Here is a 141,263-nt window from a genome sequence, read left to right on the forward strand (position 1 = left end):
AATAGGACTAAATTCTCTGGGATTTCAGGAACTCACAGGGCTGGGGAGAGGCCAAGGCAGCTTTGTGAAAGTAGAAGGTATTTGATCTGAGCCTGGGAGAGCAGCCAGGGTCCTGAGACGGTTGAAGAAGGAATGGTAAATTGAAGGGAACAGCATTAGCACAATTAGAAATGCACGAGGCATGTTTAGGAATCTGATGCAGGTAGTGGAGTTAGACAGGGTGGAGGGTTCTTATGAAGGGGGAGTTGGTGGAGTGGAATGGCTGAGGGCCCCTTTCCCCTGGGGACTAGGGGACAGAGGGAGCGTCGGGATAGTGAGAGAGTCTGCCCCTGGACTCCGTCTTCATTTCCAAGCCTCCACCCTGACAAATCCTGGGTGACCGGGTCTACACCTGCCACCCAGCCTAGGCGGAGCGCCTGACGGCACATCCTCTGGTCTGTGCGGTAGGGAAGGCGTGGGGGTTATGATCCTCATTTTTGATAGATGAAAAGTGAGGTGCAGGGAGGCTATGAGACTCAGCTCCTTAGAGGGTGATGTGGGCACAGTCTCCCCCCAGAGCTCTCCAGAAGATCCTGCTGATTTTACCCTGGTGGCCTTTGCTGGAGGGGTTCCCTGCATCTCGTGTTAGGACAGGAGAGGATGGAGACACCTGCTTGTATCCCACTTGAGTCCTGGCGTCAGCACACCCATCAGTATCTTTTCCTTTTAGGCTGTCTGACAACAAGGGCTGATGTCTGCGGTCAGTCAGGGAGGAATGGCCCCAGCTACTTTAAATTCCAGTTTCAATGAAGAAAGAGTCCTTCAGAGTGAAAGCACTTGGTGGCTGGCCTTGGGCGTCCCCTCCCATCCCGGGCCTGGCTGTAGATCCCATGCAGGGTCCAGGAGCGGGTTTGGATCCTTTCTCTCCGTTCAAAGGCACCTTGGTTCCCTGCTGGGGCTCCCAACATCCATTAAGCACATGACCTGGAATCAAGGCCTTGCCTTCCAGGCCCATCATTGTCACTGGCTGCTTGGATCTAGAAATGTGACTTAACCTTCCTGGATTTGGTCCTCGTCAGTAAAGTTGGGCTTACGTTAGGACCCACTTCACAGAGTTACGGTGTAAAATAAATCAGCTCATGCGCCTCAGCTATGCAGTGGGGGCTGTGGTGGCTGCTGGTTATACCGGTGATAATGCGCTTTGCCTTCACAGATGTTTAATACCTTTACCAAATCAGAAGGATCTTTCTCTACCCTGATAGAATTTAGTGAGATTTTTGGAGTTTTTTTGTTTGTTGGATTTTTGCATTGCAAATATCCCTCCCTTCCCCTTCCTAGGAATTGCCGCTTTCATTTTTTTTTGATAAGTTCTTTGTTTTATTTTATTTTATTTCATTTTATTTTATTTTTACAGGTTGACTGCACATACACATTATATTGCATGTAAATACATATAAACAGTATACTGCACATTTTTGATGCTTTCATTTTTGTTGTTGTTGACTAGTGTTGCAAATATTTCAACAGAGCAAGATGCCTTGGGTCAATGCAAAAAACAAAAACAAAAACAAAAAAACAATTCTGCTCTGGTATCCCTGGCTGTGGGCAGATGGTAACTGACCCCAGTGCTTAGGGGCAGCCCCCATGTATGGTGCCCATGATCGACCAGTCTAGTCCTGGGGCCCCACCCTGACCTCCATGGTACCAGGTGACCGACTGCACTGTCATTTGATGCTTGTCTTGTGCTTCCTGAGAACGGTGCTGACTCACTCCTCCCAGCCCCCGCCACCTGGCACCGGCTGGCAGCTCCTGCCTGACTCCTGAGGCTCCCTCCCCAGGCACGCCCATTCTTCTCTTGGCAGGTCAGCTTCAGGCTGGGGGCGTCCCAGCTCCCTAGGGGGAAAGCAGAGTGCCAGCACTCAGTAGATGGGAAAGTGGGCGGAGGAAGAGAAGTTTCCATCCAGAGAAGAAAGAGCGGCCAGACAGTCGTGGGGGAGGGGTGTCCTTCCTGGGGGAGGGGTGTTAGTTGACTTGAGCCGAACTGATTCCTAATCCTGGTGTTAAACGTATTCTGAGGCTGTCACATCATTTCACAGCAAAATTAATGAAACTAGACTTGAAAGTGGGTGACTACTGCCGTTATAACCCCCTTTTATTATGAAACCCGCCACCAGTGATGGGGTGAAACAACTTTGAAATCCTGGACCATGTTATCAGCCCCTGATCGATAGTCTCTCCTCCAGGATGACTGCAAGGCAGGTGCTGGTTCTCAGAATGATCTACCCAAACCCCAAAGCAAATTCAAGTCCCTCGCCTCTCACCCGGAGATACGGAGAAACAGTTCTTGATAATCTACTGAGAAGCAGCTGCTCTGGGGACCTGGGTTGAATTTACTTGCCCTGGGTACCACCCGGTTATCTCCCTGCCCGGAACGCCCATCTCCCTGATCAGGGCAGAACCAGGTGAGGGATGTGGGCTGGGGTGTGGAAAGACCCTGCGAGGGTGAGTGGGCAGCTGTGGTGGCCTTTGCAGCAGGGAGAAGGGCAGACAGGCCCAAAGCAGTATTTCAGACTCAGCCTGCACCCTGGGGCCCCAGAGCTCTCAGAAGCCCCCTCTGTCCTGTCCCCCAAAAGCCATTTAACCCCAAAGTACTTCAGAAACCTCCCTTCCCTTAGAGCCACTCTTAAGCCACATCATTCCACACCTTCCATTCTCTCCTCTTCACCGGAGACTCACGCCTTCTCCGGAATGCTTCCAGAAATGCCGACTTCAAGTGTGTACATATAGTGCTAATTATGCTCGTTTCTATGGATTGTTTCCATTTAAGCCTAATTACTGTACTGGAGGCTAACACACTTATCCTTAAATATGTGTCAAATGAACTGTGTTAGAAGTTGTGTTTTAAGCAGTGGAGAAACAGAAAGAACGTTGTCTGGGAGTGAGATGGCCCTTGTTTTATCCTTCATATCCCCGGTGCTGGTAGGTAAGAATTTAATCCTCATTTCATCTCTCAAGACATGTTCTCGTCTTGGAATAAAAAATTCCCGTCCTGCCTGCCTCACAGAGTACTCCGTGACCCACCTCGTGTTCACGGCTCTGTGCGACAGCCGGCCAGACAGGCCGTCGCTGCCCGCATGGACCTTATGGTCCAACCAGGACAACAGAAGGTGGATAAGTAATGCATAAATAGCGAACGTTTATTGAGTGCTTACTGTGTGGTAGGCACTGTGCTAAGCATTTTTCTTTCTTTCTTTTTATTTTCTTTCTTTATTTTTTTAAGGGGGGAGGTAATTAGATTTGTTTATTTTTAGAAGCAGTACTGGGGATTGAGCCCAGGGCCTTTGTGCATGCTAAGCACGCGCTCTGCCACTTGAGCTATACCCTCCCCGCGCAAGCATTTTTCAAATATGACCTTAGTTAATCCTTATAACAGTGCTGTGAGGAAGCTGCTGTTGTTCCCATTTTACGTATGAGGAAACTGAGGCTTAGGGGGTTTACATCGCTGGGCACAGTGTGGTTAAGGCGGAGCCTGGGCCGGATTGTGTGCAGTCTGACTCAGTCTGCAGTCCTAGTCACTCTGCTGCTTCCACGATGTGGGGGAGACTGCGAGGCGCCCTGAGAACCAAATGGAGTGAAGGCTCTTCGAGATCTGCAATGCTGCTACCTTGACCCTCTTCTCTTGGTCAGAAGTGAGTCCCGGGTCCCGTGCACACTTGAGGGGAGGGGGTGGCACAAGGGCGTGAGCATCACGGAGCCACTGAGAGTCCGCCACCACCATTTCTAATCCTATCCGTGGTAGTTTCTCGTCATGTCCACAATTTACAATTTAAAAAAAAAGTCAGGACACTAGCAGCATGTCTTACATTTTTTCCTGATCCCCCTGGATTGCAAGGACCTGCCCTCTGGGGGAATTAATATCGTCATGGCTGTTTCCGTGGTTAAATGGTCCCAGGAATTTTATGAAAGAGAAAAGAAGCTGCAGGAGCCTGAGGCAGAGTCGGCAGAGAGTGAGGCTGAGCCCAGGGAAGAATTCAGACGTTTGATCGAAACTTTAAATTCACCCCACTGCTTCACTCTTTTATTCATTCATTCTTATGTTCCGGCGTTCGGCACCCTTTGGGAGGCCCTCCCTGGGTGTGTGCCCTGCTCTGGGCCAAGTCCCCTCACTGCACCCTGGGCAGAGTTAACAAGAGGAGAGGGTGGGACACCCTCTGCCTGGGACATCTCGGCAGCTTCACTCCCCGTGGGCGGGGGGACCGGCCTGGAGTTCACTGCGGGGACAGGCGGACAAAGGGAACAGTATGCTTCTTCAAACAGGACAAGCACAATTTTACCCCGTCCCGCTGAGCCAGATTGTCACTCTGCACATGCATGACTGTGCTGTCGGTGTGGAACGATGGCCTGAAGCCCCAGCCCCAGGGCGCCGGGCTCCTTTAAGTGTTGTCGAGTGTGTTTTCCAGCATTTCCACTTCTTCTGTGGCTCTGCACCCCTCTACTGTCTCTCCTTGGTTTTGTCAGTGAATCTGACTTCAGCAGAACTTCTCCTCCCTTCTGAGTGGCTGCTCCTGAATTACTGTGAGGTCAGAAATCGCCGTCTCTATGTCAGGTTAGCACTGTGCGTCAAGTATGAGTTAATAAGTGGATCCCAAGGGCAAGGCTGCCCCCATCCCAACGTCAGAATAAAGGGGTGGCTGTCATTTGAAAACAAGGCATTGCTTTGATTTGTTTTTTTTAAATATTAGTCACATCACTTACTTGATTTTGAATTTCAGCTAACTGTAAAGCTGGGGTGACTGTGTTTAGCCGAAGAGGGTATTGATGAACAGAATATGAGGAGACTGCAGAGCACAGTCCTGGGGGTAACGATACAGTCTGAGGAAGGGGAAGGAGCAGGGAGGCTCAGCAGGCTCTTCCCGCCCCCCCCTCCCCTGCCCCCAAGCCCCTGCTCCCTCTCTTCCTGTTGCAGTTTAATGAATTGACTGATGACTCCAGGGGTATATGAGTTTCCTGTGGCTGTTGTGACGAATGACCACAAACTGGGTGGCTTAAAACAACAGAAATGGATTCTCTCACAGTCCTGGAGGCTGGAAGTCCAAAACCCGGCAGAGGGAGGCTGGGGGAGGGCCCTTCCTGCCTCTTGCAGCTGCTGGCGGGCCCTGGCTTCCTGGGCTCGTGGCTGCATCACTCGGTCTCTGCCTCTGTCTTCACATCACCTTCTCTGTATGTCTGTGTCTCCTCTTCCGACTCAAATCTCCTGCCTCGGTTTGTAAGGACACTTATCACAGGACTGAATTAGGGTCCAGACAGATACCCCAGGGTGATCCCCTCATCTTGAGACCTTGAATTAATCCCATCACAGAGACCCTTCTTCCAGATACCATCACGTTTACAGGCATCAGGGATTTCATGTGGATATCCTTTGGGGGCAGTTTTTTGGTTCACCACACTGGGCGATGCAGCTAAAGGGTTTAGAACAGCACCTGGCGCACAGTGTGGCCACTGTCAATTCTCTGGCTGTTCTATTACTCATCCTTTCATCCATTCACTGAGCACCCGCCCTGGCCCACCACCACGCTGTGTGTCAAGGATACGGAAGTGAAGTGAGGCGTGGCCCAGCCCTCAAGGGGACACCTGCTGTGTTTCCAGATGTCTGAGGTCTGCTCTGAGCACAGGCGCTCAGTTAAGTAGACTCTCCGGGTGGGTCTGCACACCTGCTCACATTACAGTGTTGTCTCTTTGGGGCGTGGCATCCTTGGTTCCAGGCGCCCAACTTCTGAAAAGTCCAAATCACTGTTGAGTTACAAATCAGATGGGCTCAAAGATAGCCTAACATGTCAGCATCATTCCGTACATTTAGAGTTTTTAAAACGCTGTCCCACCTGCTGCCTCACCTGTGTTGTGCACTCGCTCACAGACGATCCAACTGCTACTCCGCCCGATCACCAGCGAAGGGTGTGAACCTGGGCTTCCTGACTCTGAGTGCAGGCTGGCCAGCAGCCCTGCCTGTCTTCTCCCGCCCGTGCTTGCCCCTCCTGTGAGCCTTTCTTGGTGTTTGCTGTGCTAGGTGCTGAGAATACAAGCAGGAAGGTCAGCCTTGGTCTGGTTGGGGGTGGAAATGACGGGTGATCCTTGAGCCTAGGGGGCCCACAGCCAGGGCATGAACCATGCTTCCCCTAGAGGGAGGGCTGATCGAGGCTTGAAGGACAAGTTAAGGTTTGTTTGTTGAAGCTGGAAAAAGGGTGCTCAGCACTGAGACCAGCCCCGTGAAGCGCAGAGGCAGGAGCAGTGGCATCCGAGAGAGCAGCACACTCTGGCCGTGATCTCACGGAAGTCTCCCTGTTTGCCATCACCCCAACCCAGCCTCTCTCAGTGAGCTGGTTTGTGGCTGAAATGTAAAAATTAGAGCTTCGTTCTTTTGGCTTAAGCCAGATAGCAAATTTAATCTTTGCCAAAATGTAAAATCCCCTGAACGGGCGAGGCTCCTGCTCAGCCAACCAGTTTGCAGGTCATGGTGTCTGGTTCTTCTGAGGACAGGTTTTGCTCAGTGAACCGGGGGTCAGGCAGGATCTGAGGACGTTGCATACTTGCAGGCGTAGGTGGGAAGTCCCCATCAGTATGTGGGGACAGGAGCAGAGGGGACAGCACTTGAGATCCACAAACATCCCTCCTTTATCATTTCTGTGGGGCCAGCCTTGAGCTGTCTGACTACCCTGCGCCATGGGGTCCTGCTGCTCTGCCTTATAAACAGACTAGATGCTTGAGCCCTTCTTTTGGGTGCCCAGGGAGGGAGTGGGCTCCCCCATTAATTTACTGTCCAATGTAGTGAATTCTTATCTGCTTGGCTTCTGTATCTCTTCCGCTCTCCCCACCGTATCCCAGACCATCAGTTAACCCCGGAGCCTGGACCCCAGACTGGGCTTCAGGGAGCTGCTCCCCTCTTGTGTGACTCAGTGGGGCAGCACCTCTCTGGGATCAAAGTGAATTTTCCATTTGGCCCACTGGGAATATTGCTTTTCTTCGCCTTTCTACTTGTGTGTGTGTGTGTGTGTGTGTGTGTGTGTGTGTGTGTGTGTGTATTTTTGTTCTTAAGATTATTTTTAATTGGAGTATAGTTGATTTACAATATTATGTTAGTTTCAGATGCACAATATAGTGATTCAGAATTTTTATAGATGGTACTCCATTTAAAGCTATTATAAAATACTGGCGACATTCCCTGTGCTGTACAATACATCCTTGCAGCTTAGTTATTTTATAGGTAGTAGTTTGTACCTCTTAGTCCCCTCCCCCTAGCTTGCCCCTCCCCTCTTCTCTCTCTCCACTGGTAAACACTAGTTTGTTCTCTATATCTGTGAGTCTGTTTCTGTTTTGTTGTAGTCATTCCTTTGTTTTATTTTTTAGATTCTCACATATAAGTGAGAACACACAGTATTTGTCTTTCTCGGTTTGACTTATTTCACTAAGCATAATACCCTTCAGGTCTATCTATGTTGTCACAAATGGCAAATGTTCATCCTTTTTTATGGCTGAGTAGTAGTCCAGTGTGTGTGTATGTGTGTGTGTGTACCATATCTTCTTTATCTAGTTATCTTTATCCATTGATGGGCACTTGGATTGCTTTCATGTCTTGACTCTTGTAAATAATGCTGCTGTGAACACTGGGGTGCATGTGTCTTTTCAAATTAGAGTTTTCACTTTTTTCAGATATACTCAGGAGTGGAATTGCTGTGTCATATGGTAGTTCTACTTTTAGTCTTTTTGAGGCCCCTCCGTACTGTTTTCCACAGTGGCTGCACCAGTTTACATTCCCACCAACAGTGTACAAGGGTTCCTTTTTCTCCACACCCTCTCCAGCATCTATTGTTTGTGGACTTTTTAATGATGGCCCTTCTGACTGGTGTGAGGTGGTATCTCACTGTGGTTCTGGTTTGCGTTTCCCTGGTGATTACCGATGCTGAACATCGGTAATGTTCTTTTATGTGCCTGTTGGCCATCTGTATGTCTTCTTTATGTCTTGCACCCATTTTTAATTGGGTTGTTTGTTTTTATATTGAGTTGTATAAGCTGTTTATATATTTTGGATATTAACCCCTTGCCAGTATCATTTGCAAATATTTTCTCCCAGTTGGTCGGTTGTTTTCCGTTTTGTTGATGATTTCCTTTGCTTGCAAAAGCTTTTAAGTTTAATTAGGCCCCATATTGTTTATTTTTGCTTTTGTTTCCTTTGTCTTAGGAGACAGATCCAAAAAAATATTGCTACAATTTATGGTCAGAGAGTGTTCTGCCTGTGTTTTCTTCTATGTACCTGTATATTCTCAAGCTAAAGACACAAACAAGCTTTAGGTCATTATTTTGAATATTATTTTATCGACGTATCCATTTTTCCTTACACATTTTACAATGTATACTCTGCTGTTAAAATGTAAAGTTGTTCTGGCCAAATGTTGCATTTCTAGTTTTACTGTTGATGTCAGCAGCCCATACAAATATTAGAGCATGTGAGTTGTCCCTCTACATCAGCCCCCACTCCCCTAGCTCAAGCCCTGCCTCTGGGTATCTGGGTCCTTCCTGTAGGACAGGGGAACCTGGGAAGGTGAATGGTCTAGGGGACACCTGGGTGTGCATTATTCACCAGGCTGTGGGTAACAGAGTCTGTGGAGGGGAGCCCAAGAGAAGTGAGAGGCTGAACTGTGGTGACACTGCTGGGACCCAGGCCTGGAGCTGACTGCAGGTAGAAAACCTGATCTTGGGTTCCTAGCGCCCAAAGTGGGCTGTGATGGAGGTTGACAGGGCAGTTCAAGGAGGCTGTGCCTTGTTCGAACTGAGTTGAACAGGCTGGGTGGCGAGAGGGCGCCACGCTGGGGGAGTAGGTGGGGAGATACATTTTAGCCCTGCACCACTTTCCTCCACATTGTGAACCCCAGCAGGCAAGCGATAGATCCGGAACCTCATCTTGGTCTGCGGGGACCACTGATGGTGACAGCCACCTGCTCAGGAGGTGTCGGCAGGAAACATGGGGATGTTCGGGCCGCAGCCTTCCTCCCACCCGGGCTGCTGGCCTGGCCTTGGCTTTCCCATCCCGGCTCCTCTCTCCCGTCGCCTCTGCTTTCTCTCTGGCCTTTGCGGAGTCTCACTTCTGGCAGTTTTCTGGGGTCTGGTGACTGGGAGCTGCAGCCAGTGAAAGACATCCGTGGAGAGTTTCCTGAGCAAGTGAGGTGTGTTCCCAGGAAAGAGGACATGGATGTGAAATATTCTGTCCTCTTTTTTTTTTTTTTTAATATTCTTTTAAAATGATAAAATTAGTAATAATGCTCATAAAAAGTCAAACAGTTCAGAGGTAGACGAAGTTAGTGGGTTGGGCCCGTTCTGGCCTGCCTCTCCCCTCACTCCCAGCTCCCCAAAGGCGGCCACTGTCAGCCCTGGGCGTGGGTCCTCCCCAGCTCTTGGGGTGGTTTCTGTTGACTGTTTGTTGAGCTTATGGCAGAAAAACCTCCAGGAGTGTGATGTGCTCTGTATACTTCCCGAGCCTCCCTTTCTCTGGGACTCATATCCTGACCTTCAGCTGCAGGGCTCTACAGCTAGAAGCCAGGGTAACCCCCAGATGCTGAGGCCGCCGGCCCAGCTCTGGTCCCTGGGGGCTCACCAGACAGGAGTGACTCTGCGAATCCTGTTACTCAGGTGCCTCCCATACTCAGCTTGTCTGCCGAGGTCCGGGGCGGGGAGTCTGGCTGGGCTCAGTCAGGGGTCTCTGTCAGCTCCCAGCGTCCTCTGTGCCTGGCCTTTGTGTGATGGAAAGGTGGACACCTGCTCTCCCTTCCCATCCCCCTGCACACTTGGACATGTGTCTTCTGCGTGTCCCACTGGCCTGGCAGGTCAGGAACGCAGAAAGACTGCTTTAATGGGTGAGGCTTTTATTTATTCAGGCGAGACAAACTATGTGAAAGGTCGCTGAGGCCCGGGAAGCACCTGCCACAGGTGAGGTTGTCTGCTGTGACAATGAGAACTGTCACTGCTCTCTCTCCACAGCTTCACTGTGAGCTCCCCGGAGCTGCACGGCGGTGGGGGGGGGTGAGTTCTGAGGATTCGGACCCTTGGCCGAGAACAGCCAGGCAGCTCGCCCAAGCTGGGGTCTGTTCCTAGAGACCCCGCCGAAGATACTGGCCCCATGATCACCCGGCCTCACTGCAGGTAGCAGGGGGCCCTCTGGGCTGAAGGATATGTCCAGTGATTAAAGGTGACCATTTGTCCGGGACTTTTCAGGAAGAGAGGAAAACCTTTTTCATTGTATTAGAGCCATTTCCCAGTCACAGTGCTGGTGACCTTTGGGGCAGATAATTCTCTGCTGTGTGTCTGTCCTGTGCAGCGTGCGATGTTATCAGCACGTCTGGCCTGTGCCCAGTAGATGCCAGTAGCATCCTCACCCCAGGTATGACCACCAGAAAGGTCTCCAGACATTGTCAGATGTGCCCTGGGGGGACAGAATTGCCCCCCCCCCCGTAGAGCCCCTGCACTCGAGGATGCAGAGCAGGCTTGCAGCGACCCCCGCCTCGGCATCGTCAGCTGCCTCTCGCTGGGGTGCGCTTTTCTTTGTTCCTTTTCCAAAAGGCTGACCTCATCAGGCTCATTTGTTTGTTTCGTTGACTCACCCGGCTCTAACCACAAGCAGCCTTCCTACTTTGGGGGATCCCAAATGACTTATCCCAGGACTCTGTATGTAAATTTAAAAGATTCTTTTCTAGTAAATTCAAGGTAGACACTTCTTTTTTAGCTCTGCTTGGGAAGTCCTTGCCTCAAATATTCAGGGGCCTTCCGGGTTCCTGCTGAGGATTTTATGGTGAGCATCCTTGCAGTTGAGTTTTCTGGAATCGCCAAGCATTTCTCTCCCATTGGTTTGGGTCTTAGCCCAGTGACTAGCAGATGATCTAAGGGCCAGGGCGGTCTGAAGTTGGCCAGTGCTTGCGGGATTTTCTTAAGGCCTCTGACCCAGGTCTGGCGGGGGAGGAAGGCAAAGCACTGGCTGTTTGTGAGTGAGGAGGAGGAAGAGGAGGACAATGAGGTGGATGAGGAAGGGTGGTCAGGTCACAGGTGGACCTACTCGGAGTCACACCACACTGCCGGGCATCAGGCCCCTTGAGCAAGGCCTGGCCTGTTTGTGGCCCCTCTTGGGGTCACAGAGAAAGCTTCTGGCTTTGAGTTGAGGCTTCACAAAGCACAGTGCTGCCCCGAGGACGGATGCAATCCTGAGGTCGGAGGTCACGCCTTCTCCTACATTTGGTGAGCAGGGCTGGAATGCGGAGGAAGGAGGTTGGGTTCTGTCTGAATTCTGCCACTGGTCCTCTCTTGGGCTCCCTTCCATGCCTCACTGTCTCCTTGGGGAAATGGATTCTGGTTTCCTAGTAGGAGGCTTTAGATCTTAGCACCTGCCTGACACTGGAAAACTCTATCAGAACATCTCAGTGTGCCCACAGCTCTCCTCTCGGGCTGCTCTGCTCCTGTTCTGCAGTGGCTCCCAGAGGCTCAGCTTAATTGGCTGCCTCCAAAGCACGTGATTGATCTTGAGCAGTGGCTGGGATTCCTGGGCCCGCCCCCAGGCACGCCCATGGCCTCACACTCAGCCAGGGCTGAGCTCAGGTGCTCACTCACTGTCGACTTGTGCCTGAAGGGCCGGGGAATGGTGCAAGGGAACAGAAGCTAGATCTGGCCGCCAAGGGCTCTTCGTCTTGGATGGCGGGACAGTAGCCAGTCATGCTGCTAGACCAGATGCCAGCAGCCCCACCAGCTGTGCCCATCAGCACCCTAGCTCATACCTCAAGCCAGGACCGCCTCTCACAAACCAGACAGCATCCCAGGTGCTCAGGGACCCTTGCTGGAGGGCTGGGACCAAGAGGCATGGGTAGGCCTGTGTGCACTCGTGGCAGAGTTTCGGGGGTGCCGGGAACTTGCCCTTTGTCCTCTGGGGCTGTTCGCCCTGCTTTCACCTGTGCTGCGGCCTTGGCAGAGCTCCGAGTCTTCCGGATTCCAGCGCCCGCGGTAGCCAGTCTGTCGACTGCCGGCGGAAAGCTGCTTTCCCAAAATAGCCACCCAGAGAGAAAGAGCAGCCCTGGAATTTGACCCTGACGATCACCGTGAAGGCCCTGCCCAGGCTCCTGGTCCCACCTGGCTCCACCTCTGACCATCACCGAGGCGCTGTTGGTGGGTGTGGGGGCCGGGTTTTTCCTCTCTCCCCCATCCCCTTTCCTCTTCCCTTTCGTTCTTTTCTCCACCAGCCTTAGGTTTAGGATCCAAATGACTCAGGAGAGATGTTCTGGTGCCTGATTGGCGGGGGGGGGGGGGGGGCAGGTCACGGGTTGGGAGCAGAGAAGGGGGGCACCTGTGTGCCAGCACCTCTCCGCAGGTGAATGCACACCCATGGCGGGGCCCGGGCCCGGGCCCGGGCCCGGGGCGGCAAGCCCGGCAGGTCGGACAGGTGGAGCCAGCCCTGCGGCTGCGGGGCCACAGCTGAAGATCCCATCTCCATCCTCCCTCAGCCCACAAACAAGGTAAACCACCTTTTAATTTTTTCTGCTGCTTTGAGTTCACTGTCAACTTCAGGCGACACTTGCAACTTGAGAAAAGGGCCTTTGGGTTTGTCAGGGGAAATTATGAGTTTGTTTGGAGAGATTTTGCTGTGTTCGTGTATGGGAAATGTGGCCTTGGGTTTAGAAAAACAAGTCTAATCGTCCAGTCTTTGGTTCTGCAAATTTCTTACGGAGCCTGGATGCTAAACGGCACAGCAGGAAGGCAAGGTCCAGAAATGATGAGACTTTTCTGTGACTCCAAGTGGAAAGCTTGAGGAAGACTTTGTCATGGTTAGGGCTGTCTTCCTGTCCCATAAGGAGGCTTTGGGCCGGGGGGCTTCTTCTGCTCAGCGCGCAGGCCTGGCTGTGTCCGGGCAGTCCCTACTCAGAGAAGAATGAGTGCTGGGCTTCTTCTGAAACTCAGATTTATATTATAGCCCTTGGGCTGGATTTTACCTTGAAGTTGTTTGAAATTTCAAATCACCTCTCTTGTTAAGAAGACTAAAACCAGTCTCCAGCATTCTCACACGCATTTTATTTAGCCAGGGAATTGCTTCCTTCATCTTCGGGATATTACTGGCCAGAGGGCAGGAAAGGAAGAGCACAGGGCTGAAGAAGAAACCCAGTACACTCTCTCCCCCGAAACAGCAGCTGGTTTTGTCCTGCTCAGCACCGTGGAAATGTGTGCGCCGTCTTCCTCTCAGGGATCCGTGCCCTCCCGGCTGCCGCCCCACCACGGGACATCACCGGATGCTTCCTGGGAAGGGACGGGCTCAGAGCAGATGCTGCGACTGTCTCGGAGAGCCTGGCACTGTACAGGGAGAGGACAGGGAAGCTGCTTCTGCTGTTGAACCTTTTGTGAGAGACATTTTCTGTTACATGGTTTGCTTTTTTGTTTTTTACTTTTTTAATTCCAAGGTAATTTGTGGTGCCCCAATTATTAGATTATGGGACAGATCAGTCAGGTTTCCTTCTTCTGCAAGGAGAAGGCTCTACTCAAAATGATTTAAATATTCAGAACATTAACAAATTTATAAAACGTAAGTGCAGAGGTCGGGCAGCTTCGTGATGGATTATGTCCAGGCTCAGCAAGGTCACAGAGGTAGACTCTCTCGTATTTCTGCTCTGCCGTCCTCCACATACTGACTCCTCTCCTGCCAGCTTTCCTCCCGTCCCCTAACCATCCTGCTCGTCCTGGGGTCCCTCATTATGAGTAGGGAAACCTTTCCCAAGCCCCACCCCCATCTACACACTCCCTCACTGCTGACTTTCCCATGCACCTCATTGGCCAGAATTCTGCCTCGTGTCCAGCCCTAGCCAGTCAGTGGTGAGGGGAGGGGTTATCGTGAGGAATTCGTGAGGCCTATCTGACCAGTGAGAGGAGGGTGGATTACCCAAACCAAATAAAGACCTGTGAGCGAGAGAGGGCATGGATCTGGGGCAGTAGCTGCTACGTCGGAAATTTACATTTATTCAGATTTCTAACTGATTTGGGGGTACTACAACAACTCTTGCTCCTAAAATGTAATTTTTTTATACTTAACTTTTTTTTTTTTTAATGGAGGCACTGGGGATTGAACCCAGGACCGCGTGCGCTCTACCACTGAGCTATTTCTCTCCCCATATACTCAATTCTGAATGCAAGGGCAGTTTTAGACAATCGTGGTGTCCATCCTTAGCCTTTTACCTCCCAGGCGGCCCTCTTCCTTAAGCATCTGGGCTGGTGGTTTTTAAAAGTTTGAGCTTTTTTCTGTCTTGATCAACCGGCTACCACCCAGAGTTGGCTTCTCAAGACTCCATCCCTAAGAATGAGAATAGGAGACAGTAAGAGTTCTAAATATTAAGAGGTGTTAGATGAACACGTCTCTGGCTCTACAAAGGGCAGTGGCAATGGGGTTCTGGCTGGAAGCTCCCCAGAGCCAACAGTGCACCTGCCGTTTGCTTGCAACACTGCGGTTTGCAAGGGGCAGGCCTCCACTAACATCACCTCCCAGAGACTTGCTGGAGTTTTCTCTTTTCTCCAAGGCAGGCGTGGGCAGCTCCTGAAACTTGGGGGAAATAGGGTGGAACACATGGAACACAGTGGGAAAGCTGGTTCCAAAAGACATGGACCTGACAGTAATTTTTGAGGCTGAAAACATCCAAGTTGGTCTTTTTTTTCTCCCATCCCTGAGACTCCCACTCTTAAGGCTTGTTTCTCTCTATCCCGTTTCGAACCTGGGCAGAAGTCACCTGCAGATCTGGATGGATCTCTGAATCTCCTCTGAGCCACCATCACCTTCTTGCCACTGGGTCAGGTTTTCTGGATGAGATCAATGCAGGGACAGAAAAATTCCTGCCCACTTTTAACGTCACTGTGAAACGCAAGAGGACACTCTGGGCAGATATTAAACACCCACAATTTCTTTGAAAGCCTAGCAAGGAGTGTGTGATGCAAAACCGTGACTCGTTCTGAGTACCATGCCTCTTCCACCAGGACGGGCACGTCCGAAGCACTTGTTCCTGTGGTTCAGAACTGCTCACAGGTGTGATTTTGCATGCCTGTGATTTCCTGCTCGGCTCTCTGTCTCCATCGATCCCCAAAGGCCCGAGATGTCTGCCATCCTCCCCGTCTTGTCCTCAACGCCCCGTACATCACAGGGGCTCCAGTCGGCATGCGATGGGTGCATGGAGGGGATATGAAAAATGCTCTGTGGAATTAGGAAGGCTTCCAGGGTGAGTTTCCACATCTCCATGGATGGAGAGGGGTCCTACTTTCCCAGGAATCGTAACATCCAAGAGCCTTGTTACCAGAATCCACTTTTTCTGTAGTGCTTTAAACTTTTAAGTGTTAGGACCTTAAAACGCCCTTGATGAAGATGACCCAGTTTTCTTGCATTCCTTCTGGTTCTGCAGCAAGACGTATTGGGCCTGGGGCTCAGGAGGGCCTCTGTAAGGAGAAGCGACATGAAGGCACCATCAGGGTCCTGAACTGAGCTCTAGGCCTTTTAAACATCTTGTGCAGCAGAAGCTTGCCTGGTAACTGGACCCAACGCCTTTCAGGAGAAAGGAAAGTACATTTAAGTATGTTCACTCTGACCTCGGGTTGTGACTTCCAGGAAAATCTGATTTGGTGAAAGACTGCTGACTTCTTGTGTTTTGTATTTCATGGAACACAGTCAAATTTTGTGTGTTGACAGATTATTCACCCTTGCCTAAAGTCCTAGCCTCCTCTCGCTGACCGCAGAGATTGTCCTTTCCATCTGAGGGCCCTGGCCGACCCACCCTGGTGCCAGCTGAGCCCTGGCCCTCTGTGGGCAGACAACTTCATCCAGGTGACTGCCTAGATTCAGAAAATGGGGCTCTTTATGGAAATCAGGGACCGGGGCTGCTTAGCAGTGGAAGGTGCTTCTGGTTTGGCTTCGATGCCCCCAGGCCCCTCTCTTGCTTTTCTGAGCCATCTTTCTTTCTAGACTGGATCAGAACTTGGCCGGCCCCTTATCTTCACCCTTCCCAGACTCTTTTACGCCTGCTTGTTACGCTGCTGGGGTTCAGAGCCCGTGAAACACACAGGCCCTCCCACCATCTGCAGCAGCAATGCCACGTGCGGGTCCGCAGCCGGAGAGCACCCACAGAGACCGAGAGTGCCACTGTTGCTTTATTTCCGTGAAGCTGTCTTTACCTTGGGAAGCCTGCCTCTGCTTTCGGCCTTCCCGGGTCCTCCGCCTGGGCTGGGAGTCCAGGGAGGGGGAGGCTTTACTTGGGCTGCTGCTTGTCCCTGTGCTCACTTGAGGACACGGTCACTGCAGAAGAAAGTGCCTTTGGCTCCTTCCCGGACCTGCTGGGTCAGAAGCTCTGCTGTGCAGCTGGGAATCTGCTCTGTCACCAAGCTCCCAGGCGACTCTTAACACAGAGGAGAGCTGAGAGCCGGTGCTCCAAGCTGATGAACAGGCTCTGCCAGAACTGACCTTTGGGGTAAAACTGGGGCATATTTTTTTCTGCTCTGAAAGATAATAATTAAGGTCTGGCCTGGCTTGCTTTTTAGACAGAGCATGCATTCACCTGTTTGGGAGCAGAGGAATAAGATAGGAGGGCACCCCCGTTAGCACCCCCTGGACAAGCCTGTGCCCTGCCTCCTGCTGTCCCGCTGTGTGAGGGGGAGGCCCTCTGAGGGGTTTCTCCTCAGCAAGGAGATGGTACTGGCTTGTGAGCTGCTTTGATCTGTACCACCTTGCCTGGAACACAGGTTTCCAGGACCTCCCATGCTGGGGTAGAAGTCACACTGAGAACACTCCTGCAGGACCCCACGAAAGAGGAGCAGTCCCGTGGATGGTCTGCATCCAAAGCAGTTAGTCACGAGATCTTCAGGCCGCCTCAGTGTGATGGTCAGTTTGAGGCATCCACGTGGCCTGCCTGTGGTACCCAGAACCTCAGCCAAACACTAATCTAGGTGCTGATGTGAAGGTATTTTGCAGATGGGGCAACATCTACCATCAGTTGACTCTGAGTGAAGATTATTCTCGAGAATGTGGGGGTTGAGGGGTTCTGATCCAGTCCACTGAAGGTCTTAAGAGCAGAGCTGGAGCTTCTGAGGAAGAAGAAAGTCCCTGCGTGGGCTGCAGCATCGGCTGCTGCCCAAGAGTCTCCAGCCTCCCAGGCTGCCCTGCAGATTTCAGCCCCTGCAGTCCGAGAGCCCATTCCTTGACATTGAGCTCTCGATCCACATCTCCCATGGCAGAACTCTGATACGCACTCTAAATGGTACCCGGGACGGGGCAGCAGTCTGTGCAGCTTTATGCTGTGGCTTCCTTTTCATGTAGACACGCGGGTTTTCAACTTCTGTCGTTTTCTTTTTCTCTTCCAGGAAAGGGCTGACTTGTGTTTCCCTCCAGGTCAGTGGCCAGCCCTATTGGGATCTGTTGCCGGCCTCAGCTTTCTTCTCCGTCCTCTCTTTCCTCCCCACATTTCCTTCTTCTCCACAGGTCCTAGGGCGAGGCGGGGCAGGCCTGCCCCTGAGTCATCGGCAGGGCCGGCTGTGAGTGTTTCTTTGGCAGTGTCTTAGCTGGTTGTTGTGAGTAATAGTGAAGGAAGCAATCAGCAAGTATACTGCCCTAGAAGTGCTGCACATTATGGGGCCCAAGAGGGAAGAAGCGGGCAGGAGACGCGAGCCAGCGTGGGGCACCGGGCAGGGCGGTGGAGGCTCCGCTCCGCCGTGTCAGCTGGTGAGGGCTGCGGCGGGGGGCAAGCTCCGGGCCCCTGGAACCGGCCTGCTCACGGATGCTGGAGGGAAACCGCGCACAGGCCCAGCCATGGGTGGTTCCTGGCTGGGAGAAGTTTGCAGGTAGGAATGATGATGGCCAGTTTTTACGGAGCACTCACTATGTGCGAAGCCCTGTCCCAAGCATCCTAGATGTATTCTCCCAGGAACAAGAGTCTGCTGTTATCCCCATCTTACAGAGACGAAAACAGAAATACAAAGAGCAAAAGTAATGAAGGGTGCAGTTGACGGAACCGGGGTCCAAGCCGTCTGGCTCCAGATCTCTTAACCACTGGCTCTTGTCCTTGGAGATGGGCTGGGATGGTATCACTACCCTGTGGACCCTCTTTGCCCAGTGACTTGAACATGAACACCCTCCACTTTTTCTCTTTCCCTGCATGAGACGAATTTCAAATGCAGTCATATGCTTTGGAGAATGTGCCTGCGTGGGCCTTAGAAGATATGTCTGCCTTGGGGAGAGGTTTCCTTTTCAGCGGAAGCCAGGCCCAGGATGCTGATGGCAGTGAGAAGCTGGTGGTGTTTTCTGCTCTGGTGGCTGAGAAGGGCTCCTCCAAGGAGCTCGTCTGAGACCAGAGTTCAGTTCTCCAGCTCCCACCAGCTCCACCTACAGATGCCAACCTTGGGTCTGGTGAACTGTGAGGCCAGCTGGATGCCATGGCAACAGGAACTGGACCCAAGCCACTAGAAGATGGAGAGTGAAGACACAGTGGTGGCTTTTCCAGGTTTTGGACCACGAGGACTGCCCACGGCCTCCAGCAAGCCCGGGATAACCCATCAGCAGGCCCTGTGCCTCCCCAGAGTCTGTTCGGTCAGCCTTGGGTCCTTGCCTCTCTGCTGCTGGTGTGGTGTTTGTGTTCTTTGCCATTGGCCCATGACTACACCGGTTCTCTCTCCCACTGATTGTCCCGCTGTTCTCCAGCCTGGCGCTTATAGGAATTCACACAAGTCCCAGAGGTGAAGCCATAGGCCAGTGGCTGCCTCTTCTGACCCCACTAAGATAAGTCTCCAGCATCCATGAAGTGATAGGTTCCTTTGATGCAGACTCAGGACAGCACCTGCTGTGACCGCCAGCCTCTGCATGTCCCCTCTGCTCCCCTTCCAGCCACTGCCCAGGGCAGCTCCCCTGCTCGTGCCTACCCACCCGAACCCCATTTCTTGGCTCTGTCTTGACTCAGTCCTGCCTGACACTGGAGGGGAGAGGAGCCTGTTTCCACTCTGACCGCTTTATGAGAGTCAGAAGGCCCTTGGAGAGATTTCCTTGGCCTTGACACACTGTGGCTGAGAGGCCCCTCCTCCAGTGGAAGCCAGGGCTCTTCCTCTTACTGCTGGAGAGCAGAGCGAGCAGCCCAATCGGATTCCTGCGGGAATTGTTCCGTTTCTCCTCTGCTCAGAGGGCTTGCTTCAGAGAGGGTCCCTTTGTAAAGCGCGCTGGATGGACCACGCCCCGGCCGCCCAGCCCAGCTCCCCTCTGCTCCCCGGGCCAGCGGGGGCGGGGGTGGGGCCGTGGATGCCTGGGATGCCACACGCAGTGGCAGGGCCAGCTCGGGCCCTCACGGGAGCTTGGACTGAGGCAGCACTGGGATCACTCGTGAGCCGAAGTCTTTACATTTTTCCCGGTTTTAGGCTGAAGTCAAGAATGCCTGCCTTCTTTGTCTACTAAGTGAAGTAAGCCAGAAAGAAAGAAAAATACCGTCTGATATCACTCATATGTGGAATCTAAAAAAAGGACATAAATGAACTTATAGACAGACTCACAGATATAGAAAACAAACGTAACGGTTACTAAGGCGGAAAGGGAGTGGTGGAGGGATGAATCGGGAGTTTGAGATTTGCAGACACTAATATATATGAAATAGATAAACAGCAAGTTTATACTGTGTAGCACAGGGAACTATATTCAATATCTTGTAGTAACTTACGGTCATGAAAAAGAATATGAGAACAAATATATGTGTGTTCATGTATGACTGAAACATTATGCTGCACACCAGAAATTGACACAGCACCGTAAACCGGCTATACTTCAATAAAAATATATATATACAAAAAAAAAATCCTATCTCCTAATTCAGTCACATTCTGAGGCCCAGGGGTTAGGACTTCAGCACGTGGATTTGGGGGAGTGGGGAGACACAGTTCAGCCCATCACTGGGGTTTTTCTGGACACTTCCAAATCAGATTTTAATAGCTTAACAGTTATCTTTCCAGCCAAGACATCACCGACTGGAGTCTGTTCTCCATCCACAGGAACAGGCAGCGTCAGACCCCGCGGCCACAGAATGTGGCTGTGGGAGGTTGCTTAAGGCTGTGAGGCTGGTGACTTAATACTGACTTTCAGATGGACACAGGAAGAGTGACCATACAGAGGACAGGGGCCAGCCGTGCCTGGGGCCTGCAGGGCCCGAGCAAGAGGAATGAGTGTGAGGTGGAGGATTCGGGTCAGAGATGGGAAAAGACCATCAGGCTTGAGGGGAAGCGAGGGTCGGAGGCCAAGGTCATGAGACCCGCACTGGGTCACGGGGTGGGGGTGGGGAGTGTCCAGGAGGCGGGACCAGGTTTGTAACTGGTTCCCAAATGGCCTGGGAGCTTTGTAAGCCCTGAGTCTGATTCCCCACCCTCCCACCCCACCCCCGTCTAGGGCGGGGCCTGGGCGCCTGCACACTTAGAAAGGTCCCCAGGTAGGATGTAGATGAAACAAGATTGCCCGTGAGGCCATCATTGTTGAAGTTGGCTCATGGCTCCCTGAGGGTTCATGTATTTTTGTACATTTTGAAATTTTCCATAAGGAAAAAAAAAAAAACTTTTCTCAAGAGATAGTGGATGGGGGGTGGGAAAGGGAGAGAGACATGGGGGAAGAGAAAATGAGAACAAGAAAAAAGCTGCGAGGAGGTTCCGATGCCAGCCCAGGTCAGAACAAAGATGGGAGGAGGAAGCCTGTACTGGCGCCGGCTTCCTCTGACACGGAGGAAGCAGCGCCCCCTGGTGGCCAGAGGCGGCACTAACAGCTGAGTCATGACCTGGAGACGGTGTGAACCTGGAACCAGGAAGGTGTGTGTCCCAGGAATGACTGTGGAGGGGGAGACGAGGCAAGCCCTTGGAGCAAGCTTTTAACCTTGGTTTTACCATGGACCCCTCGCCCACTTACCAATGCCTATAGACCCAAAAGGCCAACAAATACACGGATTAATAAGTAGAATAATTATAGTGTAATATAATTATCAGAATAGTTGATAAAACCAAATCTGTTAGAGTGGTACACATGCTCCTTATTAGCACATTAAATCAGATCTAGCAGAAGCTGGCCTAGTAACGACTGTGATTTAAAAGTAGTGATGGCACGAGTGGTCTTTTGAGAAACCTGCAACATGGTGGGAAAATATCTGCTATTTCCATTGTTGATAAACTCACAGATACTGCTTTAAAAAAAAAACCCAAAAACTCCTGGGACTTGTTTCCATATTCATAAGTAAAGGAACTGCTCGATTCTCGTGGGAAGTTGGTGAAAACAGACACACCTGGACGCCCTCTAGGTTACTGGCCCACAGGTAAGAGCCCTGCCTTAACAAGGCCGTGGGGGGTCCTCTGCTTCCCTCACCACCACTCCAGCGACTGTCATCTGTCAGATTCCCATCATGCATTCCACGGACTGACGGAGGACCTACTGTGTGACGGACACCGTGCCCAACGCAGACCCGTCCCTGCCCCTTACCAAGCATGGGTCGTTCCACAGAGAGACGGGTGATAAACAGGACGTAGCGCACCCTCTGCGTGCTCCACATTTAGGCCCCACGTTCCTATTGAACATAGTATGGAATATCTAGCAATGTTTCCTGCATAACTGAGATATAATTCTTCTCATTAAAAGTTTTCTTTTAATTCCATTTGCTTTGAAGCCAAGTTCTCAACTTAGTTTAACCCATAGTCCTTTTTTATAGAGCAAGAGAAGTCTTGCATCCTCTGGAAGATTCTGAAGGGCTTCTGGGAAGGAGAGGTGCTCACACTTTATATTTCCTCCCCGAACCCATGTCGAGTCACTGCTCATTCGCAGCAGCCTTATTCACAATAGCCCCAAAGTGGAAACAACCCAGGTGTTCAACAGATGAATGGCTAAACAAAATATCCATCCAGTGGACTATTATTTAGCCACAAAAGGAAATGGAGTGCCAGTGCGTGCTACGTCATGGATAAACTTTGAACGCATTATGGTGAGTGAAAGAAGCCACACATAAAAGACCACCTACTGTCTGAGGCCATTGACGCGAAATGTCCAGAAAAGGAAAATCCACAGAGACAGAAAGTAGATGTGGCCAGTGCTGGGGAGAAGAGGCAGTGGGGAGTTATTGCTTAAAGTGCACAAAATTTCTGTTGGGAGTGATGAAAAAGTTTTGGAAATAGTGGTGATGGTTACACAATCTTGTGACTGTCATCAATGCCAGTGAGTTGTATACTTAGAGTTAAAATGGCAATTTTTATGATATATGTCTTGCCACGATACAAAAAAGAAAAAATGACTGCTTAAAGACATCTTTCTGAATACACTGGCTCATCCCGCCCACCCCAGCCATTGCAGTCTCTGGGCTCCCTCCACAGACGTCTCTCTCCACACTCTGTCCCGGGGAACTCTCAGGTCTCCTGGCTTCGCACTATCTTCCCCACCCCGCACCCCCACCCCCTGCCATGTCTAATAGGAATCAAACGCTCCCAGAACTGAGCTTCTCCTGTTGCCTCCCCACAAACCCGCTCCCTCCAGGGAAGAGCAGATGTCTAGAATCTTCCTTGTCTCCTCATTTGCTCACACTCACATCTGACCCCTCAGGAAATCCCATCATCTCTGCATCTAGAACACGCCCCTGACTTCTGCCTCCATCGTCCCTCACCTAGACGATGCAGGAGCCTCCACGCCAAACTTTACTCTTTCCAAGTAGCCACCTCACACCTCCGCTCAGCCCCAGTGGCTCCCGTGTCACTCCGTGTGGAAAAGTTGAAGTCTTCCTGTTGCCTGCAGGCCCCTCATGACCTCCCTGCCTCTCTGCCCTCTGCTCCCCTTTCGTGACGGCTCCAGCCAGAGGCTCTTTGCTGTTCCCGGACCACGTAGGCTGCAGTCTGCCTCGGGGCCTTTGCACATTAACCTAGCTGTCCTAAATTATGAAAATTGTGAGTCAACACCCAAGCTGGCAAAGTTACTGAAACTACTCTTTGGGCTCAGAATGAGCTGGACCAGAAGAAGTAAAATATCCCCAAATGACAGACTTGAGGAAGGGTGTGACTGAGGATCCCAAGTGCAGGTGGACCCCCCGCGTGCCTGAAGGTTTTTACTGCAGCGGAGAACTCTTTCCCCACTCCTTTTAGATTTTTTTTTTTAACCCAGCATCTCTTTTAAAGGGAAAAATGGCCCTTCCCCCCGGTGTCTCAGGACCCTGTCCTTCACTTTAGGATCTTGTTCAAACGCCATCAGGGAGGAGGTCTCTGGACACCTGTATAAAGCACACCCTCACCCGCTTATATACTCTTCTCGCCCACGCTTGTAATTTGACACGTTGCATATTTGCTGGTTGTTTATCATCTGTCTCTGACGAAGGCAGAAGTCAGGGACGTGTTCTAGCTGCAGAGATGATAGGATCTCCTGAGGAGTCAGGAAAACTCTTCCAAGGCGAGGATTTCGTTTTGTTCAATGTCATATCTTCAGGCAATTAGTAAGGGCTCAATAAACATTTGTGGAGTAAACAAATTACTAGAATCCCTGATTTGCTGAGCTTCCAGAATATTCTGCAGATCACATTTATAAGCACTAACAGATCACTTGAGATCTGATGGTCCATTTTACAAAATAAAATCCTGGGTGAAAGGGGGGCTCTGGGCCCATTCATGCAAACATGGCATCCCCAAGTCCTCACTGCCGCCTCTGGACCCGTTTCCCCTGTATTACTTGCTTGTCGGGGTTAAGGCAGAGCCCAGGCTGCCGTTAACAGCGGCCCCCAGTAGCCGGAGGCTCCGAGGAAGCCGACGTTTATTTCTCTCTCACATTCCAGGTCAGTGGGTGACTCAGCCACCCCCTCATTCAGAGACCTGGGTTCTTTCCTTTTTTCTCCACCATCCGGTAGGTTATGTTCCGTGTCTGCTTGTTGAAGCTGTGTGGCTGGCACCTCAGTGTTCTGGTCATAGTTGGGGGCAGGAGCTGGGTGACAGGGGCCCTGTTTTAAGGCAGCCCACATGCCCCACTCACATTTCACCAGTGAGGGTTGGTCATGTGACCACACCTGCTTGCAGGGGTATCTGGGAAATGTAGTCTCCGGCTGGGTGGCCATAAGCTCAGCTACTTACTACTCAGGTACCAAGGAGCTAGCTGCTGTGGGCTCCATTTTCGAGGTGAGGAAACTGAGACTAGGGGAAGTTCAGTAACTTGCTCAAGGCCACACAACAAGCAAATTTTGGCCTCAAGTCACCAAGTCCAGGGCTCGGTCTACAAGCCCCAATAGCCCTTATTCACAACAACTCTGAGGATTTTCTGTCCTTATTTTTGGATGAGGCACTAGGGGTCTAGAAAGATTAACTGGTCCCTGCCCTGTAGTGTTTTAATTTCCTATTTCTTTGTAACAAATTACACAGACTTGGTGGCTTACAAAACAGCACCTGTTTATTTTAATCTCACAGTGCCTGCAGCTCAGAAGTCTATCCTGCCTGGACAGGGTCCTCTGCTCAGGGTCTCACACTCAGGCGCTGGCGGCTGTGTTCCCAGCTCTGTCAGGCGGTTGGTGGGGTTTGGGGGTCTCAGCTTCCAGCAGTGTTTCTCAGGGCCTCTCACACTGTCACCCCAGGGGGCTGTGTCCTCACACCGAATCCCCCTCACACGGAATCTCCGTCTCTTCAATTCTCCCTGACTTCCTCTTCTGCTACTGGCCAGAGAAAACCTTCCACTTGTAAATGGTTCCCTGACTAGACCGACCTGGACCGTCTTGGTCTCTGGAGGGCGCCAGATAGACTTCGTCAGCTGGCGCTGCTATAACAAAACACCACAACACCACAGACCGAGTGGCTTCAACAGTAGACGTTTATTCCTCACGGTTCTGGAGGCTGGAAGTCCAAGTTCAAGGTGCCGGCAGATCTGGTTCCTGGAGAGAGCCTGCTTCTGGGCTTGTAGCCTGCTGCCTTTCTGCTATGTCCTCACATGGTGGAGAGAAGAAGCTCTGGGCTTTTTTCCTCTTCTCTTACAGAGGAACCAACCCCATTAAGGTGGCTCCATCCTCCCACCTCATCGAGACCTAATTACGTCCTAAAGGCCCCACCTTGTAAGACCATCACATCGAGGGTTAGTTTCAACACGTGGAATTGGGGGGAGAGGGAGAGGGAGCACAAACATTCCGACCATAACAGGCCTTTAATGACATCGTCAAAACCCCCTTGCAGTACCTAGATTAGTGTTTAAAGAAATAACCAGGGGACAGGAATCTTGAGTTGGGGATGTCTTTAGAATTCTGCCCGCAAAATATATCCAGGACAGGTGTCGGACTAGAACCTGGGTCTTCCGCTAGAGAGTACAACCTCCCTCCTGGTGCCAGCAGCGTCCAGCCAGTGCCAGCCAGTCTCACCTACAGGGCAAGTCCCCCAGCAGAGGTATAGAGGAAAACAGCCTCTCCCCTTAGCGGCTCAGCTGCTCTCTAATTTGGCCCAGGCAGCTGGGAACTGCCGAAGTGGCCACCCCCAGGGGCTGGTGCAAGGTTAAGAGCCCGGCAGAACTAGGGGCTGCAGAGTTTCTGCTGGCGGGAGGGCCAGGGGCCCGGCGAGCTGGGGGCAACAGCCTTCAGCCTTTGGGCTGGGGAGGGGGAGGGCTCAAGGGGACGGCGGGGCGAGCTTAAACACAGCCCACTGCGTGCTGAGGGCTTCTGCAGAAAAATCCACCCACCTGCTCTGCCCCTTGAGGGAGAGGCCCCTGACTGCAGAAGCATGGCAAGTCAGGCTTGTCCTGTTCCTCCATCTGTGTGGCCTGATGGTCACAGGAGCATGCCAGGGGTTCCACAACCTCCTTTGTGGATGCTGGGAGTGGGGGAGCACAGAGAGGGGCCCCCCATGAACCCAGTTCCTCTTCCATGGCCGTTGCTCGCAGTGGTACCTCAGTAGAAAAGGCAAGACAAGCCATATCCACCTTCAAAGAGGGAAATGAGAAAGGTGGCCAGCCCACATTTCTAGCACCAAGGTGAGGAAAAGTCCCTCTTCTGTCCTAGATTTTAAAATAACCTACATGGCTTGTTACTTAGGTTGAAGTTGAGCTTAGAAAGTCACTTCGGGCTCCTCCAGTCTAGAAACTCCAAACTGTCACCTCCTTTACAGTTGTCAGAGAAGAAGCATCTTGTGCCAGTTACTGGGGTACAAGTAACTACCCCCTCCCGAGAAGCAAACCGAAGCCAGCCTGCTCCCAGGCCACTGGCCTCTCTGGCTCTGGGCCCCGAGTTCTGCCAGACAACTGCAGGGCGAGGGGGGCTGTCATGATGTGCCAGGACCTTGAGACATGGCCCCTTTGGCCCTGGTCGTGGAGTAGCAGACAACTGCCGGCTGGCTTGGCACAGATGCTAGAGAGATGACTCAGGGTCAAAAGAAGAATCTATCTAGGTTTCTCACCAATTCCCCCAAGGAAGAGGAGGGAGAGAGAGGCCTGAGAGACCAGAATTTAGAAGGTGGCTGACAGGACACCGCATCCCACAGGCGGAGAGAACCATCAGCGGGAGCTTGGAGCCTGGGCTTCTCTGGGTCTGCTGCTTTGGTCGTGCCTCCCTGGAGGACCAGCAGCCCTGGGATGGGAGAAGCAGAGCCCAGGCAGGGCGTCAGATGTCACGGCTCCCTTTGGCGGAGACCACACTAGCTGGTTTCAGATCACCCAGCAACTTGGGACTTGTGATTTTCACCTCCTGCTTCATCCCTGGACTCATCGGGGCAACATCGGTGTGATCAGACTGGGAAATTAGCTTCAAGCTTAAATCTAAGCGATTTGACGCTATATCATTGCATGTCTTTCCCATTTTTTTTCCCTATCGTGGCAAGTCTGAATGTTCTTTGAATGTTGTTTTCCAGTGCAAAGAAGATGAAGCGATCTCCTGGTCAAACTTGCTTGTGAAATAACCAACCGATCACCTGGGGGAGTTGGTGAAGGGCTCTTATTTCACCAAAGCAGGAAAAATACAGTCAGGCTTGATCTGTGATGGAGATACTTGCCAGAAGACCTCTCCTGTCTCCTATTCTTCCCTAAATAACCAGAAGATTAAATGATTGTGATCTGGGGAGAGAGTCCATTCCAGGCTCTTGCATGGCCATGTGCCAAAGACCTGGCTGGTTGCACAATCCAAGCTTAAAACTGTTCACACTAGTGAAAAGCTGAGAGGCTTCATTGACAGCTGGGATCTGTTCACGGTCTGGGGTCCTCTCAGGAGGAGGTCAGGGGCTTCCTAAGTGACTCAGAAGGGAAGCAGCTGCTCTTCAGCCTCTGCAGAACACAGCCCGTGAATACACTTACTCAAACTGCTGAGAATTCTTCTTAGTAACTTTTTCCTGATTAAAGAAGAATGTATGCTCCTTCCAGCATTGCTTGTAATAGTCAAAATCTGGGAACAACCCAAATGTCCCCAAACAGTAGAAAAGATAAATAGATCCAAAAATATTTTTAATGGCATACTATACAGCAATGAAAATGAAAGAATTGTATGAGAAAGTGGATGAATCTCACACAAAAAAAATGTTGAACAAAAAATAGAAGACACAAAAGGGAAAACAGGTGATTCCCACTTGTATAAAATTCAATGACAGGCAAATTATACTGTTTTCTTAAGGGATGCATGCATGAATAATTTTCAAAAAGCAAGGAAGTCACTGAGGAGGAAGAAAGAGGTTTGGGAGGAAGTTTCTGGTGTGCTGGTAATGTTATATTTCTTGCTCTGGGTGGGTATTTGCTTTATAATTATTTATTAAACTGTATATTTGTGTTTTAGGTACTTGTCAGTATGTTTTTTAAGGTTAGACACAAAAAGATAATCTATGCAGATGATAATCTTTGCCTTTTATGAATCACATGCAAAATCAAATCCATGTAAACTGAAAACTACAATACATCACTGAAAGAAATTAAAGATGATATAATTAAATGGAAAGACATCCCCTGGACATAGATAAGAACATTTAATATTAAGGTAGCATTCTTCCCCCCAAATTATATGTATATTCAATGTAATCCCTACCAAAATCCCAGCTGGATTTTTTTTTTTTTCAGAAATGGAAAAGCTGATTCTCAAATTGATACAGATTGCAAGGGGAACCAAACAGCCAAAATAATACTGAAAAAGAAAAACAACATTGGAGGACTCACACTTCCCAATTTCAAAATTTCCTGCAAAGCTACAGTAACCAAAGCAGTGTCATACTGGGAAGAAAGAAAACAGGTGTCAATCTTCATAAGCTTGAATTAGGCACTGGTTTCTTAGATATGGCACCAAAGATAATACACCAAAAGCACAGCAACCAAAGGGAAAAAATTAGGTAAACTGGACATCAAAATTAAAACGTTTGTGCTTCCTAGTATACTATTAAGAAAGTGAAGAGACAACCCACAAAACGGGAGAACATTTCTGTCAATCATATATCTGATGAGTCTAGTATCTAGACAATATGAAGAACTCCTACCACTCAATAACAAAAAGACAACTTAACTGAAAAATAGGCAAGGGATTTGAACAGACGTTCCTCCTAAGAGGATATGCAAATGGCCAATAGGCATATGAAAAGATGCCCCGCATCATTATTAATTAGAGAAATGCAAATCAAAACCACAATGAAACACCACTTCATACCACTAGAATTGTTAGAATCAAAAAGCAGATGATAAAAGTGTCAGGAGAATGTGGAGAAATGAGAGCCCTCATACACTGCTGTAGGAATATAAAATGGTGCAGCCACTTTGCAAAACAATCCAGCAGTTCCTCAAAAAGTTAAAAATGGAGTAGCTATATGACAGAGCAGTTCCACTCCTGGGTATATAACCAAGACATGTATATACCCAAGAGAAATGAAAATATATGTCGGCACAAAAGCTTCTTTATGAATGTTCCTAGCATCATAATTCATAATGGCCAAATTGTAGCCATCAGTTGATAAATGGAAAAACAAATGTGGGATAGCCGTACGATGGAATATTATTAGGCCATGAAAAGGAATGAAGCACCCTACATGCTACAATGTGGATGAACCTTGAAAATGAGCTGAGTGAAAGAAGCCAGTCACAAAAGACCACTTATTATCTGATCCCGTCCCTGTGAAATGTCCAGAATAGGCAAATCCATAGACACAGAAGGTGGATTAGAGTTGCCAGGAGCTCGGGGGAGGGAGAAATGGGGAATGACTACTATTAAAAAACAAAATACAACTGAGTAAATTGTAAAGATTGCATTGGCTTTATTCACTCATCATGAATCACCCAGCATCCTACCTAGCAAACAGAAAGGAGCTCTGAAGAGCTGTACACAATGGAAGATTTTTATAGGCAGAAGATGGGATAAGGAAATTATTCTAGCAAAGAGCTGATTATTTCAGGCAAGGTCACCTTCCTTTGGGGGATGGCAGGGGTCTATCAGATGGATTCCCTTACTAGTGCTAACTAGGAAGTTCCAGATCAAATGGTTAAAAGTACATTCCTGGGAGAGACGGAAACTGCAACTAGGTAAGGTGTGAGGTCTAGGTTACGTGATGTGAGCTTAGAACAAGTGACTCCATTTTGGACCTGTTACCTCTCTTTTGACACTACTAACTGTGTTTCTTTTTGAGGTGATGAAAATGTTATGGATTACGTAATGATGATGGTTGCACAAATTTGTGTCCTATAAATCTCTGTACACACTTAAAAGGGCCAATTTTATGGTCTGTGATTGGTATCCCAATTTTTTAAAGTGAAATTTTCAAAAAAGAAGAAAAATTGGGAGTTAATGTTTCATTTTAAAAAAAAAAAAAAAGCTTGCCTTATAGCTCAATTTTAAAAAACAGCGTGCTTATTGTAAGAAAAATTGGGAACACTCCCTGGGGGAAGCACCACTCGATGACAGGTACCATTGCTTAAGGAATGAGGATCACACTCTAGAGTTGCTTTTATTACCACTGGAAAGAACACCTCCATCCCCTTTCCCTAATATACACCCCCCTCCACCACACACACACACACACGCACACACACACGTGTGCTGGCTAAAAGGCAGGAAGGTAATATTAGCCCTAGAAATGCCAGTCCATTTCTCCCAGGACTGGACGTCCTAGCCTGCTGGCAAGAGCTGGGGGTTCTAGGGGGTGGGGGGGAGGGAGCGCGGTGATTCGGACAGGATGTGGGGACTATCAGGTGGAATGTGGAGGGCACAAGAGTGTGGTGTGAGGGCTGGGGAGGCGGCACGGGGGTGGTGCTGGGGAGTTGGGAGGATAGGGAAGGAGGGTAGAAGGTGCGCCCGCAGGGACACGGCGCTGGGGCGTGGACAGGGCTCATGGGAGGGGCTTAGGGGTCCAGCACAGGGCTTCAACCGGGACGTGGGGGTCACAGGGTGGGGCGTGGAGGTCGCAGGGGCGTGGTGTGAGAGCGGGGGCGGGGCGCCGGGGCGGGGCGCGGGGGCGGTCCGGACGCGGGTGCCATGGGGTGGGGCGTGGAGGGCGCGGGCCCGGAGGAGTCAGGAGGGGCCGGGACGCGGGCGGTGGGGCCGGGACGCGCGCGGGCGGGCGGGCGGGCGGGGCGGGGGCCGGTACGAGAGCCGCTCCCGGGTGGGTGCCCAGACAGCGGCGGCGGCCGTGCACGGTGCCCGACCTCTGGCCTTGCGGCGCCCCGGCCCCGGCCCCCTCCGCGCCCGGCCATGCCTCCTCCCGCGCCGCCCACCGTGCTGGTGCCGTCGGAGCGCGCCGTGGTGCTGCTGTCCTGCGCGCTCTCCGCGCTCGGCTCGGGCCTGCTGGTGGCCACGCACGCCCTGTGGCCGGACCTGCGCAGCCGGGCGCGGCTCCTGCTGTTTTTCCTGTCGCTGGCCGACCTGCTCTCGGCTGCCTCCTACTTCTACGGGGTTCTGCAGGACTTCGAGGGCTCCTCGTGGGACTGCGTGCTGCAGGGCGCGGTCTCCACCTTCGCCAGCACCAGCTCCTTCTTCTGGACAGTGGCCATCGCCCTCTACCTGTACCTCAGCATCGTCCGCTCCATGTGCGGGCCCGAGGCCCGCCGCCTGCTCTGGGTTTTCCACATCGTCAGGTGGGTGGCGGCCGCGCTGCTTTCCCTCGAGCCCGAGCCCGAGACCCCTGGCCGGGCGCCCAGCGGGCAGTCTCCTCATGCCCCGCGACCGCCCTAGGCTAGCGGGCCAGCGAGATGATGCCAGGCTTGCCTGAGAGATGGACCATTCCTGAGCCTCTCCGCAAGGGTGCTCCTTTGAGGCGACCCCAGCCTGAGCCTCCCGAGGAGGTGGGCGCCTCAGCGCAGCCCCTGGAGGGTGGGGGCCCAGAGCTGGCCCACAGAGCCTGACCCTGGTAACTTGGAAGCACTTGGAGAGCTGGCGAAGGCACGTTAGGCCCTACGTCTCCTGCTTCGTTGCGTTCTGGTCATCCCCGCTGCCCAAGGGGAGAAGCACCTGGGATCGGGGCTGGGAGATAAGTTAGGTGGCTGCCCCAGGCTGGCGAGGTAGGTGTGGTGCACTGAGCCACTCCCAGGCTGCCCCTCCACTCAGCCCTCTGCCAGACACACTGCTTCAGCTAAAACATTTAGGAGGGACAGCCTTGTTTATTTTATCTTTGCCCATCTCTAAATCAGGCCCCAGTCGCTTGTTATCGCTGTTCTAGATAATCTTTACTTTCTAGAGTTCAGTAGCTCTGAAATTGAGGTCAGTGGCAGAGGCTGGTCTGGAAGAGGGCTGCCAGCTGCCTGAAGTCTCTAAGAGTAGAGAAAACCAAGGCCTTGTCCTGCCCTGGCTTTGGAGTGTCTCATCCAAGTAACCCTCACCTATGGAGGAAGGTTGGCCCCTTCCTGGTGTTAATCTCAAGATTCAGACATCTGGTGGTGTCCTGTGCTGAACCCAGGGCAGCAATTTTATAGAGCTTCTATCCTCTCTCCTTCCAGATAAGTGCACCAAATGCTGCCCTAATTATAGGTCCTCTATGTTAAATACTTGAGTTCTTTCCAAGAAACTGAGGCTAGTCAGCACTTTGGTAGAGACAGGTCACCTGGGTGTCACAACAGTGAGGTCACAAGCCTGCAAGAGTCACTTGACCTCCAGGTCTCAGAGCTGTTGGATCGAGGCCATTCAGTCCCTGGGAAACTCAATGGCCTGCTTCTCAGCTGTTCAAGTCAAAACTTTTGCCCAGAGCCATTCAGACGTGCCTCAGGGGGCCCACCAAGCAGGACTGCCTTTCCTCTCTCTGCATCCTTCCTGGTCTCCAGGTCCATTCCCGAGACCCCATCCTTGGCAGGCTGCGTGGGTGTGGGCAGCGGGGGGGCGCACGTGCACTTGAGAAGAAGCCAAGACTCTGCAAGAATCTCTCCTCTTTTCCCCCCTCTTTTGAAAAATTCTGAATACAATGTATTTTTTAAGTGATAAAGAGCCTGGTGCAGCTCCTGTAGAAAAGACAAATTTCCTAAGAACCCTGAGTTGGAAGTTCTTTCTGTTCACTTCTGGGGATGTTTTCTGTGATGCCTAAGGAAGGCCTAAGAAAGTCTGCGTGGCCTTCTCTGGCCATAAAAAAAGAAGCAAATTGTTCATCTTGTCTGTTGGATGTGACCCACGTGCTTCTTAAAAAGAAAAAAAAAGTTTCCTAAATCCAAGCTAGTAAGGAGCTTTGGCAGTTTATTCCCTTTCAGAAGTTAGCACGCACGTTGCACATCTAAGAATTGGTAAAACCTGTCCAACAGGCTCGTGTATTGACCTAGATCTTCCAAGACTGTCTTGCTAAGGACTGTCCAGCGACTTTCTTTGGAGGATTAATTTCTTGCTGCTGAAGGACCTCTCAGTGTGGGAATCTCATCTTCAGACACAGGCGACACAGTCACCCACTGGTTAATCTTTTCAAACGACTGGAAATCAGTCTTCTTCTTTAAACCTTTCAGTCTTGGAAAATATTTTAAAATATGACAACACAAAAGGTTGATATCTCTAGTCTGTAAGGAGTTTTTATGAGTTGATTTTTAAAAAAAAACTGACACATATCCTGATAAATAGACAAAGGACATTCTAACAATAGTAAAAGCATGAGAACTCAAAACAACACACGTTGTAACAGTGAGGTATCATTTTCTCATTAAATTAGAAGGAAAAAATTAGCGAGGAAGAATACTGATGTGATAAATGCAGGTGAAACTGGTGTTTTCGTACATCATTATTGGCGATGTAAATTGGTATAATCCATGTAGGAAGTATTTGGTTCATACCCCTTGATCCCAGTAATCCTATTTATAGGGACCTGGTCTAAGGAGATAAACCAAATTGCATGCAAAGCCGGATGTACAGAGGAGTTTGTACGGCACTGTTAATGGTAAGAATTTGAAAGCAACCTAAATGTCCAAAAAATAGGGGAATGGTAAGTTACAGACTTCACCTCACCTGGAAGTGTTGCACTGCCGTTAAATATTGACCGTGAATTCTATTAAATCATATATTTTTTAACTGGTATGCTACAGTGTTAAGTGGGGGGTGGGGAGGAAAAAAAAAAGCCAGGCACAGCAGGAGGCTAGAGAGAGTGGTGCTCACGTGCAAGTTCCCAGAAAGCACCTGCACGGCCCCGGGGGGCCCATCATAATGTCTGACATAGTGTCCTTTACAGAAAGAATTTTTTTTTTAAATCTATTTGGGGAAAGTGGGCAGCTTAGACTTGATCCTCAGGGACACTGCATGTCATCACAAGCTGCATCAGGCCCCTGAGGTCTTGCAAAGTGAGGTCCCATTCCTCAGCTCATCTGTCATCTGTAACCCGGGTGCTCCAGGTGATCACGCTCCCGGCACAGCCCATGAGACTTGCCCGAGGCTGCATGAGCTGTTAGTGGGAAGCTCAGAGTTAGAACTCGAAGGTCAGTGCTCATTTTAGGATTCCATCTTGTCTCCAGGCCTTGACAATAATTTCTTAAACTGAGAGAGAATTTGGAAATAATTTATTTTTAACTTTCCAGATTTCTACCATTATTAACATTTTACCATGTTAGCTTTACCTTGTCTGATTTTTTTTTTCTGAAACCATTTAAGAGGAAGTTGAAGACCTGATGCCCCCCAACTCCTGAATCCTTTAGTGTGTCTTTATTTTAAAAGTCAAAGATAGTCTCTTGCATAACCACACACACCTCCTCAAAGCAGGAGATTAACACGGAGCAATGCCAGTGTCTGACTGCAGGTTTATTGAGGTTTTGTGAGTCATCTAATAAGGTCCCCGATAGCAAAGGAAGGTCCTGGCTTATGCGTTGACTTCGTTTTCCTCTCTCTACCCTCCTTTCATCTGGAATATTTCTTCCATCTTCCCTGGGGTTTCACATTTGATCTTTTTGAAGAGAACAGGCCTGTTACTTTGCAGCATGTCCCCTGCCTGGCTTGCCTGATGCTTTCTCGTGAGTGGACTCAGGATCTGCACTTTGGGCTGGAATCTCAAGGAAACGTGTTCTCGCTTCTTTCACAGCAGTGCCCGACAACTTTGATTTGTCCCTTTACTGGTGATGTTCACTTTGACCCCTGGGTCAACATGTTATCTGCCGGTTCTCCACCGCAGCTTCGCTTTCCTTTTGTAACTAACGAGGACCTCTTGTAAGTCCTCAGACTTTTGCCCAAAGGTTGCACAACCATTGATGCCGACAGTATTTGGAGGTGAATCTTCTGGTTGTTGCTGCATTTTTAAGGTTGGGTGAGAATATCCCGTGTTGGAGGGAAAGCCCTGTATTAACTCCCCTTCTGTTGCATCTTAGCTGTGGAGGCAGCATGATACCAGTGCCCCGAATTCTGCATCCACTGGATAGGCATCTGTGGCCATCTATCTGCAGTGCTGGCCTAAGAACGTGCTGAGCAGGTCAGCTGGCAGCTGCTGTGGGCAGGGTCACTTCCCCTCTGATAAGATAAGCCTGAAACCATCTCTGTCCCCCTGCAGAAGGTGCCCTGCCTTTCAGAAGCAGTCGTTAGCGCCTCTCCCCCTGCAGCAAGGTAGTGGGTTCCTTCTGAACCGAGCCGGCAGGGTCATTAACTGTCTCCCCACCTGTGTGCCCCTGGCCACCGCTGTGCCAGGCACCCACTGGTGTGTCCTGTGAGCGTGGGGGGAGGTCAGGCCAGGGGTGCCTCCTCTCACCGAGTCAGAAGTCAGGGCCTGGGCCGGGCTGGCCACCTCGAGCCGTCGTAGGATTTCTTCTGGCCCCACTGAAGTGGGAGGAGGTGTGGGCATGACCCCTGGCCCACGTGCCCACCCACTCTCTGGCATTTGCTGGGGGGTTCTGGAAGAAGAGAGTCGATGGCACCCCAAGTTCACCATGAACCCCCCCCCCCGTGAGGCGTGGGAAGTTCCATCACAGAGAAAAGGGGAACTATGGGCCCAGAGAGGGGAAAGCCTGCAAGCTCTCTAAGCAGAAAGTGGCCCACCGTAGGGCCGGGCAGGGCCCCAGCGGGCAGGGTCAGAATAGGGGGTGGACACAGAAGCACCCCACGTCGGTCAGTCCTCCCCAGAATAACAAGAGTTGAACTGGCTTTGTTCCCCCGTAGACGTTTCCTGGGGGCACTGCTACAGCGTGAGGTCTCCACACTGCTTTCAGGGGAGCCCACTGCAGGGGCTGCACTGTGGCACCAGTGGCTACCCCTTGACCCTTCCAGGGCAAAGTCAGATCCTACTGGCCCTTCCCTGGGCCCAGGTGGGCAGGAAAGCATCTCTGAGGAGCTCCTGGGCGCCCATGGAAGCGGGGCTGCAGAAGGTGGTGCCCTGGGGGCGAGTGTTTAAAAGTCTCTCTGGACATCCCTCCCCACTCCTGTGGCCAGAGCTTCAGAGGCCCTGGTGGTGGCCTGGCCAGTGGCCGACTCCCTGCACTCCCACGCCGGCCCCTCTGCCCCATGCTTAACAATCAGAGCCCACTGTTCCGGACAGAAACCTCCAGGCAGCCGAGCCCTGGAGTCCTTTCACCAGGCCTGCTGCCCGCAGCTGCGTCCCAGCTGGGTCCCTCCGGCAGGCTCTGTCTGGCTCCCAAGAGCTTTCTAAATTGGCACACTGTTGCTAACAGTTTTGTTCATAGTAGATGCTCAATAAAAATGCACTGAATAAATGGTCAAGCAGATCAGGGCATTCTGAGGTCATGTTAACATTCAAGGCTTTTCATAGGCCACGGGCACCTGGACCAGGCTCTGCTCTTTGGGGGAGAAGACCCTTTTGTGGCCTTCCCAGCAGGTGCCACCCACCCCACAAAGATCTGTAGGAAGGGGGAGGTTTGGGGTGAGGAGAAAGTGCAGGAATCAATGGTGTATTGAGCAGACCATGAGCCCCCTTCCACGAGATGGGGGAGGCTATGTCACCCCGGGTGTCCCCCCGCCTCTGACTGGTGGGAGAGGTTCCAGAAGATGCCCAGCTGGGCAAACTGGGGACCCACTGGGAAACCCAGAGTGTTGCTGTTGTGGGCACTGGCCGCCTCTCGTGCTCACCTCACAGATGCCAGGGAATCCAGGTGTGGGACGTAGCCTGCTCACCACCTGGCTGATCCCACAGTGGTTCAGCTTCTCTCTGGGAGACCGAGGAACACAGTGGATGCTGAGTCCCAGGGGCCGAGCTCATGAGCAGTCTGAAGGGCTTCCCCCTCCTCTAAGCTTCCTGAGGGCCCCCAGCTCCGCCAGCCTGGCTGTGGTGGGAGGGGGTCCCCTGTTTCTGGGCTACTGCGCCCTGCCAGGGAGCACTCCTCCCCCACGGTTGGTAGGAGCTTCTACCTTCGTCTGCTCTGGCTGCCCTAACAGAGCCCGCAGAACACAAGTGAGGGCTGGGCCCAGGCACCTCCGGAAGAAGCTCTTGGTGCCCCTCCCAGTGGGGGATACTGCTCAGAATGGCCTTCTGACCCCCTGCATCTAGGTGACCCCAGCCCTGCTTCTTCTCAGTCCGAGTCACAGGTTTGGAGCAAAGGGGCCTTGTTGGTCACCTGCTTTAACCACGTCCCTCCTCGGCACCTCTCCCAGCGCCCCCGGCACACTCCCTCTGGGGAGGCCGCCAGTTCAGCCCTCAGCTTTCTGACTGAGCAGGACACCTGCCCTTTCCTCCGGCCACCAGACTCCACCCCACTAGCAGGACCTCCTCAGAGTCTTTAAATGTTCCGGAACAGCTCAAGGCCCTGCGTCTCCTCCCAGGCCCGGCTCTGGTGCCAGCTTCCCAGTCTCAGGTTTAGCACGTGGGTCACAGGTGTCCGCACGGAGGCAGGGCAGTTTGCCGGCTGACCTCCCCCTCAACATCTGGGCGTCAGGGCGACCCCTCTGACCACACGACTTTCTCGGTCACGGTCAGCTAAAACCCTGGGTCTGTTTCACACGTGCTGTTGAGCTGTATCTTACTCGTTCTGATTTTATTTTTTGATGGATGGCTTCTTTTTTTTGGAGGGGTAAAAACTCTTATGTGATACATGTCAGAAATTAGAAGTATGCATTTACGGAAAGCAGGAATTACATCACAGGTGTCTTTGTAGAGTTCCTTCCAGATTCGTACCACCTCCATCTCAGGGTGGCCACTGGCCGGAGAAGAGCTGGGCTTATCTGAGCTTGCCGAAATGACTTCCTCCTCATTCTGCTCTCTGGGTCCAGAACCTGGGGCAGCTTCAGCTCCCTACCGTTCCCTTCCTCTGTCCCATGGTGTCCTGGAGCCAGCTTGCGGGACCCGATTGCAAAATTTCAGGGCATTTTGTGGGCTGATTGTTGGATACCACCATCATTAAAAGTTACATTATATAAACTTACAATTAAATAAATTACATTAAAAACAAAATTAGTAAATATTCAAAACTCCTTCAGTCCTAATTATTATTTTGTTGATTTGCAGAGCAGATGGCAGCAAACTGTTCCCTGTAGAGGACGAGATAGTGAGTATTTTCAGCTCGGCAGGCCAGGTGATCTCCGCTGCAGCTGCTCAGCTCAGCTCTTGCAGCTTGAAAGCAGTCATAGACAACATGAGGCCAGTGCGTATGGCTGTGTGCCAATAAAACTTTATTGAAAAAAAACAGACCTTGGGCCAGATTTGGCCTGAGGGCCGTAGTTTGCTGGACGGCTGATCTAGATTTAAGGAAGTGATAGAGAAAATGTCAAATATAAAGATTAAACATAAAAGTGTTACTGATCTCTGAACTTATGCAGAGGCTGCAGCCACATGAGGGCAGGCAGGAAGCTGGGTATTTGAGCGGGAGGTGATGAGAAGGGGCAGGATCTCAGAGCCGGAAAATAGAAGACATATTCTTCCAGGGTTGGGAAATTATTACCTGACCCACAGAGAGGTTGCTCACCTCATGCTGACCCGGTGAGGTTCCAGCTTTTGTCTGTTCCCCAGGTCTTCCTCATGTCACTTCCATCTTACCGGTTAAGGAGGATGGAAATACCGCCCACCTTCACGTCATGGAGCCACCCTCATTTGCTAACTGCGGCCACAGGTTGGCTGCGGATACCTGAGTTTGGCAAAAAGCAGCAGCAGCATCGTGTGAGCCTCACTTGGCGGCATGGAATTGACAAGAGGGGGTTACGTGCATTTTATTATTATTTTTAAAGTGTGTGCCTCACATCCTTGATGTCAGTAAAATTCATAGTTTGTGTGTATACATCCACACACACGTTTGTGCATATACGTCTTTCTGATGTTGAAATATCACCAGCACCCCATTGTCTGTGCCCGCAAATTATGAGTCTGGGTGAGCCTGCTTGGCTGGGTTACGGACCATCCCTCCCACTCCATTCCGTGAGATTACCCCTCCTTCCCACCCCCACCTAAGTGCCTCCCCAGGCAGCTTCTGGCCCCCGTAGAGCTGCTGGCTGTGCTTAAGTTCAAACAGCAACTCTGATTGATCAACCCCTGGTCTTAACCCTGTCAGAGCTGTCTGTCTGTCTGGGCTCCCCTCTGGATGTTTCCCAACACAGACTCAGCTCCAGGCACACCTCCGGGACACAGAGGAAACACATCACTTTGCAGCTTTCGTATGACAGACCTAAAGCTGCAAACCGTGGGGCTGTCACCCTGTGGTCCCCGGGTTTCCCTTAAGGGCCCTAGGGATGCCGAGGAGGAACAGGAGCCCCTTCCTCCTGCCACACCCTGCTCTCCCTTCCTGCCTGAGTGGGAATCCTCGGCTCCAGTCCTGCCGGGTGACTGTCCCTACGCACTGCGCTCCCCTCTTCCCAGAACTCCTCAGAGGAACCCTGTGAACCGTGAAGTGATGAGAAAGCCCACCTCTGACTTCAGGATTTCAGATGCAGTTCTTGAAAAGCCTTTTAGCTCCTTTGCATAATGTCTTTGCAGTGAATATTTAGGAAGTCAGTTGGGGAAGCTGTCTCAGTCACTTGGCTCAAACTTCATTCGTTCACTCACTCACTCATTCATTCAGCAGGTCCCAGTTTGGCCCCTCCCACGTGCCAGGCACTGTTGTAGATGCCGAGATAAACAGCAGTGAACCCACACAGGCTCCTGGAGCTCACAGCTGACCTGTGTAAAATCCCAGGACGGCCTGAGTTTTAAAACGGTAACCCTTTATTAAGGCAAAATAGCTTGACACTAATATCTGTTAAACTTACCAGATGAATAACTTTGCATAGGACTAGCATTTAAAATGGACACACTCCATTTTAAAGTGTAACTTGGTACCTTTCTCATAACCCTTTAACTCCTGTAGGGTTTCTGCCCCTTCTGAGCCTTTGTGACTTCGAGGAGGACTTGCTGCGCTGTCCCTCCTGTGGAGGCTGCGGAGGCGAGGGGACAGGTGGTTCTGAGAGCCTCCTGCACCCCGTCCTTCCCAGGCCAAGAGAGCCAACTTCCTCCCTTTCATTTACTGATGACACTGTCCCGTTCACTGCTTGTTCTGTGGGTAACTGGGCCGGGACGTAGGCCCATGTGTCCTTTTCCTGGGGGCAGGGACCGCACAGGCCTCACACATTCCTGGCGCCTGCACCACAGGCCCGAATCCTGGGACGTGGGGTCAGAACTCATTGACAACAGCGGTCATCAACACAGACACACTCACCATGTCTCGTGTGCTGGGCGTAACGCTGGTCAGTTTATTCCTGTGGTGACCCGGAGCGGCGCTGTGCTCGAGGCTCTGTGATCATTCCCACTTGGTGGAGAAAAACACTGCCACGGTCAGCCAGGTGGGCCAGGCTGGGACGCAGCACGCCCAGCCCCTTGCATCACGGCCCAAGCTCTTCGCCACCCTGCCAGGTGGCCATGTAGTGTCTGTGTGTCTCGCTACCTGATTTAAAAGGCTCTGCAAAGAGACTGATGTGGGGAGCACTGGGGGGCGGGCCTTGGGGCTCGGCTCTAACCCGGGCTGTGTTGCCACTGCGTTAAGCTCTTGAAAAGTCAGCCCAGCACTCCCCTGAGAGGGAGACCTTGCTCTGGGCTTTCTGCTTTAGAGGGTCCCCTTTGACCCTTGCCAGGGCCCACCCCCTTCCCATAGAGGAAGGGGGCCTGAGGACCGAGGAGGTGTGTCTGCCCCGAGCCCATGTTCACCCTTCCAGGTCCTGCTGCAGGCGCCCAGGACCTTGGAATTCCCCACCCAGACAACCCCATGCCACCAGGGCGTGCTCCCCTGGAGCCAGGCTGGCCAGGGAGGGCTGACTGTCAGCAGGGTGTGTGGATGAGGCCCGGACACGTGGGCTGGTGTTTGCAGGCCCCTGGGTGCAGGAAGGAGCCAGCTGTTCCCAGGCCACAGCATCCCAGAGCCGGCCTCCAAGGAGCCTGGCAGTTCGAAATAGAACCTGAGGGGTTGGGAGGGTGTGTCTGTCCAGGCGAGATGCCGGGACATCCCTGGTGTCCCCTTCCCCAGGCTCTACAACTTCAGGGTGGGCCTGGCGGGTGGGGTTGGGGGCTTTGAGGACTCCTGCCCCTCTTTTCTCCAGGGACACTGTCTGTTCCAGACTCCCGAGGGCACTGCTCTCCTTGTCTACATGGCATCCCGGTCACTTCGCCCTCGCCCTGCCAGGAACCGGGCCTGACCTCGCTGCCTCCCGTTTGCTCCTTATTCCTCAGCTGGGGGGTCCCGCTGGTCATCACCGTAATAGCCGTGGCTCTAAAGAAGATCGGCTACGACGCCTCGGACGTGTCCGTGGGCTGGTGCTGGATTGACCTGGAGGCAGAGGACCGCGTGCTGTGGATGCTGCTGACTGGGAAGCTGTGGGAGCTGCTGGCCTACGTCACGCTGCCCGTGCTCTACCTGCTCATCCGGAAGCACATCGGCAGAGCGGTAGGTGCCCCTCGGGGCCCCGCCCGAGCTCTGTGCGGCCGCGGGGTCCCAGGCCAGCCCCCCTGGGGACAGGCCTAGTGACAGGCCAGAGGGACAGAGGGTTTGCTGTGCTGGGCAGCGGGACCACACCTAATTACGAGAATTGTGGGCTGTCTGGCTTGCTAATTACGCAGCCCTGTCAGGAGCGGGTCCTGTGATTCCTACTTTTGTGGATGAGGAAACAGGAGCTTCCCGAGGTTAAGGGGCCCCCCTAAACTCGCCCAGCTCAGAATGAGCTGCTTTGGAGTCAGAAGGCTGAGGGCTCCGCCTGTGTTCTGAGCCACAGCTCTCTACTGCCCCCTCCTGGAAGTCTGCCATGGTTGCTTAACCTTGAGAGGAATTTGGATGAAAGATGAGCAGTATCCAATAAGAAGGGAACTGGCGTGTGCTGGGGAGGGGAGGGGAGGCCGTGGAATTTTATAATCAGTGATACAAATAACTCACCTCACTATCCGTGGTGATTAAAATACCATAAATGGTAGACTTTTCAGGCTCGCAGGAATTCATAAATTAATAGGCAGGGCTGGCCAGGAGTCTAGGAGACTTCTGACAACGTGGGTTGGCCTGCAGCTCTAGGAAGGAGTGGTTTTCCTCTTGATAATCTGGTGAAATTGTCCCTTGTTCTGGCCTCCTGGTTCTGCAGATGTAAAGCATGGGCTTCCTCCTGGCCACAGGCAAACTGCTGCCAAAAAAAGGCTCAGGTTAGCCCATCCATTGATCTGCTTGACCATTTTATTCAGTGCATCTTTACTGAGCATCTACAATGCACAAAAGCTCTGTGTGGCCCGGGAGTTTGTAATGAGAACTCAGGCGTGAGTCCTGCCCTCCTAGAAGGAGGCAGAAGTGTGAGTGATTACGATGGAAAAGAAAATGTGACCCGTGGCTGGAGCAGTAACACAGGCTTCCGTGAACACTCTGGGGACAGACTTCCAAGCTCCTGCTGCTGGTGTGGGGTCCTGTGTTCCTTTTTGCTCTGAGTTTTCAAGGCTGACGTCGTAGGAGAGTGTGTCCCCATCTTTCAGGGTGTGCTGTTGGTGTCAGCTGCCACTGCCAAGTGTGCAGGGTGCTCCCGCAGCTGTCTGACCCTGATCCGCACCCTGTACTCCCATCCGTGTCTTCCCGGACACAGACTTGTTCTCTTTGTACTTCAAAATTTACCTGATTCTCACTCCTCCCTGCCACCCTCCTCTGGCTCAGCTTGGAGTCGTTGACAGAGATGCTGGCAGGGCTTCCCAACTGGTCTGAAATCCTCTTTGTCTTCTTCAGGCTTTCTGGTTGGTCTCCTGCCTGGGCTGGGGCTGCGCTGCTCATCTCCTTTTTTCTGCGGCCCTGGGAAGGTCTCAGGCTCCCCGATGAAAGCTCCCAGGAGCTCCCCCTGGCTCTGCCTAGGAGCCCCACCCCCACCCCACCTCCAGCTGCGTGTCTTTCTTCTTCCCTTCCTGTAGCGGGGCAGGAAGCCTGGGGCCCTGCCTGTGAGGCTGACCCTCACAAGTGTGAATGGGGCGTCTTTTACAACTCTGTGAATGTTTCCGGAAAAAAGGAATAATCACGGGCAGGGAGGTGAGAATGAGTTGTTCCTGCCTCCAGCTAGGAGGGAGAGCTGAACATAAATGAGCTGGAGCAGGCTTTGCTCTTAAGAGGAGTGGGCCAGCAGCCCTAGCTGGTGCCCGGCGGCTCCCCCCACCCCCGCCCAAGTGGTTCTGGGGGGTAGGGGTGGGGCGTGCAGCTCTCTGGGTGCTGCTGACGGTCCCAGGGGAGGCGGCAGGTGCTCTGAGCAGGTGAGCTGCACCAGCTTGGGTGCCCAGAGATGCCAGGGTGTGTGGCTTCTCTCCTAACCTGGGCCTTCAGTGTCCCCACAGATGACCAGGCTCAAAACCACATCTTTGTTTTGGAGTAGGTTTTTTTTTCCCGTCTATTTTTACAAGTGCAGTTGTGATCTGGAACTCCCTTTCCTCTCACTGAAGGGCATGCAGAGGAGCAGGGAAGCCAAAGCAGGTGCCTGCTCACCTTCTCCTTCCGCCCCAGCTTTGGTGGAAACCCCTGCTGGGGGCAGGCCGGAGTGGGGCCCAGCAGCCCTGTGCCCTAGATTGGGGGGTGGTTGCATTATGGGAGGAGAGGGTGATCGTGAGTAATAGGTTTGATAAACAAGGGTGAGTGGTGTGTAGGAAGGAGGATGATAAAAGCTATGAAAAGCAGATAGGAATAAAGAGCTGGCTGTGGGGACAGGACCACCCGGGGAATGCCTTTGCTGTGTAAAGAGGGCTATCAGGGTAGGCCCTCTCCAGAAGGTGACATTGGAGCAAAGACTCAAAGAGGGTGAGGAGTGAGCCACGTAGACCTCTGGGGAAGAGCATTCCAGAAGGAGGGAGCAGCTTGTGCAAAGGCCCTGGGGTGGGGGTGTGCCTTGCATGTCTGGGGCATTAGGAAGCCTGTGTGACTGGAGTGGAGTTAACAGGGGGATAGCAGCAGGGATGAGGTCAGAGCTGCACTGGGGTGGGGACATTGTAAGGAACGTGTGAAATGGGGAGCCACCGAGAGCTTTGAGTGGAAGACTGGCTTGGTCCGACTTCAGTTTTCAAGGAACTGCACTGCTCCTGTTTTGAGAATAAGACTAAGATGGGGAGGGATCAGGGTGGGGAGGGCGATGGAGAGGGTCAGTTAAGAGGCAGTTGAAAGTATCCAAGGAAGCAGTGGTGGTGCTTGGACCAGGCTGGCGGCAGTGGCAGTGGATAGAACATCCAGGTCTGGGTCTGTTTTAGAGGCAGAGCCCTCAGGACTTCCCCGGGGATGGGCTGTGAGCTGGAGCACAAAGAAGGGTCAAAGACGGCTCCCAAGTTTTGGGCCTGGGCAGCTGGAAGGGCAGAGTTCCCTTAGCTGAGATGGGGAAGCATGCAGTGGGCTTGACGGTGGAGGTCACCTCCATCACCCATTTTGGACACCCACGTGGGGATGTGGAGCAGGCAGCAGATGGAGGAGACGGGAGATCAGAAGGATCTGGGCCAGAGGAGGGAACCTGGGAGAAGGCATCGCCCACCGTACATCCTCCCCCAGCCGGCCTGTCCCTGCAAGGGTTGTGAGCAGGGCGGGAGGTGCGTCTGGCTCACCCCAGCTCTCTGTGTTCCCGCCCAGCACGCAGCGCTCTCCGAGTACCGGCCCATCATCTCCCAGGCGCAGCAGCTTCAGCGCCAAACATCCGTGGCCGATAAGAAACTGGTCCTGATCCCGCTCATCTTCATTTTCCTCCGGGTCTGGAGCACCGTGCGCTTCATCCTGACCCTCTACGGCTCCCCAGTGGTGCAGTCGCCGGTGCTGGTTGTTCTGCACGTAGGTCTGCCCAGCCCCTCCCCCGGCGCAGCCCGGCTCATCCAGCCCAAGCTGCACCCCTCCTTCCCCTCGCCCACAGGGAGCCTTGACCAGAGGAGGTGGGAGGTCAGTGTGGCCCTGGGGCAGCCCGGGGGAGCTGCGCGGCTGCCCAGTGGCTGAGGAGTAGCCCCAGGGGAGTTGACTGATCCGAAGTCCTCCCCCACCCGGAAGACCTGGAGACCTGCACCTGCAAGTTCAGGCCCGCCCCGAGCTGAACCACACTGCCAGGGTCACCGCAGACCAGCCTCAGGGGGTGGAGGGCAAGGTCCTGGGGTCCCAGCCCTCCCCAGCCCCCTCACATGTGGGGATCAGACCCGCTCCAGCCCTGGCCCTGACACCTCTTCTGTTCTCCCGGCCAGGGTATCGGGAACACGTTTCAGGGAGGTGCCAACTGCATCACGTTCGCCCTCTGCACACGCGCCGTCCGCACCCGGCTCCTCTCTCTCTGCTGCTGCTGCCCTTCTCAGCCCCCTGCCCAGAGCCCTCCCAAGGCACTGGCACCCTCCCAGACAGGCCAGGCCCAGCGACCCACGCGGACCCCAGGCGAACTTCCGTGCACCTGAGCTTCTCCCTTCCTAGATCTGTGCATGGGTGCTATGACCTGGGGCCCGGCGGTCTGAGCGCCGGCTGCAGGGAGCGGGCGTGGGTGTCGGTGCGCTGCCGGCCTTCCGCTAGCCAAGCTCTTGACCCCCGCTGGGGAGCAGCGCAGTCTCAGCTTCTTCTACCTCCTCGACCTCAGGCGCACGTGCCCCTCACACTGCATCCTTCTGCACCCGGGGGTAGTCATCTGCATAGGGTTGGCACTGAGATTCAGGGAAACTAGAGGTATGTGATCATTATCAGGGCACCTTGTGGTCCGGGGGTCCTCGGCCTCATGACCACGCAGCACTGTTTACAATTTGAGGGACCCACACCTGTGGGAAGAGCATGAAGAGACTTGTACACTGTGCACCATCCTAAATAAAATGTCGGGGGGACCAGAGATGTGTCCCCAACCAGACGCCACGGAGCAGATTCCTTGTTTATCAGAGTGTTGCGATTCTCCCAAGAGCCTGGCTTTTCTTGGATAGCTCTGCTGGTCAACAGAAGTGCCAGTTACCTTTAACCAGGAGGTTCCCTGGTGACCACCGTGAGCACAGCCCAGCACAGCTGCTCAGGACAGCCGGTCTCCTTGGGACCTCCCAGGTTCTCTCTGTGGGCTGCCAGCCCTTGATGGAGATTGTGTTTGAGTTTCAAGCACGGGCCAGAATCCTGACACTTAAAATACAGGTCCCTCCTCCAGGGCAAGAGCTGGACCAGGACAGGAAGAGGCCGCTGCAGGGAGTCCCCCGGGTTCCCCACTGCCACCCGGGTCTGTCCTTGTGGAGACTGAAATAGGGTTGGGGTGGGGGAGGACCTGGCTTATCAACTTCCTAGTTTAATGTTTTATAGGAAAGGTGACCAGAGAGGGAGTGAATCATCCAGATCCTGATTCCTCCCTGACGGTGAAGGTTCTGGGAATTGGTTAGGGGAAACTGACACACACACATCACGGGGTGATTATTTACATTGAAAAGAAAAAGCATTTAAAATAAGCATATGTATCTCTGTGAGAAGTGGCTGTTCCACCAACACGTTCCACTTATTTCAGAAAACAGTTTCTCTGTGAAGTCACAGAAGGCACTGGCCAGGAGTGAGCCTAGGGGGAGAAGTACAATTTTACCCGGTAGATGCCCCCCCCCTTGGGTCCCATGAGAACTCTGCAAAGCTGGAATGACTTTCTGAACCTATAATACGGTTCTGGATTAAAACCGCAGCCACACCGTATTGTTGATGCCCGTTTTACTCCCAAAAGCAAAACTCTGTAACCGGAGGGGAATCTGAATAGGCTTGTCCTCTACAGAGCTAGGTCCAGAGTGCTCATTTGGGGTTTCCTTTAAAAAAAGGTTTTATGAAAATCAGCAAGAGGTAGACATCCCCTCAGGATTCAGAGAAAGCTCTGGGCTGCCCTGCAGAAAGCTGCTTGTCAGTAGGTCAGTCTCCTTACAGAAACGGCCCATATGCGGGGCACCTGGTTCCCCTGAAGATGTTACAGCACGTCACGGGCACCTGACTGGTAAGGACCCTCACGTTAGCTTCTGGAATGGAGCAGAAATTCAGGAAGTTCCTTGCTGCAGAAAAGAAAATGACTCACGGCTGAGTTAGAGCATGGGCCATGGGACAATGATGCCGGAATAAAGCCTGCTGTGAAGGGGGCCCCGGATTCCTCGGCTCAGGTGGTGCAATGCCGGCTCCCGCTGGGCGTGGCCTCTCCAGAACCAGCCTGAGACCTGGGTTTCCCCAGACCAGCCGGGAAGGACCTGCAGAGGGAGTCAGGGCTCCGAGAAGAGCATCTCTGTGTGCCCGGGCCTCCCTCGTATTCTCCTTCCACCTGTTCGTTGCTGCTGTTGTGCTGTGGGGTGCAAAAACCACCCCAGAGTTGCACCTGGCTGTTTCCGTTTCAACTCCCTCTGCTCCACACCACGTCTCTGCAGATGACTGGATGTGTTAGTACTGGGGAGGGGTGGGGGGAGCATGTCCCAGTGCCCGGGGCCGGTGCTGACGGCAGCAGAACCTTGGAAACACAGCATCACCTCTTTCTCGGGTCAGTCTAGCTCGGCGGGTGGCGTTCAGGATGTGTGAGGAGGAAGTCATTTCCTGAAAGTCCAGGAGGGGCTCTTGCCTCGGACCAGAGCAAGACGAGCTGTGAGCCTCTCACACTTTGCTCGGCCTCAGGGGGTTCTTTCTCTTCTGTCCATGTGGTTCATGTCTGTCCACCCTCACCCCTCGGTTACAGGTGTGTGTCCTCAGCCTGAACAGGTGCTAGTTCTCGTTCCAGTGTGTTCTCAGCCCGGTGCCCCTCTCTCCTCGGGTGCTTGGTCTTTTCCTCAGGTCTCCTGTGCACTTTCTGCCTCTTTGGGCTCCTGAGTCGATTCTGTCTGCGTTTGTTTTTCAATAAAGATGAGGACTTGGCCCAGGCTGAGGGTGCAGACAGCTCGTCATACACCCACGACAAGAAAACACCTTTCTTCAAACTTCCCATCACGCCACAGTAACATCTCATGCGGTTTTTTGCACGTGCAGATTGTACTGAAAACCCTCACCGTCTGGGTCAAGGCCAAAGTCTTGCTGCTCTCAATTAAATAAAAGAATTATTTTTCTTTTGCGTGTTTGGTGAACTGATTGCCCATGATGTGTGTGTGTTGAGGGGGATGTGCGGGGAGGAAGGATGGGGCAGGGCGGCTCAGACCGACCTGTGCTAGTGGGGGCGCAGGTCCAGAGCCTTCCGTGAGGTTGGGCCCTGGAGACGACGTCTGGGCCCTTCTCCGTGAGCAAATGTGGTCACGTAGGAGGCTGCCGGGTTGGCATAGCCAGCTTCTCCTGAGTTGGCCTGATAGAATCACAGGTGTCTGTGGACGAGGTGGAGGGTTAGAATACAGATTCCCAGGCCTCATCCCATATGAGGATCAACAGATCCAAGTTCCAAGGACCCACACTTTGGGGCTAAACTTGCACAAGTGAGACACTCCAGCACTGGGCCACCTACTGTGCCTCCCTTCCTGCACGATTTTGTCACAGCCCTGTGACCCACCGCGATGGCAGCTAAGGCTCCCTGGCAGCCCGGGACCGCTGGCGCACCAGGGCTCTTCTCTGAAGGGAGCAGCCTTCCAAAATCAGCCTTCGGAGCCGCTGCCTGGTTTTGTGCAGAACTTCACAGCCCGTGCAGCCCTGCCTTCAAGTCTTTTTTTTTTTTTTTTTAATTGCTACATCTTGGGAACTTTGCTCTTAAAGATGCTGCTTGTTTCTTTGTTCCACTTCCTGGATCTTGTAAAGGTAAAAATACATTAACTTTGAAGAGAACGAGAAGATGAGCCGCAAACTAGGAGAAATATTTACAAGAGACACATTCATGTAGGATGAGGGTTGTTAACCTACTGTAATCATTTCATAATATATGCAAATCGCCCTCATTCTCTACGCCGTCAACTTATATTGTGATGTATGTCTCAGTGAAACGGGGGGGGGGGGGCGGAGGGAGACATACCTGATAAAGGACTGTTCCCAAAATTACAGCTGAGGGCAGAGATGTGCACGACAAGGCGCGGGGAAAGGACACAGAGAGTCCGTGCCCTTTGAGTTCAGTTATCCCCAAGCCTCTATGCTCTCCTGTCCTTTCAGGTTTTTATGGAGGCTTCATTGCATGATTGAGTAAATCATTGGCTGTTGGTAACTGATTTAACCTCCAGCCCCTCTCTCATCCCAGGAGGTTGGTGGGGTCGGACTGAAAGTTCCAACCCCCTAATCACTGGGCTGGCCACCAGCTCCATCCTTGGCTCACCTAGGGGCTTATCCAAAAGTCATCTCATTGACATAACAAAGACACTCTCAGTGCTGAGGAAGTTCCAAGTATTTTAGGATCTATGTGCCAGGAACAGAGGAAGACCAAATACATACTTTTCCACTATAAATCACAATATCACAATGCTGTTCCATATCATCCCATGCTGTTCCCTCTCCCTGGAAAGCCTTCCTTTTCCCTTCCTGCCTGGCTTCCAGCTTCTTTAACCAACAGACACCTTGAAGGGCACCTCCCTCTGCTCTGTGGCATTCTAAGCAGACCACTTGGATGCCACAGTATCCGCAGAGACCAGACGTTCCCGGGACCACTCTCCTGGGCCTGTTTCCCCAGAGCCTGCCCTGTTCCCAATTAGAGCCAGACTAGCACGCACCTGGGCTTACAGCTGAACGCCTTTTACATCTGAGAAGGTGGAGTTTGGGAGGAAGAAGTAAGCCACACTCTGAATGAAGCCTGTAGGTTCAAAAAAACCAAAAAACAAAATTAAAAAAAAGCTCAGAATCACTTATTAGAGCAGAATCCAGAATCCAGGCTCCATGAAGAAAAGGTTTTCCTGGTGCTATGGGGTCAAGACACTGTGAGTAGGTAACAGTAGTGCTTACTGACTCACCGCATCTGGGGCTAAATGAGGTGGCCCTTCTCAGCAGAGCCTCGAGTGACTCACGGGTCGCAGACCCATAGAGTCTGCCCTGCCTTTTGATAAAATCAAACCGGGCACTGCCTGCAGGGTACGGAAAAGCACTCACAACGAGGCCCTAGTGGGGTCTCAGAGCAGGAGGGGCATTTAGTGGAATAAACGTTTAGTGGCTTTAAAAAAAAATTGAAATATAGTTGATATATAAGTTAGAGGTGCACAAAATTGTGATTCACAATTTTTAAAGGTTATACTCTATGTATAGTTATAAAAAAATATTGGCTCCATCCCCCGTGCTGTACAACATATCCTTGTAGCTTACTTTATGCATAATTGTTTGTAACTCTTAGTCCCCTCCCCCTACATTACCCCTCTCCCCTCCCCTCTTCCCATTGGTAACCGCTAGTTTGTTCTCTGTATCTCTGAGTCTGCTTCTTTTTTGTTCTATTTACTAGTTTGTTGTATTTTTTTAGATTCCACATATAAGAGATACAATACAGTATTTGTCTTTATCTGTCTGACTTATTTCACTAAGCATAATACCTTTAGGTCCGTCTATGTTGCTACAAATGGCAATTTTTCATTCTTTTTCGCAGCTGAGTAGTATTCCATTGTGGGGGGGTGTGCATGTGTGTGTGTGTATCACATCTTTTTTATCCAGTCATCTGTTGATGAACACTTAGGTTGCTTCCATGCCTTGGCAATTGTAAATAATACTGCTATGAACATTGGGACGCATGTATCTTTTCTAATTAGTATGTTTCTTTTTTTTTCAGATATACACCCAGGAGTAGAATTGCTGGGTCATAGGGTAGTTCTACTTCTAGTTTTTTGAGAACCCTCCGTGCTGTTTTCCATAGTGGCTGCACCAATTTACATTTCCACCAACAGTGTACAAGGGTTCCCTTTTCTCCACATCCTCACCAACATTTGTTATTTGTGGTCTTTTTGATGACAGCCATTCTGACGGGTGTGAGGTGACATCTCTCATTGTGGGTTTTGATTTGCATTTTCCTGATGATTAGTGATATTGAACAACTCTCCATGTGCCTGTTGGCCATCTGCATGTCCTCTTTGGGAAAATGTCTATTCAGGTCTTCTGCCCATTTTTGAATCAGGTTGTCTGATTTTTTTTGATGTTGAGTTGTATGAGCTTTTTATGTATGTTGCATATTAACCTCTTATTGGTCATATCATTTGCAGCCCCCTTCAGTGGGTCATCTTTTTGTTTCGTCAAAGGTTTCTTTTGCTGTGCAAAAGCTTTTAAGTTTAATTAGGTCCCATTTGTTTATTTTTGCTTTTGTTTCCTTTGCTTTAGAAGACAGATCCAAAAAAAAAAAAAATCATTGAGTGTGTCTTGGAAGTTCTTGGAGAGAACTAGAAGTTACTTGTGGAAACAAAAAAAATGTTGCCCACGATTCCAGTCCTACAAAGATCAAGTTATTAGCCCCTGACCTATAATACACCCTGAAAGGAATTCAGGGTGAAACATCCTGTGTTTTGGGTACATGGGCCCCTAGACAGTCCAGATGCATATCTAAGGAAGAATTTTGATGACCCTAGATTCTTGCACCTTCTCATACACAGCAAAGCACTAAAATCACTAACTGGAGAGATCGGCTTTTTTTGTGTGATTAGCAGTAATCTTTTACCAAGATGTATGCTTGACTACATGCATTTCCCAGCCAAAAACTTTCATATACGTCCTGGCTCTTCTAATACCTCTTCAGGGCAGTCTCTCAGAGCTATCTGGGAGGCTGTCTCCCAGGCTCCAGTAAGACCCTGAATAGACCTCAACCCACAGCTCTTAATGTTGTGCTTTTTTTTCCAGCTGATACGTGCACTTTGCATCTCCCTGGACCAGTCTCCTGGGAGTCGTAAAGTGATGCTGATGAGGGCACTCATGTCTTCACTCAGCTGCGTCTTGGCAGACAAGCCATGGTCCAAGGAAAGGGGTCAGAAGAGACAGGTGAGCCCAACAACCAGGTATGTGAATGATGAGTCTCCGGAAGGAAAGAAACTGAGTCAATGATGACTCTGCCTTTCTGAACTGTGTCACTCTGGGCAAAAAATTGTGACCTCTCTTAGTCTCCGTTTCACCTCAGACAGAAATAACACTGAGGCTGAGATGAGACCCGGCACTCAGCACCGTGACTGAGCCAGGGCCAAGCTCTACGAGCCCCCGCTATCGTTAGCATCAGTGAATCTTTCTTGTGTAACCCAAGGGCCACTTAGGAGTCCCTGCTCCCGCCCCACCCCCGCCCCACCCCCACAGCTGGTTCCGCCCCTCTGCTTCCAGCGCCCCAGGCCCCGCTCCGGATGGCCCCCGGAAGAGAAAATCTCACACTGCCTCTCCCTGGGCAGCCCCTATTTAACAAGTGTTTGGGGAATTTCTCACGACCATTAGGTCAGGGATGGGAGCAGGCCCTCCTCCCCTCTAAGACTCTCGGTAGCCTTTCTTCTCCCCGGCACACAGCCAGTCCCTGGATTTGCCTGGGCCTCCTGCACCTGGGAGAGCCTCTCAAAAACCAGTAGCCAGCGTTTGTCTCTTCCCTGTCTCTGCCCCACCATCTTGGGAGGAAAAGCAGACGGCAGAGTCCAGAGCCAGCGGAGGGCAGGAGCTGAGTGCCGTCTGAAGTCAGCCAAGCAGCACCCAGATGAGTGACGATGGAAGCACGGGGGGCGCCGTGTCGAGCCTGGGGGTAAGTCCGCCCTGGCCAGGCCCAGGTCCTGGGCACAGGTCCCGGACACCTCGGAGCTGGGTGTCTCGGGACAAATCGTTGACACCGTATTCGGGAAAAGCACTGAGCAGTGCGCTGATTTCATGAGAGCCGGAACCACCGGGGGTTCTGGTTAAAACGCAGGTTCTGATTGAGTGGGTCTGGGGTGGAGTCCGAGAATCTGCATCTCTCACAAGCTCCCAGGTGAGGCGGCTGCTGCCGGTCCGCAGACCTGCGAGGCCTGGAGGAACTCTGGTTCCAGGGGCTTCAAGAGTGTGGGCTGATGCTTGCGTGTTTGGCTTTGAGGGGAACTTGAGGGGCCGGGCAGCACCCGCTGGGCTGCCGACTTCCATTAACGAGCCCCTCGGGGTCCCAGGTTGGAAAGGCACGCTGTGCTGTCTGGTCCTGGGGCCTCGTGTAGTGCTCAGTTCCGTGGGGCGCTGCAAATGCTCAACAACAGGCCGGGCTGGGAGGGGAGGCATTGATTTCTAGCCTTTGTTGGCACCGCTGATGCTCCCACTGAGGGCGATTTCAGACGACTGCAGGGAAAAGCATCCGCTTCAGTGGAAAGCCCTGCACTGTTCACAACATAACTTAACTTCCTGACGCTACAGGGCTCTGCCCTTGTAAACCTTTGAGCTTACAATTCTGCAGGTTGTAGGTAACTGACGCTAGGACTCACAGAATTCAACATTAAAAACAAAACAAAACAAAACAAAACAAAACAAAACAACCTGATTAAAAAATGGGCAGAGGACCCAAACAGACATTTTTATAAAGACATACAGATGACCAACAGGCACATGAAAAGATACACAACATTATAAATCCTCAGGGAAATGCAAATCAAAACCACAATGAGATATCACTTCACACGTGTCAGAATGGCTACTATCAAAAAGACAACAAATAACAAGCAGTGGTGAGGATGTGGAGAAAAGGGAACCCTGTACACTATTGGTGTGAATGTCAATTGGTGCAACCATTATGGAAAACAATATGGAAGTTCCTTAAAAAATTAAAAATAGCACTACCATATCATCCAGCAAGTCCACTTCTGGGTATTTAGCCAAAGAAAATGAAAGCCCTAATTTGAAAAGATATATACACCGCTATGTTCACTGCAGCATTATTTACAGTAACCAAGATATGGAAGCAACCCAAGTGTCCGCTGATACATGAATAGATAAACAAGATGTAGTATACACACATGCGCACATACACACACACACACACACACACACACACACACACACACACAATGGAATACTACTGAGCCACAAAAAAGAATGAAATCTTGCTATTTGCCACAACATGGATGAAATTTCTATGTGGAATCTAAAAGACAAGACAAGTGAACACCCATACCAAAAGAGAATCAGAGCCGCAGACACACAGAACAAACAGGTAGTTGCCAGAGGGGAGGAGGGTGGGAGGATGAGAGAAGTAGGTGAGGGAGTTTAGGAGGTAGAAACTCCCAGTTACAAAATAAATGAGTCACAGGTATGAAATGTACAGTGTGGGGAATATAGCCAATAACTATGTGACATCTCTGTATGGGGGCAGATCATAACTAGATTTCTCGTGGTGATCACTTTGAAACATATAGAAATATTGAATCACTCTGTTGCACACCAGAAACTAACAGAGTGTGGTAGGTCAATTATACTTCAAGAACAACAAACAAACAAATTCATAGGAAAAGAGATCAGAATAGTGGTTGCCAGAGGCAGGGATGAGGTGGGAGAGGGGGAATTGGATGAAGGTGGTCAAAAGGTACAGACTTATGAGAGAAATAAGGATTAGGGATGTAACGTACAACATGATACAGATAATTAACACTGCTGAAAGTTACATATGAAAATTGTTAAGAGAGTCGATCCTAAGAGTTCTTGTCACAAGGGAAAAATCTTTTTCTTTTCTTTTGTGTCTGTATGAGATGATGGATGATCACTGACCTCCCTGCGGTGATCATTACATGACATAAGTCAAATCATGATATTGTACCCCTTAAACTCACACAGTGCCGCATGTCAACTCTATTCAACAAACCTGGAAGGAAAAAAGTCATAATTTTTACCTTTTTTGGAAAATTGTCTTTTAACACTATTAATGTGAGGTCACTAACCACCGAGTCAGGAAGAGATGGGCAGTGGGACACCATTACAGAGTATTTCAGCATTTATTCCCTTTCTTTTATAAGGAGAAATTCACATGACATAAAATTAACCTTTTTTAAAAATCTTTTTTCTTTAAATGAAGTCACTTTTTTACATGAATATTTAGTGTGGGCTCATCCTTAAGAAAACATGTAAGTGAAATCATGATTTTGATTTGCCAGTTATGTTTTTATACTTATTGAAATAAATACAAAGCCATTAGAAAATTTTAATCTACCTGCATACTGCCTAAAATTCTTATTTCCCGTGCCCTCAGTTGTGTGCAGGTTAGACTTAGGGAACCCAGACCTGGATGAGAGCAGAAGCCACTAGGACTACATATGTTTTGTTTTCTTTGCCCTCCCTTGGGTTCCCCCAAATTAACCTTTTTAAAGTATACAATTCTGGGGTGTTTAGCACATCCAAACTGTTGTATAATCACCACTCCATCTGGTTCTGAAACATCTTCATCACCCCCAAAGAAAAACTCATAGCCGTGAAGCAGTCACTCCTCACTCCCTTCTTCCCCCCAGCCCCTGGCAAACACCAATCTGCTTTCTGTTTCGATGGGATACGCATTTTCCGGATTTGTGCTGGCATCTTTCTCTTAGCATGAGGTTTCCAGGCTTGGGAGCTCGTATCAGGACTTCATTTCTTTTCACAGCGGCGTACTCTGTTGTGTGTCTACGTCACAATTTGTTTATCCAAGCATCCACAGGTGGACATGCAGGCTGTTTCCCCCTTCTGGCTATTGGGATAGTGTTGCAATGAATATGCATATACATACATTTGCTTGAGTATTTTTTTAAAAATCTTTTGGAATTAAATTATCTCTAGGAGTAGAATTGCTGAGTCATATGGTAATTCTAGGTTTAACTTCTTGAAGAGGAACCACCAACCTGTTTTCCACAGCAGCTGCCTTATTTTACATTCCCACCAGCCACGGACAACAGTTCCAGTTTCTCCCCATTCTTGCTCACGGCATGGATGAACCTGGAGGACACTATGATAAGACAGTCAAAAAGACAAATGCTTGGAGAGTGTGTGCTTAGCATGCAGGAGGTCCTGGGTTCAATCCCCAGAACCTCCATTAAATAAATAAATAAGTAAAACTAATTACAATTACCTCCCCCACCAAAAATTTAAAAATTGAAATTTAAAAATAAAAATAAAATAGTTGGACAAAAAAATTAAATGCCTGACAGACAATAGATTTTTTTAAGATTAAAAAATACAGACAAATACTCTATGATCCTACTCACACGAAACAAATAAATAGTCAAGTTCATAGTAACTTAAAGTAGAGTAGGGGCTGCCAGAGCTGTCGTTTGATGGATACAGAGCCTTAGTTTGGCAAGATCAGAAAGTTCCAGAGATTGGTTGTGCAACAATGAACATACTTAGCACTACTGAAGAAGACACCTAAAAATGGTCAATTCTGTTGTATTTTTTTTAATCAGTTTGGGGAAAACAAGGTTGTCCACCCAGGGTAATGTGTAACCATCACAAGCCACTCGGGTCCCTGAGGAGCCTAATGACCCCCTGGCTTTTACGCATTCTGTTCCTGACACCTAAGGGTCACTCCCTTTTGTGCATAAGCACTCTGACAGGTGAGGTCAAATTCTGTTCTTGGAAAGAAAACTTAGGAACCTTGTAACTTCTCCAGCATTTACTCACCAGGTGTGTCAGCAAGATCCGCAGCCTTTCTCCCTTGGGGGCGTCTGATAAAATCTTGGGCCTGATTCGATGATGGATGGCAGAGTCTGGAACTGGCCTGTGGAGCAAGAAATTTAGTTCAGATCAGGCATGTGTTCGCCCTCTTCCCACCCACGTAGCAGAGTTAGGTTCTGATGGCCAGAACCCAGGCAGGCCCTGGTGAGGTGTGGTTGGCCCCACTGGGCTTGGGAAGTCTTATGTCAACCTACTGGACCCTCGCACCAGGGACGTTGCCTGCACAGAGAGCTGGATGCGTGCTGAGACCTGTTAATTACCCCTTCCTCATCTGAGCCTGGCAGGGGGATGACCGGGAGCTGGTTCCTGCCTTCCTGCCCCTCCCTCCAACCAAGCAATCTGCGCACACACTGCACCCTTGCTGCAGCCTCGTTTTGTGCAGACACCCCTGCTATAGTGCAATACATGTGATCCTAGAGGACCCCACATTCTGTCACGTGGCACTTAGAAAATAATAAGGCTTAAGGGAAGAGAGAGTTGGGGCAGACCATTCGAATCCCATGCAATTTTTAAATCTGAGCACAAACGAAATCAAATGCAGTCTTGGTGGAAACAGCAGCCTGGGTCACTCTCCACTGACACGTGCACCCAGCAGTCTGGGGGTTCTCGCTTCCCCCTTAAAACGAGGGTCCTTAGGCCGTTGGCTTTCAGGAGAGAGCTTAAAATCACAACTTAAAATCTGATTTAGGCTGTAGTCAATTAAAACAAACAAATACATTTATATGAAAATGTCTTCATAACTTCTTTAAGGGTGAGAGTCCCTTCCGGTTTTCTGTCCTAACAGACTTTCAGGCAAATATTTCATGGTTACATCAGTAAGAATTAGGTTCAGCTGCAAGGGACAGAAGATGAAAAAGAGGAGTGTTTTTTGTTTTTTTTTTTTTCCTCCCTTGGGAAGTCCAGGTAGTGGTCTGGGCTGGAATGGCACTCCACAGGGTAAGGGACCCAAGCTCCTTCCATCTTGTTGCTCTGTCCTGTGTAGCCTCAGTGACATGGTCCAAGCTGGTGGTATCCACACTTGGGGCATCAGGATGGCAAAAGGGACAAGGAAGAGAGCTTGGTTCTTAGAAGCAAAGTGCATGACACCTTCTCAACGCTCCATCAGAGAGAATTTATATGTGTCTATGCCAGCTGCAAGGGTGATGGGGAAACACAGGTTTCCTTCGGGCAGCCTCAGGTCCTGCCTCCAGTTCTATTACTATTGAAGAGGGACTGGGCAAATGGATTTGGGATGGGTTGGGGGAGCCATAGCAGTCTGTACAATAGAGGCCTGGGACAAAACTTTAAAATTCAAGATCATTCCTAACAGAAATGAGCCAGCAGTGACTTGAAGTCCTGGTATCCTTGCTTGGTCTCAGAACAGCCCGGGGATCTGATTTGCCCACCTGCTTTGTGATGCTAACTCAACATCTTACATTCTGGTTAAATTTTCCTATATACATTTTTTTTTTTAATTTGGGAATGCTTCATTTTCAGAAAGATCATCTTTATTTTTTGTTTTTTTTACAGCAGTAATAAAAAAAGCTCTTAATTCCCCTTGGTATCAGTCACCAAGCTTTGTCAATTTTACATCCTAAATATCTCTCAAATGCATTTACTTCTCTAATCCCTTCCAGCACGCTGGTCCAAGTCACCATCATCTTTCACCTGCTCTACAACAAAGAATTCCTGCTCCCTCTCCTCTTCCCCAACTCTGCTGGGTTCTTGTCCCCTCATCAGTTCTCCTCTAGGCAGCCACAGGGAACTTTTAGAAACACGAATCTGAGCACCCTCCAAGACTCTCAGTGCCTTCTCTCTGCTCCTAGAACAAAAATCAAGCTCTTTAACGTGGTCTACAAGTGCTAAATGGAGTCTGGCCCTGCCCACCTCCCAGCGTCTTCCTCTGTCTCCTCTTCCTCCCTGCTTTGTGATCTTCAGCTGCACTGACCTTGCAATTTCTCTCCTACCACAGGGCCTTGGCACGTACTTTTTCTTATCCAGAAGACTCTCTCCACCATCCCATCCCCAGCCCCATTTGCTTAGGTAAACTCTTCTCATCCCTCCTTCCCATCTCAGCTCAAGCTCACTTTTCTTTCTCTGTCTTTTTTTTTAACTGAGATATAGTCAGTTTACAATATTGCATCCCCCTCTGGTGTACAGCACTGTTTTAGTCATACACATACATACATACATTCCCTTTCATATTCTTTTTCATCATAGGTGGTACACAAGATACTGAATATAGTTCCCTGTGCTGTACAGTAGAAATTTGTTGTTTATCTATTTTGTTTTATTTTGTTTATTTTGATTGAGTTATAATCAGGTTACACTGTTGTGTCAGTTTCCGATGTACAGCACAGTTTTGTTTATCTATTTTATATATAGTCAAGGTCCCTTTTCTAGGGAAGCCTTCCCTGACCAACACCCACCCCGACTTCCTTCTTTAGAGTCCTTTTATAGTTATAATTTCATCAATCTGACTAAATTCTGTTTTCTCAACTAGAGTCTAAGCTGCATGGGGACAAGGCTATTTTTTTTCCACCCTGTTGTATCCTCCATCTAACAGAGTAGTAGATTCAGAAAATATAAATGTAAATACATGTTAGAATTAAAATCATCCATAAATCTCTCATCCCAGAATAACCACTGTTTTCAGATTCTAAGTCTCCTAAAATTGTGTTCCTACCTATTTACATTTTATGTTAATAATAAGGATTCCGGAATTGAGATCTGGGACCCGAGTCCTCGTGTCAGAATCCTTGGCAAGCCAGGCTTCCTGACAAGCACCTTCTCCGCTGTGAGAGGTTCCAGGGAACCTAAATCAGCGCCCTCTGAGAAAGAGGGAAACTGGGCTTCTGTTCCGTTCTCCATCAAATGATAAAATCCTAATATAATTTCCCTGTAATGAATCAAACTGTCTGGAAGGTGGGGGAGAGACCGTCAGGAAGGCCCTGGTGGGATCCGGGTCTGTCCACTTTCCTTTTACGTTACAAGGGATTCTTTGGTTCTCAACAGAGGTAGTTTCAAACACAGGCCAGTTTCTTGGAAACATCAGTACGTGTTCCTGTGACACACCTTGGCCTGCTATGTGCAATTAGCCAGAATGTCCTTGGGTTAATCAGTGCTGTTTCTTCTCGTCATTTTAAACCCAAGGCAAAAACAGGTTTCAATAGGCAGGTTCCCTTTGTAGTCCAGACAGGACTGAGAGGAGGGCAGGGCAGGGAGGGCGAGGACCAGTGATGGGAATGAGAACCGCCCCCACCTCTGTTTTTCAGTTCCCTTGGGTAATAAACATGGAAAGTTCAGAAAACTGAAAAGGTACTTGCAGCCGGGAGGGTACAGCTCCGCAGCAGAGCTCACGCTAAGCACCCACCAGGTCCTGGGTTCAATCCACTAAAATGCTCGCGTACATTTCTCCATTAGAAAAATAATAAATAAACCTAATTATCTCCCCCCCCCCAATTTTTTTTTAATGCTTGCAGTGGGTGAGCCCAGGCCGCACACCTCGGGTCAGCCGGGGGCCAGGTCAGGAAGGACCCCCCAGCAGGGGCAGTCCCTGCCTCCCATCAGTGGGCCGCTCCTCGTCCTGAGCCCCCAGATCCCTGGGCGCGCGAAGGACCCCCAGAGGGGCCTAATGGCGGCGCGAAGCCCAGAGGCTGCTGTGCCCGGTCCCGGGGCCGGGAAGGACCCTGCAGGGGACACGAAGGACCTGGGCAGGGGCAGTCCCCAAGCATCTGGGCCCATTCCCGACTGCTCCAGGCCCTCCGGCGCCCCAGGCGCCCGCGGCAGGGGCTGTAGGGTCCCGGGCAGGCGTGCGGACGGCCAAGGAGCGGCCCCGCGGCCCAGGCCCCCGCGTTCTCTCCCGCTCGCGCTCCCCTCCTGCCGCCGCGGAGGCGTTGGTGACGCCGAGGCTGTGCCTGGATCCTGGTCTGGCAGGAGCCAGGTACTGCGGCTCCCCGCTGCCCGGACACACAGGCCCCCCCCCCCCCCCGGGCTCGGGCCTGGGCCGCCGGCGGCTCCCGACCCTCCAGGTGGGCGCGGGGCCGGGCGCGGCCGCAGGGCGCGCAGTGGGAGATCTGGGCCAAGGGCGGGTCTCTTGATTTTCTCTGGGCCTGGCGATGGCCGAGGACTGCAAACTTTTGACGTTTCTTTTTGTTTACGCCACCTGTACTCTCCCTTCCACTCCCCAATAGTGGGTTCTCACCACCCCTCCCCCACTAAAGTGCCTTTCCTTTGGAAAATCTTTCAAAACGCTTTGAAATAACTGGAAACCTCTGGTCTTGCCAAATCTTAGTTGGAAATCGCTGTGTCAGGACACAGAAGGAAAAGAACAGGAAGAAGTTAGAGAAAAGATATGGTCCATCCCCGTCACCCACCCCCACCGCCCCAAGATTGGGGATGTAAGGACGCCCCAACACACACACAGACACAAGGGCCATTGCACTGTCACCCTCCTCACAGCCTTCCCCACGGTCACCTGCTCACAACTCCTGAGTTTGCCACTGATGCCCAGACCAGTGCCAGATACACGGGGGCCCCCAGTTAACTGTTATTTGAAGGTGAACAAGGGAAAGTTGTGACTACATTCACTGGCTTTGTGCCACAGCAAATAAAACGGAACATGCCCTGTAAAGACGAAAGACGATGGGCCTTGTGGGACTTTGCTCTGGATTTTGGCCACTTGAGCTGGTGTGCCCCATGGCAGCGGGACACGTGCTGAGCACAGGGGGCCGGCGGTGGCCTGGCCATGCGTAAAGGACCCAGTCAAGCAGCTGTGACTCACTTTCCTTGCCCTGCAGATTAAGGGATTTGAAATATTCACTGCTTTTGCAATAGTGATGATTACACAGAAAGCAGCGTCTTAGAGCCAGCCTGAGTTCCTTAAAAAGGAAAATAAGAGACTTTCTGAGAAAGTGTTGCGTGGTAATTTGGGCCAAAGCCCACTCTTCAGTAGAGAGACTTGGCTGCAGGCTTCCTGGCAAGGACCACTGCTGAGAAGCCTCTCATGACCCCATCTCTTGCCCCCTTGTTACCTGGTGTGTTGTAGGGTTGGTGGCACCTGTTGCCTTCCATGTGTTTGTGACAGAAATAACCCCTCCAGTCACTCGCCACGAGCCTGACTGGTGGAGGCTTTCGCAGTAAGGAAACGCCGCAGACTGTCCCAATCAGGAAGGCACGGTGCCTGCAGTCCCTGGGGGGTGCCCGCTTGCTGAGCTAGACCCCAGACATCTCGCTTGAAAGAAGAAGTGAAAACAAGGCAAACCTCTGGGTTCCCGAAGGGGTTATTCCGCCTTAGACTGCCTATAAAAATGCTATTGGCTGTTACCTGGCCTGGCCAAAGTACAGCCGGAATGTCTTCTCTTGCCATTCAGTGCATTTGCTAATTTGGCTGAAGGGAAGCAAGCAGCAGCCTGCGCTTCCAGAGCAAAGATGGAACAACAGGATTCAGTCAAGAGGGACGGGGTAAGTGTGCTGGCCAGGGAGGCAGCGGGGAGCAGCCCCGCCGCAGGGCCTGTTCAGCGCTGTAGGGGGTGCTCTTGGGAGCTCTGTGCACCGGAGGACCGTTGAGGGCACCTACCCCCGCCAAGTTCACCCAGCAGCTGGTCTCTTACAGGGACTAGAGAGAGGAGAGCTTTAGAGACATGGAGATTTAGAGGTTCTTTGGGAATCAGTCTCCTGGAACAACTTAAAAGTACCTGGAACTGAATGGATGAGACAAAGGTCTAATTTGTCACATCCTCCTTTAACCGTAAGAATTTGGGGTGAAAGGATTGTAAAACCATCAACAGAATCCTTACATGTTGCTTGTGAGATGTTTTTTGATTTGTTTTGATTTTGGCTTCAGCGCATTTTATTTTTATTAAAAAAATTTTTTTAATGGAAGCAGCAGGGATTGAACCCAAGACCTTGTGCATGCTAAGCACATGCTCCGTCATTGCCTGTGCCCACCACCCCTTCGGAGCATTTTAACTAACCTTTTCCATAGGTAAGTGGCTAAGCCAGCAGGGAAAGAAGATAGGCTCAGAAAAGATGTTGCAGGATTTGAATTCAACACAAATCTGGAACAGAGATTTCCTCTCTCTTAGATAATGAGACTCCATTTTTTTAGAGACAAAAGATTTTTCCGGACCTCTCCTCACCCACCCTGCCCTCCATATAATTACCCTTGTACTTTTAGAGTCTCTTAATTGAGGAAAATGCATAAGGACAGAGAGGTAATATAAATTTATTAACACTTAAGAAATTTGCGTTTTATTCATCACAACAGCATCTGCTTATGTTGATGGTGGGAGGTACCTATTTTGCAAATTATTATTTATTCAGTCGTGGAGATGAGACCCTTGCCATAGGCAAGTTGGACACATGCTCTGTAGCTTATAGATTAAGAGCAGATTTGAGAGGTAGAAATACCTGGGATTCATTCCTGCTCCATCCTATTCTAGCTGTGGGAACTAGGGCAAGTTATTATTTTTTTAACATATATGTATTCTTTTTCAGATTTTTTTCTATTATAGGTTATTACAAGATACTGAATATAGTTCCTGTGCTCTACAGTAGGTCCTTGTTGTCTATTTTATGTGTGGTAGTGAATATAAATTAATCCCAAACTCCTAATTTAGCCCTTCCCCCCTCCCCACACTTTGGGCAAGTGATTTAACTGCTCTGTGCCTCAGTTTTCTCATCTATAAAATGGGAATGATGATGATACTGCCTCAGAGGGCTGCCCGAACAGTTAAGCGAGGTAATGTATGTCAATTACGTGGCGCAGAGCAGGTTCCTATTAAATATTATCACTTTTTTTTTTAAATCATCCTTTAGAGCAGGGCACTACCGACATTTGGGGCTGATGGATCTTTGCTGGAGGGGCTGGCCTGGGTGCTGTGGGGTGTGTAGCAGCATCCCTGGTGGCTACTCACTGGATGCCAGCGGCACTCTCGCCAGTGAGAGGGGCTGCTGTAGGGATGAGGGTCAGTGCGTAACTTCACATGGGATTGTCTTGTTTGACCTCATGAGAACAAGAAAGTGCAAGGTCAAATGTTAGCTCCTCTGTTTTATTGAGAAGGAACTGTGAGGTAATGAGAATGCAGGAGTTCCGGGGGGGCAGGGGAGGCCCTGGTCTGGTCTGTGTCCCCTCTTCCAAGAGAAATGCACCGCCCAGCTGTGCCTGCCGGCGCAGCTGCAGAATGGAAACGCCTCAGGAGGTGATCCCTGAAAAAAATACTTTTTGAAAGGAGATGATTAAACGGTCATAAGCAAAAGGTACGGGCTGATCCCAGCTACTTGCCCCCCAAGATTCCCCGAGGAAGAAAGCCTCCCCCAGGGCCAGGTGGGAGCAGGCTGCCCTTTCCCAGGTGCCTGAGGGCGTTCCCGCCCCTCTGGGTAAATAGGTGCTGAGTCTCCTGGGAGACATCAAAACAGAGCTATTCTGACAGTGACTGTAAGAATCTGCAAATGTGAAGTGAACCCCAGGAAGGATTTAGAAGCCGAGGAGAAGGGGAGGGGCTGTCTCAGGCCACAGAGGCTGGGTTGCCAGGGGCTCAGGCTAGTGGGCAGGGGCCAGCTCTGTCCCCCAGGGGTTGGCTTTGTGACCACCGCCTCACTGGTCTTTGGGTTCCTCATATGTAAAGAGAAAAGGCAAGAACCTGGTGTGCATCAGTGACTTTCTGCCAGGAAAATAGGACTCGTGGCCTGAAAGAAAAAAAATAAAGCGGGATTTTTTTTTTTTAATGCCAAAACGCTTCAGAAAGTGAAAAGACAGTTTTTTTGTGGAGTGCTTCCGCCACCAACCAATTTAGTGCTGCTGAGCAAGTAACTTCCCCTCTGGGTCCTCACTGTTAATAGTTAATAAAAATAGCAAACCTGTGATGTAGTGGGTAACACTTGTCACATGTCCTACAAGCTGGCCGTCTAAGTGTTTCACATGTATGAACTCCCCACATCCATCCTGTGAGAAGCAGTATCATTGCCCCCATTTTACAAATGAAGGAATGGAGGCACAGAGATGTTTCGTAGCTGGCCTAAGACCACACAGCTAGCAGCAGGAGAGGCAATATTTGATCCCTTGCTCCAAAGCCCCACAGCAACGAGGCACCTTGGGCTTTAAAGTGTTAGGACGTTTGTCTCTCCTCTCTCCCCTCAGCACTCAGACCTCAGGGTCTGTTTGTGAAGCTTTGGGTTCATTCCATACTGTGATAAAGTGACTTAGAGTGTCCATGATTCATAGGAACTCACTTTTCCGGGGATATTTGCATTCTGATTGGAGATTCCTGGCCAGGAAAAGTCTTAGACCGAGAGTGTCTCTCTGGTGGTAGAAATGGAAATTGGAAACAAATTCTTAACAGAAATGGTTTGGGTGGGGCTGTCTTCTCAGCAGCCTTGAGTCACACCCTATCAGAAGGCTAGCCCTGAAGGTGGTTATTTTACTAAAGTCTCATGATGTTTTCAGCCTTTTGAAAAACAGGAAGCCAGGTAACTGTAGGCATGAGAGATGTGGCTCCTGGTTTCTCCCAAAAGCACAGCTCACAGCCACTGCTCCCCTCTGGTCTCAGAAGGGGCCCCCTCTCATTCGTGTGTTGAGGCCACTGAGCCATTTATCATTTTAACAAGCTGGCCAGAGACCTGGACATCATCTTTGGCCCCTTCCTCTCCCTCATGCCCTAATCCAGCCTAGTACCAAACTCTTTTTTCCCCTCCTGGAAAGAAAAAGAAAGAGAGAAAGAAAGAGAGAAAGAGAGAAAGAGAGAAAGAGAGAAAGAGAGAAAGAAAGAAAGAAAGAAAGAAAGAAAGAAAGAAAGAAAGAAAGAAAGAAAGAAAGAAAGAAAGAAAGAAAGAAAGAAAAGAAAGGAAGGAAGAAAGAAAGAAGGAAAGAGAGAGAGAGAAAGGAAGAGAGGAAGGAAGGGAGGAAAGAAGAGGGAGGGAAGGAGGGAAAGAAAAGGAAAAATAAAAAGGTGGAGACGGTATAGTTGAAGTGGTAAAGCACATGCTTAGCATGCATGAGGTCCTGGGTTCCATCCCCAGGGTCCCTAAAAATCAATCAATCAGTCATATGACCCAGCAATCCTACTCCTGGGTATATATCCAGAGGGAACCTTAATTCAAAAAGACACACGCTCCACAATGTTCAAAGCAGCACTATTTACAATAGCCAAGACATGGAAACAACTTAAATGTCCATCGACAGATGACTGGATAAAGCAACTGTGGTATATTTATACAATGGAATACTACTCAGCCATAAAAAAGAATAAAATAATGCCATTTGCAGCAACATGCATGGACCTGAAGAATGTTATTCTAAGTAAAGTAAGCCAGAAAGAGAAAGAAAAATACCATTTGGTGTCACTTATATGTGGAATCTGAAAAAAAAAAAAAGACAAACTTATTTACAAAACAGAAGCAGTCTCACAGACATAGAAAGCAAACTTGGTTACCAGAGGGGGAAGGGGATGGGAAGGGATAAACTGGGAGTTTGAGATTTGCAGGTACTAACTAATATATATAAACTGGATAAACAACAAGTTTATACTGTATAGCACAGGGAACCATGTTCAATATCTTATAACATGGTGAAAAAGAATATGAAAATGAATATATATACATTCCTATATGACTGAAGTATTGTGCTGTAAACCAGAAATGGACACATTGTAAACTGATTATACTTCAATTTTATATATATATATATATATGGGAATATATATATAAAATTAGAAAAATAAGTAAATAAATCTAATTACCTCCCCTCCTAAAAAAACCTAAAACTAACTAAATAAATAAATAAATCACTCTTCAAAAAAATTTTTTTTAAAAAGGAAAGAAAAAGAAAGCTTGGCCCTGGCTTTCTCTTCCATGCCTTTTTTATGTAGTTACTTTATCGAGAATGTAACCCACAGACCATACAATTCACTCATGTATACAATTCAGCGATCCTCTGACATGTCTAACCATTCCCACAATCAATTTTAGAATATTTTCATCACCCCGGAAAGAAGCCCCGTGCCCACTGGCCATCACTCTGCATTTCCCCCATCCCCCTCCCTTCTCCCCCAACCCTAGGCAACCGTTGATTTATCGTCTGTCTCTGTGGATCTGCCTGTTCTGGGCACTTCACATAGATGATGGGACCAGACAATAGACGGTCTTCTGTGACTGGCTTTGTTCACTCAGCCTGTTCTCAAGGCTCATCCACTTTGTAGCAGGTGTCAGTGCTTCGTTCCTTTTCATGACCGAAAAATATTCCGTTGTGCGGGCATCCCATGTTTTGTTTATCAGCATGGCCATTTGGGTTGTTCCCATGTTTTGGCTATTATGCATAATACTGCTGTAAGCATTTGTGATCAAAGTTGTGTGAATGTATGTTTTCATCCTCCAGCGTATACGCCTAGGAGTAGAATTGCTGGGCCACATGGTTACACTCTGTTTAACTTTCTGAGGAACTACCAGACTTTGCCAAGGTGGCTGCCCCGTTTCCATTCCCATCAGCAAGATGAGAGGGTTTCAGTTTTCACCACATCCTCATCAGTTAGTAGTATTCTCTGTCTTCCTGGTTTTAACCATCCTAATGAGTGAGATGTGGTATCATATTGTGGGTTTGATTTTCATTGTTCTCACAGGGTTTCAAACCCTTTGATTTTCCTTCCTAAATAGTCCTCAAAACTGGCACTCCTCACCCCTGCCACAGCCGCTCCCCCTACCCAAACCCCCAGCCTCTCTCAGTCACTTTCCTGACTCCCCTTCTTAACCACGTCTGTGGATTTTCTTCGTAGAATTTACTACAGTTCTAGTTTAATACATTATTATGTAGTTTTTAGAAAACAAACTGTGGTTACCCAGGGGGAAAGGGAAAGATAGATTAGGAGTTTAGGATTAACATATACACGTCACTATATATAAAATAGATAAACAATAAGGATCTACTGTACAGCACAGGGAACTATATTCAATTTCTTGTAATTAGTAATGGAAAAGAATCTGAAAAGAAATGTATATGCATAACTGAATCGCTTTGCTGTACACCTGACACTAACGTTGTATATTGACTACACTTGAATAAAAAATAAGAATTCTAAAAAACTTTAAAAATTATTATGTAGTTAAAAAAAGTATCTTTCCCATTGGAGCACAATCTTCTCGAGAGCAGCCGTTTGGCTCACCAGACTGTAGCCTGGTACCCAGATCACAGTCAGCTGTCAATAAACATTTGTTTAATGAATTTTGTCCATGAAAAATTAATCAGCAGTCAATCTAAGAAAGAAATGGAAATTTTTATTCAAGCCATCCTGAGGATTATAACCTGGGAGACAGTCTTTCGGAAGGCTCTGAGGACTGTTCCACCTGTTAGAAGTCAAAGCACAGGTTTGTAAATTTTTGAGACAAAGGGTTATTTATTTACATCAAAGTAACACATTGACAGTTTACACAGTCTAACAAGGCTAGAAGTGGGTAATTGTGACCCTTTACAGGATTGAGAAAGGAATGTTATCTCCTAAGGATTTGTCTTGTTAGTGCCAGGAAGAAATGCTTTCTTCCTTCCTTCCTTTCTTTCTTTTTTTTTTTTTTTCTTTTTTGCAAGTAGACATTCCTGTGTCTTCTAAGGGGATCTAGTTAATGGTTACTGCAGACACCCACACACACTAAAAGGGAGGGCGACAGTGGCTCAAATGACAGAAAATTTTATGTTAAATTTTTCTTTTCCCTCCTTAACAAGAATTTTGTTTCATAAGATTGAAGACATTCGGACCAGCAAGGTCAGTGAAAGTATCTCTGCTATTTCCACCAAGGCTGAGCCCTGATTCCTGCAGGTCCATAGAACGTGCCTGTGGCTTCAATCTAAGTAGGAAACCAAAGAACAGAAGGTGAATTATGGGATCCAGGCTTAGAGATTCTACAGCCTGATAAGGACTTCAGACCTCAAGACCCATCACAGCAGAGCGTCAGAGTTGCACCCATAGTGGGGATGAAGGCGCCCATTGCACTTAGAGTTAATCATTTACTGGGAAGAGACTTAGAAGAGATTTTTTTTTTCCTTAAATGGAGGTCCTGGGGATTGAATCCAGGACCTTGCACGTGTTAAGCATGCACTCTACCACTGGGCTACACCCACCCCCCAGAAAAGGAGAAAGTTTAATCAATAGAAATCAATCAAGCAATAGAAACAGCTATGGGGGAGGGGTCTCTGTTTTACTCTCCACTATATCCTAGTACCTAGAACATAGAACAATGCCTGGCTCACAGTATGTTGAACGAATGAGTGAATGAATGAATGAATGAACACCCAGAGCGCTTCAGGAGGCGAGCTAAGCTGGTCCTGTACTACATTTAGGTGGGACTTGCGGGGGTAGGGGTGGAGGGGGTGAGGTGGCGGTGTGCGTACTTGCGGACCCCCTGCCTTTAGAAAACACAGTGCTGCAGCAGCCCTGGAACCCGCCTTCCCCCTGGGCACAGCACCCACTCCCCCTTTTGTCACCTGCTCCCCCTACTTTTGTCATCCCAAGGTGAGTGGAGGGTAAGTTTCAAGACAGGGAGCTGGTGAAAGACCTCGGATCTTCAGACCCCATTTCGGCCGTCTTTCCACAAGACCTGAGTAAATCAGGAGTCCCCTGGAACCCCGGGCTGCTTCCCGACCTCACGCCGTGATCTCTCCTCCCACAGAGGCTGACACCCGTGCTTGCCTTGGCGACGCTGATCGCTGCCTTTGGGTCGTCCTTCCAGTATGGGTACAACGTGGCCGCTATTAACTCTCCTGCCGAGGTGGGTCATTGTGGTGGGTGGGACACAGCCCCCAGTGAACAGGAGGGTGGGTTTGGAGCAGCCGGTGCCCAGGTGTGGCCGCCAGGGTGGGACTGCACACACACGGGGGACACACGAGGGGGCCTCACATGAAGGAGTTGGAAACACCAGGAGACACACAGCCCCGGCCCCAGGGGACTTGCAGGCATGGGGACAGGGGATACACGGGGTCCCCAAGCCTCAGCTTCTCATGGAGAGCCAGGCCTGGCTGGACACATGGTGGGGGGTCGCTCTGGGGGGCTCTGATCTTCCATAGCCTTGCAGTCCATAGAGGCATCTGGAGGGGCAGGGGTCATCCAACATTGATTCCTTGATTGGAAGGCTGGAGTCACTCCTTCCTGGCGCTAGAAACATCCTGGGCAGTTTGCCTCTTAGAGGCCTCAGCGCCCTCCCCCTGGGTGCCCCCTGCTCATTGCTGTTAATCCTCACTCCCTCTCCTCCACTTGATAATGTGGATACCCGTGTGCCCAAGTCATCCCATTGGGTGGCCTGATAATGTACATTGTTCTTTCTGCAAAGCCAGCTCAAATGCATTTGGTGTTCTGTTTTGCTCTGCTCTCCAGCTCATGAAAGCGTTTTATAACGAGACCTACTATGACAGGATTGGTGAATACATGAGCGAGTTTTCCTTGACCTTGCTGTGGTCTGTGTCCGTGTCCATGTTCCCCTTCGGAGGCTTCCTGGGCTCCCTCATGGTCGGCCCCTTGGTGAATAAATTAGGCAGGTAAGGGAAGAATTTCCAACTCACTGAAACTCAGAGACCCCTTCAGCATTGAAAACCTGGGCCGAGAGCAGAGATTGTTACGGCAAAACTAGGTCGTGACCGCGGTGATGATTTTTGTTTCCTGCTGTGGTCTTAAGAAGACCAGGTATTGTCCAAGTGCCTTCTGGGGACTTAGGCCATGAGGCTTCAGGGCTGGAGGTGGGTGTGGGTGACGGGTCTCAGGCTCTGGAGTGACATGGGACAAGCAGAGGGTGCTTCAAGTCTCAGGACTCACTCCCGCTTCTGCAGTTCTCTTGTCTCGAGGTTTTCCTTACCAAAACGTCCTTTTGGTCTTTGGATGAGTCAAACGCCAGATGGCATGGCCAAGACTCAGGCCCAAGGTCGACTGTAGCCTCGTGTTCTTGAACTCCTTCTCCTAAATGAGCACAAACTAATTGCTCTGTTCTTTTACCTCGGGATCAAGTAACATGCAAAATTTTACCCAAATTAAATTCCTGTGAAGCTCTGAATTGGCTGAGATGAATGTCAGCCCCTTCAGTGTGAAACGTTGTGGTCTGAAGGTGACGCTTACTGTGAGTGTCATGAATTGCCAAGGACAGAGCTTGAATCCCGGCCCCTAATTCTAGAAGCATTCGAGATTCTATATTTGATTCCAAAAAAGATCCTTCAGACCTCACATTCCCCTGGTAAATTTCATGGGCAGGAGAGGGCAGCCTTGTTATGAACGGAATTTAAGAATTCCTCCCTCCCAAGCCCCTCCCTTCCAGGGTGAGCTCATGGAGGCTAGGTGAGGTCAAGTTCCCGCTCTCGGTCACAGATCTAGTGATCTCAAGGGTCAAGGCCAGACCTCGGTTCCTTCTCCAGTCATTTTCAAAAAGAATCTGAGAATAAAACCACACAAAATGTGGTTCAGCGATCGAGGGATCCTTAAGTCCTCCTGGGAGGTTGGTGTTGAACTCGCAGTTCTCCCTGTTGACCACCAGGGGGCAGAACATCGGTCAAATCTTAGTGGGATCTGCAGGACACTCTGTCCCTTGAGGACCAGGTGTCTGGTCTGCAGATGGAGCTGACAGCGGCTAGTCCAGCTGTCTGCATGAGAATGTGATAAGTGCTATTCAGCCGTCCACGATTTTCTTAAAGATGTGTCAGTGTTTTTTAACTCTCAGTAGCAGCTAACCATTGATTGATACCAGGTTCCTACGTGCCAGGCTCTGTCCTAAGTGCTTTTAGGGGATGTTACTTCCTCCAATCCTTACAAAAGCCCTACAGCACAGAGAGGTGCTGTAACTTACCCAAGATGACACAGCTGGGAGGAAATTTCACTTCTGAGCATGTGCAAATAACGTTCACACTGTACCCTATCAGGCATGTATCTTCTCAGTCTGCTGCTTTTTGTTGTTGTTTTGTTTGGTTTTGTTTTTTTAATCAAACATGTAGTATCTTTTTGATATGAAATCTTTAAATATTCAAGTGGTCACATTTAACTCTCACTTATGTTTTTTTGTTTTTCTGTATTCAGACAGTCTTCCCTACCCGATGTCATAAGGATAGTCTTCTATAATTTAAAAAATAACTTTACAGCTTTGTTTTTCTCAGAGAGATTTGGAATTTTATGTTGTATATGGTGGGTAAGTGGTAAGAGAGAGCTAATTTTATATTATGTTTTTCCATGTAAAAAATCAAATTTATCTTAGTTATCCACGTTCCTTTACTCTTCTGTGTTAGGTTTAAAATCAGTTTACCAAAATCCCTGAAAAAAGATTCTGCTTGGAATTGCTTTGGATGCATCATTTAATTTGAGGAAAACTGATATCCTTTCACTGTTTCATCTTCCCTTTCATGAGCAAGTTATGGCTGATTCATTTACCTCAAAACTCACTGTGGTTCCTTGCCTGAGGTTTCATGTCTTTGTCATCAGTTCTGGAAAGTTCTCAGCCATCTTTTCTACAAAGATTTTCTCTCCTCCATTTTCTATATTCTTTCTTCTGGAGGTTCCTCTATGTTTGTGTTGTTGCTGCTTTATTGACTTCTTTAAAAATTTATTTTTAAAAAATTGTGGTAAAATATATGTAACATAAAATTCACCATTTTAGCCAGTTTTTAAGTGTATGGATTCACATTGTTGTGAAACCATCACCATCATCCATCTCTAACTTTTACAAAACAGAAACTGTGTACCCATGAAACAGTAACTCCCCATTCTCCTCTCCCCCCAAGTCACCATTGGACCTTCTGTCTCTGTGAATGTGACTACTCTGGGGACCTCATATGAATGGAATCATGCAAGGTTTGTCCTTTTGTGGCTGGGTTAGCTCACTTAGCCTAATGTCCTCAAGGTGTTTATATACTGTAGCCCATATCAGAACTTCTTTCCTTTTTAAAGCTGAATAACATTCTCTTGTATGAATATACCACATTTAGCTTATCCATTCATTCACTGAGGGACATTTGGGTTATTTCCACCTTCTGGCTACTGTGAGTAACGATATTGTAATCCTCCACATCTTAACCTCTCATATTTCCCATCTTCTCTCTCTCTCTCTGTTGCTTTCTATGTAACTTCCTCAATGCCTTTCCATTCATTCGTCCTCTCCTCAGCCATAATTCACCTACGTGTTTATTTCCGTGACTAAATTTTTCATTTCAAGAAGTTTTTTTCGTTTGTTTTTAAAATCTGTCTTTTTTTTTTTTTTTTTTTTGATATTGCTTTGGATAGTTTTCGTTTTAAATAGTTTCTTGTTCTTCCTTTAGTACCATTTTGATTCCTTATTTTATGACACTACTCTTTTAAAACATATTTTGTAGCTTCTGTCTAATCCTGAGGTCTGACACTGGGCTGTCTGTGCGTCCGGCCTCTTGCTTGTGTGTTCCCTAAGGGCGCTGCCCCAGGGGCCTTGACTGCGCCCGATGGGCGTCGCCTCTCCAGAGAGGCTCTTCCTCTGCCTTTGTCTGACCCTCCAGGGCCCAAGTCCACCCCGAGTCTTGACTTAAACGGGAGTGCTTTTTAAGGTTTATTAAGTTTGATGTTTGTTGTCGGTTTCTAGGGGATACCCTTTATCTGTTTATGTAAGTTCCCTCATTTTTATAGTTTGTTAAGGTTTTTTTTTTAATCATAATGGGTTTCAAATTTTATTGACTTCTTTTGCTGCTTCAATTGATAATCCTATATTTTCCCCCAGTGTGATCTTTAATATAGTGTTTTTAACTGGGCAAGATGTTCATGTATGCTGTTGAAGTCAATCTGCTAATATTTATTTAGGATTTTTGCATCTATGTGGCTAAGTGGGGTTGGCCTAAACCTTTCCTCTAATGTCCTTACCCAGTCTGGGTTTCAAGATTACACTGAAATCATGTTAGTTTATGGTTGCAAAACCCTCTACTGTAGTGTAATATGCGAACCTTCCCCTCTGTTCTCCACCACTGATGCCCTCTGCATCAGGTCACGTACATTAGCTCCCACAGAGAATATTCCCACACCAGGCCATGCACTTGACCTGAGTCAGTCTTAGGTCAACAGCAAAACTCACAACACAGCAGCGACCGCTGTTCCTGAGTGGACAAACATTTGTTAAACCAATGAGTGAATCCTTAAGCCGAACTAACTGATATTTTGTCCTCTGCAGAAAAGGAACCTTGCTGTTCAATAACATCTTCTCCATCGTGCCCGCGGTCTTAATGGGGTGCAGCAAAGTCGCCGAGTCGTTTGAGATGATCGTTGTCGCCAGACTCTTGGTGGGAACATGTGCAGGTAAACTGTTCTGTGGTTCAGGCCGCTCGAGGGGGGTGGAGAACGGGTGCCTGGGCTCTGGGCCGGTCGGCTGTGTCTGAAGCATGCAGGTTCTGCATGGGGTCAAGCTGTTCCTATATCTCTGCTGTGAATAGACCCCGAGGCCCCACGTGGTGGGGCCGTGTGTGGGTAGCAGGCAGACCTTCACTGTGGAGTTTCCTGCGAAGAAAGCTGTTCTTTGAAAGACCGAATCTTAGAATCCGAGGGGTCCCTCCAACCAGTCCTTTACCTCAGTGTTTTCTATACTGCAAGTCAGGACCAGCTCGGCGGAGGTGGGGGGTGGGGGTCATCTGTTTAGCGAGCAGCGTTTTCTTTTTTTCTTTTTTTTTTTTCCTACTGGGGTAGACTGTGTCACAGGTAGCAAAAGTAAGGACTGTCTTTTGAAACTTCTGTTTCAGTTCTTTATCTATATGTGAGAACCAAGTTGGAGGTAAAATGTATTTCTGTATTTTGTACTGTGGGTCGAACACGTTTTTGAGAAACAGACATCAAGAAGTCTGGTGTTGGGGGAAATGGCGAGAAACTGCAGGGTTGAGGAGTTAAAGGAAAAGCAAAATTCCCAAAGAGAGAAGAGGCCACTTCGAGGAGAGAACGAAGGGTCCCCTGGCCAACCTCCTTCGTGCTGGCTTTCCCCGAGCGCCCGGACGCTTATCCGCTGTCTGGGTCAGAGCCCCGAGGCGGCCGGCCCGGCTCCTGTGGGTTTTCCCTGCAGCCGGGCTCGACTTTATGAAAAACAGGCAATTCCTGGAAGTTGTCAGCAGCGGGCAAGTGCAGACCCGTTTCTGTCAGCGTCCCAACAATTCAGAGTTGATTCCAACAAAGAAATGCTAGGCTCTAATAGATAAGGAATGGCAGTTTAGAATCCTGACCTTTGCTGTCAGACAAGCAGAACTGCAAGTCAGCAGCTCTTCGGCTTTCTGGCCTCAGGACACCTTTACATTCTTACAATTATTGACACTTTCCAAGAGCTTTTGCTCATAGGCATTGGATTAATCAATATTTACCAGGAAGACCTGACTGAGGTCCTGGTGGCCTGTGTCCCCAGGTGACACCAGTCCAGAAGCAAGGGCTCTGTCCATGAGCTTCTTTGCTCAGAATATTTTCTCTTAAAGTTTAAAGGACTAAGAATTGAAAAGAGGTGTTTGCTTACTCCTGCGGTTTTGAGAATCTCTCAGCCCCATTAATGTGACTGCTGCGTCAGAAGAAACGTGTTTGAAGACACAGCTTGTCCCCGCCAGCCTAGTGTTTCCTGATCGTGTCTTTATTTCAACCCCCTCCCAGGCCTGTCTTCCAATGTCGTCCCTATGTACTTAGGGGAGCTGGCCCCCAAGAACCTGAGGGGGGCCCTGGGGGTGGTGCCCCAGCTCTTCATCACCATCGGCATCTTGGTGGCCCAGATCTTTGGTCTCCGGAGTATCCTCGCAAACAAACAAGGTGAGCTCAGGGCGCCTCCAGACCCCCAGCCCGTTCCTGCGAGCTGGTCTTTTCTCCCTGACAGGCTGTCCTGGGGGCCCCCGCATGGCCCTGAGCCCCGGTGCTGAGGTGGTAGCTGCACAGAGCAGGCCTGAACAAGTAGGTGGGGACAGATAGGCTGACATTCCCTAGTCCCTCTTGGGACACAGAGGAGGTGGCTTTGAGGGAGCCAGAAGCACTGCTGTCTTTCTCTTGGCCAGCTTGGTGGCTGTCACCCCGGGGCCCGGGGCATGTTAATGACGGCCACCTGGGGGCCAGGCTTGGCGCTTAAAGCCTCCCGCACTGCTTCACTGGGGCCTCCCAGCCCCGCAGCTGCCCAGGGGCCCATGATCATCCCCTTCACAGACCAGGAAAGAAGGTCACTTGACCCGGCCCCCAGGGTGAGGTGATGAGTCCCCAGGGCTGGTGTCCACTCCAGACCCTAACTCCGGGACCACAACCCCCTCCCCAAGAGCCCGGGGCCTGGCACATAGTAGGTGCACAGTAACTCATAACTGTCATTGTCTTTGCATGACCTCCCCTTTCTTTGTCTTGGGTCTGGAGCCCCTGAAAGGGGATCACCATTCATAATAGCACCAGTCAGAGTGTATGAAGCGCTCTTCATGGGCCAGACATGGAGTCTTTTATGTTAGTCCACTTGATCCTCCAGACAGCCTAGGAAGCATGTACTGTTACTATATACCCATTTTATAGATGCAGAACATGAGGCACAGGGAGGCTGGATAACATAACACGTCCAAGGTCGCCTTAGGGCACAAATCCAGGTCGTGCAGGCCTGGGTCCGTGTTTAACTACCATCTCTCCCACCTTTCAATCCCCCTCTTAAAGAGCTGGGACCAGGAGTGAAGGAGCTAGGTTCCTGCCTCCCGGTGATGGCATGTAAACAAGCAGCAGGTCCCAGAAACATCCACTGAGCCCTGGCATCTGGGGATGGAGGACCAGCACACCAGGTGTGGGCAGAGGGGACGGAAGCGTAAAGCTCTCTGTGCGGTCAGGGAGCTGCAGGTGGTCTGGTGGTCTCCACTTTGTCCCTCCACCCTTGGTTGTCATAATTGGACCATCGGTACCCTTCCTCTAGACAGAGTGTGGAGGTCAGGGCTTGGCCATATTCATCTTTGAATCTCCAGCACAATTCGTGGCACATAATAGGTGCTCAGGAAAAAGGAAGGGAGGGAGGGAGGGAGGGAGGAAGGAAAGAAGGAAGGAAGGAAGACCAGAAGGAGGGAAGCGGGGAGGGAGGAAGACCAGAAGAGAATCGTGTCAGAGAATTTTTGGGAGTGAGGGGCACAGGAGGTGGACAGTCACAGCACAAAAGCTGCAAAGAAGTCAGAGGACCAGGACTTGAACAGGGCGTCCAGACTTGGGAGTTAGGGGTCTCCAGGACCTCGTAAGAAGAGTTTCAGGGTAGGGGGTGGGGTGGGGCCGGGAGGCCAGACAGTAGTGGCCCAAATGGCAGGGACGTCCACTTTTGCTGAAGGCTGTGCAAGGAAGGGTGATGGAACAGGACCCAGATGAGCTCTGCCCTGGATTCAGATCCAAGGGGCGGGAGGAGGTCGGGAGGCCAGCGATCCAGGGTTCAGTGTCTGGGTTTGAATCTCAGCTTTGCTTCTGATCTTGGACAAGGGAGCTACAGCCTCCACCCTCAGTGTTTGCAGGTGTGAAAATGGGGTTGATCCCGGTACCTGCCTCACGATATTGCTCTAACGGGGAAGGGCTGCGCAGGAGGAGCCGTTGGACTGGCACCTGGCAGGCAGACGTCCGTGGTCGTCACCCACATACTGCAAGCCCCCAGAGGAAAGGGGCGAGTCGGGCACCCACGGCCCGAGAAAGGACCTGAGCTACTCACTTACTTAACCGTTTTTATTGTGAGATAGAACACCCATAAAGGCCCGGAACTAGAAGCTCGCTGCCCCCTGCGCCCCTCAGGCACGGGTCTCCCACCCCCAGGAGCCATCACGTCCTTGCTCTCTCCTGCGGTTTCACCCCTTTCCTCCAAGGCAGAGTTAATTTCCCGTCTCTGCACTCTATGCAGTGGAACCTTATCGTGTGGGTCATTGCGCCCAACATTGCGTCGGTGGGATTGGCTCCTGCCCTGACTTGCTTCATTTTCATCGCAGTGTAAAATCCCGTCTTACGAATGAACCCTGATTTACGTATCTGTCCTACTGGACATTAGCCTTGTTTCTGGGCTTTGTTTTGATCATCAGTGCTGCTCTGACCATTCTGTTTCCAGTGTCCCGAGGGCCCGGGCATGCTCCTGAGCAGGATGCCTGGGTCAGAGCGTGTGGGGTGTCCAGCATCACTAGCTGCTGGCCAGACTGTCCCCTCAAGATGCCATGTGTCCACACGGCAGTGTGGAGACGTCCCATCTGCCCTCATTCTCGCCGGCACGTGGCACGGTCAGAGTTGTCGGTGTCGTCCATCTGATCGGTGGTGGTGGTCACTCATCACTATCCATTCTGGAAGCACTTAGAGTGCCCACTATTCCTTAGGCACCACTCTACGTGCTGGGGACACGGGATGAGAAAGACACAGCCCTGTGCCCGCAGAGCCCCTGCTCCCGCTCCAAAGAAAGCCAGTCAGGATAATGGGCCAGAGCAGCCAGCTGGGGTCCCCGGGGCTGGAGGGGACGGGAGCAGGAGGGGGCTGAGGGTGGGGGGCCTCTCTGAGAGCTGGGCGTTGGGACCAGCTCTCCCGTAAGACTGGTTTCCTTGTAGGCTGGCCCGTCCTCCTCGGGGTGACCGGGATCCCGGCGGCGCTGCAGCTCCTCCTCCTGCCCTTCTTCCCCGAGAGCCCCAGGTACCTGCTGATTCAGAGGAAAGATGAAGAGACGGCCAAAAACGGTAAGGCTTTCCCGTGAGATGAGGAAAGGGGACGGAGGTGGCGGCATCCTTGCCCTGGGGATGCCGTGGTCCACCCCCAACGCCCCCTCTGCTCCTTCCCCCAGCGCTGAGGAGGCTGCGCGGCTGGGACGACGTGGACACTGAGATAGAGGAGATCCAAGAGGAGGACAAGGCCGAGAAGGCGGCGGGCTTCGTCTCCGTGCGGAAGCTGTTCAGCATGAGGTCCCTGCGGTGGCAGGTCGTCTCCATCATCGTCCTCATGGGCGGCCAGCAGCTGTCGGGAGTGAACGCGGTACGGGGGCAGCCAGGGCCGAGGCCGGGGCGGCAGGCAGGGGCGGGGATGCCCCGGCCCCACCAGCCTCTGGGGTTCCTTCCAGATCTACTACTACGCAGACCAGATCTACCTGAGTGCGGGGGTGAAGGAGCAGGATGTCCAGTATGTGACGGCCGGCACAGGCGCTGTCAACGTGTTGATGACCGTCTGCGCCGTGAGTGTCCCCAGGAGCTGAGTCCCCTTTGGCCGCCCAGGATGGAGGGCACCTTGAGAGTGACACTCTTGGCTGAGGAAGAAGCCCTCGGTCCCCTCATCTCTAGCCTCTGGGGTCTCCTCAGATGACAGCCTATTTCTTGGGTGGGGCAGCTTAAGGCCCCCCAAAATGGACACCCCCACCCTCCACTCTAGAAACTTCCACCGTGTGGAAGCATCTTACCCTGGGGGCCACTACCTGTGCCAGGGCCACCATGTGACAAATGGGGCCCCTGGACTGGGCAGTGCAGTGGCCTGCTGGCTATCCAAGGACACACACACGGGTGGGTGGGTGCACAGCACACCCGGCTCTCCTGGGAGCTGCCCCTTCAGAAGGAGTGTGCAGGGCGGCCAGGACTTCCTGTCCGGCGGGACATGGGACTCCTGAGCCTCCCTCTCCCCACAACTTCCCCTCCAGGTGTTCGTGGTGGAGCTCCTGGGGAGGAGATTCCTGCTCCTCCTGGGCTTCTCCATCTGCTTCGCCGCCTGCTGCGTGCTGACGGCTGCCCTGGCTCTGCAGGTGAGGCGGCGGGGCCTGGGGTGGAGGCACCCACCCCGCGCCCTCATGCTCATTGTCAGGAAAGAAGGCCAAAGTGTTTCCTCTATCACCATGAGTCAGATGCCTTGGGCAGCCCCCACCCCCACCCCAGCAGCCCACTGCCTGCTTCCAGCCGATCTTCCGGAAGCCTCCAGGTTGAAGGAGGCACCAGGTGCCTGCCCTCCCACCCTGGGCAGAGCATCTGGCCTCTGGGGACCAAGATTCCTGGTGCTCTTGTCCCCGGCGGTCTCCACTTTGCCAGGTGTGGTCCAGCTCTGTTCTCCCCGCACAGGATGCGGCATCCTGGGTGCCTTACATCAGCATCACCTGCGTCATCTCCTACGTCGTAGGACACGCCCTGGGGCCCAGTATGTACCCCGAGCTGCTTCTGTGCTTTCATTGCCCCTCTCCTGTACCATAAGCCCTAGAAACTTCTATCCTGAGCTCCTTAGAGAGGCTCCTGGGAGGGTGGGATGTGGCCCCGAATGGCTTCTCTGCCTGTGTTCTTGTGGCAGAGGGGCTTGAGTGGAGCACGACTAGAGCAAAGACAGCCCATACAGGCTGGAACACGCTGCTTTGTGCAGCTGGCACAGAAAGCCTGACAGGTGGTCATGGGCCCCTTTGAGGGACGTCACAGGGTGTCGCCTATCGTGCCCAGCTCTTGCAGATGCCTTCTCACACTGCTTCTCCACGGGACCAGGAGTGCTGGCGTCGCGCCACTCCGCCTTGGGCCAGATGCCTCGGGCACCTTGCCCTGGGAAGGGGCTCCAGGACCCTTTGTGGGCTCGCTCTGCTGACAAGGAAGACAGCTCTTCCTCTCTTTCCCCAGGTCCCATCCCCGCCTTGCTCATCACCGAGATCTTCCTGCAGTCCTCCCGGCCGGCTGCCTTCATGGTGGGGGGCAGCGTCCACTGGCTCTCCAACTTCACCGTAGGCTTGATCTTCCCGTTCATTCAAGTAAGTGTGACCCGGGGGCCCCAGATGCAAAAAATCCTTGAGTAGTAAAGTGAGAACCTTTTCAGAAATGTGAACCCGCTCCCCTCCCGCAGGTGGGCCTCGGAGCTTACAGCTTCATCATTTTTGCCGTGATCTGTCTTCTCACCACCATCTACATCTTCCTGGTTGTCCCTGAGACCAAGTCCAAGACCTTTATAGAGATCAATCGGATCTTCACCAAGATGAATAAAGTGTCAGAGGTGCACCCAGAAAAGATGGAACTCAAGGACTTTCCGCCCTCTGCTTCGAGGCAGTAACTCAAGAGAAGGAGCCTGTTAACCAGGGCTGCGTGGAGATTGCCTCCTGGGCTGTGAATCCAGAATGGGGACAAGGCAGTGTGGAGTGCAGGCCCTGCTAGGACTGTCCGAAAGGCTTCTGTGCAGTTCTGAAAGCCAGGCCGTCTTTTTCCAAGTTGACCCACCACCGACCCCAAGGCACGGCGGGCAGTTGTTCCTTGATCATGCTGGGTCAACCATTGTGTGGTTCCTGGTAACACCAGCTTTTATAACAAAAATCATCACCATGGTTTCGAGATGGAAGGACTCATATGTGGCCAAAGAAACTAACTCTTCTCCAACTCCATGGTCTTCCAGGGACCATGGACATGTTCTCAGAGTGGAATCCATTTTCTGGTCAGATCCATTCCAGAAACACTAGTCTCAGAAAGTGTAATGTCATAAGTAATGATGTCTAGGAAGCTGGGAAACAGGTCCCTATGGAGACTTTAACCAAGTCAGAGATGACTGATCCTAAATTATATTGTTACAGAACAATAGAATTGCCTATATGTACTCAATACAATAAATCTGATCACTCTTTACCAAGATGTGCTGCTTCTCTGTGAGCAGGAGGAAGGCAGGGAGCATTCCCTGCTCCTTCAAGTAGCTTAGGTGCATGGGAGTGTCAGCCCCTTGAGGGCAGGGATTTGGCCAGTTTTGTTTAGCCTGGAATCCCCGCTGCCAAGAAGGGTCTGGCATGGAGGAGGCCCTCCGACAATATTTGCTGAAAGAGGCAAAGAGTGAGAGGTGAGGTGGTAAAGTCGTGATTTTTAGAATTTAAGATTGGGGAAGCCTCTGCATGTCTTCAGGGGCATAGTGACCATCAGGGGGTCTGAAAGTGAGACAGGAGGCGTGTAGTGGGAAGGAGGGAGTGCCCCCAGCACACAGCAGAGCTAGAGGCTTTTCTTAGAGACGTGTGTGTGTGTGTGTGTGTGTGTGTGTGTGAAGAGGGTGTGTACAAAAAGGGTGAGAAAACTAAAGCACGGAAAAGGAGAGTGGAGGGACCACCTGCTGAAAGCCCTCTGACAGGATGTGAAATCTCCTTGGAGTTAGGGAGGCAGAGGCCAGGGGGCCAGGCTGAACAGAGGTGGGGTTGGGAACAGCCTTTGTGGGAATGGAATGCGGATTCCCCAGGTAGTGAATTCCACGACTTACAAGAGGAGTGAGGCCCCGGACGAAGCAGAGAGCACCATGCTGTGGTTGAACCATCCTTACCTTCTGTCGCAGGGATCTACAGTGTGAGGGGGCACAGAAGACAACTCACGACGGAAGCTCGCAGCACTGCGGAGAAGTTAGGCCACAGTGTCGGAAGCCGACGGACTGTGGCATGATTAATTCAGCTCATGCTACCGGCAGCGCCACTAACGCACAGGAGGCTGTGGCGTTCATGGCTCTGTGGGTCTATTCTCTGGGGTCAACCTTGGTTCTGCCACTTAGTAATTGTGCAACTTGGGTAACTCACTTGGCTTTTTCTCTATTCCTCTTTTTCTCAATTTCCTCTTCTTATTGAGCTAATAATAAATGTCTCACATGGTGGGTTGTGAGATTTAAATAAAATGCTTGCAGTGTTTAGATCAGCGATTAGCCGGTAGTAAGCACTGAGCTATTTTAAAGTGCTTGGGAGTGAGTGTTGATCTTGAAGACAGATATACCCGCAGGTAACATGCAGTGAGAGACCACTATACACATAGACTGGGATTAAACAATTAAGTAAATGGACAGTAGGTGTTGGAACCATCTCACCATTACAGTGGGAAATTACTTATAAGCAAAGAGAGGGAGTCTAGAATGATCCATGTGGTAATAGACTAGACTTGGAGATATTGTTCAGCCTAATACAGACACGGATGGCTGCACATAAAAATACTTATAGCTATGAGGATTCACATGGGTGTTAAAGTGCAACAAGTAGAGAAAGATATGGGCCTGGTGTTGTGGTTGCACAGAAGGGAGCGGAGGAGTTAGGAAAGACAGATGGATTTCTCCAGGTGGAGAAGATGCAGTGGGAAAGTGAAGGATGGGGGTTCCAGGTGAGGAACAGCGCAGAGAGCGGTGGAGGCGTTGAGGGGAACTCCAGGTAGCTTAATGTGAAAGTGATGCCCAGAAAAGCTGAACGAGATCCCATGGGTCCCTGTGAGCCAAGCTGAGCCTGAACTTTGTCCTTGAGATAATCCCTGAGTTTCACGATCACTGAGTCTCAGAGAGTGCCGTGGCAGTAACAAGGACCGGGTGGGACTTGGGTAGGGAGACCAATTGGTGAGAAATAATGAGGGCCCCGCAAAACCAGCAGTGGTGGGGCTGAGTGAGGGGGACTCAGAGGGACTTGGTGGTATTTAGGGGCCACTCGGTGTCTGGCAACCCTGCCAGGTTTCTAACAGGGACCAATGGTGAATGGTCTGGGGAGCTGAGTGGCAGGTTTGGGGAGAAGACAGTAAGATTTTTGGATCTGCTGAGATGGAGATGCTCATGGGACACACACAGGATGTCTATAAGGAAGTTGGCCGTATCGCTCTGGACCCAGGAGCACAAGGATATAGATTTGAGGGAAACAACATACTGATCAAGCACCTACTGTGCTCCAGGCACTGGGGCTGCCGCAGTGAAGAAAGCCGTGTCGTGGGGTGAGAGGCTCAGTGAAGAGGGTAGCGTGAGGCTGACAGGTGGGGAGCGGCTGTTTTCCCAGGGAGGGAGAGGGAGCCCTCCTTGAGTGACAGAGCGGGTGGCCACCAGACGATCTGTGCAAGCGCAGGCCTGGTGCAAATGAGAGAGGGCTGGCCGCCGTTCGGGGAGTGATGAGAGGTCAGAAAGGGACAGGACCGAGGTACCACGCAGAGGCGTAGCAAGACACTGGGAGGACTGGGGATTTTATTCTGAAGGTGATCGGAAGTCACTGGCTGACTTGAGTCAGGCTGTCCTAATCTGATTTGCAATTTAGAGTCATTCCATTAGAAAATTATCTGGAGATAGGCAGCCTGGGGATGCTGATCAAGGTCAGTCAAGGTCAGGGCAGTTAGCAAGTGAGAGAGATGGAGGAGGCGCGGGGCTACAGGCCCTGCTTGCTGGCGGCTGTGGATCCACAGTGCCGGGAACAGGGGCTGGCACAGCCGGGGCTCCCTGGGTGTTGTGGTACATGGATAAGTCTCGGCAGAGAGGGTTTAAGCGGCAAGGGCAGAGCCATGTGAGGCTGAGCTGGCGAAGGAAAAGCAGAGCTGGAGAGGAGTTGCCAGCCCCAAGGCAACGCGCTCATGACCCCCCCCCAGGCAGTTGGAAGGCAGATCTCACCAGTGGGTCCACGCTTGTGGATTTCAAAGCCCACAATTTGGTGAACTAACACTGGGCTGCCTACTTTTTATTTTGTAAGCAAAAGCCTAAAAAAAAATAATATTAATAATAATAATTCCCAACTACTATCATAATGAGAATTAAATGACTTAAAAGAAAGAGCATTTTACTATACAGGAATGATATGAACACGGAATACATTTCAATCCTTTAAACTGAATAGATTTTTCTTGTGGAAATCCCACTACACTGCTCTCTGATGTCACTTAACCACCAGGGGACAGGCTTCAGGAGCAGAATGATGATGATGTTGGCAGGTTTTGTTATGAAAAAGCTTGGGGGACAGAGTCTGAAGTCCTTCTCTGGAATGTGAGTGAGGCAGAGTCTTGCCATTTTAAGTCTGCTTCCTTGAGGGCTGGTTCCTCAATTCCTAGAGGAAGGGTGAGGAGGCTGGTAGCCGTCATCCTGACCCTCACTTGCACGGGTGTCACTATAAAACTATGTGGTGACTTGATTCTCTTACCCATGAAAGCTGCTGAGGGCTGCTCCGGTCTCCGCTACCCAGCTCAGCACCAGGACAGATGCACACACAGCATCTTTTGTCTTCAAGGAACTTACAATCTAGCCAAGAAGATGAAAACCACATGCAAAAAGGAATTATGGGGCCATAAGAACTGACGAAACAGAAGACTGTTGTATCTAATTCTGAGTCTTCTGTGAGCATTGTCTTAACCATCTGAGCAGCTCCAGTGTCTGGCAGGGAGCTTGACCCTAGTTCGCACTTAATACATGTTGACTAAACGGACGTGACCTGGGATGGTCTTCAAGGAAAAGGCTGTGAGCTAAGCCTTCAAGAATGGGTGAAACAACAAGGTCCTACTGTACATATAGCACAGGGAACTATATTCAGTAGCCCATAATCACCTATAATAACAAAGAATATGAGGGCAGGGAAATAGCTCATAATAGTGGTAGAGCACATGCGTAGCATACACAAGGTCCTGGGTTCAATACCCAGTACCTCCATTTAAAGAAAAGAATATGAAACAGAATATATATGTACGTATAACTGAATCACTATGCTGTACACCAGAAACTAAGAGAACATTGTGAATCAACTATACTTGAATTTAAAAAAATTGAGATTTGCACAGAAGGGAGGATAAGGTGTTTGGAGGGTAGTGGAGGAGGGAACATCGTGAACCCAGGACATCCATCCATTCAACAAAGATTTGCTGAGCACCTACTATGTGCTGGGCCATGGATGTAATGGATCGCCAAAAAGAAAAGTAAGCAGATACTTAAGGTCATGTCACATAGCGCTCGGGGTAAAGTGTTGGACAGTGCTGGGCGAGGGGTGGGGGTGACTTTCGAAAGTGTGGTCCCAGTGAGGACCTCCCTGAGGAGGTGACACTGATTCGCGACCTGGGGGAGGAATGTTTCAAGCAGCAGGAGCAGCAGGAAGAAGCTTGGTTTTTGCCATCAGCTTGATTTTTGCTGTTGCAGCCGGCTCAGAGGAAGGCGGGAAGACCTACAGAGTTTAATCAGCGTTATTAGACTATGAGCATTGTGTCTAGCCAGACAGGAGGCATCCCAGATGAATACAGAATTCAATCACCTGACAAAGGTGAACGATCTGGTGGACTCACATTCAAGAGTCTTTAGGAACAAACTGAGAGAGAAGGGTGGCCAGCTAACGCTGAGATGGGAAATTACTGTGGATTATTCAATGGGCCCAACGTAATCACAAAGAGAGAGAACCAGAAGGAAGGCAGCCTGAGACTCAGTCTGATCTTGTCAGCCTCGAAGATGGAGGAAGGGGCCGTAAGCCAGGAAAGCAGGTGGCTTCTAGAAGCTGGAGAAGGCAGAGAAATGGACTCTCCCTTAGAGCCTCCAGAAAGGAATACAGCTCTGCTGACACCTTGATTTTAGCACATTGAGACCCTTGGCAGATTCATAACCTCCAGAATTGTAAGGTAGTGACTTTGTGTTGTCTTAATCCACTAAATTCGTGGTATTTTGTTACAGCAGCCACAGGAAACTAATACAGACCTTGGTACTGAGCAGTGGGGCAGGCTGTCATAGAGATGGCTTTGCATGGGGCAATGGAAGAGGCTGGAAGAACTCTGAGGAACATGACAGAAAAAGCCTAGATCACCCCGAACACACTTGGTAGACCCAGAAATGTTAATATTCCCTGCTCACTGGGTGACCTGGCCGTGCAGCCAAGGTGAAAAGGCAGGTAAGTGCCACCCAGGGGAGAGATGGGTCCATGATTCAAGGTCACTGAGGACAGATGCCTCGAGGGTACAGTGTCTGCTTACAGCAAGAGAGGAGACAGAAAGCGGACAAGATTCAGCCCCTGGCAAACTGTCCATCTCCCCCCGAGCGGGTCCACTCCGCGACACCAGAGGGCAGTGCGGCTGCGCACACCCTACTCCATGCCGTGTGGGAGGACCCCCAACTCCTTCCCAGCGGGGCCTGAAATACAGAAAACTGGGGGCCGCCGCCGCAGGCGCAGTAAGCAGGACGCAGGAGCACACACTGAGCCCGAAACAGGGAAAGACGTTCCCGCGCAGGCTGGGAGGCTCTTTGTGTCTTAGCAAAAAGTGTCCTGGGCCCAGGACTCATTTTTATGCGGCCGAGCTAGAAGGGGAGAAAGAGAGGTGCCTCCCCAAGAACTAACAGTCTGCTAGCGAGGCCCCAGGAGGGGTGAGGGGCACAGCAAAGGAACATACAGCACTTTGGAGAAAACCTGAATTGTCATGGGAGGAATAAGGACCCCACATTCTCATCTCTGCGGCCATCAGGCTGCTGTCCACGAGCCAATGCGTTTTTACCCAAGCCCACGAGTGTATTTCGCTCTAGTCACTTAACATAACGTTCATAACATGTTTTCATGTCCCTACCTAATTCTCCTAATTATCCCTTGAAATGGCAGCCTGGCATTCCAATCAGTTGATTTGTCATAATTTGTTCAGTCATTCCCCACTGTTTTTTTTTGTTGTTGTTGTTAATAAAGATAATTCTGAAATGAGCACCTACGTTCAATGCTTTATTGACTTATTTAACACTAATAAGTGTAATTAGAAATAATTAAGTTGTATTTCTTTAAAAGTATTTAGTTCGCTCTTTTCCCCAATGGACAATTAGTCCCAGTTCCCAGGAGGAAACACAGACAGAGAAATAACACAGGAGACACAGAACAGATCCCGGCAATCAGGCCTGACTTGGTTTCTGAGATGCCTCACTTCTAGGGACCAAGGGCAGATGGCATTTTTCTTCTCCTTGGTGCCACCGGGGAGCTTCTGGTTTGAGGCTTGGTGGAGACAAAGACAAAACTCACGCTGTGCATTAATGTTAATCTTATCTTATCAGCACTTCCTCGGAAAATGTCCTCCTGGGGAAAGTCAGTAGGGTCCAGAGACCAAAAGGGTAAAAAGGTCTGGCAGGCCCCAGGGAGCAACAGCCGATCCTGCTAGTGGTCAGCACAGAGCAGGACTCACATGTCTATCTGGGAGAGAGAGCACACCTGTTTCTCACCTGAAAAAGGGTGGAGGAAAAAGAGGCAGGGACGCCTCCGCTCGCCCCATCCAAGAAGGGGGTGAGTACCAAGCCTAGGAAACTGTCCCTGTCCCTGTGCTACTAGGACTGTGGTGGGAGGGGCAGACCTGACACGCTGCTAGCAGAGAGGACAGCACTGCCCCCACCTCTCCTGGGTTGGGTGCCAGCCCTGGGAGAGTAGTGGGGGGAAACATCCCAGCTCAGACACAAGACAGGGGGCTGAGTCCAGCTCTAGTGAAGTGTGGGAGACCCCTGCCCCCATCCTGCTCCCCCCACATCAGGAGGTGCCAGAATCCTGCTCTTCTCTGCCAGGTTGGTTCTCTGGCTGCACAGGGCTGAGGCGGCCAGCAGTCAGGCAGCTGACGGTGGGGGTGGGCGTCGGAGGTACAGGTAACAGGCCAGCACAGGGGTGGGGGGGGTGGGGGTCTGGGGCTGTGGCTCTGCACCAGCTGGTTTTTTGGGCCCTGAGTGACACTAACTCAGGCAGCCACAGACCCTGCCCCAGTTCTGCCACCCCCTCCTCAGACTTTGGCCCTGGGGCCACTTCCCCGAAGCGGCCCTGGGTCCTGGGCTAGCTGAGGAAATGTGATTGTCTTGGTTTTCCCAGGAGTGTGTCCTGGAGTCAAAGACAAGCCACACGTGTCCTTTGGGGCCTCTGTTTGCTGCTGCCTCTGTCTAGAATGCTTTTCCCCCAGATGCTCACAGGCCCTTCTCAACCGTTCAGGTCCCAGCTCAGAGGCACACCCTCAGAGAGGCCATCACCGCCCACTGGCTTCTGTCCCTTTATCTGTTTGATTGCCTTCACAGCATTATCATTATTTGGAAGTTTGTTTTGGTTTGGTTTTTGGCCTCCCCTTACCAGAATGTAAGCTCAGCAAGGGCAGAGACACTGGCCCTGTTCCCTGAAGCTCCACCCTACTTCATCCAGGGTCGGGCATAGGGCCAGACACGGAGGAGATGCTCAGATACATCTCTGAGGATGGGGACATGTGCAAGGCACAGGAAATGACGCTGCCCAGTCCCCCAGCCTCGGGCCACCTTCCCCGCTTCCCGGGGCCCCAACCCCCACTTCCGGCCCTGCCTCAGCCCCACTTCCAGAAGCTCTGAGGGCCAACCCCTGAGTCCCTGATGGTAGACCTCCTCTCCCACAGAGGCTCCAACCCACACTGGTGTTGGCCACACTGAGCGCAGCCTTTGGCTCGGCCTTCCAGTACGGCTACAACATCGCCGTGGTCAACACGCCGCACAAGGTGGGCATGAGGTGGGCGGGAGACGACTGCCATCTTGCTGTGTGGAGGCCGCCATCTTTCTTCCAGAAGCCAGGTCCTTTTTCCAGAAGTCACCGTCTTCCACTAGTACTCCTGCCTCTGGAGATCAGGGGATGACTAGGGTTGTTGGGTTGTTCCCCCGGGGTACATTGGGAAGAATGTGGGGGATGGATCTGGACTCCCTGCCCGTGGCTTTGGTCCCACTGCCCTTCCCCTGGGAAGGCCACTTGCAGATGGCAAAGAGAATGAGGTCAAGGACTGAACTCTTAGGGGTTGGGATGGGGTGAGGGGAAGCTAAGGATAAAGAGTGTCCCCAAGGCCTAGTAAAGCATGCAAGTCAGGAGGGAGGGACAGGCCTGGGTGGTGAGTCAAGATGAGGAAGGAGAGCTGACCACTGGCTTTGACCTTACAGAGGGCATGAGTGACCTTGGCAGGAGCAGCTCAGGTGAGAGGGAGATTGGAGTGGGTTCGAGGGAGAATGAGCAGAGTGGAGGAGAGACAGTGGGGACAGACAGCATTTTGAAGAAGCTTTGTTGCACAGGAGAGCAAAAATGAAGCTTAGTGAAGGGGGTGAGGGGGTCACGTAGGTTTTTCTAGGGCAAGAGTCATGTTGGTATAGTGACAAGAAGGATGCAGTAAAGAAGGAAGGACCAAGGGGGAGGGTACAGCTCAGTGGCAGAGCGTAAGCTTAGCATGCACGAGGTCCTGGGTTCAATCCCCAGTGCCTCCATTAAATAAATAAACCTGATTACCTCCCTATCCCTCCCCACCAAAATTTTTTAAATGAAATTTAAAAAAAGAAGGAAGGGCCAGTGATGCAGGACAGACAGGGGACAGTTACAGGGAGAAAGTCCCTGAAAGGCACAGGCAGGACCCAGTGTCTTTCCCATTCGTTTGGGTACGCGAGTCCTGCTGCCCTTTAAACATCACCGTCATTAGTTTATAGCTACACTTTGTCCTGCTTCACAGGAGATTCTGTAGCAGTTGCTCATGGCTTACTTCAATATACTTATCATTATTACCACTGAAGGAACATTTTTTCTCAATCATACAGTGTACCATCACTAGATCACAATGAATGCTCACAAATTCTCTATTATTATATTATTATTTCTGTAATCGATGAGGAAACTAAGGCTTATAGAAGTAAGATCACTTGCCCAAAGTCCCACAATTAATTTTGTGGGGAGGGAAGAGGCAACTAAATTTGTCTGCTTGTTTATTTATTTATATATTTATAAAATGGAAGTACTGGGGACTGAACCCAGGACCTCGTGCATGCTGAGTGCACACTCTACCACTGAGCTACACCCTCCCCCTAAAGTCACACAATTAGTAACAATATTTCTTACATTGTCTCTTGCATAGTAAGGCTCGGCAGAGTGATTTTTTTTAAATTATTTTTTATTTATTTATTTTAGGTGGGGAGGTAATTAGGTTCATTTGTTTATTTACCTTTAGAGGAGATACTGGGGATCGAACCCAGGACCTTGTGTATGCTAGGCATGCACTCTACCACTTGAGCTATTTCCTCCCTGCAAGGTGAATTTTTAACAACTTTTTGTGAAGTCTGGTTCCTCATCTCACCCCATCATAAAGTAGGCTTTTTTATTTCCAGGTAACAACAGAGAATCAGGTGCGTCCTAGGGGCACTGGCAGAGCCATCCTTCAGTACGATGACAAGAGGCAACTGAGAATTTTACCTCCTCATCTCTCATGAGTAGCCCGCTGTTCTTGACCATGGATGGGGCGATGTTTTCTAGGTCTTGAAGTCCTTTTATAACGAAACCTACTTGGAGCGACACGGAGCCCCCATGGACGAGAGGGTCACGCTGTTGCTGTGGTCTTGCACGGTGTCCATGTTTCCTCTGGGCGGCTTGGTGGGCTCGCTGGTTGTTGGCCTGCTGGTTGACAAATGTGGCAGGTAAAGGGGGGCGTGCTGCTCACGCAGAATTCACGTTAGTAACTCCCACTGTCTCTTGGTGATCGTACCTCTGGTGGGGAGATGTGTGACCTTGAAAATCAAGAGACCTGAAGACCAGTCCCCACTTTGCCATAGACATCACGCCCCTAAAAGCAAGTCCCTGAATTCTTGGGAGTTCTTCCTCTTGTCAGCTGCACGGAACAGCGATCTCTCCGACGTCTGCCCCGTGGGGGTGGTCCAGCCTTGGAGAGCAAAGTTCTTGGCGATACTCAGCAGAGCGCCTCGTCAGCACTTCCAGCAGGTGTTCAATTAATGCTTGTTGATTGGCTTTGATTCGCGGTCAGGTCACCCCTGCCTCCAAGTTGTAACGGCTGCTGCCTCTCACTGGGCGGTGTTGTTCTGAGCTTTGGGGCGCAGACCGAATCACTCCACGTGCCCCCGTCTCGTGTCCTTTTTGAGAGGGAACACTAGTTCTTGCACTTTGCTTGGTTTACATGGACTCGCTAATCTTGATGCCTAAGCCCAGGTGCTGTGAGAACGTGACTCCGCAGATAAGGACGGATGCCCAGGCCAAGGTTCCCAGGGAGGGACGGAGGGCACTGAGGTCTCAGGGTGAGGCCCCGAGGAGCTCCATCTGGCCAGATCCCACTCTTTGGAATTCACAGTTACACTTGGATTTGAGGTGCCAAGGTTGGCAGTTTGGTTGGGAGTGAGTGGAAAGCCCTCTGAAGGAGGCTAACTTTTAAAGACACAGAGCACGCAATTCAGTCTTCGTGCATAAAGGAAAACATTGGCAACTGGAAATTAATTATTTACTAAGCAGGACCCATCACAGGATCCTTTCTGTAGATACTCGAGTAACAATTAATTTGTCATTTATTGTATTCTTGAATGAAGAAAACATTCAACATACTGCAATTATGCCATAATCCAGGCTTTTTAAAAAATTAGACTGCATTGTTCTCAGCTGTGCGAGAGTGGCTGGACTGTTCCAGAAGCTTGGCTTCTACTTCCTTGTCTGAACCCACAGCCACACATAACTTTGGTGGTGGAGGCAACAGAGGTGGGTACGTCACTGCCATCATTTTGCAGATGAGAACCCTGGAGGGGTAGGGTGGAGCCAACCTTGTCCTAGTGGGATAGGAGTTTCCTTGAGTCTAACATGGGTCTTGGTTGACAGGAAATGCTGGCCGATTGCATGGCTAGCAAGCTTTGGGCTCTGCTGAGCAGCCCCCCAGTGAGAGAAAACTGGCTCAAGGTATGGAGCCAGGTGGCCACTAGAAAACCCACTCAGCAGAGATTTCCTTTAGCCCCACCCCTACATCTTCTGGCATCAGAGCCTCCTAGATTGGCTGCCTGGACCAGATTTTCAGATACTCCCCCTGCCTCCTCATAAGATCTTGGATTTCAACATTGAAAGGGACCTAGGCTGTCTCTTCGTTCCTGTCCCCAGTAGGAATCCCTCGTTCAAATCCCTACAGTTGTTGTCAAGCTTCTGCTTGAATGCTTCCATTAACAGGCAGCTCACCCCCTCCAAAGACAGCCCATTCCAGTATGGACTCTGGAGCCAAACTGCCTGGCTCTGCACTTGGGTAAGTTACTTAACTTCTCTGTCTCAATTTCCATTCTGAAAAATGGGGATAATCATAGTATTTGCATCTACCTTGTAGGATTGTTGAGAGGGTTATGGGTGTCAGTGTGTCAGGGGCAGACACCTTTCTGTGTGCTCCGGCTGACACTGTGTGTCCTTGTCTGCCCTCCTCGTCACTTGAAGTTATATTTCTGAGCCCAGGGTGAGCCATTGGAGCTGGGGGTGGGGTGGGGGTGGGGTGGACGCCCCCGCACCACAGGCTGATAGACACGGTGTGCAGATGCTCCAGTACCCTCCGTCCCTGGTGGGGTCAATCTGAGTGTGTTCTACACGTTTCCTCGGGTAACTTTTGGAGGTAAAGCAACAGATGCCTGTTGGTAGCTTGCCCCAGAACACACCCTTCATGGGCTCCTTTCTCAGTTCTCCACTCTACGCCAGTATTTTCTTCCACGTTCCAAATGAACTACTTGCCCTGGGATCCTTGACTCGGGCTCTGCTTCTGGGGGACCCAACCTAAGTCGACCTTCAAAGCACTTTGCTGTGGCCGCCGTGAAGACCATGTGCATTCGGTGTAAGCGACTGATTGACGTCAGGCAACTTCATCCCATAAAACGTCCTTCCTACATTGATCCTTGGAGCTGGGCCCCTTTGGTCCTCACTTCTGCGTTTGTCCCATCCGTCACCCTGTCCTAGACACCTTCCCAGCACCTCCGTAAGGATGCTCAACCACCCCATTCCCCCCTCATTCAGTCTGTTGGGGTTTTGATGTCAAAGAGATCCTGCCATCTCAGCCCCCTCCTATCCCGAGTCTGACCCTAGGCTGCGCCCTTGCTCTAGAAAGGGCGCCCTGCTGACCAAGAATATTTTCTCCACCCTGATGGGAGCCTCAGAGCGGTCAAGGCCCTTGAGGTGACTCTTCTCGGGCTATGCTGGCAGTCTGTACCTGCTCCGACTGGTGGTGCTGGCGCCCTGGTCCAGGCTCATGTCACCAGCAGGGGAAGGATCTGTGTGCTTTGGCCTCTGAGAGGGACAGGTCCACACCAGCAGCCAAGGCTGGAAACAGGAGTGGGCAGGGGTCAGGGCTCCTGTGGCTTCTCTTGACTTTGCCATGAGAGTCTGTTTCCTTGTGAGGGCACAGAATGTGACCAACTAGGAGGGTCCCAGACTCCACCCTCGTCCCTGTCCACCTGTTCTAGTCTCTACTCCTCACTCTAGGTCTTGAGAGGCTCCCAAAGCCTCAAACTCAGACACACCACAGCAATGATTAGAAGACTTATAAGTGTGCCTTATTTCCTCTCCTCCTCCTCTTTCTTGCAGAAATATTTTAAAATAGTTTACAGACATGACATTTCATCCCTAAATATCTTATTATGGGTCTTTTACAAATAAAGTGATATTTTTATTTAATACTTTTATTTCACATACGAAAGTCTTAAATCATTCCTTCATATGTAATGTTCCTGCCATATTCATGTATCTGATATTGCCCCAAAATATTTCTGTGTTTGCTCCTGTCAGAAACCAGGAGACGTCATTGAGTTTTGACAGTTTGGGGGTTTGTGGGGGGGGGTGTTCAGTTGTTTTATCATTTTTTCCTATTGTTTTTATTTTTGTGTCCTTTTAACATGAAGGTAATATGAATCTGAACCCTAAAGGCAGGGAAGGGCCGGCTGGTGCTTATGGATGCTCAAAGCCCACGTTCTTACTCTCCCCCCAGACCTGAGCGCTGGGCGGGCAGCTTTCCCGGCCGTCACCCCTGGCTGGGTGGGCTTCTGTCCTGCTCTCCCCTCTGCTGAAGGTGTTCTCCCCGGGGCCCCACTGTCGATAGGGGTCCCTATTCCAATTCTCCCCCCTTGGTTGCTCCTGGAGCTTCTGGCACCCATCTGAGGGAACATACCTGAGAACAAGGCCAGAGGGAGGAGGGCCGGGTGAGGGAGGGCAGACTCGGCTCCCACCACACGGCGTCAGGGGGACCCTGCTGTGCTCGGAGCCAGACTCCATCTGAATTTTTCAGTTCGGTGAACCAGTAGATTTCCTTTGTTGCTGAAACCCATTTGATTTGAGTTTTCTGTCTCTGAAAACAAAAGTCTTGAATGAAATAGTCTCTTAAGGAACAAAGCAAATCAGAGCAAATCTCCACGGCTCGCTGGAGATTTAGCTCCACACCCCAGTGCTGACTTCTGGTCAACCAAACAAGCAGCACCAGGGGTCCTTGAGCACAGTGGCCCCATGACCTGGGGGCTTGTTAGAAGTTCTGAGCCCCCACACCTGCTGAATCAGAAGCTCCGGAGCGGAGCCTGTGCCTTAACAAGCCTCCCCGAGGCGTCTAACACACCCTGTAGTTTGAGAACCAGTCCTCTACATTCACACTCTGGAACCTAGAACCAAAGGCCACCTCTGCCGTCCCAACCCAAGGACCTCACTCAAATCTCACCCTGGGACCCCATCAGATTTCCATTTCAGAAAGATCATTTTGACCTGCTGCTGGACTGGAATGGGGCAACCAAGTGCGGAGTAAGCAGGGAGTAAAGAGACTAATGAAGAGATGGGGGGGGGGGTCCGTGAAAAATGGAGGTAACTAGAGAGAGTTGAGACATTTAGGAGATAAGAGCAATGGGACTTAGCAATGGATTGGATGGTGGGTGAGGAAGAGGAAGTGTTAAAAATGTTTGCAGGGTTTTGTTTTTTTTTTTTTAAATCCTTCATTGGATGGATGGTGGTACCCTTTAGAGTTTGGGGTCACAAGAAGAATCCTGGGTTTTGTGGAGGAAAACCATGAGTTTAGTTTTGCGTTTGTTGCGGTTGAGTTCCCCATTTTCTGGGATTGGCTCTGATTGGGCCATTTGGAGCCATCTATCCCTGAGAACAGTCCTTGTGGCCAGCAAGACGGGGCTTGCTAACTGGCCACCCTACCCCACCCCGCAAAGCACGTGGACTGAGCCCTGGGGACGACAAAGAGAATCAGCTGCTCCTCATAGAAGCCTCTAGGGAAGGGGGGTCTGGACCAGGGCTGGGTATTCCTGGCACCCTCAGTCAGTGCTATTGAAGCGCCAGCTTGATCACATCACAACATCCCAAGTGTACGTGAGAGCTGCTCTTTCAAATTGCATGCAACGCTTTCAGTCTTGGGTTATGTTTGCCACCAAGACCCGCTTTCTGTTTGCATTTGCCTGGCATGTATCTGCTCACTCCTGTTATTTGTAACCTCTCTGTGTCTTATGTTTTAGACACGCTCTGGCTTTTTTGTTCTTCAATCTAATTTGAAAGTCTTTGCCCTCAAATATCAGAGTTTAATTCATTTATATTTATTATAATCAATACATTTGTTCTTTGGCATCTGATTTTGTTTCGTTTCTTCTGTGTGCATACTAGTTTCCTTTTTCAATTTTCATTCTTTTGCTCTGTTGATGAACTTCGCTTCATTTTTATATCCACAATTTGGAAGTCTCACATTCTATTTTTACTTGACCAATAACACCTGCAGAGCCCCTGAGGCCCATGTCGGTGCTCAAAATCCCAGGTGTGGGTCCTTCTTCTTCCAGCAGGTGGTGGGACCCAAAGGTTAAATCCATGCACTCAGGGCTCTCAGAGGTCCCAGGCCAGGCCCCCCTCGGCCACAGACAGCCCTGCCTCTGCCCTCAGAGCCTGGTCCCCAAGCTGTCTGACCTTGGCTGTCTTTACCTACATCCCTTTCATTTTGTACCTGCCCTACCACCACCATCCCTCCAGGAACAGCCCAACTGACACCCTAGCAAATCTTCTGTGGCCCCAGAGGTTCCTAGTTTCAGATCCAGAGCCCAGTAAGGCAATGAGGCTCAGTATGGTGGCCTCACAGCCACCAGGCTCAGGTGGAGGTGTCTTCAGCTCCATTCTGAAGCCCTCTAAACCCTTGGCTGGCCAAAAGGCCATGGCCCACCACAGAGAAAATAGTTTCCAGCACCTTCTCATCTTCAGACACTTCTTCATCACCCTACCCGCGAACCCTGAAGCCAACAACCTCAGGCCCTCACCCAGTCCTAGCCCTCGGCAGCCTGTGACACTTCAAAGTACTCTCACCTCTTCCTCCTCATCAAAGCCGGCATTCTAACCCCAGAGGAAAGGTCTCACAATCCTTCATGCTGCAAACGTTTACCGGGCTCGAGCTGTGCCGCATAATTCACACTGAGATTTAAATAACTGGTAACAGCCTAGGCTATGAACTATCCTCATAGTGTTTTCATTTTCAAAGAGAAGCTTGCTTATCATAAAGGATTTTTCAGTCTCTGATGGTAAAAACTTCTGACAGAAGCCCTATGGTTCCCCTCAAAGGGGGAATTAGTAGAAAGATCACTAACTTAAGATACTGGGACCTGGTCCCAGATCTGCTCTGCCATTTGGTACCCGGGGCCCCTGGAGCAAGTCGCTTAACCTCCGCGCCTCTGTCCCTTGCTCTTAAATGTGCATCGTATGGGTGCCCTGACCATCTTGTGGGTGGGGGTGCCGCATCCTGAAGGGTGAAGTGGGGCTCACCAGGGGAGGGGGTGACAGAGCAAGCAGCACACGTGACACCCTCATTCTCGTGCATGCGGGGGGCACTGCCTCACAGGCCCCCTCCCTGGATGGTGGGTCCTTTGTTCTTGACAAAGGCTAGTGGTCCTGGCTGGTATTTCCGATCCAGGCCTAGTGATGCTCTGTTTGCCCACCTGTTTCTGCCTCTAAGAAAGATGTGCGTCAGCAGGTTTTCCTGTGTCCCCCCTGAAAGAGAGGCCAGGGCTTGAGCAGCCCACCCTGGAGCAGTCGGGGGCCTCTCTCTCTCTCTCTCTCCTTCTCAGCTTCCACCCCGGGGGCCTGTTGTGATGTCAGGGTGGGGTAGGGAACTCTGGAGCAGGGGCCAGTGGGGCATTTACCATGCATCTGGAATATGCTGGGGTCCTGACACCCTAAAATTCAGCCCAGGGGTCTTCCTTGGTGGAGCTGAGGCTGCCTAGCTGTGCCCCCAAAAAGGCACCCCCTGCCTTGTGCTGACTTGTTCCCTAGGCCAGTCCCAGGGGCCCAAGGTGTTGACAAGAAAGTATTTTGAGCATAGGACTTGGAGTTGAATTCCCATTTGCCCACTAAGATGCTGTGTGTCGGAGCACACTCTCTGGTCCCAATTTCCTCAGCTGTAACGTGGAGACAATAGGGCCCTTCAGCCTCCCTGGTTGCTTCTGAGGCTCCAACAAAATTAGAGGTGTGTCATGTTTTAGTTGGGGATTGTGTGTTTGTGAAGAGCAAAAATGCAATCACGCCTGTTCGGTCAAGACCTGAAGGGGGGACTTCTGTGGAGCCAGCCATGTCCAGCCCACTCCAGTGGTCACTAGCAGGTCATCACCTGCCATCCTCAGCCACACTGCCTCCCCTCTGAGGCCCAGAGTCCTTCTCTGTTCTCTCCAGCACCTGCCTCCTTCTCTCTGGACAGCAGCTGTCCCTGGGAGGGCTGGACATCTGCTCCTCCAATGGTCACTTGTGTGGGGGTCAGCGTTCCCAGAGTGCCAGTCCCGGGCCCCTCTGCACAGCCTCGGTCAGATGCCAGCTGAACCCCAGTCGCTAACTCCGGCCTGGGGGGGGTGGGGGGGTGCATCTGAGTGGCCGGCTTGTCCATTCAGCAGGGGCGAACCCCAGGTAACAGGAGGGTGGATGGGAGGGGTGGGGATCTATCATTCAGGTGCTTTGAAATTCCAAAGAACTTGGAAGCAAGAGGGACCAGAGCCCAGAGCAATCCCACATCTTACTGTGTGAGAAAGGATGGCAGTCCAGGGACGTGCACAATGCTGCTTGTCCCTGATATGCCTGTAACTTGCCAGGTGGCCTTTAGAGGTCCTGTGTACCCCGCTTCCCAGTATGAAGGATGGGAGGAGTGGACTCTAAGGCCCCCTGGACACAGGGCCCGCCATCCTCACGGTGGCCACTGGGAGGCAGCACCTTCCCTGCAAACGCCCATCCACTCAGCCCTCTCACCTGTCTGCAAAACCTTTGCTTTAGTTTTTCACTAAATGGCACCAACACAGAAGGCTTTTGGGGAAATTTCTGGCACCGGTGAGAGGAACACTCGCTGAAAACACCGTGGAACGGCTAAGGGGCTGTTTCTAAGGGATACTGTGTTTCTCAAAACTTTCTTTGAGCACCGTCAACTCACAGAACCCAATACTGGAATTCTGCAGTCCCAGGGCCTTGCCAGGGGGATCTTCCTGGCTGTCAGCCGGATGACTTTCTTCCCACTGACGAGGAGAAGCTGGTTTCATGGCTGTGTGAAGAGAAGATCCTTTCTGCTCTCACTGAGGCAGGAGGAGCCCACCATTCTCCGCAGCTCCCGGGAGCAAACTTTCGGAAAACAAAGTCTACAGCAACTTGGTTTAAGAAGTATTCACAATGACAATCTGAGGGAAATAACATTCGCCCCAAATTAATACCACCTGAAGCCATTTTATTTGTTTTCCTTGGGTGTTTTTGGTTTTTGTTTTATTTTTTGAACTAAATTCAGCCAAACTCCTATTCTGTATTGTTTGTATAGCAAAAAGTTGGAATCATAAATTAATAGTAATAATATGATTAAACAGTAGTATTTACAGTTTACATAAAAGTTGTAAAAATGTCCATTGATGATTGGAAACTTTCATTTTCAACCTCTTAATAACGTCTGTGGGAACTTTTGAAGCACAACATCTATGTGAGTGAGCTTTAATTTTATGTAATTAAAACGCCCCTAGAAACAGGGTCATAGGGTGTGCACATCTCACGAGGCGTCATCAGACTGCTTTCAGCGTGGCTGGACCGGGCCCCACTCCCACCAGTGGCATGGAGCTTGTTCTGCATCCTCAGCAGCACGTGGTACCATCAGACCCCGATCTGGGGGGGAGAAATGGTATCTTGCTGTGGTTTTAATTTTTATTACCTTCATTGCTGGTGAGATTGAGTCTTTTCGTGTATTTACAGATCATTCCCACTTCCTCTCCCTGTAAATTGTCAGTTTGTCCCTTTTTCTGATTTTTTTGGTTTGCTAGTCCTTTTCTTATCGATTTTTAGCATTTCTTTATATAGCTCAGATTCCTCCGTTTAGCGCATTTTCACTGAGTGCCTTTGTGTGCCAGACACGCTCCTTAGCTCCTTGGAGTTTATTGTGGGAAAAACTTCTCATGGCGCTTGCCTCCTCTTGGTGAATACGTGCTCTAGCCCCTGAATTTCTCAAAAACTGCTTGTTATTACTTAAAGCCTTAACTACATTCAAGTTCAAAAAAATTCTCTTTGCTCCTGGTCTTCATCGGCAGTGCTGGATGCTCCAAGAGGCACAAGACATTAGCTTGTCCCACGTCGAGCGGTGTTAACGCTGCTCAGCATCTCTAAAGGCGGGCACCCGAGTCCATCCATGGTGTGAAGACCCCATCAACATTCACCTACTGGTGTTAGGGACCAGTGGTGATCTGCACCTGGGCCCATTAGTTCACTAAGTTGCAAAATGATTCCTTCTGAGCTTAACAGCTGGAATTGCTCCAACAGAGCTCCCATTCACCAGCTGGAGCGGGTTGAATGGTGGTCCCCCGAAAAAAGATATGTCCACCTAGAAGCTGTAAATGTGACCTTGCTTGAAAAAAGGGTCTTTGCAGATGTAATTAAGTGAAGGGTTTTGAGATAAGATTGTCCTGGATTCTTGGGGTGAGACCCTAAATCCACTGACAAGCGTTCTAAGAGAAAGATGGATGCAGACACAGAGAAGAGGAGTTTAAGTGAAGACAGAGGCAGAGGTTGGAGTGACGGGTCCACATGCCAAGGAAAGCTGAGAGCCACCAGGAGCTGGAATAGGCAGGAAGGATTCTCTCCCAGAAGCTGTGAGGGGAGCTTGGCCCCATCAACACCTTGATTTCAGATTTATGGCTTCGAGAACTGTGAAAAAATACACTTCTGTTCTTTTAAGCCCCGCAATTTGTGGTCATTTGTTACAGCAGCCACAGGAGGCTCCTTCAACCAGCTATGAGATCCCTCTGGCGGGGAGGGTCTGCGTAGCATACGCGAGGCCCTGGGTTCAATCCCCAGGACCACCATTTAAAAAAAAAACTCTGAGATTGCTCTGAAATACAATGTGGACAGGAAAGGCGGGACAAGCTCTTGATTCTCCCCCTGTACTTGCCAACTTACAGAATGATGAATGGCTTCCCTGGCCGTCTCCGAAGCTGGGGTGAGTTTCCTTTCATTTCTTTAGGACCATTGCGAGCGCAGGTCTTTCTGCGTATTCTCTAGGTTTCAATCCATTGCCGTTACTGTTCTTTTTCTGATATTATTCTTTTTGATGCTTAAGTTGTCCCAGGAACCCCTTCAAGACGGCATGGCCCCCGTAGACTTACATAGATTTCCTGTTTTCTGGCCGAAAAAGATATCCCAGCTTCATTTTGATAACCCTTGTCCCAGGTCTGGACTCAGCCTCTTCTCCAAGGAGACCTGGTTCCTCATCGCAGGAAACAGAATTGAGAGACCCTGACTGGGTATGAGGGTGCTCATTGCTATGGGGTTACATGCTTTTTCATCTTTTTTTTTCTTTAATTGAAGTATAGTCAATTTCTGGTGTACAACATAGTAATTCAGTTATACATACATATACATATATTCCTTTTCATTGTAGGTTACTACAAGCTATTGAATATAGTTCCCTGTGCTGTACAGTATGAACTTGTTGTTTATCTATTTTATATATAGTAGTTAGCTTTATATATAGTAGTTAGTATCTGCAAGTCTCAAACTCCCAATTTACCCCTTCTCATCCCCGTTCCCCACTGGTAATCATAAGTTTGTCTTCCATGGCTGTGAGTCTGTGAACAAACAACTTCATTTGAGTCATTTTTTTAGATTCCACATATGAGTGGTATCATGTGGTATTTTTCTTTCTCTTTCTGGCTTATTTCATTTAGAATGATGGTCTCCAGTTCTATCCATGTTATTGCAAATGGCATTATTTTATTCCTTTTAATGGCTGAGTAGTATTCCATTTGGGGTGTGTGTGTGTGTGCGCGCGTGCGCCACAACTTCTTTATCCATTTTTCTGTCAATGGACGTTTAGGTTGTTTCCGTGTCTTGGCTATTGTGAATAGTGCTGCTATGAGCATTGGGGTGCATGTATCTTTAGATAAGACATGCTTTTTAGACAGTGAAAAAAAACTCATAAATTCATATTGATATTTCCAATTCAAGTTTATGATTACAGGGTTTTTACTGAGCTTATTTAATTTTATATTTAGATCTCTGTGTTCTTATGCTGAAAATCATGTTACTCAGGACGTAAACATAATTATTTACATATGTATAGTCATATAGTACAGTAATTACACACACATGTTCTTCTGGTCCTTAGGCTGCACCCCACTAGGTATGATAGAAAAACACTGTGTTGAAAATAACTTGGAAATACTCTTCTCTGTGTGTTTATGCTACCAACTCAATGTACGATTGTTCATTTTACTAGGTTTTTACATTTTAAGTTAACTGAAGTTTTAGGGATTTTCCAAAAAATCATTTAAATTTCATTTAGTTTTAAAGTTAGTAAAACCCAGGTTTCCAAAGTTAAAACTACCAAATGGGGTGCATGCAGAAAGAGGATCTTCCAGCTCATCCTCCACCCCTTCCCCTGGCCCCTGGCTTAGGCAACCACTGTAATTGATTTTGGTTCCTTTTTCCATTTTCAAGCACAAACAGGCTTGTGTAATCCTGTCTGTCTGAGACTTCGTTTACTTGTGTGTGGCATCTCTCGCCGCTCAGGAACGTAAGCTCCTCGGCTGTCTTGTTCACTGCTTCATCTCCAGTTCACCGCAGACTCTCGCTCCTTGTTGAGAGGATGACTATAACCACGTTATCACGTCATCCCCTGCAGAAAACCCATCACCCAGAGTAAAACCCAAAACCTGCAGCGGCACAGAAAGCACGGTGTCAGATGCCTGACCTCCCCTGGCTGCACCCCTACTTCCCCTGCCAGCTCCCCGGAACCTGGGCCTCTGGCCACATCAAACTATTCTCACTTCCCAGTGTGTTTTCCCGCCACCACGTGCTACTCCTTTGGCTGCAGTGGCCCCACCCCGCCCCCAGCTTGGCTCACCGGGTGAACCCATCAGCCTTCCAAACCCCGACCAAGCACCAGCCCCTCTGTGGTGGTTTTAAACAGCCATTCTCCCCACGAGAGGGCAGCAGTTTCTAACTGTCTGTCCTGCTCACTGGTCCGGAGCTCGGAGCCCGGGAACCATCCCTCCCCATCTTGACCCCAGTACACAGGCCTCTGTAGCCTGCAGCCTGCAGCCCCACGTCTGGTACACAGCAGGTGCTTTACAAAGCTTGTTGAATAAATGAGAAAAGACAACTCTGTAGTTAAAAGAACTTGGATACAAAAACTTGGGCTTAGGTTCAAATCTTGACGATCTTGGGCAAGTCACCTGGACTTTCTGCATCTTGGTTTCCTCTTCTATAAATTGGGGATAATGCAACTTCCCTGAGGATTACTTGGAGGGGTCAGTGAAGTCAGATGTGAACGTGCTTTGGATACGATGAACAACAACGGGGAAGAACAAAAGTAGCAACGAGAGCAGATAAAGGAATTCAGAAGAAGGAGGGTGAGCTCAGTGGGAGACGAGGAAGCTGCAGATGGTCCAGGAAGATCCTCCACGAAGAGTACCCATAACTGACCAATAAAGGTAACCGCCAGTTCTCAGCCTTATCTACTCAAACCACAGCCCTAAAAGACAGGTTACTTCATTATCCCATATGGACTAGTAAGTGGCAGAACCGGCACTTGAACCCAGGGCTGGTGACAGCAAGGCTCAGACACCCCTGAACAACAAGGACAAGATCTCAGGGAAGCCCCCCCACCTGCTGGGAGCCAGCCTCCTCACCCTTCCGTCCCTCTTGTGCTCACTGGGCACGATCACTGCTCCAGACCTCCCCACGGACACGTTCCTAATGTAAGAATCGCTTTCCTTTTTCTTAATCTTGGTCCTGGAAATCCCTCCCACCTTGATCTCTGTCCCCTCACCTGGGTCCCTCGGGGTAGAGCAAAGAAGGGATATTTGAAGTGGTATAAAGGAATAGAAAACAGAAAATTTTAAATCACAAATTTCCAAAGTGATTTTATTACATCTAAATGCTACAGGCAAGTTCTGGATGATTTGTAATTTAGACAAATCGATGTGCGTGATTTGAGAGGAGGGTAGTTAGGGCTCCATCTTCCTTGAATTCCTATTCCAGTCAATTTCCCTTGGTGTCGTCTGACTCAGATCTCTTCTCATGCACTTAAACGACCTCAGTTCCTTTCACGGACGATGGCTTTCCCGTTTTAATCAGAAATTAAATAGGTCCCTCAGAGGGAATGGTGCGGTTGGACGGACTTCTTGGAGGCAAGACAGGGCTCACTCTTCAAGGTCATTACTCGCGTCTTCTTCTATTTACTTTCTTCTGTTCAATAAATCTTCTCAAGTACTCAAGGTTATTGTTGATATTGCTTAGATAAAGCTGGAAGTCAGAGCCTAGAGTAGATCCTACAAAAAGAAGAGTTAATAGGAGAAGGTCAGAACTTTGGAGGTTCTCATGAAAACAGAGAATGCAGGACAGCCAGACATCACTCCCCACATCTGTACTTACAGGAACTATTTCTGGTTCCTTAGAACTCCCTCCATGTTCCCATCCCATTGGTTTCAAGCATCTTTACTATGTCTGAATTTAGACTTGGAAGCTGCCGGAATCCAAGAGGTGACAAGATGAAAATGTTCTACCTTTGGACCTTAGTTTCTCATGCAAGGCTCAGTAGCCCTTACCTTAGAATGCACAGATCTTTTGTCTAATAAATAAGTTGCAAAGGGGCTGGATTTGGCCGTTGTCATGTGTTTATAACTGACCTTGGTTTCTCAGGTCATTCCTCACTGTTGAGGGGATCATATTAAACCATCTGGTGTGGAATTCTACAGAACGATGAGATATCACGTGGGGCACACACTGGGTTGACTGGAGATGATGGCTGCTACATAGAAGTCTGGGGGGAGGGTATAGCTCAAGTGGTAGAGCACGTGCTTAGCATGCATTGGGCCCTGGGTTCAATCCCCAGGACCTCCTCTAAAAATAAATAAACAGACCTAATTACCTCCCCCCAAAAAATAAAATTAAAAAAAAAAGAAAGAAGAAATCTGGGCCTTAGGGAAAGTGGGCAAGATGATACCCAGTTCTCTTATCAGCAAGTTCAGATCCCTTGTTTGGGGTTGGGGAGGAAGCCCACTTACTCTCTACTGGGAGTTGAAGGAATAATCCTAAACAGCAAGTCTCGGAAGGGAGGACCACGACAGACCTACTGCAACCTGGGACATTCTGGTCTGAGAGGTGGGTATCTAGAACATCGGCGCTCCCCCAGGAGGGTAAATTGGAGTGACACCCCCCCCCATGGAGAGATCATTGACATAAGGCCTATGGGGAACCATAGCATCTGTTCATGCCTGTTGTAAGAATAGTGCAAAATGTTATTGGGTAAAACAGGGAACATGCGAGATTAGAACAAGGAGACAGGTCCGTGGGTCTAAGCCTGCTGGTGACTGGACCTGTTTAGGAAGATGCCACCCTTTGGAAAAGACATCGTTACTGTTAACGTCGTATGACGTAATTATAGCTGGTGTCGTTTTTCCTGTTAGCATTGTATTAAAGGAGCGAACTGATGCAAGGAAAAACAATAAATGAACCAGGAAGGAAAGATGGGGAGAAAACCACAAACGGACCTTCATTGTGTTGGGGGAGTATGAATGGAGATGTAGAAGTTTTGCAAGGTACCTGCAGACATGGGGCAAATTGACTGGAGACCAGTTCTACTGCGTTAGGAGATATGAAGGCATCAGGCATGGTTAACAGAAATACATTGTAAAGGCAGCGGACTCAGGGCATGTGTATAGTTCACCACAATGTTACAGAGAAGCAGACAAAATAAAGATGGGAAATTGCAGAATATGCGTATTCTTGCAACTACAGAAATGAAGCGAGCCAGGCACAGAGCTGGAGCCTGGACTGGAGGGTCTGGGGAAGCGGGACTACTTAATGCCTACTTCCCACACCCTGGTGTCTGGGGCTTGACTCCCAAGAAAATGTGGAAAGCAGTACGTGTTCTGGTTAGCCCCACCTTGAGGGAATTTATTGGAGGAGTTGGGGATGGGTTTGCGATACAGACTGAGATGGAAGTGTATGGGAAATAATCCAAGTTGGGTTTGATAAGGTTAATTTAAGCCTATACTCTTTTTTTAATTTTTAAATTTTTATTTATTACCGTATTTTTTTTTGGCAGTCGGAGAGGGGATAGGTAATGAGGTTTATTTATTTTTTAGTGGAAGCACTGGGGATTGAACCCTGGACCTTGTGCATGCTAAGCATATGCTCTGCCACTTCAGCTATCCCCTCCCCCCAACCCCAAGCCTACACTCTTATGGGAGTGTCTGGCTGTTGCTCACATCCTGAGTCTCCTACTGCCTCTGGCCAAGACCAGGTAGGTAATAAATCACATCGTTGCCCACCTTCATGCGTCCTTTGTTCTACACACTGGGCCACTGCCTGGACTGGGAAAATGAGTCACCCTCTTGGCCCAAGCCCTGGGCAGTTTGGCCCACCTGAGCCGCCTGCTGTTGAGATGAGTCTCCCTCCCTTGCTGCTGCCAGAAGAGATGGGTCCACCCAGGGAAGGGGGAAAACAGAAAATTATAATTGCAAATGGCAGAGAACAAACAAGAGTTGATCTGACTCACGCTGATGAGGGAGAGACATGAAGCTGGCTTCTACCACTCTGTGGTTCAGGGGCTGGGTCCTGCGGTAATCGTTCTGGAGGGTCTTGTTCTCGGAATCCAACAAGGAATTCTCTAGCTTCAGAATCTGCAGCAACATGAAGAGAATTATGGAGGAGAGGCACTGGGCGACTTTTTTTTAAAAGTCTAGGTAGCAATTGACCTAGAGCTTAGGTTCATGTAAGCCTGATAAAGCGGTTGTGAGATCTCAAGATGAAAGGAGGTTCTGGGTGCTACGTGCCAGGCATAGTGTCCGTTCATCCATCTAACAGCCTCTCCAACATTAAGCAATCTCTCCAAGATTAAAAAGATTCCTCCAGCAGTCTCTTTTAATCTTTTTTATAAGTATTTGGTCAAAGGTAGAAAGGAGAGAAGGAGGTAAACAGAAACATATCAAGTAGCAAGCTCAGTTTTTGTTTTTCTGAAAATGTCTGTATTTTGTCTACGTCCTTGAGAGACATTTTTGCTGCGTGTCCAACTCTAGGTTGGCTATTCATTTCTCTGTTTGAAAATATGGTTTCCTCTGCTTTCTGATGTTCATTGTCGCTGTGTTGAATCAACTCTTGGTCTACGATGATTTCTTTCATGAAAGTTTGTCTTTTCTCTCTGGCTGATTTTAAAATCTTCTCTTTGTCTTTGATATTTTGTGGTTTCACAGTGATGTGATTAGTGTGGGCTTCTTTTTATGTTGATTGACTCACGGGGCTTCCTGAATACATGACATGTCTTTCAACCCTCTGGAAAATTGTCGGCCAAGATTTTTCAAGTTATCCCTCCTCTCTATGTTAATCTCTCTTCTTCCTCTATAATAATGAGACATCTGTTTGACCTTTCTACTATTTTCTCTATGTCTCTTTAGTTCTTTTTCATATTTCCATCTCTTTTTCTCTTTGTGCCACATTTTACATAATTTTCTCAGCTCTGTCTTCCAACTTACTAATCCTTTCTTGAACTATGTTTAAGAGGCTACTAAACCCATTTGTTGGGACTTAATTTCAGTCACTATCTTTTCGTTTCTGGAAATTAACAACCCATTTGTTTTTTTTTCTTCAAGTTTACTTGGTCATTTTTATAGTTTTTTATTCTTTCCTCATATTTAAAACTCTTATACATGTTAAACCTACTAAATATGTTTAATTATACCTGTTATGTATTCTTTATATATTAAACATACTTATGTTTTTTACTGATAATTACACTATCTGAAATCTTTGTATATCTAATTCTGTTGACACATACTCATAGTGTCTTTTTCCTGGTATTTTGTGATTTTTTTTTTTTTAATTGAGCTCATTTCAGGTAACTTTATTCATGAAAATTCTTCTAGACCTGGATTTAAGGTGCATTTCTCCTGAGATAATTGACAGTGGCTCTTGTTAGATACCCAGGGGCATTTCCAACCCTGTCATCAATGTCGTTGTGTGTGAGTACAGGAATGGGCCTTTCCACCTTTTCCTGGAGTAGGAGATGGAAAGTTTAAAAAAGAAATATTTGTTTCTGAGGAAGAACATCACCCAGAAGGAAATGTCAGCTTTGCTTTGCAACCCAGTAACATTTGTCCTTGATTTAAGTCAACAAATACTTATTATGTGCCCATGCTATGCTGAAGGACAAATGATGACTGATACAGCTCTTCTCCGCAAAGGGCTACAGGCTTTTGAGACAGTGAAGAGCTACATATGAAGCTATCCATCTTGCATGAAGTCATTTATGAAGTTAGAATGTAAGGTGCATGAGGACGGGGTTTTGTACATCAGGGGCCGGGGACGGTCCCTGGCAAGAGCAGCGCTCAGTATCTGCCTTCACCGGGCAGCTCTTCGTCTATGACGTGGATCCGGCCCCAGTCCTTCTGTTGCATCACCTATAAGTTTCTTGGACCCCATGATGCCTGTTTGCCCACTTCCACCACAGCACTAGCAAGACCACCCATGGCAATAGGGGGGAGGCACCATAGCCCTGCACGTGGAGAACGGAGTATTGGCATTAGGGGAGATTTGGGGGAGCACTCTCGACAACCAGGCCATTGAAAGCAGAGGCACTAACCTGTGCCCTGGAGAGCTTAACGGTATCTGCCAGCACAAACCAGTGGACGTTCTCAGTGCAGGGAGGAGTGGTGAGCGAGCCCCAGTAGCTGTAGTAGGAGTGGAGGTCCTTAGGTAGCATATCCTGGATGTCAAGGCCATTCAGAACTGTTTTTTGTCCTAACGGAAGGGACAAGAGATAAAGGAATGTTAGGGACCCCTGCTGCCCTGTGGGAGGACAGCTCAGGCTCAGGCCTCACCATTGTCAACCCTCCTGATTTAAGCAGAGGAACGTAGAAATTGATCATCAGGAAACGCTCCCCAGTGCGCTGCTTCCCAGAAAGGGTTAAGAACAAAGACCCACTCAAACACCCGCTCCTGGCCGGGTGGTCCCGGGCCGGGTGGTCCTGGCTCGGTGCTCACGCGGATACTCAGGAGCACTGCTGTGAGGGTAAAGGGGATGTGTTTACAAAGTGCTGGCACCGGACTGCACAGAAGAAAGTGCCCCCGCGTGTATCCATCACCATCTTCATTGTTAAGCAGAGGAGATGTTTGATAATAAATGAAAGAAATTGTGATTCCAGGGGCTTTGGGGTAACTGCTCTCAAAGAAAGAACGAAATTCCTTGGTTTGTGCCCATTTAGAAGTGGGGGGAGGGACAGAGGTTAGAGAGGCAGAAGCAGAAGTAAGCGGGGGGTCCAGGTGCAGGCGTCAGGTCATGAGCCTTCCTACTCCTCCCGTGGGGAACCAAGCTCATCCGCAGGTGGGGTGCAGGGACGCGGGCTTCCGTGGGGCGTCTGAAGCCTCCACAGCACCTACATCTAGCGCTGCATCTAGAGAGTTCTCCTTTTGTTCGTGTCAGTGACGCTGAGCCCCTGAGCTCAGCATGAGACTATCAAAGCAATGTGGAGCTGAGTTGAACGTTACCACACTTTCCCCGAGCACTTTTGCGTTTTTTAACAGCAAAGATGACATCGTTTTGATATACACATAAACAGGCTTGTTTAACCAAGGCTGCGAAGTCTAGTAGTGCACAATCCCACGAGTAAGCAAAAGATTTCTCAGTTTTCTTGTTATTGGATAGATTTCAAGATGCAAACTTCTAAAGGCCTCTATGGTTTCTTGACTCAAATATCTTTGAGTGAGTCAAGAATTCAAGAAGCATGGTGCCCCTGGTTGTGAAAACAACATGGTGGTTCCTTAAAAAAAAATTAAACAGAATTGCCATATGACCCAGCAATCCCACTTCTGGGAATACATCCCCAAAATTGAAAGCAGGGAGGTAAAATCAGCGGGGCTCACTGATGGTTTGGATTGGGAGGGAGGGTAATGGAAAAAGGAACATCAAGAAAGATTCAGAGATTTTTGGCTTAGACCAGGGGCTGGATGATGATGCCTTTTGCTGAAAGGAGGTTGGCTTAGGGGCAAGCCTGGCAAGGGAAGGGAAGATAGTTACGCTTTGGCCGTGTGAAATTCTAGGTCCCTGTGGCAACATCCAGTGAACAGCTGGATAAAGGAATGAAGAGTTCAAAGAGGCCAGTGTTGTGGGCAGTACTGATCAGAAGCAGAATTTACCGAATTGGAGAAGGAAATGTATCAGGGTCAGTCAATAGGAAGAGAACACCTGAGGTCAGCGAATACACGGAAAGTCCTAACTATGCCGCCAGCCTGTGGTCCCCCTGCTGGCCGAGCTCGTGGCCAGCAGATTCCCCAGCCAGTTCTTGCATCTGCTTTGCCTCACCTGTCCTGTCCTGCCTGATGCCGCCGCTGCCGGGAGAACCAGATACACGTTTATAAGTCCACGTTTATAATTGCCTAGAGATGGCAATTCAGGCCATGGGACTAAATCAGGTCCCCAAAAGGAGACAGAGTTATGGCATCCGCCACCATTAGGACAGGAGCCAGGAAAAGAGTGCAGGAGAGAACCAGGGGAGGGGGCGGGTTGTGGCCAGAGTGAGAGCGGGTGATGGGTTATAGTTGGGAGACAGATTCAGAGAAGAAAAGTGGCCAGGAGATCTGACAACTGGGGCAGCCTTGACCTGAGCGTGAGCGAGAACAGAGAGCACGGCGCTGGACGCCTCTTTCAAGGGGAGCCGAAAGTGGGGTGGAAGCCGAGGAACCAGCAGGACTGAGATGGGAGGTGCGAGAGCCCAGAGCTCTGGGCTGAGTGGAATGACGGGACGAAGGGTGAGACGCAGGGGAGTGGGGAGACGGGCAGGGGAAGAGGCCCTGAGAACGAGGGGGTGGCCAGCGCCCACATGGAAGGGCGGTCCCGGACCAGAGCAGGGACTTCTCACCCAGGGTAACAGAGGAGGGGACGTGGAGCTTGGTCAGGTGCAGTCAGGTTAAGAAGAGGAGGGAGTTTCTGACTACTTCCCCATGAAGTGGGGGGCAAGGCATCTGCTCCAAGGGAGAAGCTGGGCCCGAGGTAGAGCGGCTTCAGGGGGGAGGAGAAAATGTGCAGCGATAATTTTGGGGAGGGGAAAAGCAAATGGCCGGAGTAGTACTTTAGGATTTTTGAGCAGTGTTAGTACTTGTTTACTTGTAGTTATGAGTGAAAGGAATACAAGTCAGATGTCTGTGAGTTTCTCTGCAGACACATTCAGGCTCTGAGTAGGTGGGAGCTGGTCTGGGGATTTGCCAGGTGAGCTTGTGGAGGGGTCGGGGGCGAGGATATGGAGGGCATTTGCCTTGGTGTGTCAGATGATGGCTCGTGGAATCTAAGCTAGGTAAAGAGAGATGAGAGGCATGCGGCGTGACTAGTAGTAAGAATGTGGAGGCCCATAGATTGGAGGTCAGGAGAATTTCTGGAGGGCTGAGAACTGAATTCAGGGAGCTGGAGTCTGGGAAATGTGGGCACAGTGGGATGTGACACAAAACCAAGGCTGCAACACTGATGTGGTTACTGCTCCAGGTCAAGGGTTGACCATGGCAGTGACTGAACGCTCTGACAAGAACTCTGCCTCTTGGAGGCAGAAGGAAGGAAGCTCAGCCCTGGGTCTGCGTGTATGGGCACCATGCTGAGAGGCTTCACTCTTGAGATGCTTCTCAGCCTGAAGCTAAGGAGGACCACTCTCTTTAGGGACCAGGACCATCACCGCCAGCTGGGGCCAGAGGTAAGAATCACTTAAACAAAAATATCCCTCATTACTAGAACTCTGGCCTCCAGAAGGTCTGGCTGTGGGCATCCACAGGTAGAGTTCATGAGCAGGTCTCTCGGAGGTGCACAATCTGGGCCAACTGCAGGAGTTGCTGGCACAAGAGACCTTGCCCAGGGACGGGTGTGTCTCCTGGCAGGCTTATCTGCCACTCTCCCCACCAGCAACGCTCTTCCTGGCTCCCCGTCCCCCACTTACTCTCAAGCTCAATTCTCTTCCCTCCTGCAGCCACTGTTGGTTTCCCTTACCTGTATACTTGACGTTGTTCAAGTGAGAAAGAAAGTTGCTGAAGTAAGTGTTTTCATCGTAATCCTTGACCTGCAGGAGAAGCACAGAGCAGTTAACCTAATGGAGGAGGAACCTCCATCCAGTTCTGTCTCCACTAATCCAGCTGTTTGGTGTTCTGGCTGGTTGGGCAGAGCCATGAGGGCGAGGAGGAGGCAGCCCATCTGTGTCCTAGTTGTGTTGGGGGAGACAGTCTGGCTGTTCTTGGCCAAACACTGCCTGGGCTCAGCAGTATCTTTCAGGAAGACAAGATCCAAAGCATTTGGGCAGCTTCCAGGGAAAGGAGCTTCTTGGCAGTGACTGGTGATGTCCTCAAGGAATGGCCAAAAGTCACTGTTAAAATATCCCCAGTGATCTTGCTTTGGGCAGTGTCAGCCACAGTCAGATTCGCTGTAATGAGGAGGGGGCTTGCTCGCGGGTGCACCTTTCTTCATCCTCAGGACTTCGGGCAGAGTGGAGGAGACCAGGGGTACAAGGCAACACTGCTCCAATTCTGACCACCGCCACCCTTTGTTTTTTGTATGTGTTGACTTTTTAGAAGTCAGAAGAGTTTCTTTCGGTGATAAAGATCTGTGGACAATGGTTCTTTTCAGTCAGTGATGTTGATCCATTCTTCCACTGTGTATAAATTCAGACTTTCTTGGATATCTGACTGCCATTTATTTGTTTTCTAAATGTCTAATCTGCTTTTTGCCTCTCTGTTCTACCTTTTGCGTTAAATACTTTTAGTCTTTTGAGTCATCGTCATCATATTTTCCATTATTTCTTTGAACATAGTTTCTTTCATTCTTTGAACATATTTATGACAGCTGTTTTAAAGTACCATCTGCTAAATCACTCTTGGCCTACTTGGAGTCAGTTTCTATTAACCACTTTTTTTCTTCCCTCCTAAATATGGATTACATTTTCCTCTTTCCTTGCATGCCCAACTTTTTTGTTGCTGACATTTTTTGTTGACTGGACATTTTAGATAATGGTAGAAAATCTGAATTCTGATTTTTAAAAATTGTCCTGAGGGATTTTTGTTACTGCTGTTCCTGTGACTGGTGACTTTCCTGGGCTTCGTCCACAGCGGTGTGTAGCAGCTGATGTGTCTGCCCGGTTCTTAAGTCTTATTTGTACTTTTTTTAGCCTGGATTCCCAGGGGCCGTCCAGGGTCAGCGGAGTTTTGTGGTCAGTCCATGATTTTAGCAGGGGTTGTGCTCAAACCCCTGGAGCCTATAAGACGTGCACCCTCTGCTGATGGATCAGTCGTGGGTGGAAAAGCAAATTCAAAGCCAGTTACCAGGGCAGCCTCAGCCTTGACTTTCCATCAGGCCTTCTTGGGAAGCCTGTACGGCCTTGCTGTGGCTCCCTTGTTTTCAGAATGTCCCAGTTAAGTTTCTGATAGGTTGCCGCTTGTTACTCACCCCAACTAGGACCACAATCTCAGACTCTCAAAGCTGAAAGTTTTCCCCGTTTTCCGTCTTTTCTGTCAAGTTTGCTACTTTTCCTAACAGCGCCCCAGGCGTGGGTTTTCAACTTCCACTGCAAGTCAAATTAGTCCCCCACACTGGGCAGTGAAGCTGCTGGTTTTCCGGTCCAGCTGCCCCAGTAAAACTACCTTGCCAACCAATTTAGGGGATGGGGATGGGAACAGCCCCAGGCAGAAAGTCCACAAATTCCTGTTGTTCTTACTCTAAATTTTAGCTATTTACCATAAAGAAATCCCTCACCTTGTTACTTGTCTTTGGTCCATTTCCAGAGCACTGACATGGTTGTTTTTGACAATTTTATCCAACATAAAATTTGGGGGGGGGGTTGACCACTTCTTGCCACCTAGACCCAAGTCCCACCCTGCGGACTTTCTGAGAAAAGCAGAGGCTGTCTTTGCCGAGCGGGCTGCAGGCCTCCTCTGGTCCTCAGACCAGTTTATGTCCAGTCAACCTTTCTGTGACCCCAGCTCTTTTAAGTCAGCTTGTCCAAGTTATTCAAGGTCCCAGAGGTTAGTGAAACAGAAAGCTCACAGTAACCATGAACAAGGGCTGGAAAAAACGCCGACTCATCTTTCACTGAGTCAGGGTTTTTCAGAACTGCGAGTTCAGGAGTGGAGGAGGCGGGACAGGTAAGAAGGCCCTTTGTCGACACTCAACGCTTTGTTTTGACGCCAGTTTCTAACTTCACACGTGTGGTTTCAGCCTACCTCAGTGAGGGCTGCCAGCACAGCCAAACCATCCGGGGCCTCCTGGGCTTCATCGTAGCTCGTGTATTTAGAATTGTAGTGAACAACGTGAATCTGGGGAAGCAAGGAAGGGTAAGTCAAGGGCAGTTCCTATAGACTTCAAATAGTGATAAATGCATGGTTGTGAGAGAAAAAAAAAAACTCAACCTCAGGGTGACTAGACTCCCCATTACACAGTCTTTTGCGCTGTTTTCATCAGAAAAGTGACTATGGGGTTTGAAAGAAAGAGGACCTGGTTGGGGTCCTCAAGGTACCTCGGTCCCATATCTGATTCCATCAATGGTGTGCTCGGAGCCACTGATCTCCAAGAGGGCGCCGCCCCAGTGGAAGTGCATCTGCTGGGCTATGTACTGGGTGCCGTCAGAGGCCGTCATGCGCATGGTGGAGGGCAGGCTTATCTGCACTGGAAGAGAAGACAAGGGGCGGGAGAGGTGCAGGTGGGCACAGATCGGTCAGGCCTAGAGGTCAGCCAGCTTCCCTGGTCACCTGCCCGGTCATGAGGCAAGCTGGTATGATGGGCTGGCTGAGATGGCCACGAGCAGAGTGACCTACAAGCAGGAGGCAGCTGGCACACAGGGCAGGGTGGGGACCAGGCTCTGAGTTGGCTGGGCTGCACAGGCACCTCTCCCGGGGCACACACCTTCCCACCCAGACCCAGGTCGGGGGCAGAACCATGATGTGGAAGGTTCCAGCTTGTTAACCCCAAGGAAGGTGGGAGCCCTGAAAAAATATGGTCCATGATTATGGAAGCCAGAATTCCACTCTCCACCTCTGGCCAATTTGCGGATTTGTCCATGTGTAGGAATAGGGAGCGGGACCTCCTGGGACTATTTTGATTACTTTTACTACCCAGAGTGAGTACTGTTTGCAAGGCCAACTTAAGATCGTTACCTTCTTCATGATGTGGTTAAAATCTTCATCCCTTGTAGCCTTCTAGAACGAGCCCAACTAACAACCCATCCTGCTTCACATACGGGAACATCCCTGCGGGGCTTCAGTACTTTTTTTCCTTAATAATTTCACATTTTAAATTTTGTATCACTTTTAATTTTGTCTTGAGGGGAGTTAATTAGGTTTTTATTTACTTATATTGGAGGTCCTGGGGATTGAACACAGGACCTTGTGCATGCTAGGCACACACTCTACCCCTGAGCTATACCCTGCCCCGGTTCAATACTTTGATTTTATGGACAAGGAAGCCAACCCAGAAAGGTAGAAAGGTTTTCAGAGTCACTAGTTTGTCGGGGCAGAACTGGGCCAAGACAAGATGTCACCATTACAGGCCGCAACTTGTCTTCAGAGGAGACCAAATTCTGCGGCAAATCAAGGAACACATGGACTCTTGCCTTGGGATTTAATCTGATGAGATTATCAACAAGTGCATTTAAATGTTAGGTTCTTGCTGATGGGAAAATGGATGACTCTTCCAGCTTCTTCCTGCCCCATGGCCTACAGACTTTCTGCAGGGAGGTTACTGGGTCAGACAGTTGCCGTGTTCATTCCACTGGCTTAGGCCTTTGAGAAGTCTCTATATTTTGGAATGAGCCAGGCAAAAAGGGAGACATGGAGAGTGACCCCAGAAAGCGACCTAGAAAAATACCCATGAAGATATAATTTAGGACTTGGAAAGGGACAGGCAGCATCTGTCCTGTTAATAAGGTTTTTCTATTTAAAGTCATCAAAGATGGTGACATATAAGGATGCTTTCTTAAAGAGCAAATATTAGGTATTTGACATCTGTCAAATGCCTCCCCCTTCCCTTCCAATTGTCTAAAGCAGCAGGAAGCTGTGATGAAATTCATAACGTAATATACCATAAGGCAAGAACCGGCCTCAAAGATTTGAACAGGCCCTTCGGCTGAACAGGTGCTCTGTATTTCGTGCTTAAAATGCAGTCAGCCTCAAAATCAGGGCTCGCGTGAGAAGAATGGAAGTGCCTTTAGAGACAGATGTGCAGGCGTGTGGGTGTAGCTCAGCAGTAAAGCGTGTGCTTGGCGTGCACGAGGTCCTGGGATCCATCCCCTGTACCTCCACTAAAAAAAAAAAGAGGTGCAATCACCTGTGCCCAGAGATTGGAGAACTAAGGACCATTAACACCACATGAGCAGTAACAGAGCCTGAGAAGCACGTTTCCCCCCGAAGCACAACTCCCTACAGACAGAAGGAATGTCTCAATTCTCAAGCTTTATGCACAGACTTGCTCAGGCCAGACTGAAAATCAGCAACATTTCTGAGCCTGGGAACCGTGCTTTTGAAAAGGTGAAGCCACATATCTGTGCCCCGCCCCCAAATCAATTTGCTGAAACTTCCAGATTCTGAAAATTGATTTAACTTCCAGAAGCTACTCTTCGCTTGCTTGAAACCAATTTAACCATGTTCTCTTCAGACAGGAAAAAAAAAAAAAAACCCACATGATCTGAGCATTTTCTGTGCACAAGAAACAACAGCAAAGTGTCAAAATTACAAAAACCTGAGGAACTGACCACGATTGGAGGAGACTGAGGAGTACGATGGCTCAGTGCGATGTGGGATCCTGGATTAGCTCTTGGACCAGAAAAAGGACCCCACAGGCAAGTGATGAGAATCAAATGAGATCTGCAGCGTGGTTAACCACGTGGTATCAATGCACTATGACTGCAAGATGTTAAAACGAGGGGAAGTGGGAGAAGGGCATATGGGAACTCTCTGCACTATTTCTGCAATTTTTCTAGCCTAAAATTATTTCAAAATAAAAGTTAAAAAAAAAAAAAAAACCAGCCTTGCTCCCACAGCTCTAAAGATTAAAACCCACTCATAATCCTGCCTCGCCCTTGAAGTCTATTTGGGGATTTAGACTTTCGTGCACACAAGTCTCTTTTCCCCTCAAATGCATTCATCCGTGTCAGGCTCTGTGCCAGGTACCAGGACGAAGGATGAACGAGAGATCCTCCCTCCTTTCAAGGAGCCTCACGGATGGAGTGGCTGACAGTACCCAGTAGGAGAGCAGTGTTGTTTATCCCACTGAACACTAGAGGCCCAGTACCTCCAGCCTTTGAGCTTTTCTGGAGCCTATGAATGTGTGGGAATTAAAAAAAAATTAACCAATCAATACTGGTCCACTGCTACTTGTCTACAACAAAATAGAGAAATTGAGAATAAGCGTTAGAAAGTTTTGTGGCAAGTTAAGTTTGTCTCAACATTCAAGTGTGTTTTCCATTTCTTTTCATTAAAATGTAATTTTAAGTGGGGAGAGTATAGCTCAAGTGGCAGAGCAGGTGCTTAGCACGCACGAGGTCCTGGGTTCAATCCCCAGTATCTCCTCTCAAAAATAAATAAATAAACCTAATTACCTCCCCCCCAAAAAAACTTTTAAAAAATGTAATTTTATATCTGTATTCTAATCTAACAATAAACATGGAAGGGTATACATATAAAATATGAAAATAAAAACACAGTGCCATTTACCTTAGCACACCCAACCATTTAAATAGGTTTACATCTAACAAACTATGTACTGGATCTATATGAGGAAACCTGGAAAGCTCTGATGAAAGAAACCACAGAACACCTAAATAAATGGAGAGACATTCCATACTCCTGGGTAGGAAGACTCACTGTCATCAAGATGTCACTTCTTCTCAACTTGACCTATAGATTCAGTGTGATCCCAATCAAAATCCCAGCAAGTGATAATGTGGAGTTCAACAGACTAATGCTAAAGTTAACACGGAGAAGCAAAAAACCCAGAACAGCCGACACAATGCTTAAGGAGGGGAACAAAGTTGGAGGATCGGTGCCACCCAACTTCAAGACTTACTATAAACCTCTAGTAATCAAGGCAGTGTGGCCTTAGCGAAAGAATCCACAAACAGATCAGTGGAACAGAACAGACAGCCTGGAAATAACTAGACCCCATAAATATACTCAACTGATCTTTGACAAAGGAGCAAGGCAGTGCAGTGGAGCAAAGAGAGTCTTCAACATGCGGAGCTGGGACACCTGGACATCCACAAGCAGGAGAACGAATCTAGACTCAGACCTCACACCCTTCACCAAAATTAATTCAGAATGGATCACAGACCTGAATGCAAAGTGCAAAACTATAAAATTCCTAGGCGATAACGTAGGCGAAAACCCAGATGACGTTGGTGATAGCTTTTTAGATATAACACTAAAGGCACGCTCCATGAAAGAAATCATTGGTAAGCTGGACTTAATTAAAATTTAAAACTTCTGTTCTGCAAAGACAACATGAAGAGAATTAGAAGACAAGCCACAGACTGGGAGAAAAGATTTGCAAAAGACACATCTGATAAAGAACTGCTATCCTAGTGCGAGGGTAGAGCTCAAGTGGCAGAGTGCATGCTTAGCATACACGAGGTCCTGGGTTCAATCCTCAGTACCTCCTCCAAGAATAAATAAATAAACCAAATTACCTACTCCCCTAAAAAAAAAAACTAAAAAAAAAAAAAAAAAAAACTGCTACCCAAAATAAACAATGAACCCTTAAAACTCAACGCTAAGAAAACAAATAACACAGAGACCGTAAGAGACACTTCACCAAAGGAGATATACAGATGGCAAACAAACATATGAAAAGATGCTCTATATCAGTTCATCAGGGAAACACAAATTAAACTAACAGTGAGATACAACTACACACCCATTAGAATGGCCAAGATGCAGGTCACTGACAACACCAAACGCTGGTGAGGACGTGGAGCGACAGGCACTCTCCCTTATGGCTGGTGGGGATGCAAAATGGGGCAGCCACTTTGGAAGACAGTTCGGCTGTTTCTTACAAAATTAAACATACTCCCCTTTCAGCAATGGAGCTGAAAACATGTTCACCAAAAAACCTGCGCATTGATGTTTATAGCAGCTTTATTCATAATTGCTGAAACTTGGAAGCAGCCAAGATGTCCTTCAGTAGGTGAATGGATCAATAAACTGTGGTACATCCAGACAATGGAATATTATTCAGTGCTAAAAGAAACGAGCTATCAGACCATGAAAAGAGATGGAGGAAACTTAAATGCATATTCCTAAGTGAAATCAGCTGATCTGAACAGGCTACCTGCTTCTGACAAGCTGCTGGAAGCTTCAGAGAGTAATTTTAGAAACAGGAGCTTGGCATTAATGATAAAATGAGGCTTTCCTGAATTGTTTGTGGCATTCAGTGATCCAGACCACAGGTATCTGAGGGCTGCTACATTCTCCAGCCCCATCAAGGACAGCTGGTTTTATTTTCTCAATATCCCAAGGAGGAAACCTGAGTCCTGTGGCCCCCATAGACCTACATGGGTGGGCAGTAAACTGGCCCAGCCCCGGCAGGAGTGGAGGGCAAAGTGTCTGGGGAGGACTGGCTGAGGAATCAGACATCCGGGGGCTGAGTCCATCTCGGCCACTAGACGGCGTGACTCCGAGTAAGCCCCTCAGCCTCCCGAGCCTCTGGTCTCAGGCTGAAAACTGCCCTGCTCCAGGCCCGTTGTAAAGCTCAGAGGAGATGAGCCCGCTGGGAAAACCAGAAGGGTGTCTGCCGAGTAGAGGCCGGGTTTCACAGTCGTCCGGTCTAGGCTTCCGAAAGGGGGGCCCCCAACACCCAGCTTTTCCTGTGTGACCTTCACACACAGAAAATCTGGCAGATCAGACCCGGGCCCAGATCAGCAGAGCACAAGGTGGGTTGTGTGCTTTTGACTCTCTGTCCGCTGAGCCTCCCACTGGTCGGTCAGGGTGAGCTTGGAGAGAGGCCAGTGTGGAGTGACGTGGCCAGAGGGGACCGAGTCCAAGGACAGAGGCCGCATGACTAGGGCAGAGCCGCCTGGTTTCGGGGCTCTGCACCCATCGCCCTGGCGTCTGAGGCCTGCAGCCCGAGGCTGCACTCTGGCCTCAGGGGAGCATCGCCACCTTCCCCTGCTGACCGCCCGGGGAGTGGGGACCGCCGCCCACCCTTACCTGTGTGGCCGTTGTTGGTCATGGAGAACTCGCCCGAGTGGCCCTCGTAGCCTGTCAGGTTCAGAGGCCTCAGGAAAGGGTTGTACCGTACTTTCTTCCTCTGCACATCGATGGGCGACTGTCTCATCCCCCCGCAGTCAGGGTACTCGCTGGACCAGTGTGCTTCATCCAGCGTCCCCCCTGACACAGGAGACAGCCAAGGGGGTCACAATTCAAGGGGCTGCCCAGCCGGGCCCTCCCTGTGGGCACATCACTCAGGGCAGATGCCAGAGCCTGCAGCTCCCGGCAGGGCCTGGCCAGCGGGAGGCCCACAGCGGTCACCACCAAGGCCAGAGTCTGCCTTCCAGACAACAGGGCAGGGCCCCGGGAGGAGGCAGGAGGGGCGTCTAAATCATCTCCACAGACCCAGATGTCCGGGGGGTGGGGGGGCTTTGGGGCTGATTCCTAACTTTCTTCTTGCAACCACTGGTCCTGAGAGCATGACTTGGTGTTTTGAAAGCAATGGACGTCTTGAATGCGTAGCATTAGCTTCCCCTTTGAATTACTGTCCGTTGCTGACCGTCCTGGAGCCTCGGCGTCCCTGTGTTACCTTCCAGGCCTTTTGCTCACTTCCTCTGAACAGCAGTTTCCCTTTCCCAGCCCCTTCCACCCCCGACAGCAGGACCTCCCCACCTCCTTCCTTGCTCCCCTTTTTCATTGGTTCCCAGGACGATAAAGACCGCCTGGGTGCCCACATCCATGGGTTCAGGGCAAGAAAGGAAGCCTGGATTCAAAGATGACCTGGAATGCTTAGTTGGAAAGAATATCAGAGCAAGGAAACCTGTCTATATTGGGTTGGTTATTAATCGCAGAGACGATGACTTCATTGCAGTGGGGGACTCGGCTCTGCATCTTGGTCTCGGGCATCTGCGATTAGGCATCCAAGCCCCCTTGCCCCGTTTGGGGACAGCTGCATCATCCAAGCACATGGCTTGTTGGAAGGAAGATGTCTGTGTTTGGGCCCCTCACATCTCGGTTTTGCAGTCAATAAAAAGTCAACTCTTCACTAGAAACTAACATAGCATTGTGAATCAACCATACTTCAGTTAAACAAAAATTTAAGTTAATTTTTCATTTCTCTGTTTTCTCCTCACTGTTTAATCATGCAAACCAATTCGTAAACAATTCTTTCCTAGAGGCAGATGCCAGGGTCACGGGCAGACGTCTCGAGCACAGCCCCTTCATGAATCAAAAGGCTTTGCCGGGTTCGGGGTGTCTCAAGGATTCCTGACAAGCATTTGCAGCAGCTGCCCCACTGCTCCCCGAGTCCTCTTGGGCCCCTGGTGGCTTCCCAGAAGGCCCACAGTCTCAGAGACTGTGCTGAGCTGGGGAGGACCGACCCGCACCATTGGAATTCTCTGTCTTCCTTACCGAGTACCACCGCCAGTACCAATGGGCCTGACAAAGCAGAAGTCCCAGGGTCTCATGGCGCTGCCCGGGGAGGGAAGCCTCCAGAGCCTAGCAGTTGGTCAGAGCTGGCTGTCCTGCTCTCTGAAGATAGTCACACCGAGCCTCCCTGCATTGCTCCTGGTCCTGATACCCTGGGCTTAACAGGACACACATCCCACCCTGAAAGGATGCTTCTCCCTGTGTCAGGGGCGGGGGGGGACCGTGCAGAGAATAGGCTCAAAACTGTGTTTGCTCCTGGCTCCTGCACCAGCCAGTGGCCATGAGCATCCTTCCAGGCCTCTTGCCTCTGTCCAGAACAGAAAAGAGGGGGACCAGGCAGGAGCTCGCTTCCCTGCCACACAGAAGGGCTGTCTTGTGTCCAAGCCCCGCAGACAGCCTTCCTCTCTTGGTCTCACACGTGGGCCAGCACCTGTGCCAAATGCTAGGGTTTTCAATTTCACGTTCTGGAAGCAGGGCTCAGGATGGGACACTGGGGTCTCAGTAGGGTCACGGTGACCCAGAGAGGCCAGCTTGGAGGCTGTGCCATGGTCACTGCGTTCTCGGCAAGTCGAGATGCTCTGGGTAGACAGCAGATCATGGACTTTCCTGAAAGAAAGATCTCACCCACCCCTGCACCTGCTCCATGGGACTGCAGGGAGCCCTCTCTAACCACTTTCTTTTCCATCTACATAGACCGAGAGGGAAAAAGGGCTTTGCAGCCAGAAGCAGTGAGCAGGCTCTCAAAGCAGCAGTGTGAGTAGAAAGGCAAAAAGCTTGCAGGTGACTCAGCGATCTGGGAAGGGGAAGAGCTCTGTCCTCCCCCTCCTGACCCGGCCCTGTCTCCAGCACACCAAGACGTTGAGCCCCAGGAGCAGACCCAGCACAGGCAGCGCACACCTCCATCGTGCACGCCCTGAAATGCCAGGCTTTGTCCTCCAGAAGGGGGGAGCCCCCTCCCTCACCGGGAGGGCAGAAAGGGGGCACGCGGCCCCTGGGTGGGCCTTACCTGAGTAGGTCCAATGGGCCCCCTGCACGGCCTGGGATCCCAGGAGGAGCAAGGACAGCAGCGTGACCCAAGTCATCATGATGCCGCACGTCTGCAGTCAGGACGGATTCTGGGGAGGCTCTTCTTTTAAAAGCTTGGGAACTGTAAATAACAATTTACCAGGTCTGGCCAGCTGATCCACACTTTGCTGTGCCCACGGAAACAAGAGCACCTCCCCACCGTGGCCCTCAGTCCCGCTTCACGTCGCCAGGTGTGTGCACGTGCCTGATCTCCTCTGGCACCAGCACCGTGTCCACTTAGCCCAAGGGTTCGGTTGTTTGCTAACTTAAGAAAAATCACAAGCAAGGTCACACAGTGCAGCCTTTGTGGGAGAGTGACTACAGGCCAGAGAATGGCCCAAGGACAGAGAGAGACAGGATGGGGAGGCTTTCCCAGAACAACAGCTCTTCTTCCCGTGCCCTTGCTCCAGGCAGGTGACCCCTGGAAACCGATGAGTGGCATGACCAGTACCTGAAAACCCAGGCTGGGTGCCGCGTGGCATTTCTTGCCTGTCTCTGAAATCGACACCTGTCATTCGGACAGACTCAGGACCGCCCTCGGTCAGGCGTCTAGAGAAATGGCTTAAAATGGAGACTCTGACTGGAGGCGGCCCTGTTCTCAACCTCACTCTGGAATCACTGGGGTGTGCCAGAGCCCCAGCTCACGGGCCACATCCCAACACGTGTCTTGGGCCGTCCGGGCTGGTGTGGGCGTCTGTGTTTCTCCGCGGGGCGGATTTGTTCCGAAAGCTGCAGTGTGCTCGGTCACACCCAGACCGATCCAACACGTCGGATCAATGCACTGCCTAATCCCCCGGCACCCACTCGGGTAAACAGTTCTTGACATTAGCTGGGGGCGAAGCTTTTGAGTCTGTACCTGCTGACAGGCCGGCACTTCCCAAGCCCTTTAGAGAGGGCACAGGCGAAGGGCAGCCGCGTTTCTGCAGACTGCATGCTGACCTGGCCAGACACAAAGGACAGTCCTGTTCTGCAGAACCGAGCTAATGCCCCTCACAGCCTCTTTTATCTCACTGTGCCCTTGTCGCTGCAGTCTGAGGGATGCTGGAATGGCAGGGTGGCAGCATGAATTAAGCACGGTTTAAGAGCAAGGATTCTGCAGCCAGGCTGACAGGGTTAAGATCCCTGCTTGGCCACTTACTAGCTGTGTGACCTTGGGCAAGTTACTCAACTGCTCTGTGACTTCATTTCCCCACCTTTAATAGGAGTTATTGATAGTACCTCCCTCCTGGGGAATTCGATAACAAATCTGTGTGTAATACTCGGAGTAGCACCTGGTGTGTGGCAAATGGCATTATCATCTATTCAGACCTCTCATTTTTATGGAGAAAGAAGGTGACTTACTGTCACTCAGCCTGTCTGTGAGGGAACTAGAGTAAAAATGAAGGATGCCTGACATCCTGGCCAGAAAACACGAACTCAGCCATCTGAATCTCTTTCTTGAGAATCACGGGAAGAGTTAGGGAGCTGTGGAGGGAGCCTGAAAGCTCAGGATGCAGTGGAAGCCGGGGAGGTTTGGATGAGCCCATGCAGAGGGAAGCTGGAGCGAGAAAGAACTCTGAGCAAGTGTGAGCCACTGGCAGGGGCAAACTGCAGACAGAGGGGGGCAAGAAGGGGCTGTGGGGAGGGAGGGGAGGCAGGATCAGGCTCTCAGAGAAAGGAGGGCTCTAGGAGAAGGACCCACACGGCCCGTGCTGGGAAATGGAGAGTGTCCACTTCCAAGGGCTTCACGGCTCCACCTCTCTCGGGAAATGTGGTCCGTGGTCAGCACTTTGGGATGCCCAGGAGAGCCCAGGTGCTTCTGTTGCCCCCACAGAAGCCTCATAGTAAGTGCACGGTTACTTCTGTGGGTCTGCAATTTCCGCCACCTCCCGGTGGAGCCCCACTGCCCTGCACACGTCCATCAGGCCTGTGGCTTTGCCCTGGTTTCTCTATATCGTTGGTTCAAGCAAGAGCCTGGGCTGCCTGGTAATCAGTGCAGCTGGCTAATGCTGAGAACAGGTGGTCTGAGTGAGTAATTGCGTTAATAAAGCGATCAGACTAGTCAAGCCCCATCTGCTAACGAGGGCATGCTGCTAGAGAGAGAGGGTCCTCCCCGTTCTGGGTTGCACACTCCAGTGACCTCACCCACACCGACTAGGGCAAGGTCATCTGTTGCTTACTGTCTAACTCACAGTATTCTTTGACTTTGAAAGTTTCCATCAACTTTGGACATGAGTTTCCGCCTTGTATTTGTGAAGCACATTGTTCGTTTTAGTTTGGGTTTTTTTTTTTTTTTAAGTGTGTCGCATTAGACTCTGAACTTGCTTTTTCTGCCTTCACCCAATCACACCTCCAGCTCATCATCAAGGATGTAGCTTATTTTAAACTGTTTTTCTAGGGCCTATGGTTTGAGTGGCTGTCTCAGATGAGTTGATGAGCATGGCATTTTCACCACAGCAGTGTCAGAAATGAGAAAGGAGCTTTGTTCTTCCTTGATGCCAATCACACTCCATGGCGGAAGCCCACTGAGGCAAAGACAAAGAAAGGGCAGCAAGGTGGGGTCAGCCCAGGTGAGCGGGAAAGTACTGTCAGCCCAGATAAACAGGGAAGCACCCTCAGCCCAGGTGGGCAGGGAGGGGTGCTCAGCCCAGGTGAGCAGGGAGGCAAAGTTAACCCGGGCGAACAGGGAAGTGCTATCAATCCACAGAGACTGGGAAGTAAGTCCAGAGGAACACGGAGGCCCTGTCAGCCCAGGACTGTGAGCCAAAGCTCAGGTTCGCACAGGACTGGCACGGAAAAATGGTTCTGGCTACACAAGAATATGCACATTTTGGCTATAAGTAATATAGACAAGCTATTGTTCTGTTTCATTCAGGAGTTCCAGCTCTGAAGTCCTGAAGATTGAGCCATTCTGGACAAATTAGCTGTCTAGGTGGATAAAGGCTCAATTCTGTGGGAGGGGAGAGGGTATAGCTCAGTGGTAGACCATGTGGTCCTGGGTTCAATCCCCAGTAACTCCATTAAAATAAGTAATAAATGTTTTTTAAAAATTCTGTATAAACACCAAGACATTTAGTCCACTTTGGAATCAAACTTCTAACGTGCACCATGCTCTTGCCTGCTTTCTTAAACAGATTAAGCTGAATGCAATTAACCTTTTCTTAGTGACTGAGGCCCACACGTATAAATATCAGCGGCTATCCTGTATTGTCCTACGTCGATGCTCACTGGGCCTGTAACTATATGTCTTTTCCCTGCATGAAACAACCCTGTTACACTTTTGGATTTCTTATTTTAAATATTAACGGTGTGGGGGGGGTTAATTGCTCAATTAATAAAGCAACGTACATGTATGTTCGTGGATGGTAGTCAAATTATTAACATCCATAAGGCCAGGGTATGACCACTCGGAACAGAAGTGAGACTTGGTGCTGAGACGGGGTCCAGAAGCCCCTCTGCGCTGCCAGGAGTTAACGCTTTAGTTGATGGGTTACAAAGAGATTGGGAGATCCTGGGGAAAGGCTGGGCGGCAGGGGCACCTGGAGGTACCAGTGTGTATATGTCCACTTTTTTAATAGTTAGCATTGCTTACATAGGCTGCCAGCTGTTGCCTCTCAGTTGTCCATTTGCCAGAAAGCAGATGACCACACTTCTTAGAATTACATACACAAGAAGAATGGATAGAGCTGAACTGAGGGCCCAGAGGCTGGACTGAAACTAAAGAATGTTAACCCTGAAATATTTTTTGACGACTCACAAAAGTTTTGTTTCCTTTCTGACTTTCAGTTATGCCCAAGTAAGTGAAGCATTACTGAGCTGTCATGTTAAATAACCACGTGCAGAATATCCAGCCATACCTAGCCCCAGTTTAGTGGGGCCCGTGCTTTATCTCACCAGCCTCCTGGTTGATGGATTCCCCAGCCTCATAGGCAAGCTCCAGTCTCATCCATCCTCCTGGAACCCAGCACCTACCGTTTCATCTACCAGCAGGCATTTTCCTCCATCATATCTATCCTTCTACTTCACTGGGTACCAGTAACCCACATCAAAAAACTCCCAGACCAAAACCTGGTGGAAATTTTCTTCTCCATTATTAATGTAGTTATGAGCAAAACAGGAACCAAAGACCTAAAAATATTTGCAGCTCAGCCTACCATCCACATTCTGTGCCTCTTGTCTGTGCAAACTCACCGTAGGACCAGCTGCTGGAGATGGAAGTCTCATTTGCCTCTCCTGCTGGCTGTGCCTTCTGCTTCTTGGAAGACTCTTGGGCCAAGTCTTGCTTAAATTCCTTTTATGTACTCCTCCCCTCGTTTATTTCTGTAGGACAGGTCTGTGTGCCTTCAACTCCACCCTTAACTTGTCAATAAGCAATTCCAAATCTATAATGAGTCCTAACTCTTCCCTTATGCCCAAGGGCCTGTTACACAAGCAGAAGACTATTCATTCTCTGTTGTCGCTGTAATGAATTGCCACAAACCAAAGGCTTAAACAAGACAAATTTATTCTCTCACCAATCTGGAGGTCAGAAACCCAAAGTCAGTTTCACCGGCTGAAGTCAAGGCCTCGGTGGGCTGCTTCCTTCTGGAGACTCCGAGGGAGGATCTGTCCCTTGCCCTTTTCAGCTCCTGAGGCTGCCTGCTCCCCTTGGCTCATGACCTTTTCCTCCAATCACTTCAATCTCTAGCTTTAGTCATCACATCTCCGACGTACTCCTTTGATCTTCTTGCTTCCCTCTTATAAGGAGCCTTGTGCTCACATATAGGGCCCATCTGGCTCATCCAGGATAATCTCCCCCATCTCAAAATCCTTAATTTAAACATATCTGCAACTCTCTTTTGTGACATTCATGTGTTCTATTGATTAGGGCGTGGACATCTTTGGGGCGGCTGTTATTCAGCTAACGCAAGGATTCAGGGAACCACCAAGCTAAGTCAAACCACAGGTGGTCAAAAGTGGGATTTAGACTCTAAAAACAGAGGAGCGAATCAGCCATGTCACGAAACGCATCAGAAAGGAGGGGGCAGTGGGAAAAGGAAATGGACAACGGCTGACCTGTCAGGAGAATACACAATTGCCAGGGGCTTCAACATGTGGAGAAAAATCAATTGATAATATTCACCATCCAAAAGAGAAAATCAAAATCCATTTATGATTTAAAAAAAAAAAAAGACCTCTTCAGAAACTAGGGGGAAAGGGTGGATTTCCTCATCCTAAATTGTAGATAAAGAATACTTACCAAAAACAGTCTACAGCAGACATCATATTTAATGGAGAAATATTGGATGCTTATCCATGAGACTGGGAAAGAAGCTAAGATACTGGCTTCCACAACTCATATCAAGATTTTCCTGAAGGTCCAGGCAAGTACAATAAAGGAGGGAAGGTTTAGGGATTAGAAAGGAAGAAATAAAATTGTCTTATTTACAGATGATATAATTGAGTAGGTAAAAAATCCAAAAAGATCAACAGATAAATTACTACAATTAATAAGCAAATATATAAATTAATATATCTAAAGTCAATATACTAAATGCAATTGTATTTCTATACAACTGCAACAGAAAATTAGGATATAAAACTTAATAATTTTAATTTTAAAAAGTGAGTCCACTACAGGAACTCCCTGAACTATCTTTGTAACTTTTTTGTTAAACTACTAAAGTTTAATATAAACAAACCCTATGACCTAACAATTCTGCTCACAGGTATAACCCAAAAGGAATCTCTGTATTTGTTTACCAAAAGACACGTACATGAATGTTCATAACAACCCTATTCATTATAGCCCCAAACTGGAAACAATCCAGATAGCCATTAACAGAAGAATGGATAAGTAAATGACGGTATATTTACACAATGGAATGAATTAGCTACTGCTCCAGGCAACGACATGGGTGAATCTCACAATGTGTTGAGTGAAGTCAATCACATAAGAAAAAATAAAATGTGATTTTGTTTATATAAAAAGTTCCAAAATGGGCAAAACTAATCAATGGTGTTGGAAGTGAATGGAAGAGGGCCTCAAGGGGTCTTCTGAAGAGCTGGTCGTGATTTTGATCTGGTGACAGTTCACACAGGGTGCTGATCTGAGGTGATTTAGTGAACTGTACATTTATGATGTGTGCAATTTTCAATATGTGAAAGTGCAATTAAAGTTAATAATGAAGAAAAAGAGTATGAAAACAAATATACGTATGTATATGTACGACTGAAACATTATGCCATGCACCAGCAATTGACACGACATTGTAAACTGACTATACTTCAATAAAAATTTAAAAAACGTTTAAGTTAATAATGAAGGAAAACAATTTGACAATTCCTCTAAGAGTTAAACATAGAACTACCATACGAGCCAGTACTTCCTATTCTCAGTGTACACCCAAAAGAATGGAAAGCAGGGACTCAGACATCTGCATACCCACGTTCACAACAGAATTCATCACAATTGCCAAAAGGTGCAAATAACCCAAAGGCCCATCGACACATGAATGAGTGAACAAAATGTAGTAGACCCACACAAGGGAATGTTATTCAGCCTTAAAAAAGAAGAAGATTCTTTTTTTAAATTTTTTACAGCTTTATTGATACATAATTGACATAGTAAGTTTAAGGTGTACAACATGTGAATTTGTTAATATCACGAAGTGATTACCACCATAGCATTAGCTAGGAATGAAATTCTGACGCGCTACAACAAGGAGGAACCTTGCAAACATGATGCTAAGTGAAATAAGCCAGACACGAAAAGACAAATATTATATGATTCCACTTATATGAAGTACCTGGCATAGTAAAATTCATAGAGAAAGTAGATTAGAGGCTACCAGGGCCTGGTGGTGGGGGAGAGGACTGGGGAAGTATTGTTTACTGGGTACAGTTTCTAACTGGGATGATGAAAAAGTTCTGGAGATGGATGGTAGTGATTGTTCCACCAAATTATATACTTAATAGCTAAAATGTTCAGCTTTGCAAGGTGAAAAGAGTTCTGCAGATTGGTTGTACAACAATGTGAATATACTTAACGCTACTAAACTATACACTTAAAAATGGTTAGGGTGGTCAATTTTATGTTATGTGTATTTTACCACAATTTTTTTAAATGTTGGGGGAGAGTATAGCTCAAGCAGTAGAGCGCATGCTTAGCATGCATGAGGTCCTGGGTTCAATCCGCAGTACCTCCTCCAAATATAAATAAATCAACCCAATTACCTCCCCTTCATGGGGAAAAGAAAAAAAACAAGAGTAAAATGTTAAGTTTTATGGTTAATTTTACACAGTTAAAAAAGTTAATAATGAAAAATTCTTTGTCCATTAATTTGAAAACATAGATCAAAATGGGCAAATTTCTACAAAAACATAATGTAATGTAATGTCTCTTAGGAGGAGACAACCAGAGCAGTCCTATAATTATTAAAGAAATTGAATCAACAGTTTAAAAATATTTTCACAAATCAAAAACAGGCCCATGAGGTATTTGAGGAGAGTTTACCCAAACATTTAAAAACAAATAATTCCAAACTTACATAAAACATAGTCTAGAGCAGGCACGGGTAAACCGCAGCTCGCGGGCCGCACTTGGCCAGGCGCGTTCTTTTACGTACCGTCTGGTTACTTTCACACCAGAACTGCTGCGCTGGGTCGTTGCAGCAGACGCCGTAGGATCTGCAAAGCCTGATATTTACTCTCTAATGTTTACTCCCTCTACAGGAAAAAAAAGCTTGCCAAAAATAGAGAACTCTCTCTAACTCATGTTATAAGGCTGGTATATCTTTGGCACCACATCTAACAAGGACAGCCTGAAAAAGAAAAATTATAAGCCAGCATCACTCGTGACCTTGGGACAGAAAAAATCTAAACCAAACAGGAATGAATGGATGAATGAAGGTCTTCCTGAGACTTTCTTAGTTTTCAGTTTATAGTCACTGGGCTTTTGAATCACTGAGATGAGTGTCATCTTTTTTATTGATAAGCCTCTTTCAATCCGTTTATTCAACTGTGGAAGGCACCACTGCTGACTATCCATCCTCTTTACCTTTCCCACGTCCCACCCCCTCTTGTAGCTAATGAGAGTCATGTCACTCACTGAGACATAAAAGGTAATCAGCTGGGGACACCTGTGGGAAATCTTTTGCTTTCTTATAAAAACAGGCAAGGGAGAGGAGGAGAGCTTGCCAACATTGTTTCTTCCCTCTCCTTTGACACTAAAATCAGGTCTGATGGCTGGAGTTGAGGCAGCCATCTTGTGACCATGAAGATAAAATGCCAATGTGCTAATGATGGCAGAGCAGAATGAGAGGAAGTTTGGGTCCTCAGTGGCTTCATAGTGCAGCTGGAGCAATACTAGCAACTGCCTCCACACTTCTTGTTATGCAAGAAAAATAGCCCTTTTTTTTATGAGTCTCTGTATTTGGGAATTGGGAGACCCGTCACTTGCTTATGAAAGCATATGGCATCTCCACAAAGACACAAAGTTTCTGTCCGTTTTGTAAGCTATGCTGTCACAGAGCTAACATTCTGGTTAGAGGAAACAATTATTAAAAATATGTAAGATTTTTCAAAAAGTGATGCACATATTCAGAAGATAAAGCAGGATAATGAGTTAGAGGATGAGGGGAGGGTGGGAGGGGAAGACAGGGAGGCCGGGGAAGTCCTCTCTGAGGCAACATTTACGCTGAGGCCTGAGCAAGAAGGAGCCAGTAAAGATCTGAGGGGAAGAGTTTCCTCGCAGAGAAATCAACAAAAAACCTGAAGGTGGGAAGAAACTCAGTAAGTGTGCAGGTCACCCATACCCGATCCACTAACAGATCCTGAGCCATTACCAGCCTTATCTAAGCCACCAGCTGCCTTGCTCCCACTGTGATCCCTGCAGGATTTTGTCCAAGTGGCCACAGAGAGCCTTCTAAAATACTAGCCAGCTCATGGAAGTCCTTGCTCAAAGCTATGCAGTGGCTCCAGCCTCACTCAGGGCAACACTGAGTCCTCACTATGGCTTCCAGGCCCTGCCCTATCTGCCTTGCTTTCTCTGCAACACCGTCTCCTACCACTCCACCCTCCTCTCATCCTGGTCCTTAAACCTACCAAAAGTGCTCACACCACAGGGCCTTTGCACCTGCTGTTCCCCTGCTTGGAATGCTCTTCCCCTAGATAGTCACATGGCTTCTCCCTCATCCCATTCAAGACACTGCTCAAAGAACATCTCTTAGGAGAGGCTTTCTCTGACTGCCCATCCTAAAACACCCATGTCACTCTGTAGCTTCCTATTTCTTCCTGTGCTATGGAATGGCCCAATCTTCTTTTCAAGTTCTGAGTCTGATCTTTTTTCCATGATGAAAGTTAGCATTAAGGATGGGGAGAATTTGGGTGAATTCTCAGTCAGAGCATCCCCTCTCTTCCCTCCTGGGTTTGCACAGACGTTGGGCTTCTGCTCTCAATTACCTGTTGTTGAATACCTCAGAGAAATAAAAATATAGTGGTTAGAAGTCTTAGCTGAAAATGTGGATCTTTTCTTTTTTTTCACCCAGACCCCTGGCTCCAATTTCTCTTAAGCCCAGATTTCAACAGTTCCACCTTTGTGAACATGAACAGGATTTTAACAAACCATTAAAGTCCTTATAACTGGCAGACAGACTCGCTGTGGAGATAAATGACCCCGGTGCCCTCAGAAGTATTGGATTTAACCAGCAAGAGCCCTAATTTACTTCCTACTTTGTTCATTGACCTTCCTTCCTAACTAAAAAAAAAAAAAAGAAATGTTAATGATGTTATTAACACGGGTGATTTCCCATAGCCAAGAGAAGTAATCAAAGGTGCTGGTTTGTGAGTTCAGGCATCCCCCAGCCATCCCAGCTTAGAGAGGAAACCAAGAGTACTTTTATCAGTGAGGAAGTATTGGTGCCAAAACGCTGTGTAGCCGAAAATTCCATAATCACACAATTCTGAAGTGCTGAAGTGCTCAGGACAATTGACAAGGCTACTCTTTAGTGAAATTAAAAGACCATCCAATGGGAAATAAGATCATGACAACTGACATCTACTCATCTGAATTTTAGTTTTTTAGAGGAGCAGAGCCCTATATTGTCTGAGGCCAAAGGGCTCCAGGTCACTCAACTTCCTTAGTCAAAATATGTAAGAAATGGCCCTAAGACTCCCTTATGTTAGATTTCTATTTTCCTCCCATAACTGGTGATCTTTAAAATATTCTAGAAAACACAAAGAAGAAGCCAGTACTGTATTTTTGCTTATCTTTAATCACCTGAATTTTGTTTGCCTCTCAAAGATACATTTGCAGAAGCAGATTTTCAAGGGCTCATTATCTGCCGCGTGCTCTCAGTGCAGGCAGGCAGAGGACCGCCGCCTTTGTGGGTGAAGCCACGTTCCCTTAAGTGTGCAGTTTTTCCAGCTGAAGCATATGTTGTGCACTCATGACATCCAGTGGTCAGAAAAATAACGTGCAGAATTTTTTTTTTTTAGGTTTTTGTTTTGTTTTTTGTTTGACAAGAGCCAGAGTAATTGCAAACAGCTGGTCTGTAGAGGGATAAAGGAGCCACAATGAAAGAGGAATGAGTTTGGCGTCTTGCTAATGTGATGTCGAGGAGGGATGTTGAGGAGAGTCCAGGCTGGACTGGGAAACCTATTTGATGGATACTTAGAAAAGGCTGTTGGGATAAAAGAACATCTCATTTCCCAGACCATCAAATACATGGTTATAGAAAAAGCGATAGCATTTTTTAAATTGAGGTGAAATTCACGTAACATAAAATTAAATCTTTTTAAAGAGTACAATTTCAGTGGCATTTAGTATATTCACAATGCTGTGCAACCCCCACCTTTATCTAGTTCCAAAACGCTTTATCACCCCACAGAAACTCCTGTGCCCATTAAGCAGTCACTCCCCATTCCCTCCTTCCTCCAGCCCCTGGCAACCACCAATCTGATTTCTGTCTCTGTGGATTTCCCTGTTCTGAATATGTACTGTAGGTGATTTCTATGTCTGGCTTCTTTCAACTTAAAATAGTTTTTTGAAGTTCATCCATTTAGCATTGTATTAATATTGCATTTCTTTTTATGCCTGAGTACTATTCTATTTTGTTTATCCATTCATCTGTTGGACTTTTCTACTGTTTCCACCATTCTACTACAAATATGAGAGTCCTTGCAAATGATAGAGGAAACTGAAATAGATTTTTAGATTCCTTGAAATGAATAGAGGAAGAATTTTATTTAAACCAGGATACTCTTTTCCCAAAAGGACCCGGTTTTTTTGTTGTTGTTGTTGTTTTTAACAGTTTTCCATCATTCATGTGTATCTAACTTGCTAGTCCCCTCTGAAAGTGCCCACGGGAATGAATGCAGATGAAGGACATAAAGGACCCTTTCAGGGAAAGTTAATTTGCCTAAGGATTCTCTGTTGGCGTTTGTTTAGCTTGAGATGACAGCTCAGCAAACAGAAATATTTGCCCCAAATATTTGGGATGAACTCTGTCATAACATTTTGTTTGAAAATTGCCCGCAGACCTAGAATGAATTTGGACAGCCAAGTGAATTAATTAAGCTGAAAAAGAACCCTCGAAACAATGATTTCCCTGATGTGTTTTTTTATTCAAATCTTCCGGGTCACCAATTTGTCATGTTTTCTTTAAAAGGAGAAAACAATGAAGGGGTGTGTTTGGTGCCCTCTACAGTAAAATATTTCTGATTTAGCATCAGTGGAGAAGGGGCTGCTTTAAGCATTATAAATATGTTAAGTATTTTGGATGAAATGCTTTCTAAAACTGAGCGTCTGATTTCCTGTTTTCTTAAACCGAGCATTCTGAGTGTGACCATAAACATATCTGCTAGGCCCAGTTTGAGCTACGGCTCAGCGGTATTCTCAAGAGGGAAGAGTTTGGAAAGTGGGTATAATGCCTGTGACCTCCTTTAAAATCCTTCAGCAGGACCTATCTGAACACGTGAATTAGTTTCAATCTACTTCCCAGGGACAGCAGGCTCTGCCAAGCTGGAAACGCAAAACTCCGGAGGTACGTAGACACTAAAAGACTCATCAAAAGCTCACTTTGGCTCTCTTGACCTCCAATCGGCAGATGGCTTGTTAACTAGAACAATGGGTGCTAAGGGTAATTTTTCACTGATGAAATGATGGAATTGCCAAGAATATGGTCTAGGACCTAGACTCTATACATTCTTACCTGTGTATGAGCAGGGTGTACGAACCTAATGAGCCTCCGTAGGTCATTTTAATTCTCTAGTAGCCACCTGTGAAAAAAGTGAAAAAGAAATGGTGAAATTAATTTAAATAATACATTTTATCTCATCCAATATATCCAAAATATTATCACTTCAGCAGGTTATTTATATTAAAAATATTTATGAGATATTTTATGTTATTTTTCACTTGCTAAGTCTTGGGAAATCCAGTGCATATTTTGCATATTACTAGCCACACCATCATTGTGCTAGGAGCTTTATATGCAATTTATATCTCTAATCCTTAAGTTAAGATATCTTTGGACCCATTTTACAGATGAGCAAACTGAGGCTTGAAGGTATTCAGTAACTTTGTCAGTTGCTATAAAGGTGTAAGTGGCAGCCAGGTGTAGGGAATAATATAGTCACATCCAGATGCCCTCTTCATGGCAGGTAACCATACAGGCAAGGATGTAAAGGCCCAGTCCTCTTGCCTCAATTTGGGACCAGAGCTTTCCCACAGGATGGGCCTCAGTTGCAGCCACACTGGGGTTGCCTTCTCCCTGTGCCCAGTCCTGCCCTTCTCACCACCTTGGGGCATCTCTCCCCAGAGACTCCCCACGTGACCTCTGCACTGTTTCAAGGGAACCCAGTCTGAGACACCAGGACTTGGACTCCAAAGCCTTGCTTAGGAATTCTCCCTTTTTATGGGAGTCTTCCCCACACTGCATCTCCCTACCAGGTTAGGTAATGAGCAGGGTGGTCATTTCTCACGTGGAAAGCGGTTTACCCAGGAGGGGATGGCGCCCTGCATTACTGACCCGTGGTCTTTAGAAGGTGGACAATATGAGCTCATTAAGAAAACAAACTAGAGGGCAAGTTACCTGCATTTGTAGAACACACACACAGAACAATCGACAAGCATAATGTCTGGGTGATTTCTGAGGAGTCATGCATGTGATAAAATATATCTTTAAAATGCTCATTGAAAATAGCATGAATCCTCATGAGACCTTAGTCACCCTGGGTCTCTGCGTCACTTTCAATCAGCCCAACCTCAGAGGTTACAACGGCAGAACTCTCAAGTTGGCCAACTAGCAGGCCAAGGCCACCTGGGGGTCACCCCTGCCCCAGCTGCCCGACCACTCCAGCCCCCTTGAGTGCGGGCTCACCCAAGACCCCTGTGGTCGTGTAGAAGCTAATCCGAGGGGCCCTCCAGGACCAGCCAAGACTTTACAGTTTTTAGAGACCCCTTACTGGGAGATCCAGGTGGTTAATTAATCAAAACAGCCCTAGTCACTAAATTTAAACCTTCTGTTCAGCACAACCCACAGCGACTATGCGTTTGATTCTGGGGGTCCTTCTGGTTAAATTATGTAAGGCTTTTCCTAAATAATCAAAGGGACGTTTGGAAACATGCCCTGGCTGGTCCTTAACACCCCACTGGGGAAGACAAAGCCAAAAAAAATTTAAAAAATAAAAAGACTTAAGAAAATAAATGGCTTTTATTTACCTCTGGAGCCCAGGAGCAACTCTGCACAGCAAAAAACTAATCTTCAGACAAACCCTTCCCCACAAAAGAGGAAAAGGCAGAGGGCCAGAGTGGACCCTCCCAGGCCCCACCAAGAGGTCCAACTAGCCTGTGGTTCATGACGCTGGGTGGGGACGGCCACCCCTTATTGTACGTGATCTGAGTCCCAGCCACAGGCAAATCCGTGCTTCAGATTGTCAGGGATTTTCCCCCTTAACCTATATATGTCCTGGACTGTTCTCAGACATTATCCTTTCGAACATTGCCTCTGCCCATTCTCTCTTCTTGCTGTGAAACTCCAATGAAACCTCACTTAGATTATGTCTTTGAATCCCCTGTGTTTCTTAGCCTCTCAGTTTTTCTCCACGTCTCTCTGTGCTGCCTACTGGCTAACGTTTTCCACTCAGTCCTGGTGACCAATTCTATCTTCAGTTGTGTCTGATCATCTGATTTTTAACCCAATCGTTTTCATTTCTAAAAGCCCTATTTGGTTCCTTTTAAAACACACCTGGTCATTTTTGGAAGTCTCTTCCAAGTGTTCATTTTTTAAACTCTTTTTTTTTTATTTGATATACTGTTATTTGGTGATCTGTATCTGATTGCACCCCAGTCTGAAATCTTAGATGATCTAAGTCTATTGTTCACCGTTTCTGCTGATTCTCACTCGTGATGACTTGTTTCCTTATGCGTTTGGAATCGTGTATCACGTGTTTAGTCGAACTTAATCTGTGTCATCCTGAGGGCTCAGTTGAGGGGGATATAGACAGCATCCCAGACAGGAGCGACATGGGACAAGATCAGCTACAAATTGGAAAAGCAGTGAATGAAATGTAATAAAATGCCCTGTAGTCTGACACTGGAAGCAGTAAGTGTCACAGGAGGGGAGAGGAGAGATCTCAGACAAGTGTTAAAGTCAGTGAAAGAAATGGGTAGTTGTGTGATGAAGTCATGTGATATCCTCTTTAGAAAAAAATCGTTTCAAGATATATGTATGTATATGCATGCCTGGGACATTGTGCTGCACACCAGAAATTGACACATTGTAATTGACTGTACTTCAATTAAAAAAAAGAAAAAAATTGTTTTCACAGTCACACAGGAATGTTACCATCGGCTCAGAATCCTTGCTAACTTGGCTGGACAAACTTAGCCAGGAAAAAGAACTCTGACATAAAGGACACTGATCCACACTGAGCAGTCACTCCAGAATTTCTATATAAGACGGCAACTGGGTCAGAAGAAAGACTCGAAGATTGGCCTTAAAATTGCCCTTGTGCGCTATTTTACCTAGACTGTGTTTGGGGAGTTGACTTGGGGGAAATGCTGGTGGAGACTGTAAGGCAGCTGCAGACCCTCTGTTGGTGCCCCCACTGAAGGTCTGTCCCTAAGCTGCAGAGAAATCAGTACCCCTCCCCCCAGTCAGGGAGGCACTGAGCTGGGCCTGGAGCTGCCGATTTCTCAGCCTACTCCACCCGCCCCCTCTGACATGGTGTCTGGAGCTGGAGGGCTTTGCAAATTGCTGATTGCAGGAGAAAAACATTATCCAAACAGCAGACCAGTGCCAAAACCTGCATGTCACAGATGCCTGCCCAATGCGGCCTTGGGCAGCCTGCTGAGCTGAGTTTGACTAGGTTCACCCCCTTTGTCCGGGAAGCTGGGGAGAGATATGGCTGGCCCTGTCATCCTTGTACCCTCCAGAGCCCAGAGAGACCCTGCTGGAGCCATGGGAAGATGGAGGTGTCTTCTGTTATATCTCCACAGCCGGTCCCCACTGGAAAGAGGAGCTGGATGCCTGCGAAGGCTGGGTCCACATCTCCTTAAGATCCTCACGGGTGCAGGTGGATTCCTGAGAAGGGGCACCGCAAAACCTCGGCAGAGGACAGTGAGGGCAATCTGAGACTCAGAGAGTGGGTCTGAGGAAGCTAGAATGTGGAATCCAACATGCCCTGTGCAGAAGCACCTCATCCACCCAACAGAAATGTATTAAGCATCTGCTTTGGGTTGGACGTGTGGATATGGCGGCCAGTAGGAGGAGTCCCTGCCTGGCCTTCCCAGTCTGATGGGGCAGACGAACCTGCGAGCAGGCAGTGGTAGGGTGTGTGAGATACAGGTGCCAGGAGCCCAGAGGAGGGAGCACCCAGTCCAGTCTGGCGTCAGAAGCACTGTGGAGACAGAGCAATGAGGAAGAGGTAGTTGGTTTACAGTGTCCTCCATATGGGCACAATTCACAGCATCGTAAGGGGCTTTGCCGTTCTGTCATTTTGATCAGCCAAAGAGGAAGACGGACTGTGCCCCAGGTGGGAGGAGCCCCATGAAAAATCAAGGGTTGTCACAGGACCCCCCATATGCCCCCCGACCCTACCATGTGCCAGAGGAGCTGGGAACAGTGCTCCTCCTTATCCTCAAGTCTCAGGCTCCCTGGCCCTGCACCCAGGATTCCACCCCTCCAGGTGCCGTATTTCTGAGTTACACAAACTAAGCTCATCTCACTCCACACCTGGTTATCAGTACTTTCCAGAAAGCTAAAGACCTACTTATTAATATCATGAATGCCTTGACTTTGTATGGAGCTTTATTCTTTCTAGTCCATGCTTTGGTTTTGGGGACAGAAACCGTCTTCACTGACACTCAGCAGAGCAGACCTGACTGCCAGCGACTTTGCGTTTCCCCCATCTTCCATAGCCTGTCTCTAGGCTTCCCAGCGTCTCCTGCCCAGGAAAATGCTTTGATCATCACAAGAGCTGGCTGAAAGACCCGCCAGCTCTTCAATGGAAAGCACCACCAGACAGCTTGTGCCCTAAGAATTTTTGAATCCCTTGAATTCCTGGTTTATTTCAAAACCCTCGTCTTGCCGTTCCCACCAACCCTGAACGGTTGTGTCACAATCCTCACCTGGTCCTAATCCGGGCTCCTCGCTGAAAGATTTGCCTTGAACCATACTTCCAACTCTTGATAAATTCTGGCATTACCTGCCCCTCCCTTCAGAGGCTCTGTTGAGACTGCAAGGTAGGCTTCCCCCTTACTGGTCAGCAATAAACTGGAATCTGTCTTCTCAGCAGATTGTGTTGGTGATATGTGGGGAGTCAGCTTTCAACAGTTTCTTTCTGTGGCAGCCTTCTGAGTTAGGCCAGGAAGGTGTTTCTCCGCTCATTTAACAGAGAGGGAATCTGAGGTATGGAAAGCCATCAGTTGTGTGCCATGTAGGGCCAGGACCAGAGCCCCAGTCTCAGGGGTTTATCCCCCACCAGCAAGCATCATCTAGTTCCCAGAAGGAAAATCAAGTCCCTAAGCCAAGGGTGGTTCCAAGGGGCCAGAACCCGGATGCCCACGGGCCCCAGCTAGGGAAGGCCAGGGCAGAGCTCTGCAGAAACCAGATGTACAGTAAAGGCATGTGGAAAACTCACTCAGGTGGATTCCCCCAGCACGCTGCCACAACACCTGGGCACAGGTAACCAGGACGAGGTGGTGAGGCTGAGAATGGGAGGGACTGCCATCGTGAGATATCAAGGCACAAACATGTGAACCCAAGTACAGGGGTGTTCAATGGCCATCAAATCTCTGTTGCTAACATGAAAAGGAGGCGCCTGAACAATCCGTCCTCAGTAGACCGGAAACACAAGTTGGATTACTCCTACAATAGGGCCCTCCTGTGTTGTGAAAATGAGCGGGTTAGAACCACACGCAGTCATCTCGGGCATGAGATATCAGAGGGCGGGGGCGGGGGGCAGGAATGGGGTGACAGTGAGAGGAAAACACAGTGTGATTCCATCTCGATAAAGTTCAGGTCATGGAAGTGATACAATCCATGATTTAGAGATACAGGCACAGGTAACAAAACTTTAAAGAAAGGCAAGGAAGCAGTAAACACAGCTCAGGACCCTGGGACCTCTGTGGAGGGTGAGGGGCGGGTGGAGCTGGAGGCCAGGGGTCTTCACAGAGAGCCCCAGCAGGTGGGGGTCCCGGTGTTCAGTGTACCTCAATTGTCTATAACTGATTTTTAAAATAGCATTTTGTGTCTTAAAAATAAAAAATAAAAAAGATAAAATGATTGCTTTTCAAAGCAAATATATATATATCATTTTATGTCTAATCCAAAATTTATTCAAAATGATGAAAAAACAGAGATGTGAGTCTGCATCTCTCCCTCTGCAACTGACTTTCTCCTGCCTCCTTCTTTCCATCCCTCGCCTTGGTCTCCTCATCTGAGACATGATCAGACATGCTGGTTTGGTTTGGTTTTATTTTATTTTATTTTATTTTTCACATAGAAGACATGCTGGTTTTAAAGGACTTAACTCATGTGTCCTGTATTGTACCCCAATGGACCATTTTAATTTTTAATCATTTTTAATCCCAGAATTTCATTTTTGGTATATTTTATGTATTTGGTGTTGGAACTTTTTAGACCCAAAGAGTTTTAAAACTGAATTGAAAAATCCCTAAAGCCTTTCTCAGGAAGTCTGCTGTGGCCAGTTCAGAGCGCTCTGAACACCTGGTGGGTCACGAAGGCGCTGAGGACAGCGGTGAAACCCCTAGAGGACCCCTGGCCCCTGCTAGTCACACAATGAACCACTCCCTGCAGGAGAAATGGCCCCTTCTCCCTCCCGCAGGGCCTTTGTTGGGGAAGAAGCCCCTGACTGAAGGTATCCAAGTGGAAATAAGTGGCCCATAATCCTCAGAGTAAAGAATTCTTATTATTCCTTATTGTTGGTTTATTAATATTTAAAAATTATGTATCACTCCACAAAAACAGACAGTCTGTGTTTTGTTTGACTGTAGAATTAAAATCACAACAGGAAAGTTGGGGGTGGGGGCATCTGGGGAAAAGCCTACAATTCCACCTCCTAAATATTATTTTCCAGACTTAGGTTGTATTTTGCCCAAAACACAAATTTTTTTTTGAGATTATAGGCTGGGAATACTTAATGATACGAAAAAATGTTTCAGATTGTTTTAAGTGTAAAAAAAATAAAAGCAAGCTACTTAACAGTATGTTCAAAATGAGTACATTTATGGGGGGAAGCCCCTATATTAATGCGTTAGCAAAGGGAAAAAGGTGACTATGACCTAAGAATTTCACTTCTAGGTTGACACTCAAGAGAAATGAAAACATATTCTATTCAAAAACATGTACGTTACTGGTCATACACAAGCATTACTCATGCTAGCCCCAAAGTGGCAGCAGCCCGAGTGTCTGCCCGCTGTGGAATGGATGAATACAGTGTGGTATATCCACACAGGAGATTATTATTTGGCAAGAAAAAGAAGTATTGACACATACTTCAACATAGATGAACTTTGAAAAAGATAATGGTGAGTGAAAGAAGCCAGACTCAAAATGTCACATATTGAAAGATGCCATGTGTATGAAAATCAGAATAGGGAAATTTTGTCAGAGACCAGAAACAGATTTGGTTTTTAGGGCTGGTGAGAGTGGGAAGTATCTGCTAAGGGGAAGGGGCTCCTTTTAGGGGGGACAAAAATATTCCAAAATTAGATTGCAGTCATGACTGTGCAACCCTGCGAATATACTAAAAAAAAGTTTGAATCAAATACTTAAAATGGGTGAAGTCTCTGTTATGTAAACTCTATCTCAATAAAGCTGTTAAGAAAAAAAAAGGACAAATTCTAAATTGCTGCTAGGATTGCTTATGGGATGATGAGTGGGTGTAATTTGCTTCCATTCACTTGTCTGTATTTTCTAAATTTCTGGCTACTTTGGTAAAAGGAAAAGGGCTATTTTTAAAAGAGTATGTTTCCTAGTGATATGCATGTTAATATTCCTGCTTTGTTCCTTTTGTTCTGACCCAGGTTCACAAACCAGACTGCTTTCAGAAAATAAGGGGATTGTTTTTTTCACGTAATACCAGGCAATGAACATTTATTAAGGTCTTA

At 49.2% G+C, this 141,263-nt stretch overlaps 3 protein-coding genes and 1 long non-coding RNA gene across 9 annotated transcripts; 2 read left to right on the forward strand and 2 right to left on the reverse strand.

Annotated features, from left to right (window-relative positions):
- The first annotated feature begins 30,533 nt into the window (after positions 1-30,533).
- GPR157 (G protein-coupled receptor 157) lies at positions 30,534-45,587 on the forward strand. Of its 2 annotated transcripts, none has more exons than XM_064494087.1 (4): positions 30,534-31,036; positions 40,972-41,185; positions 44,354-44,552; positions 44,947-45,587. In XM_064494087.1, the coding sequence occupies exons 1-4, from the start codon at positions 30,654-30,656 to the stop codon at positions 45,408-45,410; spliced, it is 1,260 nt and encodes a 419-aa protein (XP_064350157.1). In that variant the 5' UTR covers positions 30,534-30,653; the 3' UTR covers positions 45,411-45,587. The 2 variants fall into 2 exon arrangements, with proteins under 2 accessions (XP_064350157.1, XP_031319861.2); XM_031464001.2 differs by having other exon boundaries at positions 44,354-44,548; positions 44,947-45,285.
- Positions 45,588-51,926: 6,339 nt separating this feature from the next.
- LOC105106993 (solute carrier family 2, facilitated glucose transporter member 5) lies at positions 51,927-80,681 on the forward strand. 5 transcript variants are annotated; one of them, XM_011000795.3, is made up of 12 exons: positions 51,927-52,298; positions 68,837-68,935; positions 69,538-69,698; positions 73,322-73,446; positions 74,767-74,919; positions 77,676-77,801; positions 77,906-78,093; positions 78,179-78,289; positions 78,746-78,847; positions 79,158-79,233; positions 79,695-79,822; positions 79,915-80,681. In XM_011000795.3, the coding sequence occupies exons 1-12, from the start codon at positions 52,254-52,256 to the stop codon at positions 80,116-80,118; spliced, it is 1,518 nt and encodes a 505-aa protein (XP_010999097.1). In that variant the 5' UTR covers positions 51,927-52,253; the 3' UTR covers positions 80,119-80,681. The 5 variants fall into 5 exon arrangements, with proteins under 5 accessions (XP_010999097.1, XP_031319860.1, XP_064350161.1 ...); XM_031463999.2 differs by lacking the exon at positions 51,927-52,298 and adding an exon at positions 61,500-61,648; XM_031464000.2 differs by lacking the exon at positions 74,767-74,919.
- Positions 54,490-61,411, reverse strand: LOC105106992 (uncharacterized). The gene is made up of 4 exons (XR_838807.3): positions 61,219-61,411; positions 56,153-56,249; positions 55,375-55,478; positions 54,490-55,223 (listed from the first exon to the last, which is right to left on the reverse strand). It is a non-coding gene; the product is annotated as an uncharacterized LOC105106992 (long non-coding RNA).
- A 22,283-nt stretch (positions 80,682-102,964) lies between the features above and the next one.
- On the reverse strand, positions 102,965-121,689 carry CA6 (carbonic anhydrase 6). Its single transcript, XM_064493344.1, has 8 exons — positions 121,611-121,689; positions 119,177-119,356; positions 113,497-113,645; positions 113,204-113,296; positions 110,985-111,054; positions 107,601-107,758; positions 105,522-105,645; positions 102,965-103,278 (listed from the first exon to the last, which is right to left on the reverse strand). The coding sequence occupies exons 1-8, from the start codon at positions 121,687-121,689 to the stop codon at positions 103,178-103,180; spliced, it is 954 nt and encodes a 317-aa protein (XP_064349414.1). The 3' UTR covers positions 102,965-103,177.
- Between the last annotated feature and the right edge of the window lie 19,574 nt (positions 121,690-141,263).

This window comes from Camelus dromedarius, chromosome 14 (assembly GCF_036321535.1).
Source record: "Camelus dromedarius isolate mCamDro1 chromosome 14, mCamDro1.pat, whole genome shotgun sequence".
NCBI lineage: Eukaryota > Metazoa > Chordata > Mammalia > Artiodactyla > Camelidae > Camelus > Camelus dromedarius.

What these genes read in the sequence shown, in the direction of transcription:
- GPR157 (XM_064494087.1), top strand. Translation starts at nt 30,654, where the DNA reads ATGCCTCCTCCCGCGCCGCCCACCGTGCTGGTGCCGTCGGAGCGCGCC. An exon ending in TGGGTTTTCCACATCGTCAG is followed by an intron (nt 31,037 to 40,971) that starts GTGGGTGGCGGC and finishes CTTATTCCTCAG; the next exon opens with CTGGGGGGTCCCGCTGGTCA. An exon ending in GCTGGTTGTTCTGCACGTAG is followed by an intron (nt 44,553 to 44,946) that starts GTCTGCCCAGCC and finishes TCTCCCGGCCAG; the next exon opens with GGTATCGGGAACACGTTTCA.
- LOC105106993 (XM_011000795.3), top strand. Translation starts at nt 52,254, where the DNA reads ATGAGTGACGATGGAAGCACGGGGGGCGCCGTGTCGAGCCTGGGG. An exon ending in CTATTAACTCTCCTGCCGAG is followed by an intron (nt 68,936 to 69,537) that starts GTGGGTCATTGT and finishes TCTGCTCTCCAG; the next exon opens with CTCATGAAAGCGTTTTATAA. An exon ending in TATCCTCGCAAACAAACAAG is followed by an intron (nt 74,920 to 77,675) that starts GTGAGCTCAGGG and finishes GTTTCCTTGTAG; the next exon opens with GCTGGCCCGTCCTCCTCGGG.
- CA6 (XM_064493344.1), bottom strand. Translation starts at nt 121,689, where the DNA reads ATGATGACTTGGGTCACGCTGCTGTCCTTGCTCCTCCTGGGATCCCAG. An exon ending in GAACAACGTCAAGTATACAG is followed by an intron (nt 107,759 to 110,984) that starts GTAAGGGAAACC and finishes CCCTTCCGTTAG; the next exon opens with GACAAAAAACAGTTCTGAAT. An exon ending in CATGTCTCTCCCTCATCAGC is followed by an intron (nt 103,279 to 105,521) that starts GTGAGTCAGATC and finishes GATCTACTCTAG; the next exon opens with GCTCTGACTTCCAGCTTTAT.